The following is a 118669-nucleotide window of genomic DNA, read 5'->3' as shown; positions in this document are numbered from 1 at the left end:
TAGGATTGCAGAGTGTCTGATTTGGGCACTGCTAATATTGATCTCCCCTTAAAGAAAGGGTTTTGGAAACCTATAGGGCCACTATAAGCCTATAGGGGGAAATCTGCAATACCCCAGATCTGCAGCGCTAGAGGGGAAGATACATGAACAACATGAAAAAACAAGGGAAGAAAATGATCCAAACAAATCTAGATTCTATAGTAATAGAATCCAATGACAGTATGTTAGAAGAAATGTCAGAAAAGGACTTCAGATTATACATGATTAAGATGATTCATGAAGCAAAGGATGAGATAAGAGAGCAAACGCAGGCAATGAATGATAATACCAATAAGCTGAAAGAGCACCTGCAGGAAGCAAAAGATCATTTCAACAAAGAGATAGAGATTCTCAAAAAAAACCAAACGGAAATCCTTGAAATGAAGGAGACAATAAACCAAATAAAAAACTCAATGGAAAGCATCACCAACAGACTAGACCCCTTGGAAGACAGAACCTCAGACAATGAAGACAAAATATTTAATCTTGAAAATAAAGTCTCACAAACAGAGAAGATGGTAAGAAATCATGAACAGAATCTCCAAGAACTATGGAACATCATGAAAAGACCAAATTTAAGAATTATCAAGATTGAGGAAGGCACAGAGATACAAACCAAAGGAATGAACGACCTATTCAAGGAAATAATATCAGAAAATTTCCCAAACCTGAAGAATGAAATGGAAAATCAAATACAAGAGGCTTACAGAACACCGAATGCACAGAATCACAACAGATCCACACCAAGGCACATTATAATGAAAATGCCTAACATTCAAAATAAAGATAGGATTTTGAAGGCCGCGAGAGAAAAGCATCAGATTACATATAGGGGGAGACCAATACGGATAGCAGCCAACTTCTCAACCCAGACTCTAAAAGCTAGAAGGGCCTGGACCAACATATTTCAAGCTCTGAAAGAACATGGTTGCCAACCAAGAATCCTATACCCAGCAAAACTAACCTTCAGATTTGAAGATGAAATAAAATCCTTCCATGATAAACAAAAGTTAAAAGAATTTACAAATAGAAAGCCTGCACTACAGAATGTTCTCAACAAAATATTCCATGAGGAGGAAATGAAAAACAACAATGGAGGTCAGCAAAGGGAGGAACTACCTTAGAGAAAAACCACTCAAAGGAGAAACCAAGCCAACTTAAAAACCAAAAATAAGCCAACTGACTGGGAATACAAATCATTTCTCAATAATAACCCTGAACGTTAATGGCCTAAACTCATCAATCAAAAGACATAGATTGGCAGAATGGATTAAAAAGAAAGACCCAACAATATGCTGCCTGCAAGAGACTTATCTCATAGAAAAAGACATCCACAGACTAAAGGTGAAAGGATGGGAAAAAACCTACCACACACATGGACCCAGTAAAAAAGCAAGGGTTTCCATCCTTATATCAGATAAAGTGGACTTCAAGCCAAAGTTAGTCAGAAGGGATAAAGAAGGACATTTCATACTGCTTAAGGGAACCATAAATCAGGACATAACGATAGTAAATATTTATGCCCCAAACAATGGTGCATCCCTGTACATCAAACAAATCCTTCTCAATTTCAAGAATCACATAGACCACAACACAATAATTCTGGGCGATTAACGCACTGCTGTCACCACTAGATAGATCTTCCAAACAAAATCCAACCAAAGAAACCATAGAACTCAATAACACAATCAATAACCTAGACTTAATAGACATATATAGAATATTCCATCCATCAACAAGCGGATACACTTTCTTCTCAGCTGCTCATGGAACCTTCTCGAAAATAGACCATATGTTATGCCTCAAAGCAGCCCTTAGGAAATGCAAAAAAATAGAGATACTGCCTTGTATTCTATCAGATCATAATGGACTGAGAGTAGAAATCAATGACAAAGTAAAAAAAGGAAATTACTCCAACACTTGGAAACTAAATAATATGCTATTGAATGAAACATGGATAACAAAAAACATCAGGGAGGAGATTAAAAAATTCTTAGAGGTCAATGAGAATGATGATACAACATATCAAAATCTCTGGGACGCTATGAAAGTGGTACTAAGAGGAAAATTCATTTTCTGGAGCACATTCCAGAAAAGAATGAAAAGTCAACAATTAAATGACCTAACATTACAGCTCAAAGCCCTAGAAAAAGAAGAACAGAATAACAGCAAAAGTAGTAGAAGACAGGAAATCATTAAAATCAGAGCTGAAATCAATGGAATTGAAACAAAGGAAACTATTCAAAAAATTGACATAACAAAAAGTTGGTTCTTTGAGAAAGTAAACAAAATAGATAAACCCTTAGCCACACTAACAAAGAGAAGGAGAGAGAAGACTCAAATTACTAAAATACATGATGCAAAAGGAAATATCACAACAGACACCACTGAGATACAGAACATAATGAGAAGCTACTTTGAAAATCTGTATTCCAACAAAATAGAAAGTACCGAAGACATTGACAAATTTCTAGAGACATATGCTCCTCCCAAACTGAACCAGGAGGACATACACAATTTAAAAAGATCAATATCAAGCAATGAAATAGAAGAAACCATTAAAAATCTACCATCCAAGAAAAGCCCAGGACCAGATGGATTCTCAGCCGAGTTCTACAAGACCTTCAAAGAAGAACTCATTCCAATACTTCTCAAAGTATTCCAGGAAATAGAAAAGGAGGGTACCCTATCAAACTCATTCTATGAAGCTAATATCACACTCATACCCAAAACAGGAAAAGACACATCAAGGAAAGAAAAATTTAGACCAATATCCTTGATGAATATAGATGCTAAGATCCTTAACAAAATATTGGCAAACCGTATCCAAAAAACATATTAAGAAAATTGTGCACCACGATCAAGTGGGGTTCATTCCTGGAATGCAAGGATGGTTTAACATCTGTAAATCAATAAACGTAATCCATCATGTCAATAGACTTAAGGATAAGAATCATATGGTTATTTCAATTGATGCAGAAAAAGTGTTCGACAAAGTACAACACCCCTTCATGCTCAAAACACTAGAAAAAATAGGGATAGTAGAAACATACCTGAACATTGTAAAGGCATGCTAAGCCCATGGCCAACATCATTCTTAATGGAGAAAAACTGAAACCATTCCCTTTAAAAACGGGAACAAGGCAGGGATGTCCTCTTTCACCACTTCTATTCAACATTGTCCTCCAAACTCTAGCTAGAGCAACTAGGCAGACTAAAGAAATTAAAGGGATATGAATAGGAAAAGAGGAACTTAAGCTGTCACTATTTGCAGATGACATGATTCTATATTTAGAGGATCCAAAAACTTCCTCCAGAAAACTTCTAGACCTCATCAATGAATTCAGCAAAATAGCAGGCTATAAAATCAACACACATAAATCTACAGCATTTTTATACGCAAGCGATGAAACAGCTGAAAGGGAAATGAGGAAAACAACTCCATTTGCAATAGCCTCAAAAAAATAAAATACTTGGGTATCAATCTGACCAAAGAGGTAAAAGATCTGTACAATGAAAACTACAAAACACTGAAGAAAGAAATTAAGGAAGACCTTAGAAGATGGAAAGATCTCCCATGTTCTTGGATAGGCAGAATTAATATTGTCAAAATGGCCATACTACCAAAAGTGCTATACAAATTCAATACAATTCCAATTAAAATCCCAATGATGTACCTCACAGAAATAGAGCAAGCAATCATGAAATTCATCTGAAAGAATAAGAAACCCAGAATAGCTAAAGCAATCCTTAGCAGGAAGAATGAAACAGGGAGTATCGCAATACCAGAACTTCAACTATACTACAAAGCAATAATAACAAAAACAGCATGGTATTGGCACCAAAATAGACAGATAGATCAATGGTACAGAATAGAGGACACGGTCACAAACCCAAATAAATACAATTTTCTAATACTAGACAAAGGGGCCAAAAATATGCAATGGAGAAAAGATAGCCTCTTCAACAAATGGTGCTGGGAAAACTGGAAATCCATATGCAACAGAATGAAACTAAACCACTATCTCTCACCCTGCACAAAACTCACCTCACAATGGATCAAGGACCTTGAAATCAGACCAGAGACCCTGCATCTTATAGAAGAAAAAGTAGGTCCAAATCTTCACCTTGTTGAATTAGGATCAGACTTCCTTAACAGGACTCCCATAGCACAAGAAATAAAAGCAAGAATCAATAACTGGGATAGATTCAAACTAAATAGCTTTCTCTCAGCAAAGGAAACTATCAGCAATGCGAAGAGAGAGCCTACAGAGTGGGAGAATATCTTTGCCTCTCATACTTCAGATAGAGCACTAATTTCCAGAATATATAAAGAACTCAAAAAACTCTACACCAAGAATACAAATAACCCAATCAACAAATGGGCTAAGGAAATGAACAGACACTTCACAGAAGAAGATGTACAAGCAATCAACAGATATATGAAAAAATGTTCACCATCTCTAGTAATAAGAGAAATGCAAATCAAAACTACACTAAGATTCCATCTCACCCCAATTAGAATGGCGATTATCAAGAACACAAGCAACAATAGGTGTTGGAGAGGATGTGGGGAAAAAGGTACACTCATACATTGCTGGTGGGACTGCAAATTAGTGCAGCCACTCTGGAAAGCAGTGTGGAGATTCCTTAGAAAACTTGGAATGGACCTACCATTTGACCCAGCTATCCCACTCCTCGGCCTATACCCAAAGGACTTAAAATCAGCACACTACAGAGATACAGCCACATCAATGTTCATAGCGGCTCAATTCACAAAAGCCAGACTATGGAACCAACCTAGATGCCCTTCAATTGATGAATGGATAAAGAAACTGTGGTATATATATATACAATGGAATATTACTCAGCTGTAAAGAATAATAAAATTATGGCATTTGCAGGCAAATGGATGAAATTGGAGAATATCATGTTAAGTGAGATAAGCCAATCTCAAAAATCCAGAAGAGGAATGATCTCACTGATAAGCGGATGATGACACTTAATGGGGGGTGGGAGTGGGACAAGAATGGAGGAAGGAGGGACTGTATAGAGGGAAAAGAGAGGTGGGAGGGGTGGGGGGAAGGAAAAAATAATGGAATGAATCACATATCATTATGTAAATTTATGAATATGCAAATGGTATGCTGTTACTCCATGTACAAACAGAAACAACATGTATCCCATTTGTTTACAATAAAAATAAATTTTAAAAAACCCTAATCCTCAAAAAACAGTAAGAAAAAATAACTACCTTCAAGAAATGCTAAAAATGAGAAAGCAGAAACAAATATGTAGAAATGTCCATGTATCAACCAGTACACATTCAAAAAATAAAAAAAACAAAACAGAATAGTCAATGAGGAAAAAAAAAAAAAATTTAGCAAGTGGACCAGGTCACAGAGCTTCAGCCGGCACAAACCAGGTTTTCCACAGTCCACAAAGCAACAGAAGAGGGAGCAGCAACTGCCCTGATCTCAGCTCCTCCCAAAGGTGCAAGAAAACTAGTTTCACACAGAAATAAATAACAGAAAAGCATGCAGGCCAAAGTCCAGCTAAAGTTGCTATTTTTAAAAAAAGAAAAGCAAGAAGGAAGAAAATAACATCCCTACAAACAAAAGAGGGATCAAAACTGTAACCCTCTAATCCAACATGAGATAAACGGCTTTTGTTTGTTTCTGTTTTGTTTTTTTTTTTTTTTAATTGTTTTATTTTGTTTTTGAGATGTGCCTTCTTATGTTGCTCAGGCTGGTCCCGAACTCCTGGACTTCAGTGATCCTCCCGCCTCAGCCTCCCAAGTGCTGGGACCACAGCAAATGGTATTTTTAAATGATACAAGACATGAAATAAAAACATAAGAACTGGAAAACTCAAAATGAGGTGCCAGGCAGCTTCTCCCTCGAAACCCGGAGACAGGTGTTTGGAAAATTGCTGGGCTGAATCTGCTGCAAAGGCGTGTGGTCCAGAGGCTGCTGGGAGTTGGTCCTTGTTCCCCTTCTCCTCAGTCCCAGAAGAAGGAAGGAAGGAAGGAAGGAAGGGAGGGAAGAAGGGAGGAAGGGAGGGAGGGAAAAGAGAGAGAAAGAGAAGGAGGGAGGGAACGAGGGAGGAAGGAAAGGTTGAAAGAAAAGGAAGGAAGGAAAGAAAGAGGGAAGGGAAGGTGAGGGGAGGGGGAGGGGTGAGGGAGGGAAAGGAGGAGAAGGGGAAGGGGAAGGGGAAGGGGAAAGGAAGGGGAGGAAAGGAGCCCAACATAGTGGCCCATGGCGCGCCTGTAATCCCAGCGGCTCAGGAGACTGAAGCAGGGGGATCACAAGTTCAAAGCCAGTCTCAGCAAAAATGAGACACTAGACAACTCAGTGAGACCCTGTCTCTAAATAAAATACAAAATAGGTCTGGGGATGTGGCTCAGTGGTTGAGTGCCCCTGGGTTCAATTCCCGGGGCCAAAAAAAAAAGAACTCCACGAGGCCCACTTCTAGGGAAAACACATACAGTTTGTGATTTTTTTTTTTTACCCTCCAGAGATTTACAAAATGTTCAAAGTGAAGATCAAAGAAAATCGCTTTCAGCTTTCAGTAGCGGGAGGATAACAAGTCATGGCAAAGGGAGGCGGGGAGCAAAAGGTGTGATTTTGAAACACATGGGAACATTCTGTTCTTAAGCAGGCCTGCCCTCAAGTGAAACCATTTTACCACAGCGTAACTGACGGTTTTATCAGAGCACAACAGCCGTGGGGAAGGTCGATACCTCACTCCAGTCCTCCCTAGCCATCTCTTCCCACCTATGGGGGTTGGGACTGAGAAACACTCAGTGAAGTTAGAAGTACAGAGGGACAGGATCCCTGAAAGTCCGGGACCTATCATAGGACAGTGCACCACTTCCTGTCCCCCTATGCCTGGCCACCAAATCTGTAAAGGCCTAGTTACCACAGTTCCTTTTGCCCAGTATGATGTCTGCCTTTCAACAAAATAAAATTACAAGGCATACTACAAGACAAAAAAAAAAAAAAAAACAGCTTGAAGAAACAGAGTAAGGATCAGAGCCAGACAGCTATGTCAAGGGTTTTGGAAGTATCAGACCACCAATTTAAATTTAAAATAACTATGCCTGCATATGCTAAAGGAACTAATGGAAGAAGTGCACAACATACACATAACTTCTATTACAACATATTAGTATAATTGTTATATTTCACTGTTAGTTGTTGTTGATCTTTTACTGTGCCTAACTGATAAGTCTTCAGCATAGGTATGTATAGAAGAAACATAATATGTATGTGGAGTTCAGTACTATCTGTGTGTCCAGGTGCCCACTGAGGATCTTGGACCATACCCTCCATGGACTACTGCATGTGAATACTCACTTTAACATCAGTGGTCTAGATAACCAACTAAAGACAGAAGTCATCAGCATGGATCAAAAAATAAGACTCAACTATATGTCATTTATAAAAACCCACTTGAATACAAAAGCACCTAAATTAAAAGTAAAGGAGTGCACAAATTTGCCAATGGTTTTCTGGATATGACATCAAAATCACATGCAACAAAGGTTAAAAAAAATAGATAAATGGTACTACATCATGCTTAAAATTTTCTGTGCATTAAAGGAAAAGAATGGAAGCAAATATTTGCAAATCATTCATAGGATAAGAGGTTAATCACCACAACATATAAAGAACTTCTACAACTCAACAACAACAAAAAATTTTGAAATGGCCAAATGAAAGGCACTTTTTTCAAAGATGTTATACAATAAGAAAGTATATGAAAAGATGTTTACCATCAACTAATCATTAGAGAAACACAAATCAAAATCAAAATGAGATACCACCTTGTACGCATTAGGTATCAAAAACAAGACAAAAAATAACAGAAACAGATGAGAAACTGGAGTATTTATACATTCTTGCCACTCTGGAAAATAGTATAGTGAGTTCTCAAAATATTAAAAATATAATTATCAAAAAATTGAGAGAGAGATCCAAGATGGAGACTAGAGGGAGGCTGTGTTCCTTGTCACTCGGTAACTTAGGTTTCAAGCAGAGGATATCTGTTTCTTGGTGAGGCAGTTTTTGCTGCTTATCAATCCCCTGCTGTTTACCTCATTTGTCTACTGTGATCACCTGCAGTCTGCCAGCATACCGATGCCTTTTTGAATGCAGATTGCTCACTGTCAGGCGCCTACCATCTGCCATTTGCCTGCCCTTGCCTGTCCATCACCTGCCCTTCACCTATCCATCACCCACTGTCAGAGGTTCACCTCCCAATCATCCGACAGCAGTCAGTAAACTGACGACAGACTGCCAGTGGAGTGCCAGCTGCCTGCTGTTGCCTGGAAGTTCACTGTCACAGTACCTGCAGGTTTGGTTACACGTGGCTGCTGCCATTTTGAGACAACAGCCAGGCCCTGTAGCACCCCTGGCTGGACTGACTAAGCCCCATCGCCAGGATCCCTCAGCCCGACCAATCATTCCCTGTCTCCCAGGCCCTCACATCGACTGACTGCTCCCCACCACCAGGACCCTCAGACAGGCTGGCCCCACCTCCAGGATCACACAACCAGACTGACCACACCCCACCTCCAGGACCCCTGCCCAACCAACCACACCCCACCTCCAGGACCTCCAGCCAACCATGCCCACACCCCAAGCTGAAACTCCCCATTTGCCAACACATTTGGAAGCCAGAGTGGCCATCTTGGATAATCCTGGTAGCTGTAACTCCCATCTTTAGGTGGGGCAAATATCATCCTGAGACACTTGCTGGAGACTGGAAGCTCATTGTCAGGTACCTCTCATGAATCAGTCTACTGAACTCTGGGAGGTCTGAATACTATGTGACTGTTATAGTATAGATTTTCTTTTTTCTCCTTATTGAAAAATTTTGTTTTTATTTCTTTACTCTTCTCGCTCTCTTTTCCTTTTGTTTACCTGTTCCCTCAGAGTCTCTTTCTCCCTTTTCCCATGCTAACAACCAACTTCTTTTGATGATACTATCACTCTTTCTATTATCTAGAACTCCTATATATTCTTTTCTTATGCCATTAACAGCTACATCCTACACCCCTCCACATCCTCTTTGTCCTCCATTAGAAACTGCAGACCTTATTGCAAATCTGTTTGTTATACTGAAGATAATAATTGAACTTATTCTGTTTATTATGACAATATCATTAAAGTCCTCATAGGGGCTATTTGGTCTAGGGTTGCATACTGTCTGAACTGGGCACCGTTAATATTGATCTCCCCCTTAAAGAAAAGGTTTTGGAAACCTATAGGGTCACTATAAGCCTATGGGGGGAAACTGCAATACCCCAGATCTGCACTGCTAGAGGGGAAGATACATGAACAACATGAAAAAACAAGGGAAGAAGTTCATCCAAACAAATTTAGATTCTATATTAATAGAATCCAGTGACAGTATGGTAGAAGAAATGTCAGAAAAGGCCTTCAGATTATAAATGATTAAGATGATTCATGAAGCAAAGGATAAGATAAGAGAGCAAATGCAGGCAATGAATGATCATACCAATAAGCAGTTGAAAGAGCAACTGCAGGAAGCAAAAGATCATTTTAACAAAGAGATAGAGATTCTAAAAGAACAACAAAAAAAAAAAAAAAAACAGAAATCCTTAAAATGAAGGAAACAATAAACCAAATTTAAAAACTCAATGGAAAGCATCACCAACAGATTAGACCACTTGGAAGACAGAAACTCAGACAATGAAGACAAAATAATTAATTTTGAAAATAAAGTTGCCCAAACAGAGAAGATGGTAAGAAATCATGAACAGAATCTCCAAAAACTATGGGACATCATGAAAAGACCAAATTTAAGAATTATCAAGATTGAGGAAGGCACAGAGATACAAACCAAAGGAATGAACAACCTATTCAATGAAATAATACCAGAAAATTTCCCAAGCCTGAAGAATGAAATGGAAAATCAAATACAAGAGGCTTACAGAACACCAAATGCACAAAATCACAACAGATCCACACCAAGGCACATTATAATGAAAATGCCTGACATACAAAATAAAATAGGATGTTGAAGACTGCAAGAGAAAAGCATCAGATTACATATAGGGGGAATCCAATACAGATAGCAGCCGACTTCTCAACCCAGACTCTAAAAGCTAGAAGGGCCTGGACCAACATATTTCAAGCTCTGAAAGAGCATGGTTGCCAACCAAGAATCCTATACCCAGCAAAACTAACCTTCAGATTTGAAGATGAAATAAAATCCTTCCATGATAAACAAAAGTTAAAAGAATTTACAAATAGAAAGCCTGCACTACAGAATATTCTCAACAAAATATTCCATGAGCAGGAAATGAAAAATAATGTAGGTCAGCAAAGGGAGAAACTACCTTAAAGGAAAATCCATTCAAAGGAGAAAACAAGCCAAGTTAAAAGCCAAAAATAAGCCCAAATGACTGGGAATAGAAATCATATCTCAATAATAACCCTGAATGCTAATGGCCTAAACTCATCAATCAAAAGACATAGACTGGCAGAATGGATTAAAAAGAAAGACCCAACAATATGCTGCCTTCAAGAGACTCATCTCACAGAAAAAGACATCCACAGACTAAAGGTGAAAGGATGGGAAAAAATCTACCATGCACACAGACTCAGTAAAAAAGTGGGGATTTCCACCCTCATTTATCTAATTCCATCCACTTTATCTAATTGGACTTCAAGCCAAAGTTAGTTAGAAGGGATAAAGAAGGACATTTCATACTGCTTAAGGCAAACATAAATGAGAAAGACATAATGATCGTAAATATTTATGCCCCAAACAATGGTGCATCCATGTACATCAAACAAATCCTTCTCAATTCCAGGAATCAAATTGACCACAACACAATAATACTAGGTGATTTTAACAAACCACTCTCACCACTGGATAGATCTTCCAAACAAAAACTAAAAAAGAAACCCATAGAACTCAATAGCACAATCAATAACCTAGACTTAACAGACATATATAGAATATTCCATCCATCAAAGAGTGAATTCACTTTCGTCTTAGCAGCACATGGAACCTTCTTGAAAATAGACCATATGTATGCCACAAAGCAGCTCTTAATAAATGCAAAAAACTAGAGATACTACCTTGTGTTCTATCAGATCATAATGGACTGAGAGTAGAAATCAATGACAAAATAAAAAACATAAATTACTCCAACACCTGGAGACTAAATAATATGCTATTGAATGAAACATGGATAACAGAAAACATCAGGGAGGAGATAAAAAAATTCTTAGAGGTAAATAAGAATGATGATACAACATATCAAAATCTCTGGGACACTATGAAAGCAGTACTAAGAGGAAAATTCATTGCATGGAGCACATTCAAGTAAAGAATAAAAAGTCAATGACTAAATGACCTAACATTAAAGCTCAAAGCCCTAGGAAAAGAAGAACAGAATAACAGCAAAAGTAGTAGAAGACAGGATATAATTAAAATCAGAGCTGAAATCAATGAAATTGAAACAAAAGAAACTATTCAAAAAATTGACAAAACAAAAAGTTGGTTCTTTGAAAAAGTAAACAAAATAGATAAACTCTTAGCCACACTAACAAAGAGAAGGAAAGAGAAAACTCAAATTACTAAAATTCATGATGAAAAAGGAAATATGACAGACACCACTGAAATACATAACATGAGAAACTACTTTGAAAATCTATATTCCAACAAAATAGAAAATACCAAAAACATCAACAAATTTCTAGAGACATATGCTCCTCCCAAACTGAATCAGGAGGACATACACGATTTAAACAGATCAATATCAAGCAATGAAATAGAAGAAGCCATTAAAAATCTACCATCCAAGAAAAGCCCAGGACCAGATGGATTCTCAGCCGAGTTCTACAAGACCTTCAAAGAAGAACTCATTCCAATACTTCTCAAAGTATTCCAGGAAATAGAAAAGGAGGATATCCTACCAAACTCATTCTATGAAGCTAATATCACACTCATACCCAAAACAGGAAAAGACACATCAAGGAAAGAAAATTTTAGACCAATATCCTTGATGAATATAGATGCAAAGATCCTTAACAAAATGCTGGCAAACCGTATCCAAAAACATATTAAGAAAATTGTGCACCACAATCAAGTGGGGTTCATCCCTGGAATGCAAGGATGGTTTAACATCCATAAATCAATAAATGTAATCCATCATGTCAATAGACTTAAGGATAAGAATCATATGGTTATTTCAACTGACGCAGAAGAAGTGTTCGATGGAATACAACACCCCTTCATGCTCAAAACACTAGAAAAAATAGGGACAGTAGGAACATACCTGAACATTGTAAAGGCTATTTATGCTAAGCCCATGGCCAACATCATTCTTAAAGGAGAAAAACTGAAACCATTCCCTTTAAAAACAGGAACAAGACAGGGATGCCCTCTTTTGCCACTTCTATTCAACATCGTCCTGGAAATACTAGCCAGAGCAATTAGACAGACTAAAGAAATTAAAGGGATATGAATAGGAAAAGAGGAACTTAAGCTGTCACTATTTGCTGATGACATGATTCTCTAAATTTAGAGGATCCAAAAAACTCCTCCAGAAAACTCATAAATGAATTCAGCAAAATAGCAGTTTATAAAATCAACACACATTAATCTAAAGCATTTTTATTCACAAGCAATGAAACATCTGAAAGGGAAATGAGGAAAACAACTCCATTTGCAATAGCCTCAAAAAAAAATAAAATATTTGGGAATCTATCTAACCAAAGAGGTGAAAGATCTCTACAATGAAAACTACAAAACATTGAAGAAAGAAATTGAAGAAGACCTTAGAAGATGGAAAGATCTCCCATATTCTTGGCTATGCAGAATTAATATTATCAAAATGGCCATACTTCCAAAGGCACTATACAGATTTAACCAATTCCAGTTAAAATCCCTATGACATTTTTCATAGAAACAGAAAAAGCAATCACGAAATTCATCTGGAAGAACAAAAGACCCAGAATAGCCAAAGCAATCCTGGGCAGGAAGAGTAGATGCAGGAGGTATCACTATACCAGACATTAAACTCTACTATACAGCAATAGTAACAAAAACAGCATGGTATTGGCACCAAAATAGACAGGTAGACCAATGGTACAGGATAGAAGACATGGAGACAAACCCACATAAGTACAGTAACCTCATACTAGACAAAGGTGCCAAAAATTTACAATGGAGAAAATATAGCCTCTTCAATAAATGGTGCTGGGAAAACTGGAAATCCATAAGCAGTAAAATGAAACTAAACCCCTATCTCTCACCCTATACAAAACTCAACTCGAAATGGATCAAGGATCTAGGAATTAGGCCCGAGACCCTTCATCAAATAGAAGAAAAAGTAGGCCCAAATCTCCATCATGTTGGCTTAGGACCAGACTTCCTTCACAAGACCCCCATAGCACAAGAAATAAAAGCAAGAATCAATAAATGGGATAGATTCAAACTAAAAAATTTTTTCTCAGCACAGGAAACAATCAATAATGTGAAAAGAGAGCCTACAGAGTGGGAGAAAATCTTTTCCACACACACTTCAGACAGAGCACTCATCTCCAAAGTTTATAAAGAACTTAAAAAATTTTACACCCAAAATACAAAGAACCCAATCAATAAATGGGCTAAGGAAATGGGCAGGCACTTCACAGAAGAAGATACACAGGTGATCAACAAATATATGAAAAAGTACTCATCATCCCTAGTAATTAGAGTAATGCAAATTAAAACCACCCTAAGATTTCATCTAACTCCAATTAGAATGGCTATTATCAAGAACACAAGCAATAATAAGTGTGTGGATGTGGGGAAAAAGGCACACTGATACATTGCTGGTGGAGTTGCAAATTGGTACAGCCACTCTGGAAAGCAGTATGGAGATTCCTCAGAAAGCCTGGAATGGACCCACCATTCAACCCAGCTATCCCACTCCTCAGCTTATACCGAAAGGACTTAAAATCAACATACTATAGTGATGCAGCCACATCAATGTTCATAGCAGTTCAATTCATAATAGTTAGATTGTGGAACCAACCTAGATGATGTTCAATTGATGAATGGATAAAGAAACTGTGGTATATATACACAATGGAATATTACTCAGCCATAAAGAAGAATAAAATTACGGCATTTGCATGTTAGTGGATGAAGTTGGAAAATATCATGCTAAATGAAATAGGCTGAACTCAAAAAACCAAAGGCTGAATGTTTTCTCTGATTAGTGCATAACAAAATATAATGATTGAGGTTGGTGTTGAGGAAGAGAGGAATGAAGGAACTTTGGATAGTGTAGAGGAAAAAGGGGTGGGAGGGGGTGGGAATGGAAAAACAGTAGAATGAAACAGCCAGTATTACCCTATATATATGTACGATCACATGAATGGTGTGAATATACATTGTATACAACCATAGAAATGAAAAGTTGTACCCCATTTGTGTATAATGAATCAGCATGCGCCTGTAAAAATAAAAAATATTTTAATTAAAAAATAATCAAATTTTCAAAAATGTTTCAGAAAACCCATTTCTGGACACATATCCAAAATAATGAAAGCAAGATTTTTAAGACATAGTTACAGAACCATGTTCATAGCAACATTATTCATAATAGCAAATATAGGTAGAGACAAAATATCTATTAATGAATGAATGGATAAACAAAATAACTGTATACTTACCAATGGTTATGATGATAAATCTTATGTTGTATATTTTTTACCAAAATTTGAGATTTTTTAAAATAAAAAGATTGAGAAAGATATACTATACTGAAACTATGAAAATAAAACTGGAGAAGATATATGTTCACATAGAACAGACAATGGAGGAAGAAAAATTATCAGGGATAAAGAGAAGCATTATGTAATAATTAAAAGCCAAAGCTCCAAAATGATATACAATTTTCAATGTGTAAGCACCTAACAATAGACCATCCAAATATATAAGGCAAAAAGTGACAGAAGTTCAAGAAAAAATCTACTATTATAATTGAAGATTCACCATCCCTTCCTCAGAAATAGATCAAGCAAACAGAAATTCAGTAAGGACAGAGTTGAACTTAATAGCACCATCAAAAAAATCTGGAAGTAATTGACCTCTACAGATTTTTTCATCCACCTGAAATATACCTTATTCTCAAGGTCACTGGAACATTCGCTTTGATCACATCCTGGACCATAAAACATGAGCTGAGAAATTTAAGAGTATAGAAATCATTCAGTATAGAAATCATTCTTGGACAGCATAGAACTGAACTAGAAATCAACAATAGATATGTTAAGATCAAAACAAACTTTTAAATAATACACGAACCAAAGAAGAAATCTCAAGAGAAATTTAGAAATATTTTGTATTTTATGAAAACCCAACTTATCAAAATCCGTGAAATGCAACGGGAGCAGGGCTTAGACGGCGATTCATGCCATTTAATGCATGTGTCAGAAAAGAAGAAACACCTACTACACTAAGCTTCTGTCTTAGGGAACTAGAAATACAAGAGCAAATTAAATCCATTATAAGCAGAAGAGAACGAATCATCAAAATCAGAACAGAAATCGGAATTGCAAACAGAAAATCAATAGAGAAAATCCACAAGGGACTGGGGTTGTGGCTCAGTGGTAGAGCACTCACCCAGCGTGTGTGAGGCCCGAGGTTTGATCCTCAGCACCACATAAAAATAAAGGTATTGTGTCCACCTACAACTAAAAAATATATATGTAATATATATTTATGTTTATATATAAATATATTTATATATTTTTATATATAAACTTTTTTTAAAAAAATCAATGGAATCATAAACTGGTTTTCTGAAAAGACCAATAAAATTGATAAGCCTCTAAGAAAAAAGAGAGAAAAGACAAATTACTTCCTTACCAGAAAAGATGAAAAGGACATCACCTAAGATCCCATAGACATTATGAGAATAATGAAGGAATTCTGTGAACAAATCTATGCTCACAAATTTGATAACTTATATGAAATGTACCAATTCTCTGAAAGACACAATCCTCCAAAATTCATGCAAGAAGAACTAGACAGCCAGGCATAGTGGTGAATGCCTGTAATCCCAGTGGCTCAGGAAACTGAGACAGGAGGATCACAAGATCAAAACCAGCCTCAGCAACTTAGCAAGGTCCTGCAACTTCGTGAGACCTGTCTCAAAATTTTAAAAAAGGGGGGGGGGGAGGGGCTGGGGATGTGGCTAAGCACCCCTTGGTTCAATCCTTGGAAGGAGGAGGAGGAAGAGAAGAGAAAGAAGAAGCAGGAGGAGGAGAAGGAGGAAGAAACAACTTTAATGGGCCTATATTTGTTAAATAAATTGAGTCATTAATAATCTTCCAAAAAAGTAATCACCAGGAAACAATGTGTTCACTAGCAAATTCTACCAAATATTTAAGGAAGAAATTATATCAACTCTACAATTTCTTCCAGAAAACAGAAGTTGTGAGGATGTTTCTTAACTCATATTGCCAGAATTATTTGAATCCCCAAGCCAAACAACACACACACACACACACACACACACACACACACAATATCTCATGAACAGAAATGCAAAAATCCTCCAAAAAATTAGCAAATTGAATTCAACAACATATGAAAAAAATCGCACAATATAATCAAGCAAGATTTATTCCAGGTGTGCATTGTTGAGTCATGTTCAAAAATAATGAATCCTAATCCATAATATAAACTGACTAAAGAAAAATATCACACAACTATATCAATAATTACATAAGAGGTATTTGACATAGTCCAACATCCACTTCTGATTTTAAAAAAGAAGAAAAAACTCTCAGCAAACTAGGACTAGAACAAAACTTTACACATCATAAAAATTTTTTTGCTTATGTCATAATTAATGGTGAGGAACTAGAAGCTTTCCTGATAAGATCAGGAACAAGACAAGGATGTCTCTCTCACCTCTCCATTGTGTTGAAAGTCCTAATTAATGCAATAAGACAAGAAAAAGGAAATAAAAGGTATAAATATTAGAAAGAAAGAAAGAAACCCAACTTTGCTCTCAAATGTCATGACTGTCTATATACAGAATCCTAAAGAACTGACCACAGAGATGGCTAATTAGAGGAAGTCTGAGTTTTCAGTTGCTCTGTGCCTCAGGATTCAAACAGCAGGAGTACTGCTTCTCAGCAAGTTGAGGGAAAGAGGGACTTCACTGAAATTCAATACCAGAGGTAGTCTTGTAGAGGCTCAGAAATTCAGGTGCATTGAACAAAGGGCAAGAAAAAGAACATTGGAACCAAGCTGGGTGTAGCGGCAGCAGCAGCACCAGTCCCACACAGAGGGGACAGATTACACAGAGAGAGAAACACAGTAGACAACTTTTTATGGAAAATCTGTAGAACGGAAGAGCAACCTGAATTTAGCAGATGCAGAGGCTTCACAGCGAACTGGAATTTGAAGAGTGCTCTGTGTCTCTGAAGTGGCAGGAGGAGAGCTAAGACTGGGAGCCATCCTGAGGAGGCCATGCTGAGTTTGCTGCTGCAGGAACCCAGCAGATCATAACAAATACTGCCATACTTCCCAGCAAGCCATATAGTAACCCACCAGAAGGTTATTGAAATAGGTACTGAGATTGTACCAAGGGAATTCAAGTCAGAGATGTGGAGGGGAGTACAGCTCACTTTCCCTTTGATTCTGGTGGCTCATATGATGAGCTCACATGACTAGCTGAAGAGGGTCAGTAAACTGAACAGGTGAACATGACTACACTGGGGACTGAGCCTGAGAAGGCCATAATCATGAGCAGGAGAGTATGTGAGACCTGGGGACGACTGGTTCCCCTGCCATTAAAGTAGAATGCTTTGGACACTCCTGAGAACCAGACTCCCAGCAAAGACCAGCATCTGCCTGGCCCTAGGGATGTGTTGATCTAATCTCCCCAGAGCAGGTGCCACCCAACAGAGTTCCAAAGTCCTATTTAGAACTAAGCCCCATCCACCAGAACTCCCTCGTTAAAACTCTGCAACATGCCCACCATGGGAGGCATTGATCTTTCTATTGAGACAAAATCCCAGCCAAGAGTGCTTCCCGTTACATCCTATATTACACTGGTGAGAGGGGAAGCTGACAAGCATTTTAACCAGCTTCAGTTTTAGTCAACTTCAGCTCACAGCTTGGTGAGCAACACACACCAACAACCCCAGCTTTTGCTCTCCCTAAGGGGTACACAGCCCAAGAGGAAACAAGGACTGGGCACAGGTATTGTTCATCCATTTTGACCACCTCATTGGAGATCTTTTTTTTCATTAAGATTTTTTTCCCTTTTATTTTTTTATTTCTTGGTATTCTTGCTCTGCTGATTGATTCCTGGAGAGAGAGAGAGAGAGAGAGAGAGAGAGAGAGAGAGAGAATTTGTCAGTCGAGATTGCTATATCCAGCAAAGTTATCCTTCAGAATCAAAGAAGAAATTAAAACTTTCTAAGATATGCAGAAACTAAAAGAATTCATAATGACTAACCAAGTACTATGGAAAATACTGAAAGAAATATTACTCACAGAAGAAATGAAAAATAAACCCCAGATCACACAAATGGACAAATCTCATTTGAAGAGTAGCGAAGCAAATGAGAAACAGGAGCAAATTAAACATTAGAAATAAATCAAAATGATAGGAATTAATAAACATCTCTCTATAATAACATTGTAAATGGTCTCAAATCTTTAATTAAAGGATATAGACTAGCATAATGGATGAAAAAACAAGATCCAACTACATATTGTTTGTAAGAGATTCACTTCACAGGAAAAGAGAGTCACAGAGTGAAAGTAAAAAAATGGAAATTTATGTACCATGCAAATGGAACCCAAAAACAAGGAGTAGATACTCTCATATCTGACAAAGCTGACTTCAAGTCAAAATTAAACAGAAGAGACAAAGAAAGTCACTTCAAACTAGTAAATGGAATAATTCAATAAGAAGATATAACAACAATAAATATTTATGCCCCCAACATTGATGCACCTAAATACCTTTAAAAAAGACACTACTTGACTTAAAGACTTAGGTAGACTTCAGTACAATAATATTGGGTTATTTCAACACACCTCTATCACCAATAGATAGGTCATCCAGACATAAATTAAGTAGAGTAAAAAAAGTAAAACGTATTACCTAACTTACCTAAAACAAATTATAAATCAAATGGACTTAAGAGACATCCACAGAATATTTCATCCAACAATAGATAAAGTCTCAGCTACTGATGGAACCTTCCCCCAAACAGACCATATTTTAGGCCACAAAGCAAATAAAAAATTGATATATTTTCTTGCATCTTATCAGATCATAATGGAATGAAACAAAAAAAAACCTACAGAAACTACATAAACATATGAAGACTGAACAATACAATTTTGAATGATGAATGGGTGATAGAAGAAATCATGGGAGAAATTAAATTCTTAGAATGGTAACACACTGGAACTTCTTGGATACTATGAAGGCAGTTATAAGAAGAAAGTTTAGCTATGAGCGCCTACATAAGAAAATCAGAAAGATCACATATAACCTAATGATGCAGCCAAAGGCCCTTGAAAAGCAAGAACAAACCAATCCCAAAACCAGTAGAAGGAATAAAATGATTATTATCAGAGTTGAAATCAATGACATACAGAATCAGGAAGAAAACAATACCAAGGATCAATAAAATGAAGAGTTGGTTCTTTGAAAAAATAAACAATATTGGTAAACTCCTAACCAAACTAACCACAAGAAAAATAAATAAGACCCAAATTTTTAAAATTAGAGAGGAAAAATGAGAAATCACTGCAGACATCACAGAAATCCAGAGAATCATTAGGGGTTATTTTGAAAACTTATATTTCAATGAATTATAAAACCTATAGAAATGGATACATTTCTAGACACATATGACCTACCAAAGGTAAATGAAGAGGATGCAAAACCTAAACAGAATAACTAGCAGTGAGATAGAAGCAGTGATAAAAAGCCTTCCAGCAAAGAAAAGATCAGAACCCAATGGATTCTCAGCTGGATTCTACCGGATCTTTAAAGAAGAACTAATGCAAATGCTTTTCAAACTATTCCATGAAATAGGGATAGAACTCTACCGAATTCATTCTGTGAAGTCAGTATTACCCTCATACCAAAACCAGAAAAGAACATATCAAGGTAGAAAAACTACAGACAAATATACCTGATGAATTTAGATGTAAAAATTCTTAAATAAAATAGCATCAAATCATATTCAACATCACATCGAGAGGTTTGTACATAATGATAAGCTGATTTTATTCCAGTGTTACAAGTATCGTTTAACATATGCAAATCAAATAATGTAATTTGCCACATAAATAAAATGGACAGATATCACCTGATTATTTCAATAGATGCAGAGAGAGCCTTTGACAAAATTCAGCACCCATTCATGGTAAAAAAAACACTAAAGACTCTAGGGGTAAAAGAAACTTCCCTCAATATCATAAAAGCTATATATGACAAACCCAAATCCAACATTATAGTAAATGAGGAAAAACTGAAAGTATTTTCTTTAAAATTCAGAACAAGACAAAGATGTCCATTCTCACCACTCTTATTAAATTTAGTACTAGAAATTATAACCAGAACAGTGGACAAGAGAAGGAAATAAAAGGGATAAAAATAGAAAATGGAGAAATTAAATTATCATTGTTTTCAAATGGCTTGCAGATGATATGATCCTATATTTGAAAATCCCAAAATCTCCACCAGAAGAATGCTAGAGCAAATAAACAAATTCAGCAAAGTGACAGGTTACAAAATCAACATACAAAAATCAATAGTTTCCTATACACAAATAATGAATCTGTTGAAAAAGAAATCAGGAAAACAATCCAACTCACAAGAACCCTAAAAAAAAAAATCTAGGAATAAATAAATCAAGGAGGTGACAAAAGTAAAAACCATAAGACACTGAAGAAAGAAATTGAAGAAGACACAAAAAGATGGAAAGAACTCCCATGTTCATGGATAGGCAGAATCAATATTGTTTAAATGACCATATTACCAGAAGTAACACACAAATTCAATGTAATCCCCATCAAAATGACAATGACTGGGTCTGGGGATATAGCTCAGTCGGTAGAGTGCTTGCCTCACATTCACAAGGCCCTAGGTTCAATTCCCAATGCTACAAAAAAAAAAAAAAAAAATGACAATGATATTCCTCAGAGAACTAGGAAAAAAAAAATACTAAAAAAAAAAAAAATTAAAAAAAAATTTAAAAAAATTTAAAAAAATTTTTAAAAAGGTACTAAAATGTATTGGAAGAATAAAAAACCCAAGATAGCCAAAGCAATTCTGCCAGAAAAGCAAGTAGGAAGCATCACCACACCTGACTTCAAATTACATTACAGAGCTACTGTAACAAAAACTGTATGGTACTGGCACAAAAACAGACCCAGAGCCATTGGAACAGAATAGAAGACACAGAGACAACCCACACAGATACAGTCATCTGATCCTTGACGAAGGTGCCAAAAACATGTTGGAGAAAAGACAGTCTTTTTTTAACAAATGGTACTGGGAAAACTGGTTATCCAGAAGAAAGAAGCTAGATCCTTCTCTCATCCAGCGCAAAAGTCAATTCAAAGTGGATCAAAGCTCTAGGAATTAGACCAGAAACCATGTGACTCTTAAAAGAAAATGTAGGGACAAAACTCCAAAATGTAAGTGTAGGCAACAACTTTCTCAAAAGAAGACCTGTAAAGCTTAGAAAATAATGACAAGAGTTAAGAAATGGAATGGCAGCAAATTAAAAAGCTTCTGCCCAGCAAAGGAAAATCAGGAATGCAAAGAGAGAAGCTACAGAAGGGGAGAAAATCTTTGCTAGCTACTCTGCTGACAGAGGATTAATCTCCAGAATATATAAAGACCCTGAAAAACTTTACACCAAAAAAAGTATACCAACTAATAAGTGGGCAAATGAAATAAACAGAGACTTCTCAAAAGAAACAAAAGGGCCAACAAATATATAGGAAGATGATCAACATCTTTAGCAATTAGGGAAAAACAAATCAAGAAATTTCCTCTCACTCCAGGCAGAATGGCAGTCATCAGATATATATTTGGTGACATGAATGGTGTGAATCTACACTGTGTTCAACCATAGAGATGAAAAGTTGTACCCCATTTGTGTACAAGCAACCAAAATGTCATCTGCAAAAATAAAAAAAATTAATAAAAAATATTTTTAAAAAAGAATACAAATGATAAGAAATGCTGGAGTAGATGTGGGAAAAAAGGAACATCTTTACTCTCTGGATGGGACTGTAAATTAGTACAATCACTGTGAAAATCAGTACGGAGGTTACACAAAAGACTGGGAATGGAACCACTATACGACCCAGCCATGCCACTCCTCGGTATTCATCCTAGTTAGTCAAATAATGGAACAAGCCTAGGTGTCTGTCAGTGAATGGATGATTTTTTTTAAGTGGTATAGACACCATGGAGTTTTATTCGACCATAATTATGTCACTTGCAGGAAAATGAATGGAACTAGAGACTATTATGTTATGTGAAAAAAGTCGAACTCTGAAGGCCAAGCATTGTATTTTTCTCTCACATGCAGAAGCTAGAGAGGAAAAAGAAAAAGTGGGAGGGATCTCATGAAAATCAAAGGGAGATCGGTAGAGGAAAGGGACCAGGAGGGAGAAGGGAAGGACTGAGGGGTGATATTGACCACAGTATATTGTTACATTGTGTGCACGTACGAATATGTAACAACCCACCCCATCATTATGTACAGCTATAATGCACCAATCCAAACCATGAAAAATAAAAGAACTGACCAGAAAAAAACCCTGGAACTAATAATTGGTAACAGCAAGGTTGCAGGATACAAGGTTAATATTAAAAGGTTGATTGCTTTCATAAATAAAAGCAGTAAGCAAGCAGGAACTCTCTGTACTCAAATTTTTTATTTGTTCTACCTACTTATACATGACCAAATGCATTTTCACACATCATACATAAATGGAGTATAACTTCTCATTTTTCCAGTTGTACATGACATAGAGTTATACTGGTCATGTAAACATATATGCACATAGGCTAATAATATCCAATTCATTCTACTATTCCTCCTACCCCAAAATTCCCTCTCCTCCTCTCCCCTCTTTCTAAACCTCTGTTCATCTCTAGTGAACACCCTTATTGTGAATTAGCATCCCCATATCAGAGAAAACATTCAGTCTTTGGTTCTTTGGGATTGGCTTATTTCCCTTAGCGTGATATTCTCCAGCTCCATCCATTTACCAACAAATGCCATAATTTCATTCTTCTTTAAGGCTGAGTAAAATTTCATTGTGAATATGTACCACAGCTTCTTAATCCATTCATCTGTTGAAGGGCACTTAGGTTGGTTCCATCATTTAGCTATTGTGAATTGAGCTGCTATGAACATTGATATGGCTGTGTCACTGTAGTATGCTGATTTTAAGTCCTTTGTGTATAAATGGAGGAGTGGGATAGCTGGGTCAAATGGTGGGTCCATTCCAAGTTTTCTGAGGAATCTCCATACTGCTTTCCAGAGTGGCTGCACCAATTTGCAGTTCTACCAGCAATGTATGTGTGCTCAATTGTTTTGTAAACCATAAAACTGCTTTAAAACATAAAGACTTTTAAAGGAGAAATTTAAAAAGTGATGAAAATGATTAGAGAAGAACTAACGAATATTGAAGATAGGAGCCAGGCACGGTGGCACACGCCTGTAATCCCAGCAGCTCGGGAGGCTGAGGCAGGAGGATCACAAGTTCAAAGCCAGCCTCAGCAAAAGTGAGGTGCTGAGTGACTCAGTGAGACCCTGTCTCTAAATAAAATACAAAATAAGGCTGGGGATGTGGCTCAGTGGCCGAGTGGCCGAGTGCCCGAGTTCAATCCTGGTACTCCCCCAGCAAAAAAAAATTTTGAAGATAGGCAAAGAAGAGTCAAACTATGACAAATAGTGATCCCCAAAGAAAATGAAAGACAACATAACAAGTACCAAAAACTGCAATTTAAGAAAACTTTGTCACTGTATGGAAAAAAAATGTTCTGAAACTATATATTTTTTTAAACAACACACCTACCAGTGCAATGATGTATGCCTGTGTCCCAGCAACTCCAGAAGCTAAAGCAGGATGGCTTGAGTCTAGGAGTTCAGGACTACCCTGGGCAATATAGTAAGATCCTGTATAAACAAATAACAAGTGACTTGGGAGCTGAGGTAGGAGGATCACAAGTTCAAGGCAAGCTTCAGTGACTTAGCAAGACACAAGCAACTTAGCAAGACCCTGTCTCAAAATTAAAAAAATAAAGAGGGCTGGGGATGTAGCTCAGTGATAAAGTGCCCCTGGGTTCAGTCCCCAGAATAATAATAATAATAATAATAATAATAATAATAATAAAAATAATGCAATAAAAGAACATGCTATGGGCCTAAGAATGTTGACCAAGAATGACCCATATCATAAAGATTCTAATGAAACTACTAAACTACTATAGTTTAAAGAAAAAGAGAAATCCTTGAGCACTTAGGCAAAAAATAGTAAATGAGTTATAACAGCAGGAAAATTAGATTATCATGACATGTTTCCATACCAAAAGTTCTCCAGAAGAAAACAGAAACATATTTGAGATACCTAGAAATAGAAAACATGAGCCAAGAATTTCATAGCTGTCATTCAAGGATGAAGGATATAAAATGTAGAGACTATTGGTCTCGTGAGCCCTCTTTAAGAAACATACTTAAAAGTGAGCTTCAGAGGCTGGGGTTGTGGCTCAGTGGTAGAGTGCATGCCTAGCATGTGTGAGGCACTGGGTTCAATTCTCAGCACCACATATAATTAAATGAAAAAAAAAAAAAAAGTCTATCAACATCTAAAAAAAATATTTTTTTTTAAAAAGTGAGCTTCAACATAATGGGGGGTGGGAGTGAGGCAAGAATGGAGGAAGAAGGGACTTTATAGAGAAAAAAGAGGGGTGGGAGGGGTGGGAGGAAGGAAAAATAACAGAAGGAATCAAACACCATTACCCTATGTGAATGTATGATTACACACATGGTATGCCTCTACTTCATGTACAAACAGAGAAACAAGTTGTACCCCATTTGTTTACAATAAAAAAATAAAAATAAGTAAATAAATAAAAAGTGAGCATCAGTCAGGCAAAATGACTAAGGAAACATTTAATATAAGGACTGGTGATAAGCATGTAGTTATTTATAGAACTAATACTAGGTGAGGGATAAAAGGAAAAGCTGATAATGGGACAATATGAATCGCTTTTTTTTGCAACATCAGGAATCAAACCCAAGGTTATGTAAGTGCTCTCCCACAGACCTACATCCCCAGCCTTGCAAAATACATAATTTAACTGCCCTCAGTGATAACTATTATTAATTATTCTGGAGGTGTTTTGTGTCGATGTGGGCTGAAACAAATGAGTAATTATGGCATATTCTAAATTTTTCATGTTTGGGGGTTAAAAGTAAGTATTTTGTATAAACTCATGAAATATATGATCTAAAAAGACAAAAAGGGCCCACGAACCCTCGAGATCTTAGCTCTGTTCACTAAAGGAGACCAAACGCAATAGGAACCTGAGAGCTTTGATCATCTAGCACACAGATTGCCAAAAATAACCATTTTCCACAAAGCAAAAAGAGGGCTTCCTGGGAAATTTTCTCATTTCTGTTTGGGGGCAGCAAAAGTAAATATGGGCCTAGAATATCTTGTCATACTACATAAGGGGAAGTTATCAAAGTACTATGGTGTAAAAAGAACCCAGCGTAAATTTGAAGAAGTTCCCACTAGCCAGAAACGGGACAATTCAAACTTCCAAAAGGATAATAGCAATTGAGTAAAACCCATCAATTAATGAGTTCATAATTATATTTAAGATTGTTTAAAAAAAACTAATGGGCAACCTTGAGAGAATGATATGAAACCAACTCATTATCTTAAATGAAACATTTAGTCTGCCTTCCCACATAAACTGTACTATGGGTAATAAAATAGTAATGAGGATACATGCCTCTTTATAAAGATACTCTAATAAATGAAAAAGAAGTTGAAAAATTATAATATCATCATTCTTCAATCCCCAATGAATTAATAAATGTAGGCATTTAGCATTAATGGCTGCTAACATCACAAGAAGAGAGAGGACCAGATATTGTGTGCCTACTGGTGAAAGGACAGAGCGCTGCAGTCTTGCCAAAGGTATTGGACCCAAGCCTAATCCAGTCTCTGAATCTAGCTGCCTATTTTCTGGAAATAAAAAGACTAGAACAGGACTAGGGAGGTAGCTCAGTGGAAGAGTGGTTGCCTAGCATGTGAGGCCCGAGTTCAATCCCCAACACCTCCTAAAAAAAGAAAAAGAAAGAAAAGGAGAAAGGACCGGAACAAAGCACTGAAACTGAACCTCACATGTGCATCCGCAAAGTCCAGTCTATGGGGAACTGCCTCTCAAACAGCCCAGTTCTTCAGTAGATAAAATCAGAGGGAAAGGAAGGGACGGAGAAGATCTGTATCTTAAAAGACACCTAGAAGATATGTGATCATTTTCAAGACTAAGCTGTGTTGTCTAGACATGGACACTGGATAAAACTGGAAAATACATGTACACATGATAAATTATAAAATAACATAAGGAAATGATCACTATAAGTTCAGGATCAGGTTTTTGAGTTCTGATTAAAATGGAGCAATAGGGACCAGATTTGCCCTCCTGTAAAAAATAACTTGAAATACTAAGTCAAACATATGAAGGCAGAAAAACACTGTTTTCAGACACTGGATAGAATTCTTCAAAGAATATTAGCAAAGGAAGTGAGCTCAAAATTGCCCCAGCTTACTGATGAAGAGAATATACAGGTGGAACCCAAAGAGGGGGACCAACAGGCTCCCTGAGTTAAGGAGGCAAAACTGGGAGTTTAAGGAGGTCAATGTAGCTCCAGCGTACAGAGCAGGTACTGCAGAGGAGACGGGTGCACAGAGAGAGCTCCAGAGAGGGGAAAAGGGCACCCCTTGAATACTCAGCAGCAGTGACCGCATGAGACTTGAGAAAGAACCACTGGGAAAAAGCAAGGTGAATATTTTGGGGGAATTTACATAGAACCAGGGCAAGCCCATGGTCTTGCCCACCACCATAGAAAGGCTTGTCATTCACAAGGCATTGAACAGTGAGACAAATCAGCCCTAGAACAAAGCCTCTCCGATCCCACTTAACAAAGCTTAAAAGCAAGCCTCAGAATGATCAAACTGTTTCCAAGTAACTTAACTACATCTGAAATAAACTCAAGAATGTTTGCAAGAATGCAAAATATTCAGTACATTGCATTATAAAATTCACAATGTCTGGATCCAATAAAAAATTATCAGATATGGAAAGGAAGAATACAACTGATAATGAATAGATTAAAAATACAACTGATAATGAATAGATAAAAAATAAAACAAATGATGGAATTAGTAGGTGAGATGTAAAAGTTATTAAAATTATAGTCTATATATTCAATAAAGTAGAGGGGGAAGTTGAGCATGTTAAAGACTTGAAAATACATTGTTAAAAGACCCAAATAAATCTCTAGAGTTGAAAACTACAACAATGAAGATTTTGTAAACACACTGGGAAGGAAGAATACCATGTTAGCAAACATATTGCAAAAGAAAAAGTTAACAAACTTGAAATCAAAACAGGGTAACACAGAGGGGAAATAAGGACATGGGGAAAAAACAGCATAAGAGAGCATTAGGATAACTTCCAGCAGCCTAAAAATGTATAATTCAAGTCCCCAAAGGGCAAGAAAGGGGAAAACAGGACAAAATAAATTTTTTGAAGAAATAATAGCTGACATTTTTCCAAATCAGATCAAAATTATTGAAAACTAGATTTAAGAAGCACAATGAACCCAAAGTACAAGAAATAAGAAATAAATTCTACCAAGGCATATCAAAATAAAATAGCTTAAAACCAGTGCTAAAACCAAATCTTATAAACAGACAGAACAAAGATAAAAATACAACTGTCTCTGCGATGGGAACAATGTAAGCCAGAAAACCATAGAGCAACATTTTCCAAATTCTGAATGATGCCAACAACAAAAACTATCATTACATAATTTTATACCCAGCAAAAATATCTTACCAAAAAAAAAGTGAATTAAAGACTTTTTCCAGGCATAGAAAAACTGAAAGAACCTCACTTTAGGAAATGTTAAAGGAAACTCTTCAGGAAGACAGAAAATCTGGGTGGAATTTTGGATCTATACAAAAGAATAAAGAGCACCAGAAATGGTAAACATATGGGTTAATAGAAAAGGGGGGGGGGTATTTTTTCTTTTAAAAATAATCTCTTTAAGAGATCATTGACAGTTTAAAGCAAAAATAGTAATGATGTATTATGGGGTTTTAACATATATGGATGTTATAAATGACAAAATGTTAGATATATTGAAAGTAAGAATGGGAAGCCAGTGGGTTGAGGTGGTGTGGGGGCCTATGGAGGAACTTCTTTCCATTTGGGCATTTGTTTGATAATTCATGTTAATACATACATTTGTGTTGTTCTCATGATTTTTTATCTTATAATGTGAAAGTTTTAAAAGCAATTAAAAGTGAATCACTCCATCTTTATGAATTGTATAGATGTGTAGGGAAAAAAAGATCAAAAAGATATCAAGTGAGAAGTTAACACCCACTCATGGGTGTTGGGATAAAGAATGATGGTTGATTTTCTAGCTTTTCCAAAATGCCTCCAATGACTATCTTCACTTTTGTCATTAAGAAAAAATAAATAAAAATAAATATTTTAAGTGGAAACATTTTATCCACAAATTGTACCTATGTTCCTCGGGAGCAAATTCATACCTCTGGACTACTTTCACTATCTCTGCTACTTTCCTTTCATTGCATGGATGCAAATTCAAGGACAGTCTTGGTAACTTAGCAAGACCCTGCCTCAATTTTTGTTTTGTTTTGTTGTGGTGCTGGGGTTTGAACCCAGGGCCTTGTGCATGCAAGGCAAGCACTCTACCAACTGAGCCATATCCCCAGCCCCTGACTCAAAGTTTTAAAATTAAATAAAAAGAACTCGGGATATAGCTCAATGGTAGAAGATACCCTGGGTTCCCAGGACTACAAAATAATAAATGAATAAATAAATAAACAAATAGACCTTCTTGTTCTAAATATTTGACTGAGAGGAGATGCAAGGTGAAGGGTACTAATTCCAAAGCCAGCACTGGCAATCTGCTACCCTTGGGATTTTGCTCAGAGGCTCTAACACGGTTCAGAGGATTTTTTGGCTGCTTGTATGAGCAAGAAGACCGAGGTATTGCATTTACAAATTCTATCGAAAGATCCCTGTACTTTTAACTCCCCATACAAAAGGAAAAGAGTGCCTCTAAATTTCATCTGACAGAAACCTTTTATCTGTACCCAAAACAAGAACAATCCTAAATGAAGACTGCCACAAACCTTTAGCATCACCAAAGACTGTCCCAAGGGAGAGGAAATCAACAGAAGGAAAATACCAGGCTTGACTAGAAATCTGAGGACCTGATAAAGACACAGCCTACCCCAAATTAACTGCTCCCAGAGCAAGCAGGAGAGCGGAGAAAACACCATGACATCTGCTGTTTGTGAATGACTAGGGTTGACTCAAGCACGATTAGCCACGGAGAATATCAACCCTCTTATATTTCTCAAGAACACATCTCACACATTCTAAAGGATGACAGTGTACTTAAAATGAAAGGAATGCTCAGGTTGATTACTGATTTACAAAAAAAAAAAAATTTACAAATATGCAAAGGAGTGTCATAAGGTACACGGGATGTCATGTGACCTCACTGAGCATAGTAAAGGTTTCTTTGTGATAACAGAATTTTTAAATTGGGATTTTTATCTCATCTTTGAGAAATATAAGAAAAAAATTTAATACTTCCAAAAGAGGTGTTGGGAGCTGTTAATTCAATTGAATTATGAATACACACAATGGTTTTCAGGATATGTGTGAGCTAAAGGTTATCGGGACACTCGCTCTGCTTGGAAAATGAAAACAGGTGCGTGTGGAGGTTACTCTCCAGAATTCATTCTAAAACAGAAATTGTTTTTTTAAAAAATGATGGGTGAGCATCTGTTTCTTTGGGTTCTGTGCTATCGTAGCCCTGTGGCCACATGGTTTGATGGAGCAAGCTCACACATGACTGCAGCACTTGGGAGCTTCATGCACAGTCCTTTAAGTCAACCCTCAGATGTATGATGCAGATCGGAAAACGTTTCCCAGACAGAGGACCACGAGCAACAACCCTTAACAGCCAGGTTCCCAGGAGCATATGGAAAGCAGGATTCCCAGAGGCTGCGCTCGGCAGTCACCATGAATGCAATAACACTTTGGACTTAAGCCTGCAGCCCTGCTCCTCGGCACTGGCGGGTTGGAAGTCAATGACTCCTGAGCACGTGTGGCAGCTGACACGGCAGTTCTGCAGGGATGTCTTTCTGGAAGTTCTTGAAGATACTCATTGTGACCATCCACTCTGATTCTCAGTAAGGTCGTTCTTGCTCACTTACCATATAATTTGGGAGTAATTTTATCACAACACAGAACAAAGCACAGAATACCCTTATCTAATGAGCTGAGGCGAAAGGAAAAACCTCAGGGAGAGGCCACATGGTGTTTAGAAAGAAAACTGGGTCTCCTGACAAAGCCGAGTCTAAGGACAGGCTGCTGTGACCTGGTACTGCTAAGGTAACTCATGAGTAAAATAGTCGAGCAGATTTACGAATACACCAGGGGATTCCAGGTAGACCTGGTCAACGTGCCCCTTCCAAGAAGACTGTCTTAAGAACACACACATCCACCATAGCAAGTACCTTTTTATGAAAATAAGCATGTGCAATAAAGAGATTGGCACTAGGCATGTAGTTTGATGTCAGAGTCCTTGCCTAGTATATGCAAGGACCTGGAATTGATCCCCAGCAGCACAAAACAAAAACAAAACAATTGGGCCATATTAACTTCCCCACTTAAACACAACTGCAACCATTTTGGGGGCGGCAGGGCAATGGGTACCAAGGATTAAACTTGGGGCACCTGACCACTGAGCCACAACCCCAGCCCTATTTTGTATTTTATTTAGAGACAGGGTCTCACTGAGTTGCTTAGTGCCTCACGCTTTTGCTGAGGTTGGCTTTGAACTTGCAATCCTCCTGCCTCAGCCTCCCCAGCCACTGGGATTACAGGCATGAGCCACTGCGCTGGGCAAAACTGCAACAATTTTTTTTTTTTTTTTTTGTGGTGCTGAGGATCGAACCCAGGACTTTGTGCTTGCAAGACAAGCACTCTACCAACTGAGCTATGTCCCCAGCCCAACAATTTTTATGTTACTCATTTTGGATTATATTTTAGCCTTTGACATCATATGAAATATCATATATATATATAGGTGTGTGTATATATATATGTACATATATATGTACATCTGTGAAGGATTGGTTCTGGGACCTCAACATATACCAAAATCCAAGGATGCTCAAATCCCTTATAAAAAATGACAAAGAGTGACTCAGGAGGCTGAGGTTGGAGGATCGTGAGTTCAAAGCCAGCTTCAGCAAAAACAAGGTGCTAAGCAACTCAGTGGGTCCCTGTCTCTAAGTAAAATACAAAATAGGGCTGGGGATACAGCTCAGTGGTCGAGTGCCCCTGAGTTCAATCCCCGGTACCACCCCCTCCAAAAAAATGATATAGTATTTGTGCTATAACCCATGTACATCCTCCTATATTTTTTAAATCATCTCTAAATTACTTATAATACCTAATACAATGTAAATGCTACTCAAAATAGTTGTTATACTGTATTGTTTAGGGAATAAGCACAAGGAAAAAAGTCTGTACATGTACATTTCAAAAATTTTTCCAAATATTTTCTACTCATAGTTGGTTGAATCCACAGATGCAGAGCCAATTTTACACATATGTATTAGATATGCCATATATATAACATATACAACATATATATATATACATACATACACACATATATATGATACACACACACACACACACCACAGACAAAACGATGGTAGGCGAGCTCACCTGGGCGGTGAGGTGGATGGAGAGAACCTAGAATCTAGAACTTCTCTCAGAAGGTGCAAGCTCTGGTCCCCACCACCCCGGGCTGCTACCTGGCTGTGTGATCTAGGGCACACAGGACAAGGGTAGATGGCAGGATCTCTCTGAGACTGCAAAGTGAGCGTGCCTCTTGGCAGAGAAACTCTCAGAGAAAGTGGGAGGAGAAAGGAAGACAGCGCCCCGCCCCGTACATTCTCACCATTGAAATGTAAATGTAAAAAGCCACCATTTCATCTCTCTTTCAAAACCATAGTTTCAACATACATCCTTAGTTTTGAAAATGTAGTAAGCTGTTCTGCTTATGCAGTAGAGAAATTTACAGTGCTGCTGCGTAAAAAGAAACATGATCCTGTTGCTGGGAGCCAGCAGGTCCCTGCTCCCCAGGTTGGAAGGGCCTTCCCCAGTCCCGAGTCTCACGTTAGGCCCTCCTGCTTTAGGGCCTCAGTCCACCATACCAAAGACACCTTCCTGTGCAGCTGCTCTCTTGGCCCCAGGGACCCAAAAGACTGGGACACTGGTCATGTCCCAGCGACCAGCTTCCAGCCTCTACCTCTAATCCAGCCTTCTCTCCTCTCTACTTACTGAAGTCCCAGGTGGCCTTCCACATTCAGCTCAGACACCAACTTCTTCATGAAATCATCATGGGGTGGGGGAAGGGATAGGGACACAATCCTGAGAGATGTGCAGCCACTTGGTGGTTTTAACTTTGCAAGGCAGCAAGTGACATTGGGGCTTCCTGAGGTCATCTAATAGTGGCACTAACACCAATAAAACAGTGAAGCTCAGTCAGGGAGTGTTGAGAGAAATCCTAGTTCTTGGCTGGTAGCAGTGCACGTCTCAAGATTTACCTGCCTTTATCAAGGACTGCAGGCAAAGAGCTGCTAATGAATGCCCCCTGGGCCCTTACCTGACTGAATCACTTTGGTCCTCCCCTGCCCAGGTGTTCTCACTTTATGCATCTCACCTGCAAAACCAGGCCTAGTCACAGCAGGAAGGAGAGACGAAGGGGAGAGAACTGGAAAACAAGAGACTTTAACCTATAAAGGATGTAGGGTGCGCTGCTCACTTCTTGGGACTTTAGAACATCAGCCATGGCCCCCTTCTCCCTCCCAGAGAGGTCTGTGTTATCACCTGTAAATAGAATCTGCTTGATATGCTAAGTCCTACTATAATGTTAGGATTAGCCTGCATACTCTTCCTTATAATACTTGCAGTTCTTAAATGTTTGTGGTCCATTTTCAACAAAAGAATCACAAGGGTTCAAGTCAATCGAGTTCTCCTGAAGGAATCCCTTGTCCAAATTAATAAAAATGGGGGAAATGTTGGGAGAAATCCTAGTTCTTGGCTGGCAGCAGTGAATGTCTCAAGTGTGTAAACCTGTGGGGAGGAGCGTTCCGCTTCAGCTACCTAGGAAAGTAAACAACTGCCCCAAATTGACTCAATGTCACCAAGGGATCCCTTATAGGAGCCTGGTGTTCTGATCCCCCGTGGCACATTGTGATCGGGCAAGAAACCTATAAAATATATAGCTGGTCCCACAGTAAACGAGTTTGCAGGCTGCTCACCACAAGCCTGCTTCCACCCAACTCCCAGAGTCTGGGTCTTGACTCTGCGCCCTCACCCCACATATGAGCTAGCCTGGCACAAGAGAAACTACAAGGGAGGTGTTGAAACAGAGGCTGGGACCCTCTGTCCAGGCTGTCACAGAAGGAAGTCCACTCTAAGGGAGGTTGAACGGGACATCCTGCATCTCCTTCCAGGATCTGAGTCACACCCTGGCCACAGGTTCCCCATAATGCATTTCAAGGTAGGGGCAAATTTTCTCTAATCTTACCTGCTTGTTATAATCATTAGTGTTCCTTTTAAAAAAATAAGAGAGGGGCTGGGGATATAGCGCAGTGGTAGATTGCCTGCCTTGCCTGTGTGAGGCCCTGGGTTCCATCCCCAGCACTGCAGGAAAGAAATTTAGAAATAAGATAAAACACTGGGTCACAGTGGAATAAAGGCTGTGGGGCTGGCTTGCACAGGGATGTGAGCCTGGCCTTGGGCAAGTTCATGACCTCTGCAGGCCTTTCCTCGTGGACAAAACAGACTGAATAACAGAGCTAACTCAAGAGGCTGCTGCAGGGAGCACAGAGGCAAACACACCCAGCAGGAAGCGCAGCACGTGGCACGTGATGGTCAGGCCGTGGGGGTTTATTGTTGCTAACATCAGTACTATTATTAAAGTCTTCACAGTCCCCGAAACACAGAAAATGCTTAATAAATAGCAGCTATTAATATTATGATAATACGTGTGAGTCTGCATATTAAATAGCATTCATTTTAAAGACTCTCACTTTAGATTTGTTTTAAAGCAAATATTTAAAGACATAATGACAAGGGGCTGGGGTTGTGGCTCAGTGCTGGAGCACTTGCCTGGTGTGTGTGAAGCACTGGGTTCGATTCTCAGCACCATGTATAAATAAATGAATAAAATAAAGGGCTGTCAACATCTAAAAAAATATTTTTTAAAAAAAGACATAATGACAAAAGCAGAATGTGGTGCTTGCTGCCTTCTTCTTCTCCTTCCTCTTCTTCCTCTTCCACTTTCCCCTTCTCCTCCTTTTTTAGTACTAAATATCAACCCCAGGGCCTTGGGCCTGCTAGGTAAGCCCCCTACCACTGAGCTACCTGTCCAGCCCTTGCCCACTCCTCCTTAACCACTGTTATCACTTCATAGATGAAGACACTAAGCCCCGAAGAAATTCCACCACTCGCCAAGGTCACACAATGAAGGAGCTGGGATTAAAAATGGAGTCTTTAAACTCATTCTTCCTCCCTCAAATAAAGCAGGCAAAAATGAAATGAATTGGAAGAGTGCCAACAGTTCATCTGTTCACCCACCCGAGAGATGTGTCTCTTCCTCCATTATTTATCATCTTTGAGCCCTTTCTTCCCCTTATGTGGCAAAGACAAGGGACTTTTATTCAACAGGTAGTGAGTCCTTCTCCATTGAAGCATGGCAACTGACACATGCAGCGGGCCATGCAGAACGTAGCTTCCGCAAACAGGGACTCAGATAAGGTGGGGGTGGAGTTCCCTCCCTCATGACATGGAGGATGAGCCAGCCCGGGCACAGGTATTCTACGGTGTTGGGGACCCACACTCCTTCTCCCTTGCTGCTCAGCCTTCCTGGGGTATGCCCTCTTCTGCCTGGTGGGGATGGCTGTCCATCAGGGCATGTCCCCCACAACAGGATGGAAAAGAAGACAGGCATCTCAGCTCTAAGAGCATGACTGGGCAGTTCACACACAGTGAGCTGAACTGTCCCAAACTGAGTGGTGCCGTCATATCTAGCTGCAAGGGAGCCCAGGAAATGCAGTCTTTATTCTAGCAGTCTATTCAAATTTGTAGAATTCTGTGAATAAAGGAAAAAGACATTGAAAAGTAGGTGACAAGTAACCAATTCTGTTGCCATGCTTACTTCCATTCCTCCGAGCTCAACTGAAGCAACCAAGGACCTCGGACATAAACCCTCAAGGAAGTGATCACAGATTTAAAAAAAAAAGGTGAGAGTAAGCTAATGATATTTTTGAATATAAAATATTTTACCTCCCATGTACCTTTTTTCAAAGTTCCGGGAAAACATAGACCACCATGTTAGTTGGTTTTCCAGTACTATAATAAAATACATGAGATAATCCAATGTATAAAGGGGAAAAGGTTACCTTGGCTCACAGTTTTAGTTTTTCAGTCCATGACTTGTTGCCCCTATTACTTTTATATCTGAGGCAAGGCACGTAGTGATGAGGAGTGCCAGGCTGAGCAAAGCCGCTCACTTCATGGCCCAGAAATGAAATAGGGAGAGAGGAAGAGACCAAGGTCCCATAATCCCTTTGGAGGGCATACCCCAATGACCTAAAGGCCTCCCATTAGATCCTGTCTCTTAAAGTCTCCACCACCTCTCAATAGTGTCAGGCTGAGAGCTAAGCCTTTCACACATGGGCCTTTGGGGAACATTCCATGTCCAAGTCACAGCACCCAAAAACAAGGAAAGTCACCCAGAAAATAAAGGATCCAATACAAGAATGGAGGAAAGGAAATTGCCAAGGGGATGTCGAAGATAAGTTCAAAGAATACGTACCTACCAGGTGCAGTGGTACAAACCTGTAATGCCAGTGATGCAGGAGGCTGAGGCAAGTGGATCACAAGTTCAAGGATAGTCTTAGCAACTTAGTGAGGCCCTAAGCAACTCAGCAAGCCCCTGTCTCAAAATAAAATACAAAAAAGGGCTGGGGATGTGGCTCAGTGGTTAAGTGCTCCTAGATTCAATCCCTGGTACCAAAAAAAAAGACTCTCCCAGAATCACCTGGAGAATAAAACTATGACCTCTGTACTCAAAGAGAAACATGGACAAAAACCGCATGCTCAGAAAGACCCAGAAGAAACCAGGATTCCATTACCTTGAAAAGGACACCTGCTACCTGGAATTGCAGTCCCAGGGAAAGGACCCTTGGATGGTCTCCCCTTGTACCTTTTGATTTCTGTGCTCTTTTCAAGTTTCGTTTATGTTTTAAAATGTTTGGAAAGCAAAGAATAAATAAAACACTTGCCAGGAGAGATGGTTTCGCTCATTTTAAGAATATTTCAGAGGGAGACATAGCTGGTAGCAGAGCCCTTGCCTAGCATGTGTGAAGTCTGTGTTCACTCTAGTGCTGCCCAAAAGGAGGGGGAGGGGAAAAAGGGGGAGGGGGAGGAGAGAAAGGGGAAGGGGAGGGGGAAAAGGGATGGGGAGGAGGGAGGAGTAAGAAAAGAGGCCGATGCCTTTTTGTACCTCTCTTATGACTGCGCCTAGTTCTGTGAAGAGAACATGTACTGAAGAAGTACCATATGCAGCTGCTAATTCACAATGGTGAGGGTTGGGGAAGAACAGAGGTACTTTAGGTTAGGTAGAGGGGAGTGAAGGGAGGGGAGAGGGTATGGAGTAGGAAGGACAGTAGGATGAGTCGGACATTATTACCCTGTGTACATATATAACGATGTGATCGGTGGGATTCTACATCATGTGCAACCAGAAGAATGAGAAACCACACTCCATTATATATGATGTATCAAAGTGCATTCTACTGTCATGTGGAACTATTTAAAGCATATAAAAAAATTTTAAATAAAATTTTAAAAAGCAAGATACATAAAAAGAAAAAGAAGGACTATATTTCATTCAAAACCAAATATCCAATGCAATCAACCAATCTTTGATAAGGGCACCAAAAATAGATAATGGGGAAAGGATGGTGTCTTCCAAAAACGATGCTGGAAAAACTGAAAATCCACACACAAAAGAATGACATGGGACTCCCATCTTAAAACGGTCATACAAATTAACGGGGAATGGATCAAAGATTTTAAACATAAGATCTCAAACTGTAAAGCTTCAGGAAGAAAACAAGGGGAACGTTTTTTGACATTAGTCTTGGCAATGATATTTTGGTTATGACATCAAAATCACAGGACACAAAAACAAAATAAATCCAAGGGATTACATCAAACTCAAAAGTTTCTCTACAGCAAACATTCTACAAAGTGAAAAGACAACCTACGGAACAGGAGGAAACATTTGCAAACCATATGTCTAATAAGGGGTAAAGTCCTAATACATCAGACGCTCACACAACTCACAACAAGAAAAAAAAGAGAGAGAGAGAGAGAGAGAAAAGAAAAACCAAACAATCAAGAACATGAAGAGAGAGCCCACAGAATGGGAGAAAAATCACGCTGCACCTCAGATAGAGCCTTAATCTCCAGCGTAAACAAAGAATTTAAAAAAGTAACACCAAAACCAATAACCCAATCAATAAATGGGCAAAGGAACTGAACAGACACTTCACAGAAGAAATACAATCAGTCAACAAATATATGCAAAAATGTTCAACATCACTAGCCATTAGAGAAATGCAAATTAAAACTGCTCTGGGTTTCCTCTCATCCAGTCAGAATGGCAATTATCAAGAATACAAGTAACAATAAATGTTGGCGAGAATGTGGGGGAAAAAGCACACTCATCCATTGCTGTTGGGACTGCAAATTGATACAACCACTCTGAAAAGCAGTATGAAGATTCCTCAGAAAACGTGGAATAAAACTGCCATTTGACTCAGCCCACTCCTTGGCATACACCCAAAGACTTACATCAGCATACTATAGTGACACAGCCCATCAATGTTCATAGCAGCTCAATTACAATAGCTAAGCTATGGAACCAACCGAGGTACCCTTCAACAGATGAATGGATAAAGAAAATGTGGCACATATACACAATGGAATATTAGTCGTAAAGAAGAATGAAATTATAGTATTTGCTGGTAAATGGATGGAGCTGGAGGCTATCGTGCTAAGTGAAATAAGCCAATCCCAAAAAACCAAAGGCTAAATATTCTCTTTGATATGCAGATGCTAACATACAATAAGTGGGGATAGAAGTTCACTGGATTAGACAAAAGGGAATGCAAGGAAGGGAGGAGAATGGGAATAGGAAAGACAGTAGAATGAATCAGACACAACTTTCCTATGTTCACATATGAATGCACAACCTGTGCAACTCCACATCAGGTACAACCCCAAGTACGGAACGTTATACTCCATGTAAGTAAGATATGTCAAAACACACTCTACTGTCATGTATATAGAAAAAGAACAAATTTTAAAAAAAGAAAAAGAAAAACCCACACAAATGATTCAATTAAAAGATAGGCAAACAGATATTTTTCCAAAGAAGACATACAAATGGTCAAGAGGTATTTTATGCTCAACAGCACTAATCATCAAAAAAACCTCAAAACCACAATGAGACATCACTTCATACCTGTTAGGAAGGCTGTTATCAACAAGACAAGAGAAGAATATTTGTGAGGGTGAGGATGTCAGAGAAAGGAAACCCTTGTGCGCTGTGTCTAGGATGTAAACTAGTCCAGCCTTTTAAAATACTGTATGGAAGTTTCTCAAAAAAATTAAAATTAGGACTTGCCTATGATCCAGCAGTCCCATGCCTTGGAATGGAACCACCATTTGACTCCATTAGCCCACTGATTGGTTATGTACCAATAACCCAATCGATAAATGGGTACATGTCTAAAGTGAAAGAAAAGCAGCTCAAGGATGCACGGGCGCTCCCCTGTTCACTGCAGGGTCATGCACCACAGCGAGGACAAGGAAACCACCCAACTGTCTGCAGATGCATGAATGCAGAAAGAAAAAGTGTGTACAGACAGTGAATTATCACTCAGCCATATAAAAAGGACAACAAGAATGAGCTAAGTGAAAAAAGTCAGAGAAAGACAAACACTGTATGGTCTCCTGTACGTGTGAAATTTTAAAAAGGGAAACTCACAGATAGTAGCATGTTAGTTGCCAGAGGTCAGGGGTTGGGAAACATGGAGAGAGGTTGGTCAAAGAATACAAATTTTCCATCACAAAATGAACACGTTCCGAAAATCTCATGTGCAGCCCAATGACTATAGTGAAGACCATATCGTCGGCTGGGCCTGGTGGCACAAATTTGTAATGCCAATAGCTCGGGAGGCTGAGGCAGGAAGATCACCAGTTCAAAGCCAGCCTCAGCAACTTCACGAGGCCCCCAAGCAACTCAACGAGAACCTGTCTCTAAATAAAATATAAAAAAAGGGCTGAGGATGTGACTCAGTGGTTGGGCGCCCCTGAGTTCAATCCCCAGGACAAACAAACAAAAAAAAAACATAATGCCATATCTTGTATTCAAAATTTGCTAAGAGAATAGCTCTGAAATGCCCCTCACCCCCCCCACACACACACACGACTATTAGTTACATTTTATATTTTTATTCCACTTTATACATATATCATGTTGTACACCTTAAAACATATACAATTTTATTTGCCAGTTATTCTTCAATAAAGCTAGAGAGGGAAGGGAATAAATCCAGGAATAAATAAATCAGTCTTCTCTCCAGCTTCTCCTGCACGTGCGGGTGGCAGGGGAGCTGAGACAGGGCACAGAGCCCTCCCCGCTTCCACTTCTATCTCCCCGGCCCCACGTCCTTTTTACTTCGAGTATTAATAGTAAGATCTACTTTGCAACGAGGGCCAGCAATGACATCCACGGATCAAGTAGACAAGGTCATCGAGCAGTTTTTTGTTCTCTTGTCCTCCAGAAAATAATCCAGGCTTGGGATCAAGCTGGTGGTTCTGTCCCCACTCAATCGGGCAGTGAGCTTCAACGTGTAGCCATAGCTCATTAAATGCTTTTCTTTGGATTTTTTTTTTTTTCCAGAAGGGAACATGTTTCTCAAGCAGCAATCTTAATAGATGCAACTGGGCACCATTTCTTGGCTTCGAGGTAATGAAAAATTAATTACCATACTTTACAAGTAATAGTTTCCACTCATTGCACTCCCTTAGAAGTAAATATATCATAAATAGTTACTGTTATACCAGTGGTTGGTGAATTGGGCAGCCTGTCCTCCATAAATCCTTTCTCAACAGACATGTTATTTCTTCTGGGGAACAAACAGATTTGTTTTAGATCAGAGAGTCAACTGACAGATGGCCTTTGTAAAAACACACCATTTGTATAAATAAATTATAGTTTTACTATGGTATTCTGCATTTGTGGATTTGGGAAATCAATGCCCCCTTTCTTTGGAATGGGCCTGAACTGTAAAGAGCAGTTTTGTTTAGGTGTAAGGTCACATTGCACAGATCTGCCAACACAGTCACCGAGGTCCAAATTCTCTACGTGCTTGCCGCCACTCCCGTCACAACTGTCGTAAAGAGCTCTGCCTGGGGGTGACAGGACGATCTCTGCCTGGAGGTAACACAAAGTGTCACCAAGCAGAGCAGAGATACCAGCTGGCACACTGCCCTCAGCCCTGGGTTCTGTTGCCTTTCGACTTAATGACACCACATGCTTTATTTTCCTAACCAAAACTTTGCATAATTGGGGATGGCAGCAAATTTGTCTTAAAGACCCAAAACGTTTAATTTTTTTCCTTTATAATATAATGTATTAGTTAGCCAGGTGTCACGGTGTACACCTATAATCCCAGAGGCTTGGGAGGCTGAGGCAGGAGGATTGTGAGTTCAAAGCTAGCCTCAGCCACTCAGCAAGACCCTAAACAACTTAGCAAAACCCTGTCTCTAAATAAAATACAAAGAAGGGCTGGGGATGTAGCTCAGTGGTAGGTTGAGCGCCCCTAAGTTCAATCCCCAGTACCAAATAAATACATAACAATATAGTTTATCAGTCACATGCTAAATATTTGGTGGATTCCTTTAAAATCCAGACCAACCTACTACAATTTCAGTCACTATCCATCTTACAACTATACACACGTAACATACATATGAAATACTTAGGTATTTGTTTGTAGGTGCATACACATAGGCATGTATCTATATATACATAACCACCTGTACAAATTCCCTTCTCAGAACCAAAGGTCAGAACTTAGTATAGGAAAGGACAGATTTTGTTATGTTTTTCAGAGCCAGGACTAGTAAACTGTTTCGTCTGTTAAGAGGCCAAAATATTCATTTCAGCCAGAAATGCTAAGAATGGGCTTTGCGGGCCTACTGATTGACTGTATGTCCTTTCTTTAAGGAAATTATCCCCTTCCATAAATGATTAAGATCCTAACGCCAACTAGCACACGCCTATAATCCCAGCAGCTCAGGAAACTGAGGCAGAAGGATCACGAGTTCAAAGCCAGCCGTAGCATCTTACCAAGGCCCTAAGCAACTTAGCAAGACCCTGCCTCTAAATAAAATATAAAAAAGGGCTAGGGATGTGGCTCAGTGGTTGAGCACCCCTGGGTTCAATTCCCGTAACAAAAACAAAACAAAAAAACACCAGATCCTAAAGCCATCAGTTCTGATCAAGAAAATAAAAATTTAATATCGATCATATTCAGCATTAAAAATATAACAATATGAAATACTTTACATGTTTCCAGCTTTAAAAAATATTAATGGAATGATTGCCTAGTATATTCCCAGCAATAAAGCATTTCTGAAAGCTTTAAAATATTGAGATACTATTAGCTGGTGTTTGTCTGCATTCACAGCCTCAGAGCCCTAAGTTGCTATTTAGAGTTATGCCAGTTGGTCCTTTGATGGAATTAATGGAGGCAGCATCCAGAGTTGCCCAACTTAGGTCCAAAGAATAGTTTAAACCAATGCCTTCCATCTGTTTTCATGGTACTCCCAGGAAATCTCAGGTTACTTTAAAAGAGATCAGAAACTCTATAAGAAAATTAATCTGAATACAGAAATCTGTCACATATATACTCACATATGCCAAATATAAATATATACCTACATGCACATATTCATTCTGGAAGAGACAAAGTCAGGAAATTCATAGGTTCCCAAGATCCTAGAAGGGCAAAATAGTCACAAATTACATCATACACTGGATTAGAACCAATTGTGGAAAATAAAAAGTCCACTTACTTCGCACATCATACGTTGGATCACATGAAAGAAAAAAACGGCTTTTGTGGGCAAAATGAAAATCAATGATGCTGTTTTTTTAGATGGATGCTTTTGTGGATGACTTACCAATAGGTCCAACAGGATATGAACCTGATTGCATGGCTGACTTTTTGATCTGACTTTTGATCTTTTTTTTTTTTTTATCTCTAAGTCATGCTACATGCTTGTCTCCCGAATAGAGAAGCAATCCATCCTGCATCTTAATAAAATTTTACTAGACATTCCTGTTGTTAATGGAGTCAAAGCAGAATCAATACATGTATTCATCATGTTATACACACATACAGGTCAAGGGTTAAGAAGACGTTTCAGTGAAAATGTAATCAGCCAAACCTTCTATCGTTAGACTGTTGGCTGACTCCTTGAGGATATGTACTGGGAGGGATCCTAGGGGCTTTCAATCATGTTACTGAGGGCAAAATTCCTTTGCTTAAATCAAATGCACTTTCCGCCTGTCAGATGAAAGAGGTAATCAAGAGCATGAACCTGTCGTTTTCTTATTCTCTGTGACCAAGTTTCCCTTTCCCTCTCTGCCTCAATTTTTCCTTCTGTAAAAAGGAAGAATAGTGTCTACCCATAGAACTGCTGTGAGAAGTAAATGAGTTATAAGATGATTGCTTAGCACGGTGCCCACAGAAAGTCTTCAATAAGGTGTGCTATTATCATCATCACTCATTACCAGGCTGTCAAAGGTCACAGAAAGACTCAAGATTTCTGATGAACTTACAATCATGTTGGCTACATTAAATGTATTTTAATTAAACAATAACCTCTTAGTGTTAGATTTTTTTGTTATATTTTCAGTATTAAACATATGTAATTCAACTTGATCTGCACATGAATTTGCATATTTGTCCCACATCCATTCTGAACAGCTTGGAGTTGGTGGAAGGCTGTATTGAAGCTGAGTGAAGTGGCACATGCCTGTCATCCCAGCAGCTCAGGAGGCTGAGGCAAGAGGTTCATGAGTTCAAAGCCAGCCTCAGCAACTTAGCAAGGCCCTAAGCAACTCAGCAAGAACCTGTCTCTAAATAAAATACAAAAAAGAGTTGGGAATGTGGCTCAGTGGTTAAGTGCCCCTGGGTTCAATCCCTGGCACCAAAAATAAATAAATAGAGTGCATCGGCCGGGTATATGGAAAAATATTGGAAGTTCTACCATGATGGCCACAAGTACCAGATTTCTCTCCTATAGCAAAGGGTTTGGGTCAAATGACCTCTCCGACACCTTCTATTCTTGAAACAAGAGTATTATGGAGCTGGCATCTGCCCTGAATTCTCTGAGCTGTGACTGCAGAGCTTCCCTTACAGTGATCGCACTTACAGTTTTGCAGCTTTGCGATGGTGTGAAAGCAATAAGCACTCGGTAGAAACCCTTCTTGGAATTTTGTGTTGTGACCTGTTCCCAGGCTGGAGATGTTGCAGTATGATCCTCTTCCTACGCTGGGCAGCTGTCAGTTTGTGTCAGCCAGGAGGTCATGCCAGGAAAGAACCTACACACAACTTGAACTATGCTGCCCAGCTAGGATGTTCAGTAGGCTGTGGGTACTTGACTTTTCGTCTTAAGGATATTTTCAATTTACGATGGGTTTATGGGGAAATAATACCAGTATAAGTGGGAGGAGCATCTATATTTACAGAAACTAATATAAATTAAGAAAATCCGAACTAAAAAATTCCCTAGCCCAGCACTTCCCAGGATAGCATATAACCAAATGCTAGGGTGAAAGAAGTTATGTAGAATTCACATAAAAACAACCGCGTCATTTCTTTATTGAGAAATTACAGGGAAAATACAAACTTAATATATACTGACAAATTATTCAACTATATTTCAGTCAGTGTGACTGATTGGGGGACAAAGTATGAGTATTTTTCAGGCACTTCTAGAACTCTCTTGAATGTTGGCCTGAAGCTTATTTCTGAAGAAAGAAATAAGAAAGAAAAAAGAAAGAAGAGAGGCACTTCCTCCAGCAATGGGGAAAGACACTATTAGGAGATGCCACAGAGAGTCATTTGAACTCCTTTAAATACACTTCTCAGGAAAATGGACTTTATCCTACCTGGATTTCTAACCGACAGACAAGTCATACACAGACAGCATGAATGGAAGAAGAGGGAAGGAAAACTGGATCAGCTGAGACCATAGCGTCCAGGAGAGTGTGGGAAGCCACTGGAGATTTGAATGGTTTACTTGTATCTTTATGATACACGCACAATTCCGGGAGGGAGTCAGAGAGGAAGAGAGCTGACTTCTCGGCAAAAGCATATTTAAAATGCACATGTTCTATCAGGGAAGGTGACACACATCCACCATCTTGGAGACTTAAGAGGCCAAGGTAGGAGGATCACAAGATCTAAACCAGTCTCTTCAACTTAGTGAGAACCTGTCTTGAAATAAAAAATAAAAAGGGCTAGGGTATAGCACCCCTGGATTCAAACCCCAATACCACAAAAAAGAAACAAACAAACTAACATGTTCTACGTACATCTAAAGTGCTATCTATAAATGTTAGTAACAGCCCTGATTAACTTTAGTACAGGTACAGGGGAGTGGACATTTGGCTTCTTCCCATTCAGGCAAGCAGCGACTTTCAATCATCCCAAATTCCCCCACTAACTAAATACAAGTTTATAGCAGCAAATATACACAATAGTACCAAATGGTAATACCAAATGGAAAAACATCCATTTGCCCAATGCTGGACAATCCTGTTTTCATCTAGGTTTCTCTTCTTGGAAGAAATGTAAATGTTGCTTTTTGGAATTCTTTGATTCTTCAAGGAGAATTCAGAGGAAATATGGATGATCCATAGCAAGTTAGCATTTCCTGCCGAACAAATTTCTTCAAGTGGCCCTCTAGTCATGAGCCAACATTTCACAATACAAAAGAGAATCCCGGCTTCCAGTAGGAATGGAGCAACTAATCCTCATTGTCACACCCGATATTGTCCACCATACCTCCATAAGGATGTGTTTTGTACACACTAATAAAAATTGGCCCTTAAGACAATAGACGCGTGCTAACCTGACACCCGCTGAATATTGCAGATTAATACAGTGAAAGCAATCCCAACCAAAAATCATGCCCAGACACAGTCTCACCCACCAAAACACAATCAACTACTCCAAATACTACATAACAACCTATTCTAAACAGGTCTTCATAAAAGGCATACAAACACAGATACATAAATTCTCAGGTTCTGTGGCTGTGGCCACACTATGCTACCTCCCCAGTGGTGGACGCAAACGTTAATGTGGTTAGTATTTCAGGATACTGAGAGCAACCAAAGTAGCATTTTTTGCATTCACCTTCTAAGGCTCTCCCCAGAACTGCCAGAACCCGCGCCTCCGTCTCCCACCAAAGGTGAATCTAGCTAACAGGAGACTCTGGATGGTGACCATGGTGCCTCTGTCCCCACCTTTAGCCTCATCTTAGCTAGTGGCCCTCTGCAGAGCCAACAGATCCGCCGGCTACGCGGAGGCCGCGCGGTTTCATCATTAAAGCTCCTGAAGGACAATAGCTCATCAAGCCCCACCGAAAGCCCCGGACCCATCGCGGAGCCTGGGCTGGCGGGGGATGAGGCTGAGCGACTCCTCCTAGAGGTGGTTATGTGGAGAAGGAGCAATCCCTTCTCCCTCCTCCTCCTCCCCCCGCTACTATCCGCGGCCCAGAGAACTGCCGCTTGCCGCCATTGACACGCACAGATAAAACCCAAAGAAAGGCAAAGAGTCCTGCCCGGCACCGGCGCCGCGCGGGCCGAACCTGCGCCCGGGGAGGGGCGCGCAGAGGGCACCGGGCGCCCGGAGCCGGCGGCGCAGCACCAGGTGAGCCCGCCATGGCGATGGCATTATTGTTTAGGGGCTCCGGGGTCTGGAAACAAAACGCGCTGCCAGGGCAGCGCAGGGGCCGGAGAGAGCCGCCCCTTCCTCTCCCCCAGCCCCTGCGGGCGCATCCCCAATAGCCGACCCACCCTCTGCAAAATAGAAAAATTAATAAAGCAAACTGCCCAACTTGCTTCCTCGGGAAATAAAGGGGGGGGGGGGGGGGCTAAAGAAGCGGCAAAATTCCTGCGGCCGGCGAGGGGCCGGGGCAGCTCGGGCAAGGAGGCAGGGAGGAAGGAGGGATGCGCGGTCCAGCTGCGGGCCCCGGGCAGGCTGGCCCTGGAGGGAGCCGAGGGCTCCCAGGGATGCGGAGTTTGGGGCGCAGAAGAGGGAGGCACCCAGACGCGGAGGGGGGCTGCGCCGGGTGCTGGGGGCTGCGTCAGGCCCGAGGGCGCCGGAGTAGGGCCGCTCGGGGCCTCCAAAGGTGCCCGGGGTGGGCTTCGGCTGCTCTGGGCTGACAATGGAGGGGGCGCGGAGGCGCCGGGTGGAGGGAAGGGACCGCGGTCCGGGGGCGGGCCGCGCTGGGGAAGGTCAGGCCGGGGACGCCGGGCGGCGCGGGCGAGGGCCGGGGGCTGCTGCGCGGGCGGGCGCACGCCCCGGGGACGACGCGGAGGAGGGCGCGGGGCCGGGCACTCCCCTCCGGTTCCCTTTCCGGGGCGCCCGGTGCCGACGCGCGCTGCGCTTTCACCGGGAAATGGCGGCAGATCCGCGGCTCGTCTGGGCAGTCCCGGCTTCCCGCTTTGCGCGGGAAAATAATAATAATAATAACAACAATAACAGTAGTAATATAAAGAAAAAGGAAATAAAAGTCAAGTGGCCGCGGCGCAGGAAAGGACTGAGGGGTAGAAAAGGGTTGCGCCGGACACGGAGCGAATCGCACGCGGGGCGCGGCGCGCGGGGACCAGCCCTGTCTCTGCAGGCTCCCAGCGGGCAGCCCAGGTGCACCCTCGGTCCAGCCTGGCCAGTCTCCCACTTCGCGCCTGTGGGTGTCTTCTCCCGCCTTGCCTCGTGGGGGCGCCCTCCGCTCCTGCCCTCTTTGTTCCCCACAACAATGGTCAAAGGTTCATTGGTCCTCCAAGGGCCAAAGAGCCTTCTCCAGGAGTTTCGAATCGCGAATAGTTCCAGGGTGATGAGGGCCAGCATGGGCCTGTTTTAGGCCTGCTCATTGCTGAGGCGTTTATGGCAATGGCCCCTTGATGGGTGAAGGGATGAAAGAGGCAAGAAAAAATGGGCTGAGAAGCCAAAGTGTGAGTCCCTGTGTGTTTGACAGAGTGCAATGGAAACCAGGCTCCACCGTCTGCTTTTCGGGTAGTTCTGGTGATATAACAGCGCTGGGGAGCTGTTGGGGCAGCCTTGTCCAGCTCAGCGGAATTCAGAACAAGGGCCCCTGAAGACCCAGGAACCCCTAGGGCCAATCAATCCGCCATGGCAAATAGTGTGGCCTCACTTTTCTCATTTGTGTTTGAGTTGAAATACAATCGTACTCTCACTGAGCTGCACAGTTGCTACTGAGACGGGTCAATAGGTGAGAGAAAAAGAAAACATTATTAAGAACGAGAATGTCTTCATTTATGTTGTTTCAAAACACAAACTAAGCTGTATACAATTCTCAATCCATTCATATTTAACTGAAAGTCATCTCTTACCCCACAAGCAAACTCTTCTTATATTCAAATTAAATATTCAGAGCTACAAGATTTGTACTGCGCTTGTGAATTTCAGAATTGCTTTAGCCCAAGATTATCATATAAATAAATACAGGCATTGCCGGGTGGAAAAATGTGTCTTGAATTGCACAATTCACATCTTCAAAACTCCTCTTTCCTACATCCATATTTCCTCCTAAAATAAGCCCACTTTTCCTCTTCCTCTGGTTTTCCCTACCCTAACAGTTCTGCCTTACCTGGATCCATTCCTGGTCAGACTGTGGACATTATTAATGGGATCCGCTATTTCAAACTCTATAAAAGAATTTACCTCGTTGTATCCAGAATGACCAAAAGATTCTGGCCCGGCTGCTTCACTATTCTACCCTCTGTTGAGTTCCTGGGTTTGTGAAGAGCTTTTGGTCTGCTGTTTCCCAATGGGTGGGACACCCCGCTAGCTATTGTCTGAGACAACCATGTCTGTTTTCTCTGCCTCCTGCCAGCAAAGCAGGAGGTGAATTCTGTCGTAGACAACTTTAAAGGAAAGAGATCTGTAACTTGTTCTTGGGGAGGGATGGATGTGCAGAAATTCGTCGGGTAAGAATGTTTTTCATTCTTCAGAAATAACCTCAGCCAGGCTGGCTGTAATCTGAGAGACTAGGCAGGCTGAGGTGGGCGGATCACAAGTTCGAGGCCAGCTTGAACAATTTAGCAAGCTCCTCAGCAACTTAGCCAGAGCCATCGTCTCAAAAAATAAAAAGGACTAGGGTTGTTGCTCAGTGGTAAAATGCCTCTGGGGTCAACCCCCATTACAAAGACACAAAGAAAGAAAGAACCTCAAACTGAGACACAGGCTTGGGAAATGCTTTTGAAAACTATGTATTGCCTAAACATGAGCAAAACACTTGGAGATCACCCAGCAGACATTTATACCAAGTACCCATTCATAAACAGCTCCGAATGGGGGAAGCAAGCGTAAAGTCACCACCCAGTGCTCACTGAGCTCGCGCCCCAGGCCTCGGAGATCAAATAGAAGGGCAGCCAAACCAGGAGAAATGTGGTGCTGGTGAACTACGGGGAACTCGGAACTTGGACACACTGCCGGCAGATGTGCACATTGATCTAACCAACTTGGAGAGCCGTTTGGGCACTACTAAGTGAATAATGTGCACATTGTGTGACCAGCATTTCATTCCTTGTTATATATCCTGAAAAAGTCAGACATGGTGGCCCATACCTGAGGCAGGAGGTTCATCCACAACATTAGCAAGACCCCACCTCTCAAAACAAATTCATATATAAGGGCTGTGGATGTAGCTCAGTGGTAGAATGCCCCTGGGTCCAATCCTGGAAAAAAAAAAAAAAGTAGGCACACACATGCTCAGCATGTGTAAGGATGTTCATTGCAGAGTTCTGGTTCATTGCTGAAATTGAAAACAACCTAATGGCCATAAATAGGGAATGGCTAAATAAAGTCTGGTACATCTATATTCTGGAATATTAGACAGCTATTTAAAAGAATAAAACAAATGTGTCTATACTGAGACAAAGTTTCCCAAAATGCAATCAATGAAAACAGGCACATTGCCAAATAGTACCTATCATGTGGTACTGTTGCTATAAAAACAATGAAATTTTAATTTATAGAAATTAATTTATAAATTAATAAATCATAATTTTAATTTATAAATTTAATTTATAAATTAATTTTAATTTATAGAAATATAAGTATATTTCTATAAATTAAATATATAAAATCATAAATTATATATATAAAATATATAAATTAAATATATAAAATTAATATAAGTATATTTCTATAAATTAAATTGCTAACAGGACAGACAAGCTGCACTTGTCAGGAAGGGCTTTAGTCAACATTATTCATACCCATTTGTTACCATCAGTATAATATCTGAAATTTTACACTTTGATTTAATTTATATAATGCTTGTATATTTGAATACAACTAATTTGAAAATGATTGGTAGATAATGTGCATTGAAAATCAAAAATACTACAGTACTTTTTAACGAGACAAGAGAAAGACAAAGGTGGCATTTTAAAAAATACAAGGAGAGCATGAGGGTGGAGAATTTTTTTCCCTTGGGGACACATTGGGGTGGCTCTTGGGAATTAGGTTAGAAAAGAAAGGTATTTGAGAGCATAATTCATTTCCAAACAATAAATCACAGAAACTAAAGATGCTTTTGAAACAAAATTTAATTTGGTTTCCTTTACTGGGTCACTCATTTAAGGACTGATTGACTATCCACTGTTAGTACTAACACTCTGCTAAGCTGGAAAGGGACCAAATGGACAGAGCGTAGGAAAAGCAGCCTCAGACCAGCGGTGCAGAAACTCGGGGGCTCTAGGCGTGCTGGCACAGACTGTGGCATGGACAGGCCTTTCAGAACCCCTGCGCCTTCCAGATCACTTTTCACTGTAGGTAAAATAAGGCGGGGGCGGGGGTAACTCAGTCATCAACCACGCAAGTCCCTTTCAGTCCTGGATTATGATTTTGTGAGATCCTATGCTTCCAACCTCGAGATGATCGTGAATCCCAGGCAGGTGGAATTTGGAAAATATGGGATTAGATGAGGAGGGGACCAAACGGGCCCAACCTTGGGACAAACAAAGTATTCGTACATTACGTGGCTCGGGCACACCGTCTCAGGCCCTGTAGTATTGCAGCAACCGACTTTGAAATGGAGAAACCAATAGAAATGTGCTGGAGAAGATGCTAGAAGACTACAGGCCACAAAAATAGCTCTCTGTGATGGCTTCTTTTGAGGACGTAAACCTAATGGTTAATATTTATTAAATGCCAGGTCCAGTTCTAAACACTTTTAATTCATTTAATTCTGACAACACCCCTACAGGTAGGTACTTTTTTATACCCATCTTACAGAAAAGAAAAGAGGTGCCCAGAGCCAGGCACAGTGGCACATGCCTGTAATCCCAGCAGCTGGGGAGGCTGAGGCAGGAGGATCTCAAGTTTAAAGCCAGCCTCAGCAACTTAGCGAAGGCCTGAGCAACTCAGTGAGACCCTGTCTCTAAATAAAATATATAAAAGGGCTGGGATGCGGCTCAGTGGTAGAGTGCTTGCCTAGCTGTGTGAGACACTAGGTTCGATCCTTAACACCACATGTAAAAGTAAATGACATAAAGGTCCTTCAACAACTAAAAAACATTAAAAAAAAAAAAAAAAAAAAAAAGGACTAGTGCCCTTGGGTTCAATCCACAGTCCAAAAAAAAACAGTGCTCAGAGTCCCTACTCAGGGAACTGAGGCCCATGCAGCCTGGCTCCGTGGCCCTCCATCTCCATGTCCCCACAGGAAACTGGAGGCGCCACTAGCACCCAGGGATCCTCCGGCTGTGTCGTTTGAAGACTAGGGTATACAAATTTTTATTTAAGAAACTCTTTATTTGCATCACTGTTTTCCCTGACTATGACAAATGAAAGATAAAGAGTTTCAGATTGAGCCACATGACACTGTACTTTAAACTGTCTTGTCACAAAGTATTAAATAAGATAAATCTGGTGGTTTCTCTGAAGCCCTTACTGTTCATTTATCCGTCTCACCATCCATCATACTTTGCCCGATTTATTTGACTGGCATTGCCAATTTGGACCTGGAATGGAGTAAGTAATTCAAGTCAAAATTCTCGTGCTTTGACAGAAATGTGTGTGAAAATATGCATCGACACCGGTCTAGGGACATCTCTCCAGCCACTCCTGTGACGGCAGGAGAGTTAGCTATGGGACTGTATTTTTCAACCCAAGATGACAATGGCTTCTCTAGCCAGAGATCTGGGGGGTTGTTTCTGGATAAGAGAAGCATCCTAATGATTTTTTGGATTCCTAAATTGCAGGGGTAGTGGGGAGGAGTTTCCGTGACACAGGACAAAAATGTGATAAGATCAAATCAGCCTGATCCCGGCCCTGAGGCCCTGTGTTTGGTGGGCTGCACCACTAATGGTATATATACAGAATTATGTATTATTTTGAGCTGCCTTTGCTGCTCAATAAAGCATTAAAATTAAATAGTTATGGTGGAATACAAAAGGGTAAATTGCAATAGTTTATGCGACATACAACATAAACTTTTAGGTCAGATGATAATTCACTGCATTCCCCATCAGAGTGGTAAACTTCCACATTGATCACTTGATCAACTTTGCAGAATTTCAATGAAGTGATAATCCACTCAGGGCCCCTGCCCCCTGCTGCCACCACTAAAATGAATTTTTCCTCAGCGGCTCTGTAGTTGATCATTGTCTGAAGGGGAAGAACAGACCATCCTGGGAGCGAAGTGAAAACAAATCTTTCAGGTTCGGCTTTTCTTTTCCATGAGGATCATGGACAATGAAACAGTAACCGCAAAGGACAGATCCCCTGGATCTGTCTTCCCGCTGGTGGCACCTCTGTGAACCTAGGTAGCAGGTGAGGGTCAGGAGCATCTTCGAGGAACAGCAGCATCTTTTCAGCTGGAGACCTTGGAGACAGGCAGGTGCTGGGTTCGCAGGTGGGGCTCCTTAGAGCCCAGGGTGGGAAAGGGGGAAAGAGCCATCCGGGTTCCCACCACTGCCCCCTCTGTGTCATACATAAGAGCTCCTATAACTGTTCCTTCAAGTCCAAGAGGATTTTAAAAATCTGATTTGCCTGAGGACAATGGCTGGTCCATGCAGAAGTGGAAACTCCGCCCTGGGCCACCACCCCTGCCCCTTCTAACACTACTGTGTCTCCTTGAGGTTTACCGGGTCTCCCACAAAGGGAATGGCACCATGTGACCAGGGATAGCCTGTCAACAGCACAAACACCACCCACGGAGCCGAAGCCACTGCCTGAGCTTGTCTGCAAGGAAGCAGGGTAGTGGGGCGCAGGCAGGGAAAGGACGGAGGAAGCGTTGCAGAGCGGCTGCCTCAGCTAAGGGCAGTCTGTTGTTCAAGGTTGGAGAGCAGACACCTGGCCCACCAGAGCGCTCAGCTGCCCAGCCACACTGATGTCTCTGGAAGTCGCTGCTGGATCAGTAGCACCTGCTGTCTGGTACTGGTACCCTCAGCTCCCTACCCCCACCCCCGGGTCGTCCATCCTCCATCCTCCATCCCCCCTGAGAAGCTCATCACAGCTCAGAGAAGCCAAGAGGCGGCTGCTCACACTAATTGTAAACTGTCCAATTTTGAGGTGGTGACACAGTTTGCCTGCCACTCCTATTGGTCAGTTCTCCAAGAGCCAAAAACACCAGTGACCAGGCAGTGAAGGTTTAGGTTTGTTGTTGTTGTTTGGTTTTTGTTGGTTTGTTTTTGTTTTCCATGAATGAATAGATTGGAGAAGGCAAAAGCCAGTGCGTGTTCTGGGTGACACTCTCCTGGAACACATTCCTAACTCAAATTCAAACAAAACTAAAATTGTCGCCCCTTTCTTATTCGACTAGTCCCATGTCCGTGGCCACACGTTTATATTAGAAAGTGGATGCAGAAACCAACTATAGAGCAACAACTTCTGTTTTCTACTGTAAAAAAAATCGTAGCTCAAGTTCAACCAAGACAAAAAAAAAAAAGTAAGAGTCTTAGTGCACAAAAGTACAGGTCTCCTAAATCCCCCAGCCCCGCCCCGCCCCCTCCCCTGGCGCCTCTAGAATGACCGAAATGGCCACGCAGTTCTGTGTCTCTGAATGACCAAGAACGTGCAGGCAGTTGAGCTTTGCACTCCGAGACATGAATGGAAATTCTTTTAAAAAGGGAATGATTTGTTATCCAATAGTATAATTTAAATAAATTGGATTAATGCTTGGTTCTCACGTTCATGGTTGGTTAATTTGGTTAATTTGATCTGTGTCATTTTGATGGAACTGCATTTGATATAGCTCTTTACATTATAAATTGTTAATGTGCTTTAACATATATGACGATAAAATTATTGACTATTCTCATTCACTTAAAGGTGGCCCTGGAAGAAAATGGTCTGGAAAGTATCACTTGTGCAATAATGATTCGCCCTTGGAGTTCATAAATGGAGGTGTAATAGAGCAAGTGATTTAGCTGGTATTGCTGAAAATGGTTTTTATAGCTACAAAATAATGCTAACAAACTATTATTATTTTAATACAGTACTTAGGATAACATGCCAAAATATAATAGAATGCTATTAGGTGTGAAACTAAGAGATTTTTTTCATGCCCTTTAAAATATATTTCTACAATAGTGAATATATTTATTTTGAATCCCCCTATGTCCTACTTAGTTTTATTTCATCTCATTTTATTCTCCCAAAGGATAGTTTTGAACTGACAGAGTAAAGACGGTTCATTGCAGTGTTGGCTTCATTTTTCATAAATATTTACAGTATCGGATATTCCAAAGCACAGTATTGCAGATGAGGGAACTATCCTAGGTAATAACAATAAATAAATTGGAAAAATTTTCTGCAATTTTGAAACAGTACAGAGATCCATTAGAAGATGACACTATAAATTTCATGTTCATGAACATTTCAGAAAACAGTATTCAAAGTTTTTTTTAAATCATTTTCATCATTAAAAGGCTGTAAGACCTCATATTTCTAGAGTTAAAATAACATATGTGAAAGCATTTTGATTTGTATGTTTCCGAAGAGCTTGATCTTAAAAGAGTACTTTAAAATAAGCTGTCTTGTAATCCTAGATCCTCTAGCAAATGGTTCATCAACCTGACCTTACCTATCTATGACCTATGATTACTGCTTCACCCTCAGGTTACTGATTTCTCTCTCTCTCTCTCTCTCTCCTTCTTTCTCTTTTTCTCCCCCAACCCATGTTCTGTCTTTTGAAAAACCTCTGTGTAGAAGTTTGACTATTAAAAAAAAAAAAAGGGTCATTTAAATTAGGATACTGACTTGGCACAGTGGCAAATGCCCTCAATCCTAGCAACTCTAGAGGCTAAGGCCGAAGGAACGGAAGTTCAAAGTCAGCCTCAGCAACTTAGCGAGACCCTGTCTCTAAATAAAGTGTACAAAGGACTGAGGATGTGGCTCAGTGGTTGAGTGCCCCTGGGTTCAATCCCCAGTACCCACCTCCCCCCAAAAAATCAGGGCACTGGAGGGTTCTAATGAACCATCTTGCTGTTTGGCTGAGTTTGTCATGGTCTTTATCAGTTTACCAAAAAAAAAAAAAAAAAAAAAAAAAAACCCTAAAATGTCAAGGAGTTGTTTGAGACATAAAAAATGCTTCACTCTTTACCAGCTCTTAACACTTGAAAAAGAACTTATTTGAATTAGAGGGGAAATGTTGGTCCAGAGAATCAGACTCTTTATGAAGGCATCGAGAGTATTAAATGAAGTTACCATTTCCCACCGAAAGCAATTGATTCATTTGCCTCATAAGGGCAGATACTGAGAGTTTTTCCTTTCTTTCCCCTCCTCCTTTCTGGGATTACAATATAATACTAAATATTGTTTATGGGGACTCCATATGCTACAATCATACAGACAGAGACACACTGAATTGGACTCTGTTAATGAGTCTCATACAATTTCTTTTGATACTAAATTTTATATTTTTCAATTATCTCCAGACCAGTTAGTTTCCAATGACTCACCTGATGGTAGAAGCGATCTTAATTTTTTAACATGACATTATTATTCAATTATAAGACAGTCGAACTATTCTTCTTACCAACACATTCATCTCCAAGCTAATTTGCAAATGAGGTATGTTTAAGATGTTAAGTGAAAATGACTCTTTAGGTTTCCAGTTCAAAGGGACAGACCGAGCACATGAGCTTTGCTTCAGCCCCCTCCTTCTCTGGAGCCCAGAGAAATGATGGTAAATAAACACTCAAGAACAGAGGAAGGGGTCTGGTGTAGGTCATTAGCAAACTGGCAATTTCGAGAAATTTCTGGAAGACTGAAAGGGCATAGGAACACATGTGTGCGCTGTCAGGGGAAGCCACAGCTAAGAATGAACACAGAAGCCACAGTGGATGAAGGGGCCCTGGGGACAGCTGAGTGACTTGACCTCTCTCCCTGTCCTGGGAGAATCTCTGGAAATGTGTTCATTCACCAAGCTAACAACTTGAGGGTTCTGCTAACGAAATCTAACTACAGGACACATCTAGGATTTCGGGGAGGGATATGGCTCTGTGAAGTAAGGCTCCCTCAGTCTGACGTGTGGGGGCTCTTATCCCCTAATGGGATAATCTAAGTTAGTCCTGCTAGTTGGCATGCCCTGTACACACACCCAGAAGCTCCAAGCAGGTGCATTCCTACCAAACAATAGCTCTTCTATCTACCTGTGCTTTATTCTGAAATACAAGTGTATAACCAAAGATTTCCAGGCATTTAAAGAAAGCCAACATGAAAGGGAAAAATGAACATAAGTAACTAGGACAACTGCTTGGATAAAACAGAAGGTTACTTTAACACGTTCTAATTAGTTGCAAAGAATTTGAAGACATGATACATTCATAAAAGAACAGGATGTTGTGAAAAAGGAACAGAGAAAACAAGAAATAGCTCTTGGAGATTAAAAGTATGATTCCCAGAATTAGATATTGAAAGGACTAAAATTAAAGGAAAAAGAAAAAATGCAAGAGACTTGAGAGTAAACTAGGAGGTTCAACATCTAGTTTATAGGTGTTTCAGGAAAAGACAAGTAAAGGGAGACATGGGGGAAATAAAGGGATGCTGGGGTGGGGAATAGTCACACATAACGGGAAAGTCCCCAAGGGAAGAAAACCCTCAAGTATTCAGATTGAACTGGCTTATTGCCTAGTACCCAGCAGGATGAGTGGGATGGGGTGGGGTGATCAATGACTTTGATTGATGATTTTGTTAAAGCAAAATTATTTTGATGCCATCAGTTATATATCCCACTGAATGATAATCCAAGATCACTCAATTAAGACAGTTTCATTTGTGTAAGAAAACAGTCTACTCTTCTATAAACTTCCTGAAGAGTTACAAACCAAGAAAGAGGAATGCCTGGGATCAAGGATAAGCAGGAAGACAGCCCAGGATGACCACTAGGTAAAATAACTAGAGGCCCTCTGGAATGAGGTTTCTGGAAAGAATATGGTTCCTGAAAAAAAAAAAAAAAAAAAAAACATGTAATTGAGAAACTGGGTGATTTGAGGGATAGGATAGTGGTATGTTTTTCTTTAATCAACAAGAACAAAGAAAAATACAAGCCGACTATGGCGGCACACACCTGTAATCCCAGCAACTTTGGAGGCTGAGGCTGGAGGATCAAAAGTTATAAGGCCAGCCTCAGCAATTTAATGAGACCCTGTTTCAAACTTTTTTTAAAAAGTGAAAAGGATTGAGGATGTAGCTCAGAGGTAGAGCGCCCCTGGGCTCAATGGTTCAATCCCAGGTACCACAAAAGAAAAAAGAAAAATAGTGTCCATTCTCATTATTCACTGATAACATATGCAAATTTTCTTAGGCCAAAATTTATTTGTAACCCCAAATCAGTGCTTGTGGCACTATTGCCGTCACTCAAGGATTGTGCTTGTGCAAAGCTGCACAAAGTCTGCATCTCCCCAAGTGCATATTCCCAGCCGAGGGTGAGCAGGGCAAGGCCCGCCCTTCTTGCGTCAACACACACTGTAAATAAGCAGCCTTCTTGCTGTCTCTTTGGCACCCTGCTTATTCACATCTTAGTGGGGTTTGTTGGTGTTCACTGTTCAGTGCGTAGTGCTGAAGAGCTGTCTAGCGTTCCTCGGTGCAAGAAGACTCGAGATGCCATATGGAAAAAATATGGGTGTTAGATAAGCCACATTCAGGCGTGAGCTGTGGTGTTGACTGAGAGCTCAGTGTCAAGGGTCCAGCGGCTTGTAGTGAACAGATGTCTTTGAACAGAGACCCTACCACAGGAGAGCTTGCCTGGGTTCAATCCCCAGCTCCCAAAAAAACAGCGGCCACGAGGTCAGCTGGCCTGGTGGTTGTGACCATAGGTGGCAGGAATCTCGCCCTGTATTCCCCCCAGCACGCGTGTTAATGGGGTTCTGGCTTCTCTGCAGAACGTAACTACCACATTTAACAAGCCTCAACTGCGGATAGTGACCTCAGGGGTTAGGGAAGAAAGGTAAGGTCCAAGTGTGGAGCCAGTAAAGCAGGGAATGATGTTGAAAGAGAATCCGCTCTTGATGCTGGACCACAGAGACATGGAGGCCCTCAGCCCCTTGAATCAGAGGGAACAGCTCTGGCAAAGTCTTAATCACACTCATGCTGCCTGCGGGCGTGTCATTTTCAAAATAAATCCAGAGGAAAAGATGTGGACGATTTTGTTGTGATTGGGGAACAAAATATAAAATGCAATGAGCCAGGATGATGGAAAGTACAGGAGACAGAGGTGGACGGGAGGGAGGGCGGGAGACAGCGGCTCAGTCGGCACCTTCACCGTGATGGCATGAAAGATGCCTAAAATCTGCGGAGTCGGGACAGAGATGGAGACCAGCAGTCAGTGGAGGAATAAAACTGAAAATACAACCGCCAACGATTAGAAAAAGGAGGGGCCTGGTGGTGCACACCTGTAATCCCAGCAGCTCGGGAGGCCGACGCAGGAGGATCATGAGTTCAAAGCCAGCCTCAGCAACTTAGTGAGGCCCTAAGCAACTCAGCGAGACCCTACTCTAAATAAAATATTTAAAAAGTGCTGGGGATGTGGCTCTATGGCTAAGTGCCCCTGGGTTCAATCCCTGGTACCAAAAAGAAAAAAAAAAAATAGAAAAAGGAGAAGAAAGATGAGTTAAGTTCTCAATTTTCTTAGGCACAGATGGAGACTGTAGGAAAATGAAAATGGATTGAGACATAGAGGTTTAAACTGGAGTTTGAAGGTAGCCACCAGAACTAAAATTTTTAAATTGCTACATGTAGTTGCATCTGGAAGTGAGATTGAGGATAGAAAGAGTAGAATGGGAGACAGTTGCATTTCAGTACCTTATTGCTTTTTGACTATATGCAAGTATTACTTAGATTAAAATAAACTCCAAGCCGGGTACAGTGGTACACCCCACAATTCTAGCAGCTGAGGAGGCTGAAGTAGGAGGATTGCAAATTCAAGGCCAGCCTCAGCAACACAGCAAGACTCTGTCTCAAAATAAAAAGTAAAAAGGGCGTTGGATATAGCTTAGTGGTAGAGTGCTTTCTTAACATGTACAAGGCCCCAGGTTCAATCCTCAGCACTAAAAAGAAAAGAAAGAGACTAAAACTAAAAACATTAACTCCTTTCATGTTATTTTCCTTTCTTCAGGATGAACAATATAACTGCAGATGTTCCTCGACTTAATACTGGAGTTATGATCCAATAAACCCATCATAAGTTGAAAATATCTCCAAATTGCATTCAGTACACCTGATCCACCCAATAGCCTACTTAGCGACATAGCACACTTGAGTCTTGGTGATTCCCCTGGTGATCATGTGGCCGACTGTGAGCTTCAGCCCACCACCAAGCAATTTAAGAGACAATTGTTCTGCATATCGCTAGTTCAAGAAAAGATCCAAATTCAAAACTGGGGCAGGGAGTGCTGGGCATCAAACCCAGGGCATCACACATGTTAAGCAGGTACTCTACCACAGAGCTACACCCACACCCCCAAATTATAAATTGAAGTATTCTTTCTAGTGAATTCTTATACCTTTCACACCACTGTAAAGTAAAAAAAAAAAAAAAAATCCTAAGTTAAATCACTGAAAGTCAAGGGCCATCTAAATATGTTTAAGCTTGTGGGTGGTCAGCTGTAACACAGAAAATGCCCAAACTTTCTAGAGCTCACAGAGTTCTTAGTGTCTGGCATGAGTGCTTAATGCCACTGGATCAAAAGAAATGTCTGTCAGTGCTATTTATGAAGAATTTATGCCCTGCCAATGTTCTAGTTATTTGAAAATTAACAATAATGAATTCAGAGCAGGGCACAGTAGCACACACCTGTAATCCCAGTGGCCCAGGAGGCTGAGGCAGGAGGAATGCAAGTTCAAGGCCAGCCTCAGCAACTTGGCAAGGCCCTAAGCAACTCGGCTAGACCCTGTCTCTAAATAAAATACAGAAAGGGCCGGGGATGTGGCTCAAGGGTTAAACACCTCTGAGTTCAATCATCAATACCCCCTCCTAAAAACAGAATATTTTTATTCCATTCTCAAATAACCACAACGGATGGCAAATCGGCTGTGTGCACCTACTGGGCATTCCACGGGTGCTCAGACCTTGGAATCAGATTTTCCATTCCATGTCAATTTTCACTCGGCAAGTTTAATCCCAGCAATGGTCAAAAACAGATCTGGCTTTATCAAAAGAAGCCTGATGCAATCTGAAACCGTGGGCTATCATAAACTGGTAGTGGGGACAGGGTCCAACCCGGATCAGGAATCCAAGCTCTGGCCTTCCTCCAGTGCTCCGGGCTCACCCACGGGCCCTGTGAGTTTGGGACCGATGGCTCTAACATCTATCTGAAGCTTTACTATGGTTCATTATGACCTTTATTATGGTATTACGGTTTACTTATTTTCCAATGCAACTTCATTGGAAAATATTTAAAGACAAGGATCGTGTAAATTCCACAACATCTAATGTGGTTTCTTGTTCAATAACAAATGCTCTATGGATGCCATCTTTCATTGACACTCTGGGTCATTGATTGTACGATGCATACCAATTTCTCGAGATAGTAAAATGTTAAAAAAAAAAAAGTGGCTCATAAAATCAGTGAAATACAGTAGTTATTGGAATAGGCTGGTGTGAGTTTATTGCCCGTGTCTGAGTCAGTGCTGCAATTTAATATTTACCCTGTGTTATCTATAAAATCTAACTCATCGGTGGCCTTACAGGCTTAAAACCCAATCAGGGAAATAAATTCTAAAACAACAGAGCCTGAATAGCCCTCTGCCCCCAGCTCGCACACCAGTGAGGGTCTCTGCTGTGCCCTGGGGTGGCACGGAGGGGTAGGCAGGCTGTGTTCTCCCTCCTCTGAGTTTGGAGTTTTATTTTCCTGCTTCCCACCACCAACAGCTTAAAACTTTCAGATTCACTTTGGAAGAAATTACGAGAGTCTATGCCTGGATCTTTCAACGGTATGGACCAGATACATCACAGACCTAGGCTTTTTTTTTTTTATTTTTTTGGTACTGGGATTGAACCCAGAGGGGCTTAACCACTAAGCCACATCCCCAGCCCTTTTTATATTTTATTTAGGGTCTCACTGAGTTGCTTAGGGCCTCGCTCAGTGGCTGAGGCTGGCTTTGAACTAGCAATCCTCCTGCCTCAGCCTCCTGAGCTGCTGGGATTACAGGCATGTGCCATTGCACAGCTAGGCTTTATCTGGTCCCTAAGTGCCCCCCTGCAGCCCAGAGTATGAGGCCACCCAACAGGCCAGTGGCCACCGGGCCCTTACAGTGCAGGATGCCCCACAGAGCCCCATCCATCCTGTTCAAGCCTGGAAACAAACATAATGTATTACAGTCCTTAAGTTTTGCCTAATCAGAGCAAAATTGTTTTAGAGCAGAAGGTAAATAAAAGTAAACATTTAAGTATTAATCTGATGGAAACAAATTTCCCTGTTCCAATGATTCTTTTCTCTTTAGACAGTAGACCTATATCAGACTCAACCTGCAGAATGTGGAAAAAATCCATTCAAGTCTTTAACTCCTGACTTCTCAAGACCGAATCCAAAAATATAAAACAGACTGAATAGAGTGAGAGGAAAGGGTGTCCTGGAAAAGAAGGAAGTTAGGGGCTGTCATTGCTCCTAACCCCAGGCACAGCTTTGGGGAGGTGTGGTCTTGGGATGCAGGTCCTCTCTCCAGGGCGACATCTCAGCTCCCACCAGCCCCTCCCTGCTTCTCCTGGGGATTCCTGGAGTTGGTCTGATTTGCACTGACTGGCAGGGGCCTTGTGTCTCTGACACCCAGGCAGGGCCTGCAGGTGGGTGCTTGGCTGCTTAAAAACAACTCCACGTCTGTAAAGGGGATCACAATACAAAGAACTCTCGGGTCCTGCTCAAAGGACATCAGTCCCTCATCTCACACTTAGACCTCACCTGGAGCTGCTTCCCCAGCTCCGCCAAGCCTCTGACCTAGAGGAAAGTCAAGTCGCAGAAGTGACTCTGGTATAAACTTCTGCGCTTGGGATGACCCCTACGGTTAAGGGCCGTTTTGCAGTTTGCGACTGGTGTGTTTCTCTGCTTGCTCCCGCCTCGATTTTCCTTCCTTGGCTGTTTTGTCTTCTTGACTGTTTAGGCATGAGCTCCCTGAAGTCACCTGCTCTTCTTCCTTCCTGGTCCTAATTTCTAATTTTTAGGGCCTTGTGTGACTGCTCTTGACTACTAACATTGGGGAAGTTCCCAAGAAGCTTTATTGTTGAGCCGTTTTATTTGAGGAAAGTGTGTATGTCTATCCGTGTGTGTGTGTGTGTGTGTATGTGTGTGTGTGTGTGTGTGTGTGTGTGGAGGGGGCTCTGCCCTTGTGTCATTTGCATCATCATGGTGGGAGAACGAAGCTGGGAGAGGTTGTGACCATCCTGCACACTCCGGATCCACAGGGCATGTCCACCCTGTGATGGGCTTTTCAGGTGGTTTCCTTGGCAACCAGACTCACTAATCCTCCCTCCACACAGACCCACACTTACCAGTAACTGGGGGGAGGGGGGAAGCACATAATTGGCTTAGTGGATTCACTAGTGCATCTTTGTAAACCTACAGTCTCTTAACTCTTGAGAACTAACTTCTTAAGGAGGCTAAGCTGCTTTTCTAAAACCATTTGAAAGTGCATTTCAGAAAAATGAGAAAGTTTAAGACCAGAAGGGCCCTAAGGATCAATTAGCCTCCTCCCTTGTTGTGTAGATGAGGCTCTGGGGGCCCAAGAAAGTGACTTCGTGAGCTCGCGGGCAACCAGTTATGTAGAGATGGGACCACTCCTGGGCCTCCTGCCCCGTCCTGGGCTCTTTCCACTCTATCAAGAACCACCTGCATTTGGCGCCCCCTCCTGGCTAACACACATGTGGTGTGAGGACAGGGGCTCCTTAACACTGCTGCACACGTCCCCTACCCCTGGGAAGGTACTGGCCACCAGCAGGTGCTCCACACAGTTACATGCCTGGCCTCAGTTTCCTCAAGACGCATTGACACCTGCGCCGTTCACTCGTAGGGGCTTCCTTCCCCAAGCAGAGCACTTGGGCAGGGGATTAACTGGAGTGAGCAGCCTCGGACAACAACGCCGGAGACTCGGAAATCCTAAACCCAAGATCATGCTTTACAACCGTGTCTTGCTGTCAGAGGGGACATTCTAAGGCTACTTTTGCATGTACTTAAGCGATGAACACCCACATCTTTTGGTGGCGAAAGACATATAAAATAGGAAAGTAGTAAGTACACGAGAGCATCCTAAAATAATGTAGGTCAAGTGTCTAACAAAGTGCCCCAAACTCACCTCATCTACCTGGAGGACAGGTGGGTTTTGAGAAAAGGGTTTGTGCCTCATTCCAGAGTTTTTATATAAAACCTTTCAGTCATAGTAGACATCAAACCCTACAGAAAGCCGTTCACGCATTCGTCCAGATTAAGCAAATCCCAGTTGCTCCTCCGTTTCAGATGAGCCATGCATTCGTTTACCCCTTTCTTCCGTCAGTTTTAGCCCCATTCTTCTTGCCATCCTGGCTGTGGGTAAGATGACCCAGTCAAAACTTAGATGGCTTCCTTAATGGGTGGGGACAATTTCCATCTCCAGAGGGATGCTGTTGCCCTGGCGCAGAGAGAGAGCTTTGACTCAGCAACACCTTTCATAGAAAATCTCCATCTCCTTGTCCTGGGTCGTGTGTGTGTGTGTGTGTGTGTGTGTGTGTGTGTGTGCACGTGCATGTGTGTGTCTCCTTTGTAATTTCCTTATTCTGAATCATATCACATTTTTGGTCACAATATTCCCTCAACCAATCGTTCAAACACACCCAAGATCTGTTACAAATTATTTTTGGCCTTACAAAGACCTCGTCCAAGAGGATGTAGCTATTTGATTGTCCCCCAACGATGCCTTCCTTAAGTAACAGTGAGTCATACACCTGCAGCCTGGGGCACTCTACAGAAGCCTCCTCTTCATGGTTTCTTTAAATCCGTCCCCAAAACCAATCTGGATTCCCCATTCCAAGGGGCAGAAGCTTGGGTTGTATTATGTCTTTTCATTTACATGTTTGGTTACTCCACAGGAGCATATTCAATAAAACTGCCTCTTCGGGGCCGGGGCTGTAGCTCAGTGGCAGAGCACTTGCCTAGCATGTGTGAGGCACTGGGCTCCATCCTCAGCACCACATAAAAATAAACAAATAAAAAAAAGGCACGCTGTCCATACACAACTACAAAAAAATTTTTTTTTTTTAAATTGCCTCTTCTGGCCTGTTTGTTTTTGGGAAGGCTACATTATTGTTGAACTTAGAAGGGTGTTTCCATCTGAGAACTGCCAATCAGCTTCAAGTCATGCATCAAAACTAACAATGATAATGGGCGAGGTCACGTGGGCCAAGAGGACCGTGCTCGTTCTGTTGATGCTGTGTGTAAATCACCTCTAACTTAGTGGTTCCAAACAGCTCAGACAGGTGTGGCGGCGCATGCCCGTGATCCCGGCTCCGCGGAAGGCTGGGGCGGGAGGCTTGCCTGAGCCCAGGAGTTCAAGGCCAGTCTGGGCAGCGTAGCAAGTCCTGGTCTCAAAACATAAACAGTAAAACAACACAAATTTGTTACCTTTGGCCCCAAGTTCAAAATGAACTTGAGCTCGGTGAGCTGCAGGGAAGGTATTGGCAGGGCCGGCTCCTTCTGGAGGCTCAGAGAGAACCTGCTCCCTCCTCTTCATACGTCTCCTTCACTCCCTCTCATTCCCTGACTCTGGGAAGGATCCTGGCGATTAGAGCAGGCCGGCCGGGTGACCCAGGTGGTCTCCTACCTCAAGGTCCTCAGTTTCATCTCAAGGCCCTCTGCCCTGCACAGTAACAGCCACAGGTCAGGGGATGAGGAAATGGACACCTTCGGGGATCTCTGTTCAGCTGACCGCAGGCCCATAAACCCACCTCTCAGTGACAGTTGGCCTGTCCTCTTGAGGTGTTTGTGGGTGGTGGCCTGACAATGCCCGGCTCCCACCAGCAGGCAGTCCCCGCGGAGCCCCAGGGCCACTCCACAGTGCCCACTGTGTTTCCACGTCTCCTCACCCCTGCCTTCTTTCCTTCCCAGCATTGCGAGTGCCAGGAAGCCAGCGTGTCAGCAAGCTGAGAGGGAAACTGAGGCAAGATGTCGGGTCGGAGCGGGAAGAAGAAAATGTCCAAGCTGTCCCGGTCAGCCAGGGCCGGTGTCATCTTCCCCGTGGGGAGGTTGATGCGTTACCTGAAGAAAGGGACCTTCAAGTACCGGATCAGCGTGGGCGCCCCTGTCTACATGGCAGCAGTCATCGAGTACCTGGCAGGTAGGGTGACGAGCAGCCGCTGCCAGGTCTCCACCTCCCGGGGCCCCTTTCACACCGGCTGGGGAGGCCTGCTCTGAACCACCCCGTGCCTGGCTCAAGGCGACTGAGGGTAGTGACAGGGTTTCACTTGGCCTGCTTGGCCCCGGGACTCAGAAGGACAGGTGGTCGACATGGAAGACCCACAGTTAAATGGCTCTTCCAGGTCTGCACCCTGCAGGTGTGTCTAGATTGAAGCAAATGCTAACCATATTCCACCACATAACCGTCACCATCTCATTACCATATATCCACAAGTGTTCTGTGCATCCTGATTTTGCATCAAAGACAGTTTAGTAATAAATGATTTTTACTTATCATTGAATTAAGTATTATTTAATGCTGGCACTTTAAAGAAAAAAGCTTCGCATAAAGAGTGCATCCCATATTTTTGCAAAACAAAATATTTTTTGACATACAATCTGCAAGGATTTTGTGGTGAACTACCATATGTAAATATCTAGGCTCCTGAAGAAGAGAAACTTCAGGGAGAATTTTGTAAACAAGAATTTTTCCTTTATATCAAATTGCTCATTAAACATCAGTTTTTCCTGGTATATTTAAATTAGGACTCAATGTCCATCAATAACACTTATCTGAACATCAAAAGCATCTTCACTTGGTTCCATAAAGCCAATGCAATGTTCAAATTTTGCCCTCTTTTGAGGCAGTTCTCTGTTTTATATGGTTACACAGGAAATAGTTTCCATATCTGTTGTTAAATTAGTTGTTTTTACTAAAAGGTGAGATTTTTACTGTGTGTGGTCTTCCTATTTAACTTTGTGTTGCTTTTCTCTTATGTAATAGGTAAATTGAAACCAAGCTTCACAATATCAGGAATGTTTTCTAAGAAATATATAACATAAAAATAGATAAATAAGTGTAATTGCTTCCTCATAGAGTCATTTTATCCATGAGCAACAGGGTCTCTAACTTTGCCCAAGATTAACAAAAATACCTGGACACCAAAGATAAGTGCCTTGGAAATTCTGTCAGGTTAAAAATTCAGACTCTGCAAACTGTCCCTGGCAAGCGCAGCCCCTGCACTGTAACATGCAAACCCTGGGCAGGTCTCTGCCTCCTGCTTCCTGTTTCTTTCTTTCTTAGTTTCTTTCTTTTGGTGGTCCTAGGGAATCAAACTCAGAGTCTTGCTCATGGTAGACAAGGGGGCTCTGCCTGAGCTGCATCCCCAGCCCCCGTTTCCTCTTCCCTCCAGTTCTTCCCTCAGGAGCCATGGCTTCGCCTCCTGGCCACTCCCCAGTCAGCATTTCCTGAAAAGTCTGCCTTGGTCTATGCATGCACATAGTCTCCCTGGGCGTTTCCAACAGGCAGGCCTCAGCACCTACTTGTTACCAAACGAAGGCCTGATCCTGGACTGAACACCTTTCTGGGTCCTTCGGGAGGTTGGAGAGATGACTGGGGGTCTCCAGGACTCAGTCCATTCAAGTCCTGCAGAGCAGTGCTTCTCAAAGTGGGGACCCCACAGGAACCGCATTGACAAGGTTGAAGACTCCAGTGGTGCTGCTGCTGCTGGTCCAGAGACCACACTTTGAGTAGCAAGATTGCAGTTGGCCTTCTGGCCACAAGCCCACACGTGAGGGATACTTGTTTCAAATGCAGATTCCTGTCTGTACCCCAAGGTGGTCTGATTCACTGAGTCTCAGATGGGACTCAGAAACCAATGGGAGCCAGGTATGGTGGCACATGCCTATAATCCTAGTGACTTTGGAGGCCAAGGCGGAGAATAGAAAGTTTGAGGCCAGTCTCAGCAACTTAGCAAGGACCTAAGCAACTTAGCAACCTGTTTCAAAATTAAAAAATAAAAAGGACTGGGTTTGTAGCCCAGTGGTAGTGTGCCCCTGGATTCGATCCCCAGTACCAAAAATAAAAATTAAAAGAAAGAAAAGAAACTGGTGGGAAAGTTTCCTAGCTCAGGGAGGGCGTGGAGGGACTTTGAGAGAGGTCAATGAAGCTTCAAAACACCCCACTGAGTCTAGAAGACACTGAGCAACGCGAAGATCCCTCAGCTTCCAAGTGGGGAGCTGGAATTCAGGGACTTCGACCCCAAACTGTGCACTTTTTTGCTACATATACATGTAATAAAAATAATAATTATTGCTTTTCCTATGTCTCCATTTGGTGCACATAAAAAAAATTTGGTCTTTTGACTCATTGGCCTCTCTGTTCTCTGGCTCAGACATGTCCGATGGGGAATGTTGAGTTTTCCTATCCATTCATTCATTCCGCAGTATTTGCCAAATCCGCTTTTGTTATTATCTGCACATCAGTGCCCGCAGTAAGGCCATGGCTGGTGAGTCCTGGTGGGCGAACTGGCCATGGATGTGGGGCAGGTAGGAAAGGGGAGAGAAGAGAGGCTGAGCAGAGCAGGAGGCCATATGCATGACATCCCTCCCTTCCCCCAGCCGGTGCCAGCATCCAGCTCTGTCCTCAGTCCTGGAGGAGAAGGCCTGTCCTCTCTCTGTCTCTCTGTGCTTTGTGCCTTTCTGCCCCCACAGTGTTAGGGATTGGATCCAGACAAGGGCTTGCTAGGCCAGCTCTCCATCACGAGCTACACCCCCAGCCCTTTTTATTTTATTATTATTATTTTTTAATTTAGAGACATGGACTTGCTAAGTTGCTAAGGCTGGCCTAGAACCTGTGAACCTCCTGCCTCAGCCTCCTTGTTGGGATGACAGGCGTGCGCCACTCCATCTGGCTGTTAGTGTTTTTTCTCCCCTCCAAGCTTAGGTTGGAACTGGAGAGCACAGGCTGAGATGTCACTTCAAATCCACATTTATCCATTCATCAACTGTTACCTTAACCTCTCTGAGCTTTGGAGTTTTCCAGAGCTAGCTCGTTTAATTTAATTAAATGAGTTCATGCATGTACAACGCCTGGTACAGAGAATGTACTTGCTAAACAGTATTTCTTTTCCTCTTCCCTCTATGAAGTGTTGATAAAATCATTTGGGGCACAGTATAAATCACTAATTCTGTTAAGGTGGTGTATGCTCAGGTGGAATTTGCATTTTCACGAGACAAGGAACTTTAATTCAACTTCCACTAATTTTAATTATATGAGTGCAATTGCAGGCCACCATTGACTAAGTGAAATGGAGGATTTGTGTTTGTTGATTGGTGTTATGGTTTGAATCTGGAATGTCCCCACTAAGCCTCATGTGTTGAAGGCTCAGTCCTCCAATACAGCAGCGTTCTGAGGTAGGGCTTTAACCTCTACAGTGAATTGATCTATTTGATGGATTAATAATTTGAAAAATATTGGGAGGTAGTGGAAATTAGGCAGGTAGGCATGGTTAGAGGCATATGTCACTGGGGGGCATGCTCTTGGGAACCCTTCCCTCCTCTACCTGTTTCTCGCTGCTATGAGCTGATTCCTTTCCTCCACTACATCCTTCCGCCATGATGTTCTGCCTCCCCCAGACCCAAAACAACAGAACCAATCAACCATGGACTGAAACTACAAAGGAAAAATCTTTCCTCCTCTAAGTTGTTCTTGTTGGGTATTTTGGTTTAGCGATGAAAAGCTAGCCCAGCTGGTCAGTCAGTTTTATGAAGGAGCTTCCACTGACGGTGGAAGAGAGGGTGTACAAACCTCTCACCCTTGAAGTCACCTTCACAGTCATGGAACAAATCCTGATTGATGCAGCCTTTGGATCAGACCTCCACGATGTCGAGAAAACAGGCAGGCGTGGTCCCACTTTTGCTGGGGACATAGTCTGGCAGGAAGGACAAGCAGGAAGCATGTCACAGGAGAGGAGGTGCATGCTGGGCGGGGTGGGAGGCACCACCTGATAGGAAGCAGGGCCCTTTAGACCTCAGCCAGGACCCTGGCTTTGTCAAGTCAATCAGTGTTACATCGTGATACCGAGAACCCCCCAGAGATCCTGAGGTATGTTCCAGGCACTGGGATTTTTAGAACGTGCTCAGGTGATTGTGGTGGAGGCCAGGGTGGGGCATGCGTAGGAGCTGGTAGACCCCATGGGTTGGATGGAATAGGAGGAAACAGGAGAGGGGAGGGGGTGAGAGCCCAGGGTTCAGAGGAAGTGTCGGGGGTCTCTGCAGGATCTCAGGAGGTTGGGTGTGTCCCAAACAGGGCTGGGAAATGGCTGTGGGTGTGGGTAAGAAAGGAGACGGAGGCCGCGCAGCGCAGGCTGCATTCTGACAGTCCTTGAGCCCTAGAGGATGCACACGTTTTATACTCACAGGGCGCCTGGGGACGCTGAAGGCCAGGGCTGGCACTGGGGGGACTCTAGGTGAAGAACTGTTGTCAAGAAGTAAGTCAGAGTCCAGGAGACTAGTGGGAGCTGTTTTAGTGTCCCCCCTGAAACGGGCAGTGGCCAGGACTGGGGCTGCACCGAGGGCGGATAGAAGTGTGACCTGGAGGTGAGGCGGGTAGGGTCCACTCCAGGCAGTCCTGGACAGGCCAGTGGGAGGGCGTCAGTGACGACGGGCACGGACTGGCTGCTCTCTGCGGGCCAAGCTGCACAGTGTTAGTCTCTTGTTATGGCTGTACCCAAAACGCCTGACAGCCTAGAGGAGGAGAAGTCAATTCTCCTGGACTCACTGCTTCAGACGTTCCATTGCTTTGGGCCCAAGGAGAGTCAGAACATCATGGTGGACGGCCAGGACAGGGAGCCTGGATCTGCTCACGGCCACCAGGAAGCAGAGAGAGAGGGGAAGGGGCCACAGGGAAGATGGGCCCTTCCAGGGGACACTCTTGGGGACCCACCTCCTCCAGCCAGGCCCCACCTGCCTACAGCTACCACCTGGTTGGTCCCTTCAAACTAGGATGGAGCGATGGGCCACAACTCATTTCACCTGGGAACGTTCCTGCTTAGCACAGGAGCTTCGGCTGAAGATACCTTGTATCCAAACCATAACACCCTGGAGGGGAGCGGCCGTGTGGGCGGGGAGACTGGAGGATGGGGAGTGAGGTCCCACAGCTCAACGAGGGAGGCAAGAGGGAGAAGCACGGGCAGCTTCGGGGCTGCGTGTGGGATCTGTGGAGTTTGGGTGTCTGTAAGATGCCCAGGAGGGCAGCGTGCACAGGAAGCCAGATCCTACCGGCCTGACCTGGAATCTGACTCTGCCATTTATCAGTTACGAATCCCTCCCTGGCCCTCATGTTACTGTGAGTGCCGCTCAGCACGTTGGCAGCTCTGCAGGGAAGACCTCCCAGGTGTGTCTTTGGCCCAAAGTGACCTCAGGTTGGGGACACAGAGGAAGACTTGAGGTCCTGGGAGTGAGTGGGGTCACGCAGAGAGAAAGTGCAGCCACAAGACAGAGTCCAGCACCCAGCTCAGGGGACGCCATGGTGCCTCGGTAGAGGGAGAAAGCTGGCAGAGGAGGCGGGAGTGGGCAATGCCAGAAAAGCCAGCGGGGGGGGGGGGGGGGGGGGCTGACTCTAAAGAACCTGCTGATAAGAACCAGGCAAGGGCAGAGGATCCACCTGCTCAACGTCATGGAACCTTCCTCGGCCGGGATGAGGCGGGTGGTCAAAGCCTAACTGCAGTAGGTGGGAAAGTGGAAGCTGGAAATGAGGGACAGTGAAAGGGGCAGAGGGCGGGGCGGAGATGCGGGAGTTGAGTGGGTGACGGTTCCCACGGGGGATGCTCAAAAAATTCTGGCAATGACAGTGATGGTTACTCGCGCAACATTATGGATGCACTCGATGCCACTGGGTTGTATACTTAGAATAATTAAAGTAGGAAATTGTAGGTAAAGACCAAGCACCTTATGAGAAACAAGGCAGCTTGGGCCTTCGCGGACTACCAGAACGTTAGTCCCAGCACCAATGAGTCCTGGTCCCTGCAGGAAGGAGAGCGAGCAGCTGGGGCCTCAGGGACAGGGAACCCGTGGGGAAGCCAGACCAAGGACTCAGAGCTGGCTGGAGCCCCGACCCCACGTGAGAGGCAGCTCCTCCAGCTCCCAGAAGCAGCTGGAAGCAGGTGCTCAGATCACAGTGTCCTCCTGTCGGGACACGGGTGTCACCTACACACCCTCCAGGATCACGCAGGTACAGCCTCTCCCAAGCGACCCTTGTAACTGAACTTTAAAGTCACAGTGCTCAGTTCCAATCTGCCTCCCAGATCTCTGAGGCAGACCATGAACTGGATCCCTCTGCTGACATCCTGAGGGTCATGCAGGCCACAGGCCAGGGCTTCCTGAGGCCAGGTTACCTTGCCTCCGGTTTACACGTTTGTGGTTTCTGAAGGTCGCTGCCTCTGGAAGGCGCTTAGGGCCCCAGGAAGGGCCAATCAAAAAAGACTAGGCTGCCACAGTCAAAAGTTGCACAGATCTCAGCAAAACTGAGTAAGGGAGTGCCAGGCAAGGCAGGAGGGGCTGCCTGACCAGCCCCAGTGTCACACACACAGGTTCTGGTCCCAGTTGGTTGGGGAGATTGCATGAGCTGGCAAAGAATGTCACCCACCTGCTCAACTAAAGATCCCATTGACCCGAACATGCTCAGAACAGTCTGCAAATTCCTATCTCAGTTCCTTGGCACAGAGAATCTGGCAATATTGTCCCAGTTCACATCTCCAGTGTAAGTGGGGAAATGCATTGAAAACACAAGCCCCAAAGTTCTGGAAAAAGTATTTTTCACTTCCACACACACACACGTGCACGCATTTATATATAACATATTGATCAACCATACATAATAAATATATTTACCAACCATAAACATATTCTAAATGTAAGATATGGAGAATGAATTATTTATAACTATTTTTGGTGATCATGTGTTCAGTAATATATTTTTACAGGGCAAATAAGTCTTAAAACAGGGATGAATTTCAGGGCACTCTTGTTAACTCAGTGTGTAGCACAGAAACCTGTCATTTACACACCATTTCTAGAAAATTGGGTCTCTCCACTTAATACCAAGCATTTTCTTATCTAAATATTTTTGTTTATTATACTGTGTTTTGAAAAGAGTGCTTTGTGAGCCAGGGTCATGTTTGGGTTGTGCTGGTCACACACTGCACAAGGACACGACTTGAAGAAGTATACTTGCCATCAGAGTGCAAAAAAATTGTTTATTTATTATAGAGACTGCCAGCAGATGGCAGTCAAGTGTCTTGGGGAAGGGGCGTCTTTTTCTTTTTTGCACAAATGTACCTATGGGCCATCGGGGCCTCCTTAGCATGAATCTGTAGGACAGAACGAGGGCTGGGGAAGTCACTTAGATGCCATTGCAGTTACCTGCACTAGAAGAGAAGAGCAGCTTCACTCAGGTAATGGAACAGGAGGAGGAAAGGTGTGTAGGACTGATGAAGCCCATGTGGTTCCTGGGAGAAGGGGACAGAAGGAAGAGGAAAGGCAGGAATGACTGGCAGCTCTCCTAGGAGTCATTTGTGGACAGAGCTGCAGTCCCAAGAGAGACGGGAGAGGGGTCGGGGGATATGATTTTGATTTGGAGATGTGGTGAGCTTGGCTGGCCTGTGGACCCCTTGGAGCAGGTAGCATGGGCCGGGCTGGAGGTAGGTGGGCAGGGCTGGAGGGATGGGCTCTCCCAGAAGACTGCAGAGCCCAAGCAGAACAGTGGGCATGGACAGAGCCCGGGGGCACTCCTACTTTTGGGGGCAAGAGAACAAGGAAAAAGAGACCAGGAAAGGAAACAGTCTTGAAGGGATGGCCACTCCGTGTCCCCTGTCCCAACCCTACATTTAACGTGGAAGTTCCCATCTTCTGTGAGCTGGAGAAATCCAGTGTTTTTGTGTGCAGAGTGAAAGAACACCCACTCTCCCAAAATAATGAGCGTGAACTTGGCCACACCCTTTGGCTAAAGAAACCATTCCTTAACTACCGCTCAGCCATCTTCCACGTGGACATTACGGCTGGACCCCAAGCGCAGGGTCTGCTCCAGAGCTCTGTGGGCTCCCATGGGCGCTTCAACCACTTAGCAGAATAACAGTCTTCCTGCAAATTCTGCAGTAAAACAAATATGTATAAATCCAGTTCCCTGATTGCCAACGTAAAGATTCTTTTGCCCCCGGGATCAATAAAATAACTGAAGAATGTAGCAAGCTTTTATCACCCATGTGATAATAACAATGTCATAATAATATTCAGAATTTGAAGGATGATTGATGCCATGTAAATGGTGACATCCCTGTCCCAAAGATGCCCAGACCAAACATCCAAAAAGATAAGCGCCAGTTGATCTAGATTTTCTACTCTCTATTATGTAGAAGATTTTAAAGAAAAAAGTCCCACCTCTGTTTTTTGCACAGAGCACATGATCAGGATTTTCCTCCTTACAAATTCTTTCAGAAGGTCTGGTTCAAGAGGGATTGCGCGTTCGCCGAGTTCCGCCAGCCGAGCTCCGCCAGCGTGCCCCTCACCCCATGTTGCTGTGTGCTAAATCTCTGCCTTTCTCTTCCTGTGCTTCTTTGATTCCAGCAGATTCTCTGCCTGTAGATCTACTGTCCATGCATTTGTCTGACAAGCTGAAAGCAACCTGATCTTCCTCAGGGGCTTCCTGAAGCCTCCAAGCATACGGAGCTCCCCGTTAGCCCTCCTCTCACACAGATGGTGGGTTTTTGAATTTGGGGAGGATGCTTTTCCTCTCCCTCTAAATGCAGGTAACAGGAGGCGATGGTCCGTGATGCTAAATCCAGTTCCATTGCTCAGAAACTTAAAGTTGAGAGGCTCCCAGATCCCCCTCTTTCCATCTAGAAAAGGGAGTGAGCTGAGAGTTCCTTCCTCCAGAATGTGCACTGGGAAGTGATAGTCCCAGAGCGAGCAGGTGCTGCAAACCCCACTTCCTGGTGCACAGGAAATTGGAACCTACTCCTGCGGGCTCTGTAACCCCATTTCTAGTTGATGTGCATCATTTTTAAGAGAAAGAAAAGGAGAGAGCAACCAATGTAGCAAATTAGACTAATACCAGCATTAATTTCAAATTATCCTTTCCATTGTCCCAACGAGGATGCTTATACTTTTTTGGTTGGGAAAGCATGGATTGTCAGCAAACACAATATACATTGCTTAAATCTGGGAAAGACGGGAGAATGAATTTGCAGCGATTTAGCACTTTGCATTATGGAAATGCCACATAAATATTTAACTCTAATGTTTATTTTATTCTAATTTTTGTTAATCACATTTGCTTAGTTAATATGGCATACTTATGCCAAGTTTCTTGCCACAGATTTTATGAATGATGGCAATTTCATGTGCTGTTTTATTTGAAATTAGGTTGATTGTAAAGACTCACACAGAATTGCCTGTTAATTTCAGGACTGAGTATTGATGCCACTGTACCAGCAGATTCCCCCAGCACACACTCGTGTGACACACTACATATTCACACAAGGGCACAGACGCACACTCTCCAACCCCCATTATCGGTGAGACAGTACGTTGGCACATCGCTTCTTCTCTAAGGAGAGGAATCTTTCTTTAAAGCTTCCTTCCTATTTCTAGTGGCAGACAAATGTGATTTGCACAAAATCCTCCTAAAATTAAGGAAGAAAGAGAAATAACAAAACAAGACAGAGGAGGAAGGTGGGAAGCATGCAGATGGTAGAAACGCTATTCATTCTCACATGTTGGACCACAAAACTGTGATAGTGTGTAAAACAGTTGGACAATTCCTTTTTATCAGCATTTGTTTAAGCATTTCTTTTAGTTGTCAATGGACCTTTATTATGTTTATTTATTTTTATGTGGTGCTGAGGATCAAACTCAGTGCCTCACACACGCTAGGCAAGCGCTCTAACACTGAGCCACAACCCCAACCCTTATCAACATTTTAAAATTTTTTTTATTTGTTCTAATTAGTTGTACATAACTGTAGAATCATTTATACATTTTGATAGATCATATATAAATGGAGTATAATTTCTCATTTTTCTGATTGTACATATTGCAGGATCACATCGGTCATGCAGTCATACATGTACATGAGGCAATAATGTCTGTTTCACTCTACTGTCCTTCCTACCCCCAGATATCTTCCCCTTCCTTCATTCCCCTCTACCTAATAAAAAGTAACTATTCTTTCATGGCACCCCACCCCCTGTGCTTTATTGTGAATTAGCATCTACATATCAGAGAAAACATTCAGCCTTTGGTTTTTGGGGATTGGTTTATTTCACTTAGCATGATATTCTCCAATTCCATCCATTTACCAACAAATGTCATAATTTCATTCTTCTTCAAAGGTGAGTAATATTCCATCATATATATATATATATATGACATTTTCTTTATCCATTCATCTGTTTGGGGCATCTATGTTGGTTACATAGTTTAGTTATTGTGAGTTGAGCTGCTGTAAACATTGATGTGGCTGCGTCACTGTAGTATGCTAACTTTAAGTTCTTTGGGTATAAACCGAGGAGCTGGGTGAAATGTTGTTTCCTTTCCAAGTTTTCTGAGGAATCTCCATACTGCTTTCCATAATGGTTGCACTATTTTGCATTTCCACCAGCAATATATGAGTGTACCCTTTTCCCCACATCCTTGTCAACTTTTATCGTTGCTTATATTCTTGATCATTGCCATTCTGATTGGAGTGAGATGAAATCTTAGAGTAGTTTTGATTTGCATTTCTTAATTGCTAGAGATGTTGAACACTTTTTCAGATATCTTCTTCTGTGAAGTGTTTGTTCAGTTCCTTAGCCCATTGATTGATTGGGTTATTTGGGTGTTTTTGGTGTTAAGTTTTTTGAGTTATTTATTTATCCTAGAGATTAATGCTTTATCTGAGGTGCATGTGGTAAAGATTTTCTCCCAACCTGTAGGCTCTCTCTTCACATTATTGATTGTCTCTTTTGCTGAGAAGAGGCTTTTTAGTTTGAATCCATCCCAATTATTGATTCTTGATTTAACTTCTTGCACTTTAGGGGTTTGTTAAGGAAGTCAGATCCTAGGCCAACATGGTGAAGATTTGGGCCTACTTTTTCTTCAGTAGTCACAGGGTCTCTGTTCTAGTGCCTAAGTCTTTGATCCACTGAGTTGAGTTTCATGCAGGGTGAGAGATAAAGGCTTAATTTCATTTCCAGTCTTCCCAGCACCATTGTTGAATAGGCTATCTCTCCTCCAATGTATATTTTTGGCTCCTTTGTCTAATATGAGATACCTGTATTTATGTGGGTTTGTCTCTGTGTCTTCTATTCTGTACCATTGGTCTACGAGTCTGTTTTGGTGCCAATACCATGCTGGTTTTGTCACTATTGCTCTGTAGTATGGTTTGAGTAGTTTAGTATGAGGTACACAGTTTGAGGCCTGGTATGGTGATGACTCCTGCTTCACTCTTCTTGCTAAGAATTGCTTTGGCTATTCTGGGTCTCTTATTTTTCCAGGTGAATTTCATGATTGCTTCTCACACTTTCACATTCACTGAACACCATGCTGAAACCTGAGAGCTGCCCTCTTGCCCAGGACTTGTGGCTCTCATGGTTGGGAATTCACTTTTTACGCTAAGCATTTCCTCATCCCACAGTGAAAGTCTGTTCTTCCCATCCGCTTGCTCAAAAAAAGAAGGGAGGAAGGAGAATCTAAAGGGATACCGATGGGTCCCCCAGGCAGCCTTTATACTGTGTCACCATTCTCCAGAGTCAGCCCTGCTCGCTATAGACTGAAATCCAGATCCTACGTTAAGATTCTGTTTTGGTCAAGATTCACTTCTGCCGACAGTATCTTAAAGAAGAGAGTTATTTCACTCTTATATAAACGAAATTTAGAAAGATGGTCCCAACAATAAGAAGACTCAGTTTCCTTCTGTCTTGTTGCTCTACCATCCACGACTTCTTGGCCATAGATGGCTGCCCAAATTCCAGCCATTGCATCCTCAGTCCATCAGTAGAAAGGAAAGAAGGGCACAGCTCCTTTATTAATAGATTCTTCACAGAAGCCCCATATATCACAACAGCTTGCCTTCCATTGGCCAGAACTCAGTTACATGATCACATTTATCAACAGGGAGGATGGAAAATGTAGTCTTTGTTCCTGAGGTTAAGGGGTCAGGAAAAAAAAATCAGAAACTGGTATACTAAGGAAGAAGAGGGAGGAATTAATTTTGAGGAGCAACTAGATGACTTTGCTACAGGATCATATAGGAGGTCTTGCTAAAGTATCTTACTTATCTATAACCTGAGTTCATTTCAGCTTTCTGGATTTCTCAAGCCCAGGCATAAAAATCACAAATTGATGAATGCCGCCAATCTTGAAAGCCATTCCTCAAGAAAAGGATCTTGGACCCCATTCTGTGATTGTCTGTTAATGCCCCCTTGTAATTTCAGCGGAAATCTTAGAACTGGCGGGGAATGCCGCAAGGGACAACAAGAAGGCCCGGATAGCCCCCAGACACATCCTGCTGGCTGTGGCCAATGACGAGGAGCTCAACCAGGTATGACCGAGGCTCAGACAGCCGTGGGACGGGTTTGCCAAGCACGCTTCTGCGGGTGGACCCAACCGGCCACGGTCTTCCCTGTGACAGTTCCAAATCCCATCTATGCCAAAAAAAAAAAAATCAGACTGGGTAAGAGAAGGAGAAATTCTGCTATCTCTGTCTTTCAGAGTCAGAATTAAGTTGCCCCGGAATAGATCCCATTATGCGTTCTGGATCTTGCCAGACTCCTCAGTAAAGATAAGCCCCCCCGTTGCTGAGAAGGGGCAGCACAGAGTTCCGCCCTCCGGAGTCTCTTCACCCAGATCACACTGGTGATTTATTCTCACGAGAACAGAAACTCCTTATTTACTTATTGGAACTGATCCTTTGTATTTTGAAACTAAGTCCAAAGTCCAGTGAACACCCCACTCCCACCCCAGGATACATAAGGCGGTGGGTAAATAGTAGAATTTTTATTTATATTTGTTTTCTAATCTCATTCTTCTCAAGCTGTAGTGGAGAATCATTTCCTATTGCCCAGTGTCCTAGACTGAAACTAGGTAATAAAAATGGATTACTAGGAAAGTTTCAAAAAGACATATGAACTACAAGCCACAACTGTTCATTATCAGATTTAACAGGTCTGCAATGACTGTCAGTTTGCTCTAAACATGTCTAGACTCTTACTTCCAAATTCTATGCTTCTCTTGTCCCAGTTGGGGAACTAACAGATTAGAGGTGAGCCCTGGTCTCAGATCACCCTTGGGGCCATGCTGGCTTAGAATATGCAGAATATATTAGTGTAGCGGGAAACATCAATTATTTGCAAATAAGTAAGCCTCTCCACAGGAGGTACCTGGCCAGTAAAACCTGGAGGTTTTACTGATGATCGTGTGTTGGAGAGTATGCAGACCGCGGGTGTGTTGTGAACCGGGCTGGTCTTTGCGTTGACCTTTGAACCCAGTCTTGTTCAGCTGTGCTCCTCCGATGTGAAGCCCTTCATCCTCTGTCGCCTTCTGGAAGCCCTGAGCCCTGGGTGGCATCCCTGGTTTCGACTTGCATGACCCTTTTGTTTTGCTGCCTTGCAACCTACAGAGACATGCTCTCCAAGTCCAAGAGGGACTTAAATGTGTACCGTGTCATGTCTTCAGGAAAGCACAGAACTGTTTTAAATCCAGAACCAACGAGCTCTTGGCCATATGAGTGCATGCATTTCTCTCTTCAGCTGCTCAAAGGAGTGACCATCGCCAGCGGAGGTGTCCTGCCCAGAATTCACCCCGAACTGCTGGCCAAAAAGCGAGGGACCAAAGGCAAGTCGGAAACTATCCTCTCTCCACCCCCAGAGAAAAGAGGAAGGAAGGCCACGTCAGGCAAGAAGGGAGGCAAGAAGTCCAAGGCTGCCAAGCCACGGACGTCCAAAAAGGTGAGCCCAGGCACTCCCCCTAGTGGTCCAGATGTTCATGTCCTCCCACAATTCCTTGGCAGAAACCTGACCCCCAAGGGATGGGACTCGAGAGGCCTCTGGCAGGCGATGAGGTCTGGGTGGCTCAAATGGCTCAACCCTCATACACGAGATCAGAGGAGCCTGAGGGAGCCAGCGTGCTGCTGCACGCCTGCGATCCCAGGGGCTTGGGAGGCTGAGGCGGGAGGATTGTGAGTTCAAAGTTATCCTCAGCAATTTAGCAAGGCCCTAAATAACTCAGTGAGACCTTGTCTCTAAATAAAACGTTTATAAAAAAGGGCTGGGGATGTGGCTCAGTGTAAGTGCCCCTGAGTTCAATCCCTGATACCAAAAAGGAGCAGCCTGAGGGAGCCTGTCCTGCCCCCCAGCATGTGAGGACCCAGCAAGAAGGCCTCCTCTGTGAGGAAGGGGCCCTCACCAGGCACAAACTGCCAGAGGCTAGATCTTGAAACTTCCAGCCTCCAGAGCAATAAGAGTACATTTTGTTGTTGATAAGCCACCCAGGCAAGGGTGTTTTGCTATAGCAGCCTGAATAGACTAAGACACCCCAGAATGAGAAAAAAGTTTAAGGACAAAATGACGAGGGCACAGTCGGCATCTCCAGAGGACTGAGGGCTCTGCAGCTTGGTGCTTGAAGAACGTGTAGGGGAAAGAAAGGACCCTCGAGATCAGAGCTCTTGTCATCACACAGGGTGTGCCCGAGATTCCCAGCCCCGAGGTGGGAGAGGCGGAGACAGTAGCCTGGAGTCCTGCTCTCGTTCCCCAGGGGCATGTTAGACAATCCTCATTCTCCATGGACGGTTCCCTTGGTGGGCAGGTCAGATGCCAGAGGTCGTGGGTGGCTTGCTAAGCTAAGTGCCTTTAGTTCAATGGCACCACTTGTGGAATGATATTTTCTTTTTTCCTGTTTTTTTTTTTTTTTTTTTTTTCTTTTTCTTTTTGCGATACCGGGGATCGAACCCACGACCTTGCCCACGTTAGGCAAGCACTCTACCACTAAGCTAAACCCCCAGCCCTGGAGTAATTAATACTTTCAGATGCTGCCCCGTGCGGTAACCACCAGTCACGTGTGGCTATTGGAACTTGAATTAAAATTAAGCCACATGAAAAATTCAGTATCTGGAAGGCTCTGGCCACCTTTCAAGCCCTCAGTAGCACTCGGCTGTTGACACAGAGGGGCTGCGTCTCGGGAAGTTTTGCTGGACAGCAGTGCTGCTGTCGAGGTGGCAAAATTCACTCTGCAGACGTCCCTACATAAAAGATCATTCAGGAGCGGGCGCCCTTACCACGGACCCCAGCGAGACCCTGGGGAGAGGGGAGGTTGAGCAATGTGCTGGGACCACCCCGCTTGGCCCTGATGTCTGTCATCACAAACTGCAGGCATGGAGCCTGCAGAGAGGTTGACGCATCCCGGCAAATGAGGACTTCAGGGAGCTGTGAACTCCTTTCATACACTCCACTTTTTTGCAGGACCCTTTTCTTTTCCTCGCCTCGCTGTCCCTTCATAGAATGGCAGAGGGCGGGACCGGAGCTCGCTGGTAGGGCATGAGCTTAGCATGCACAGGGCCCTAGAGATGGATCCTCGCATCAAAAGAAAAGCTTCCAGGCGTGGTGGTGCATGCCTGTCATCCCAACCATGTGTGAGGCTGAAAGAGGAGGATCATGAATTGGAGGCCAGCTCCAGCAAACGTTACCTAGACCTAGGCTCAAAATTTCAAAAAAAAATTTTTTTTTTAAGACTGGGGGTGTAGCTCTGTGGCACAGTGCCCATGGGTTCTGTCTTTAGATCAAAAGAAAAGAACAGAAAGAAAGAAAAGGAATGGCAGAGCATAACTTCTAAAGACTCCTTTCATATCCAAGCTGGCATCGTCGTGGCAAGAGCTTAATGCAGCCACACTAGGCTTTCTCTGAATTGTTCTCATCTGTCCTGATTTTTTACCAACAGTCCAAACCAAAGGACAGCGATAAAGAAGGAACTTCAAATTCCACCTCCGAAGATGGGCCAGGGGATGGATTCACCATCCTGTCTTCTAAGAGCCTTGTTCTAGGGCAGAAGGTAATAAAGAGAATCGTAATGTGCTGCCATAAAACACTATTGCATTTTTATAACCTACTCTTTCCAAGCAGTGACGCCACCTTCATCCCTTGCTTCCTTAATATGACTTCCACCCTAGTTTTGAACTATTCATTTCTAAACTAACAAGCTATGGTGATTTCTGCACCGTGAGAATGAGCCAACAGTTTAGTGCTGAGGTTGGCCATGCCGACCTTGGTCAGCCAAAGGTAACATAGAGCTTTCTGGTCAGTAGATAGGATGACATTACGTTCCCCAGATCCCAGTTATTTCTGCACCCACTAAAAAAACAATCCATAGCTAACTGCCTCCAACAGCTTCAGAGAGACCTGTCTTCAGGGTCTGATGTTATTTATCAGAGGAAGAAAATAGAAATACATGTTTCCTGAATACCCCTGGTGTTGGAAATGAATTATTTGCCAATAAGTCAGTCTGCTTGCCTTCCCTGGCTGCAGAAGGAAAATAAACAGGGTTATACATTTGAACAGTCTCTAGCAACACAACAGTCACCCAGTCAGACATGCAAATAATTCATTCCCACAAGTGTGAAGTTTACTGAGCAGACAATTTATCTACCCAGTCAACTGGGGCTGAAATAAGACACACAGGGAAATAGCCGGTTAATCATCTCTGGTCCCTGAGCGTTCACCGCCTGACAATAGAGTGAACCGCCACTCCAACCTCTAGAAAAGTATGCAGTAAGAAGAGCATAAATGTGACCAGTTCCTAATTCATCTCTGCCCAAGCAGAGCAGGAAGCAAAGAGGAGGAATTTATGACCCCTCCAGGGGTTCTCCATGGTGACATGATGATTAGCTTTCCCTCTCTTATCTACGGGATTGCCAAGTTCTTGCTCACCTGGGGGAAACTCCCCACCCATGTGGTCCCCCAAAGGCAAGGTGGCCAGACAGAGGCAGGTCGCAAACCCAGAGCCCATTCCTCCCCTCCTGCAAGAGCACTGGCCTCAATGCTGTACCCCAAAACTCTGGGGCTGCTCAGGGGGAAATGCAGAACCCTGAGAAGAAAATGCCAGCCCTGAGCCTCTCTCCCTCACAGAAGCTGCTCAGAGGATGTTGCACAAAAAAAAAAAAAAAAATCAAGGCCACTGGGGTGGGAACCAAAGGCGTAAACCATAAGGGAAAGAAATGAGAAGTTCCATTCTTGTTCAGGCAGATTTGTTGCATTCTCTAGCCTCAAAGCGAAAATCAAATCCACTGAGCTCGCACGAGCCTCTTCAAACCCAAACACCAGCTGGGCGCGGTGGCGCCCTGTCTCAAAATAAAATAAAGTCAAATAAACAGAGCTGGACATGGAGTGTTAGAGTGCCTCTGGGTTCATTCCCTCAAAATAAAAATAAGTATAAAGGGCATGGGGGCACAAGTTTGGAATCCCAGGAACTCGGGGGGGACTGAAGAGGATTGCAAGTTCAAGGCTGGGTTGGGCAACCGGACAAGGCCCGGCCTCAAAATAAAATGAAAAGGGCTGGGGATACGGCTCAGGGGGAAAGCGCTTGCCTAACACGCACAAGGCCCTGGGTTCCATCCCCAGCACCATAAGGAAAAAAATAAAGCCCCAAACCTGGGAAACATTTGCTCCACATGCAGCCCCTGTGTTGACGTTCAGTATGAATTATTGAAAGTACATGGAAGATTCTTCCATGGAATTTGACCTTTCCCATATTTTTCCTCTTTTCTTCTTAACTCAGCTGTCCCTGACCCAGAGTGACATCAGCCATATTGGCTCCATGAGAGTGGAGGGCATTGTCCACCCAACCACAGCCGAAATTGACCTCAAGGAAGATATAGGTAAGGTCCTGAGACTTCAGCAGAGGTGGCACCCGGCCAGGCACGTCGTCATAAAGTCAGCCATTGTCCACAGGGTCCCCTGTCTCTGTATGTCATTGAACAGCATCCCTGCAGAGTAACTCAGACACATATTTCGTGAGATTCATATTGAAGTATCGTATAGAGACACATCGTCAGCATATGACTTGATGAATTTTTCTCAAAGCAAATACCACCAAGCCACCAGCACCTAGGTCAGGAAGCAGTCCCTTAGGGCACCCCAGTAGCCTCCGCAGCCGCCCCCCACCCCCACTGCCGTCTTCTCCAGGGGCCACCTCTGCCCTGTCTTCTCACACCTGGAGGGGCTTCGTCTCTTGAACTTTATTTAAGTGACATCAGGTACTCTCCCGTGTCTGGCTCCTTGTCCTCAGCACTGTGTCTGTGAGATCCAGCCATGCTGGGTGGCCCCTCATATTCTGGGCCGCACAGCATTACTCTGGATAGATAGACCCCAGTTTATCCACCCTTTCTGCCATTGATGGCATCTGAGTAGTTTCCAGATTATTCTACATGTTTTGGATGAAACCTCAGGCCCTTTGTAAGCCATACTGAGGATGCTATTGGTAAAAGGGGACATGCAGTGGTCTGTAAGGCCCTGAGCACTGGGCTATCTTACCAGTGGTTTCCACCTGTCGCGGGAGTGGGGGAGGGCCCTGGAAACACCAGCACAGCAGGTGGCCACCACCCCACCCACTTGTCACCATCTTGTCCATTTTTACAAGACAGAACTACCTTTGCTCCCCATTGAAAGGGTATAGTGAACAAAGGAAAGGCCCTGTTGTCCCCAGGGTGGGGGCTTGCCTCTTGTGGGGGCCCTGAGAGGAGAGATGGTGGAAAGGTGGCCAGATGGTTAAGAGAGCAGGTTTTGAGCCCACCTGATCTGTGTCCTGGCTTTTACAAATCAGCTCCCAGGGCTGGTTTTAGAGCTCAGTTGGTAAAGTGCTTGCCCAGCAAGTACAGACCCTGGGTTCAACCCTAGCACCAAAAAATAAATCAATAAATAATCACCTCCTGCTCTGTGACCTTGGGAAGTTTTCTTTTTTTTTTTTTTTTTAATATCTTTATTTTATTAATTTATTTTTATGGGGTGCTGAGGATCGAACCCAGTGCCTCACACATACCAGGCAAGTGCTCCACCACTGAGCCACAACCCCAGCCCTGGGCAGTTTTCTTAACTTGGCTAAACCTCCGTTTCCTCATCTGAAACTGAGAATAGAATTTGTCTCACGTCGTGCTGCGAAGATTAAGTAGATAACACACACACAGGGCTCGGTGAAGAGCTGGGCTCACAACATTTAATAATTGAGAGTCTATTATCGTTGCTGTGTTGTCAGCAGGCCCAGCTGTCATGAATCAGTTCTCCACCACGAACCCCAAAGCAAGCATCCCATGCAGCTAAGACCATGATTTATCCTTTTTTTTTAGGAATTGAACCCAGGGGTGCTCTGAACCACAACCCACACCCTGTTTTAGGTCTATATTAAGACAGGGTCTCTCTAAATTGCTGAGGCTCACCTCAAACTTGCGATCTTCCTGCCTCGGCCTCCTGAGTGCTGGGATCACAGGCGTGCACCACCGTGCCCAGCAACATGCTTTATTCTTTTAAAATATTATGTTAGGGGCAGTAGGTGTAATTCAGTGGGGAAGTCCAGGGTTTGATCCCCAATTCCCTCTGCATGCAAAAAAACTAAAATGAGTTATTACAAAAAAATTTTAGCATACACACAAATAGGAAAATGTAATGAACCCTTCATCAGATGCAAGAGTCAGCTGCAAGCGTGATCGAGCATGTTTCAGCTTTTAACCCCTCCACGTGCTTCCAGACAAGATATTCTTTTATCTCTGAGTGGTTTAGAACACTCTCCAAAAGATAAGGCTAATTTTTAACAACATGAGCATAATACCATTATTATGCCTTAAAAATATAACTTCATATCAACATATAATGATATTCAGATTCCAATTATATCATGAATGTCAATTTTTTCAATTGATTCAGAATCCAAATGAATCCACACACTGCAGCTGGCTGATAAGTCTCTGCGCTCCTCGGTTCCCCTTTCATCTCTCTTTTTCATTTCTTTGCAAATTTATTTGTTGAGGAAACCAGGCCACTTGTCCTGGAGGGATTTTGTTTGTTTGCATCCACATTAAACATCTTTTCTTCTCTGTATATTTTTGTTGTTTTATTTTGTTTTGTTTTTATAAATCGGTAGTTAGATCTAGAGACTGAACGAGATTCAAGTTCAGGAAATCTGGGGCTGGGGATGAAGCTCGATGGCAGAGTACAGGAGGCCTTGAGTTCAGTTCCCAACACCATAAATAATAATTTGAACCAGACTCCTGGGTCAGGGATGCCTTTTTGCAACAGGATGCGGTTGCCTCTCTGCATGACACTAGCAGCCATCGACGCCCTTCCCTAGCTTGCCCGTTTGCCCAGGGTTGCTAAGGATGGATACTGTGATTCTAGCGTTTCTTCATTCCTCATGGGACTGCTTCCACAGAGAGAAACTGCCTCCCCAGCCCTCCAGGCTGCTTTGTTCTTAGTGAACACGGTGGCCTCACCTTGCCTCTGCATATCTCCATTTGGTCCCTGACCTGAAGGCAGGGTGCAGCAGCTTTGGTTTCTCGGCTTCTCTGTATGAACTGCCTCCCAGCTTCAGTTACCAGCCTTCCTCAGGCTTCTGGACCCAGCAGATCCATACTGACCGGGAGTCTGGGAGCCAGAGAAGAGATTCAGAGGGGGTCGACATAGCCTGCAACCACCATTTCCTGGTCATATCATTGAAACCCAAGTACCAACTGGACTAGGTGGTGCATGCCTATAACCCCAGTGACTCAGGAGGCTGAGAAGGGAGGATTGCAAGCTCCAGGCTGGCCTCAGAAATTTAGTGAGCCCTCCACAACTTAGCAAGACCCTGTCTCAAAATAAAAAATAAAAAGGACTAAGGATGTAGCCTAGTGGTAAAGGTCCCCTGGGTTTCATCCCCAGTACCAAAAAAAAAAAAAAGGAAAGAAACCCAAGTACCTGGCCGAGGAGCAAAGCAGAGGAGGGAGGCAGAGGAGGGAGGCAGCGGGCGAGACTTTAGAGTTCAGCAGCAGCAGTCTGAGCCCGTGGTTCCCAATGCCCTGTGGTTTCAGTAAGTGCCCCACTGGCTGGAGGAAGATGCCACAAGAGTGACTTTGGATTCACCCACAGCAGGCAGGGGCTGTGACCAAGTAGAGCCAACAGCCAGCTTCAAGTGTGGCCTGTTCTCATTCAGCTACAGTTGCTAGCTACACTGCCCAACAGGCTCCAGCGGCACTCGCTCTCACAGTTACTGCTGCCTAGGCATGCGCAGCCGGCACAGCTGCAGTTACCATGCCCAGTCCTACAACAGCTGTTGCTCTGGAGGCTACCCCTGACACACAGCAACAAGAAGCCCCCCCCCCCCCCAGCAACTACACAAAACCAGCTCCTGGCTGGGCGCAGTGACACACACCTGTAATCCCAGCAGCTCGGGAGGCTGAGGCAGGAGGATCACACGTTCAAAACCAGCCTCAGCAGCTTAGCAAGGCCATAAGCAACTTAGTGAGACCCTATCTCTAAATAAAAAATAAAAAGGGATGGGGATGTGGCTCAGTGGTTGAGTGTCCCTGAGTCCGACAATTCCTGGTACAAAAAAAAAAAAGTCCACAGCTGCTGTTTTAACTTACAATCATAGGAGTTCAACCAACAGCCAGCGGCAATGGCTGTCGCTCTGGTGCCACGGTCAGGCCTCAACTGTCTATTGCTGAAACCTGCCACCACACGGCCCCCAAAGCAGGTGGTGGCCAAGGCGCAAGTCAGTATACTCAAGCCCAGGAAAAAGAGAAAAGAAAAGGAGAAACACAGCCCCTTAATGAAGAAGCCCCCTCCCCAGAGAGTGACTGCTAGAGTAGGCATTTGTCCTGACTGATCTGCACAAACTGTGGCTCTCCAAAAACACTTGAGTGTCTCGAGTGTAGGAAATCTAACACTGAGGCCCTAGGGAGGCCTCTGAACCGGATGACGATGACAATGGTGATAGGGATGATGATGAGGATCCCTTATCCAAAATGTTGGGGATCCCTTATCAAAAAGTGTTTCAGAGTTTGGATTTTTTCAGATTTGGGACTATTTGCACATACATGAGAAATCTTGGAGAGGGGACCCAAGTCTAAATACAAAACTCATTTAGGTTTCATTTACACCTCATACCCATAACCTGAAGGTAATTTTATATGATATTTTCGGTGCACTTGAGTTTTGACGGTGACGCACTCATCACATGAGGTCAGGTGTGGAATTTTCCATATGGTTCCATATTGATACTCAAAATCTTTTGGATTTGGACCAATTTGGATTTGGGGATTTCAGATTAGGATGCTCAATCCATAAAGATAACTAATAAAGAGAGAAGTGAGACTTGCCCCAGATATCAGATCACCAAATTCACTAGAAGATGAGAACATCTGAGGAGAAACAGCTCATCGCCCGTGGAGAATAGCTGCCATCCTAGTCTGACCAATACCCATGGCCTCTCAGAGACATGGGAACAGGGGAAGAGGTGCTGGGTCCTCTGGTGCACCCAGGTGGGGTTCCTGCTTGACCAGGACCGCACATTCCCGCTGTCTCTTGGGGGCCCCACTTGACCTCTGTAGAGGCCAAACCCCACGATATTGAAGAACTTTCCCGAATGTCAAAGCTGGGGCAGCTCTCCCCACAGAAGTCCTTGGAGATCAGCCTCCCAAATTTCTGCATGTTTCCACTGCAAAGTGAGGCCTCCGCTGGAGGAGCGGCATACTGTGCTGCCCTGGGCCTGTGTCCATCCTCTGACCCAAGGACTTAGAACTTGCGGCTAATGACAGCAGGTCTACAGAACTCTGTGACTGCTGAACCCGTAGAGCAGAACTAGCATCTCAGCCAAAAGAAAGAAGGAAATAAGTCATCTCCAGGGCTGGAAATCACCTGTTAAAAGGTCCTTTAAAGCAGCTTGCCAATCAGCCGGGCACAGGAGCACATGCCCATAATCACAGCAACTCAGGAGGCTGAGGTGGAAGGATTACAAGTTCAAGGCCAGCCTCAGCAACTTAGCAAGACCTTGTATCAAAATAAAAAATAAAAAGGTCTGGAGATGCCGCTCAGTGGTCGTGCATCCCTGGGTTCAATCCCCAACCCCTAGTAGTGGGAAAAAGAGAGAGACTTGCTAACCTAAGTCAGTTACACCAGAGGCTCAAAGACCCCCAGACCAGTGATCCCTGGCAAACCAGGATGACAGCCAGGAAGTAAAATTTCTAGTGTCTAAGGATGCCCTCCCCTGGCCTACGAAGAATATGGCCAACATGTGATCATATTGAAAACACACCATGCGGCTTCCCTTGTTCTCCTCTGCAGGGAAAGCCCTGGAAAAGGCTGGGGGCAAAGAGTTCTTGGAAACAGTAAAGGAGCTTCGCAAATCCCAAGGCCCTTTGGAAGTGGCTGAAGGTAAGCATAGATCGGGCTCCTCTTCCGCAGGGCCCCGCCCCATCCTCACCAGACTCTGGCCTCGGGCTCACGCGTATCCAACGTCTGCAACGGAACATGCCGTAACTAATCTCCAAGCCATTTCAGCGTCTCTGATGACTTGAGCAGGCCCGTGGAGATCATTTCATATGTTCTGGGGACTGTAAGTGTCTGGATAGTTCATGTCCATGTACATCAGATCCCCGCAGAATGGCGGACTTTGTGTCTGCGGTGAGATACGTAGGACTTAAATCTTGCCATTATAACCATCTAAAGTGCGTGAATCCGGTGGCACTAGGTACTTAACGAAGTCATACAGCCATGGCCACTGCCTACCTCCAGAGCTTTTTTATCACCTTGAACAGAAGCCCCACCCCACTGAGCAGTCACCACACGCACTTCCCCAGGCCCTGGCGACCACTGATCTACTTTCTGTCTCTGCAAATTTCCTACTCTGGACAGTTTGCATCAATGGAATCATACAGTGAGTGGCCCTTTGGGTCTGGCTTCTTTCACGTAACATGATATTTTTGAATTTCATCCGTGTGGTAGCATGTATCAGTACTTCTCTCCCTTTTATGGCTGAATAGTATTCTACCTTGTTTATCCATCCACCTTTGGCTACTGTACACCTGTGCAGGTTTTGGTGTGGACACCGGGTGTCATGGCTACTGGTAAGGGGATCCAACTTCAGAGCCACGTTCCCACCACACCATCCCCAGACCAGTCCCTCACGGTGCTGCACTAATGCAGTGACCGCAGAGGCCAGGGGAACCTGCTGCTGTCCTTGGACATAATAAATCGGCAGTGAGGGGAAGGTGTTTGGGCCTCTGACTCCTTGGGGAGGTGAGTCCCACTTGGGGGTGGGACACTGTGACCATGGTCACGAGCAAGCAGGGAGGAGAGAGCAGTAGCCAAGGTGAGCTGAGCCCACGGGCTGCGTGACGAGGTCTGGATCTGACTCTGTGTGGACCAGAAAGGCCACCTGGAAGTTCAGGCAGGGGACTGTCATGATCAGACTAGACTGTTCGAGAAATAATGGGAGTTCCCAGTCTAGAAAGAACAGGAGTCCATACTTTAAAGTCCACATGTAATGTGGGCAAAATGTCCTTTTTTAAACTGTTAAGACAGCACCTTTGAACATAGGATCAGCATGTGTGCAGATGGAAATAGAAGACTTGTGTGCAGCCGCCACAGTGTCATTGCAGCCGCAGGGCCACCAGGATCCAGGGAAGGGACTCTGCAGAGCCACAAGGTCAGCTCTTGCCTGGTGATGGACAGCAGTCACTGGTAGAAGGAGCAGAGCTAGGCTCACTGCTCAAAGCAAGGGGCTGGAGAAAATTCCCCTAGTCTTTCCGAAGGCAAAGCTCTGACCACCTCCCAGGGCTTTGGCTTGGGTGAAATCTAGCTTTCTGGGGTAGAGAAAGGGGTCCAGATCTCCTCACCCAGACCCAAGGTCACATTGTCCACTGACCTCAGCGTCTAGATGAACCACATCCCATCACCTTGAGACAAAACCCAAAACCATTTAAGGCTGCACCTGGTCTGGGGGCTTGGGGTCTGGGGGAGGCTCCCAGCCCCCTGCCCGACAGGGTGGGAGGGAGAGAAAAGTAGCTGCTCTCCCCAGAACGAAAGACTCTGGCACGCTTCTAAACAGTTCCAGAGGCAGAAAAAACAAGGTGTAGAAGCAGTATTTAAAAAGATCATAGATGAGAATTTTCTGGAATTAAACATGAGCCCTCCAATTGAAAATATCAGGCATTATAAATGAAAATAGATCCAAAACCTGACCCATCCTAATGAAGGGTCAGAAGTTCAGAAATCAAGAGAAACCTCCAAAGCGACCCAAGAGAACAGGTAGGTCATTTGTAAAGAAATGACAGTTCCAATGACCGCAGACTCCGCCGCCGCCCCCCCCCCCCCCCCCCCGGCAGCAACTCCATCCTGGAAACAGGAAAGAAATGTCTTCAAAGCACTGAAGGGAAAAAGAAAAACACGCCAACCAAGAATTCCGCGTGTTGCTATGTTTTCATTCAAGAGTGAGGGTTAGCAGGGCAGGATGGCACATGCCAGTAATCCCAGCAACTTCAAGGCTGAGGCAGGAGGATCCCAAGTTCAAGGCCAGCCTCAGCAACTTAGCAAGACCCTCTCTCAAAATAAAAAGTAAAAAGGGCTGGAGATGTAGCTCAGTGGTAAAGCACCTCTGGGTTCAATCCCCAATACAAAAAGAGAGAGAGAGAGAGAGAGAAAGAGTGAGAGTAAATAATGCACAATTTCAGACATGCAAAAATTGAGAGGCAGCCATTCAGAACCTTCTGGAAGGAACCAGAAGTCAATCAGAAGGAAGTGGAGGGCTGCAGGAAGCAGTCGTAAATTGATGCAAATATGTTGTGTCTAGGTATGTGCAGTCTGGGGCCAGTTAGGGCTCGCAGCCTGGGAAGAAGGGAAAAGGGGAGAGAGTTCATTAGGATCTGACTTCATGTTTCATTTAATTAAAAGACACCCTTGGTTTTAAGATATGCCTTTACTGTATGGACCACTAAGATTAGATTTCAACAGTGGGCTAATAGGAGACCTCGCATGAGGCTGGGACATTCAGATTAAGAGCATGGTGATCTACCTGCAGAAAGGACAGTCAGTACCCGTCTTGACTTTGCATTGGGTGGAAAGAGGTGGGGAGGAAAGGCCGCTTGCTGGTCGACCTGAACTGTAAACCAGTACTTCTGCAGGTTTGCAGCCAGGTTCGGTGCTGCCCAAAACCTCAGGGAGAGAGGTCGGTGGGGTGTGACCTCTGTTTGGTAGTGTCCCCAGGTGACATAGAAGGAAATGCAACTTTTTTTTCTGAAAGAACTCAGCTTCAATCTTGGCTGACAGCAATTGTAAGATGCACCCTGATTTCAAAAATATTAAAATAAGTAAAAAAATATTAAATGGCCTGGGGATGTGACTCGGTGGCCGAGCACTTCCCTAGCACGCACTGGGCCCTAGGTTCAATCCCAGCATCACCACGACAAAAAAGACAATTTAATAATTTTTTAAAGTGCACTTGGGATAGGTAAAGAAAGCAGATCAACAACAGTGCAGTCCCACCCTGATGTACAGGGTGTGACGAGGGCACATTAGGAAATATTTTAGGAGCAGCACCAGTGAGGGGCAGCACCAGATAGCAGCTTAGTCGGGAGGGGATGCCAAGGACGGATGCAGATGAGTAAGTGGATGGAGAGTCAGACTTCCCACTCATTCTGTGGTTATTCAAGCACCTGCCCTACCACATGCTGCCCTGGGAAGTGACAGAGACTATGGCAGACACATCCCTGAATTTGTTGTAGGACTCAGAGCCAGTTTGAGTTAAGCATCTGCAGTGCACACTGCAGGGTGGGAGCGGGGTGGTTGTGAAGGTGGTCCCTGCACACTCCTTTGGAATTTGACAAGTGAATGACGATTTTGCTGGGCACATGTTGGGCCTGGGGCACCAGAAAGGTCACAGGGTGCAGGGTGCTGTTGAAAGCCGACAGGGAGATGGCTTGCAGATGGATCCTGCAGCAGGCAAGAGCCCTGGACCCCACAGGCAGGAAGACCGAGGCAGCTGTGGGAAGCTGAAGCCCCATTAGAAGGAAGACCATGGGGTCATGGAGACCAGGGATCCGAAGTGCCCCCTGGCAGGACAACAGGGTGCCCTGCAGTTCCTTTTTGCTATGGTGATGCCTGAGAACATGTCAGGTATTCCACACTGTGACGGTCCTCTGAGGGAAGGTTCTGGAAGCTTGTAGCAGCAGCATGCCATCCTCAGAAAGCACCTCAGCAGGTGAAAGTGTTCCACCAGGGACATCACATCAATCAGAGATGGCTGCGGGCCAGTCCGTCAGTGGGGTTAGTGGGTGCTTATACCAAGTGCTTATACCAACAGCATGACCCATCCCAGGCACCTCTGGGGAGCATCGTAAGCCACGGCAGCTGATGCCGTTTCCCATTTCCAGTTGTCATGGAGATGCGGTGCTCTGGATTGAAGTGCTATCATGGGCTACCTTCAAAATTATTTTTCTCCCCTTGATGGAATGTTTCATGCTGCCAATAGGCATATTCCTCTCGTTTAAAAATGACTTTAGATTCAGAAGAATATCATTCAGCTGGTAACATGACTATAGTTAAAAAATATACAAAATAAATTAGGCATGGGTGTGAAGAACCAACCCCTCCAGCCCATGAGAGCAGCAAGAGCCTCAGAAAAATTGCCCCAATCAGGGCCAAATCAGGGTCCTAGGTTCTCTGCAGAACAGCCCCAGGTTCCAGGTTCCAGGGCACCATGTCCAGATCAATCGGCCACATTCTGCCTCTGCATACAAACACACAAGGTCATAAAGTCAGTCCACGTGCTACGAAGCCCACTGTCCCTCCCTCCACGTGGACTGGCTCATTCCCGTTTGATTCTGTTAGACCCACTCCGCACTGGGAAGGCGAGGCGCTTACAGCCTACTGACTGACTGGGGGTCCCCTGGACTTAGTCTCCAGCCATCCAAGCAAGTAGTTACAGCATCTCTGACACTGTGGGATCACTAGGACGCACTTCTCATAAACTAGGGGGGCATCACGTATTTCGGATAAATCTCCCAAGCCAACCCCACACCTGGCTCCAGAGCTGGCAGACACGTGTATGTCACAAGCACTGCCCTGGTGGCCATGACTGCCCCAGAGTGCCAAGGCACCCAGAGCCTGGCCACTTTAGGAGGACTAGGGACCCTTGAGGCACAGAGCCCAGCTCCACCAGGCAGGTGGCTTAGGGACAAGCAGCACGGGACTGAAGCTACAGCTGCCCCAGGGTTCTAAGTAGGGCCAGTGGGTCAGAGGACTGCTGCCCTGGGGATGGGCAGCCACGGGGACGTCCCTCAAACTCAGCAGCCACAGTGCTTATCGGCTCCGTTGCCAACGGGAACGATGTTCAGGGGAGTAAAAAGTAAGACAAAGAAGAATGGGCCAGGCTGGCGTGATTGACATTTGAAATTGTGGGTCCAGGTTGGCTGGGTCTCACTTTGAACCCCTGCTGTCTGCAGGATACACAGAGGCCACCCAGTACCGCGACAGGCCGAGGAAATGTACGACCAAGTTAGACGGCTCAGGAGGGCCCCCAAATCCCAAGAGCACAGCACAGGCCTACACCAGACCCAGGCGGGATGTCTGTGGGGCCGGGGTCGGACAGACACAGCTGTTTTTAAAACTGTGGCATCTCTTTCCCGTGCTGCCCTGACACGTGACCACAAACTTGGTGGCTTCAAACACAGATACGTTCTTCGAGCGATGAGGTCAGCAGTCCACAGCGAGCTCTCAGGACCGAGACCAGGGTGTCACAGGGCCGGTGCCTTCTGGAGGCGCAGGGAGAGGCCTGCCCTGCCCTTCCCGGCTCCAGGCCCTAGCATCCTTGGCCCCTGGACAGGGCGCCCCATCTCTGCGTCTGCCACCACCTTGCTGTCTCCCACTTTGGGCCTTCCTGCCTGCCGCCCTCTCAGAGGACCCACCTGATCACATTCTAGGGCCCAGCAGATCATCCAGGACAATCTCCTGTTTAGTCACATCGGGAAATTCCCTCTGGCCACGGGGGTCAGGGCGCATCCACAGGTCCCAGGGGTTAGGACCTGGGTGTTGTGGCGAGGCCATTACCCAATCTACCGTGGCACCAGAGAACATGCAGATGTGTTCCTGCGACCAAAACCCCTGTGAGCAGGCTCCTAATCCGGGCCTCGCTGGCAGACCATGTCAGGTTGACCAGCTGTCACGTCAGCGTTGGAGGCTTTGCCCTGAAGCTCGTGCTGACCGTCCAGGGCCATCCCAACAGCGCCCGATGGGAAGCAGGGAGTGTCAGCTCTTCCGCTTCCTTATCCCCGACCCCTCCCCACCTACCCCCTGGATCAGACTCCGAGGTGTGCTGATTGGCCTAACTCCCGCCATAAAGCGAAATTAGGAAATAACCTGCAGCGTTTCTCTCTCCCTTGTCCCAGCTGCCGTCAGCCAATCCAGTGGACTGGCAGCCAAATTCGTCATCCATTGTCACATCCCCCAGTGGGGCTCCGACAAATGTGAAGAACAACTTGAAGAGACCATCAAAAACTGCCTGTCAGCAGCCGAGGACAAGAAGCTAAAGTCGGTCGCCTTCCCGCCCTTTCCCAGTGGCAGGTAGGGGGCCATCTCTGGAGTGGATCTTTCCAGTCTTCTCACGGGAACCAGGTGCCGCTCACCTTCCATCTCATCTTCCATTCCAGAAGATTCAGCCACGGCATGTTAGCCAGGCAGTAGAGAAAGGAACCCGGTTTCCCACCTTCCAAACAGGGAGAGATGGGCCCCTGGCCGACCAGGAGGCAGCTCTCCATGGCTGGGGCCAGCCCTGCCTCCTTGACGTCAAAGCCCAGACAAAAAGGGGCCCTCAGGGAGCTTCCTGTGGCAGAGGCAAGGTGGCGTGTTGATGTCTGACCAAGTTGCCCACCCTGCGCATAGCCTGCGGTGTGCAAAGCCCACATCCCCACCAGCTGCCCACCGTGTAAAATGCATGATCAGAAAACACCAGCTTGAGCCGCGCACGGTGGCACGCGCCTGTAATGCAGCTGGGGCAGGAGAATCCCAGGGTGGGCAGCTGAGTGAGACCCTGGGTTTTAGTCAGGCTTTTTGCTGCCGCGACCTTTGGGTCCGAAAAGTTTAATTTGGTTCTCACGGTTTCCGAGGTCTCAGTCCATAAACAGACAAGTCCATTGCTCTGGGTCCAAGGTGAGGCCAAACAGCATGGTGGGTAGGTGTGGCACAGAGAAATGGCCCAGGACATGGAACCAGGAAGGGGAGAGAGAGAGAGAGAGAGAGAGAGAGAGAGAGAGAGAGAGAGAGAGCGCGAGCAAGAGCGCGCTCCCCTCACCATGGACAAAATACAAACCCAAGGCACATCCCCAATGACCCACCTCCTCCAGCCACACCCTACCTGCCTACAGTTACCACCCAGTTAATTCATTCCTATCAGGGGATTAATTCACTGATTGGATTAAGGCTCTCATAAGCCAGTCATTTCACCTCTAAACTTTCTTGCATTGTCTCTCACACATGAGCTTTTGGGGAGCACCTCATACCTAAACCATAGCACTCTTTTTTGTTTTGTTGTTTTTTTAATTTAATTTTTTTTTATTTTTACAGACTGCATTTTGATTCATTGTACACAAATGGGCTACAGCTTTTCATTTCTATGGTTGTACACGATGTAGATTACACCATTCATGTATATAGGGTAATACTGTCTGTCTCATTCTACTATCTTTCTGTCCCCCACACCCTCCTGCCCCATTTTCCTCTACACCATCCAAAGTTCCTTCATTCCTCTCTTCCCCCCCTCACCCCCCAACCCCGTTATATATTGTCCATCCACTTATCAGAGAAAACATTCGGCCTTTGGGTTTTTTGGGCTTGGCCTATATCACTTGGCATGATATTTTCCAAATTCATCTATTAACCAGCAAATGCCATAATTTTATTCTTCTTTATGGCTGAGTAATATTCCATTGTGTATATATATATATATATATATATATATATATATATACCAGTTTCTTTATCCATTTGTCAATTGAATGTTGGTTCCACAATCTAGCTATTGTGAATTGAGCTGCTATGAACATTGATGTGGCTGCATCACTGTAGTATGCTGATTTTAAGTCCTTTGGGTATAAAACCGAGGAGTGGGATAGCTGGGTCAAATGGTGGGTCCATTCCAAGTTTTCTGAGAAGTTTCCATACTGCTTTCCAGAGTGGCTGCACCAATTTACAACTCAATCAGCAATGTATGTGTGCCTTTTCCCCCACATCCTCGCCAACATTTATTATTGTGTTCTTGATAATAGCCATTCTACTTGCAGTTAGATGAAATCTTAGGCTGCTTTTAATTTGCATTTCTCTAATTACTAGGGATGATGAGCACTTTTTCATATATTTGTTGATCACCTGAATATCTTCTTCTGTGAAGGGTCTGCCCATTTCCTTAGCCCATTTATTGACTGGGTTCTATGTATTTTTGTAAACCATAGCACTCTTCTCAAAACAAAAGGGCCGGGGATGTAGCTCAGTGGTAGAACACGCATGGGTTCAATCCCTGCTACTCAGTGTGGTCCATGGAACAGGGCAGGGCCATCACCTGGTTAGGATGTGGACCCTCTCCCCCACCCCTCATCTGCCTTGGAATCGCCAGGGGATTGATTCCTCTGCTGGGGAACAGCAGAGCCAGAAGGCTGAGGTCTGCAGAGGCACCCAAGCTGTGAAAGGCCATGCCTGAGGGTGTGCTTACCTGAGGCCAGGCTCTGTAACACAGGCAGGCGCGTCCCAGGAGGAAGAAGAGACAGCAACTGGGTTCCTGCTGTGACCCTGTCTCCACCACAGCAGTGCTGGCCCTCCCCAGTCCAGGCCCGAGGCCCTGGGCTGCATTCTCTCTAAGTGGGCCCACGGGCAGTGCTGGTCCACACTGGACCACACACACACACACACACACACACACACACACACACGTGAGAAATCACACAGGGCAGGCCCATCCTGGACCTGTGCCGGGGGTCTTTGGTGGCCGACCCCAAGTAACCATTATGGTAGGGTCCCCAGAGGCTGGTGGACAGCACTCTTGGTGCTTGGGACTCTCAGCAAACATATAGCAGCCCAGCCCTGCCTGGAAGCACAGACAAAATCACGCTGGCACATCCAAGAGCCCATAAAATAGTGAGTACATGGAAAAGGAATTTTGAAAACAAGCTGTTGAGCTGAATTGCTGGATTTTTTTTTTTTTTTTTTTTTTTTTTTTTTTTTGGTAGTAGGGATTGAACCCAGGGTTGCTGAAACCACTGAGTCACATCCCCAGCCCTTTTTAATTTTTTTTTTTTTTTTGCGTACTGGGGATCGAACTCAGGGCCTTGTGCTTGTGAGGCAAGCACTCTACCAGCTGAGCTATCTCCCCAGTCCCCTTTTTAATTTTTTATTGAGACAGGGTCTCACTAAGTTACTGAGGCTGGCTTTGAACTCACAATCTTCCTGCCTCGGCCTCCCAAGCCACCACACCCAGCCAAATTGCTAGCATCCTTACAGCCAAGTTCTACTTGATCCAGGTAATATAGTTTCAAACCAGAGCACCTTCACCTGGCAGCCCTATGATGTTGGCCAAAACCATACCTGTTGGTGTGGTAACTATAAAGTGGGGACAACTCCAAGATGGCCCTTTGGCTAGGCCAGAGGTGACATGTGGCCCAACCCTGTGCCCATGATGCCCCACTCGGTACAAATGAGAGCCCAAGGCCAGAATAAGAAGGAACCCAGGGCATTGCCCTCACAGGCTGAGGGAGAGTTAGGACCCAGGGTCTTGGGACCAAAATGACACGTTCTCTCCTTTTGCCTCGGCACAGAAACTGCTTTCCCAAACAGACGGCCGCCCAGGTGACCCTCAAGGCCATCTCGGCCCACTTCGACGACTCCAGCGCGTCCTCCCTGAAGAACGTGTACTTCCTGCTCTTCGACAGCGAGAGCATCGGCATCTACGTGCAGGAGATGGCCAAGCTGGACGCCAAGTAGCGGCTCCGGCAGGGTCGCGGGAGAGCCACGAGTCCGAGAGTGGGGAAGGGAGCCGCAGGAGCAGAGGCGGCGGAGAGGGGCAGGGCCGGCGGGCCAGGCCCGAGGGTGCCCTCGGCCTCACTCTCCTTGCCAAGGGCCTCGTCCGCATTTACCCAGGTTCCCACCAGGGGTTCCTTTCCATGTGTTTTTCTCCCTGTTGTTTTAGGACTTTTTAAAAAACAAAAACAAAAAAAACAGACCTCGTTTTAGATTTCTAGCATCGACTTTTACACGCGCTCACACACACAAAAAAAATCCTTTTATGATTCTTAAATCTCTCGTTCCTCCTGTAGCCAAGGGAAGGAGTGAGAGCGAGTCGGGCTCGGTGGTTCTGCGGCGGAGGCGGACAGACGTCCCGCTGGTGCTTTTCTGTTTCCGGGCCCCTCCCGGCCCCTTCCCCTATGGTATCTGTAACGACTCCTCAAGTTTTGGTTTTTTTTTTGTTTTGTTTTGTTTTTTTTTTTGTTTTTTTGCTTTGGGCTTTTTATTTGTTTGTTTTATTCTGTTTTTTAAAGAAAATGAAAGGAAAAAAAAATAAAAGATCCAGTGTCTTTCTTATAACATATTCTTTATTGCAACATTTTTCCTCCATATGGAAAACTGCATCCCCCTGGATGGATACTTCTAGAATGTTCTAGTAAATAGAACAAGGCTTTTCACTCACGGGCTGAGAGTCCCACCATGCTAGGCCAGGTCCCAGGTCAGACTGGACCACTGCCTGTGTTGCCAGGCGGCGGTCCAGCCTCTGGGAAGGGTGAGCCCACTGGCTGTGATGAAGCCACCAGGGGGGTCACCATCCTCCAGGAGACAGGATGTCTCACTTAGGCCTTGGCAACAAAGTGGAACCGACCATGGAGCATAGCCAAACGTGGAATGGGCTGAGAACCTAAGTGAGTCTGGTGTCCCCAGGACTCTGTCCCAGTCCCCAGAGGCCACCATCAAAGGTGAGCAGGGACAGGACAGGAACTGTCAGCCTGAATTTATTCATATGGACTCATCAAGTTCTGCCATGGAGATTTGACTAGGTGATCCAAAACGGACTCTTCCACATTGGAAGATCTCTCTCAAATGCAGAGTCATTTACACACCTTGACAGGTGAGTGACAGACATTACTGCCACAGAGCTGGGCCTGCAGACAGGTGCCTTGAGCTGTCCAGGAAACCAGACGCACAAAACCACAAAGTCCCTCAAGGATCCCTCCCCACTCCCGGCAGGCGGAGTTTTATTTATAAATTTCCCAGGGACAGTAGCCTGGAAATATACTGGGGGGCACCTGCAGAACCCCCTTCTGCTCCCTGAAGGGTAACAGGACGGCACCCTACCTGCTGCCTTTCCTTAAATACCTCCAGAAGCTGGCAAGCCTGGCTCCAGCCTTAACCTGTCAGCTTCGCAAAAACTCTGTCAGGAGGGATTCACCAGAGGGGAAATTTGTCTCTTTCTTCTTAAGTGCACCTATGGCCTACAGTCATGATCTTAAGATGGAAATACAGAAAGGATCATGAGAATTAATGCATGCAGGGACTAGCCAAGTGCACTGACAGGCCCTGTGGTCCCAGCTACTCGGGAGGCAGAGGCAAGAGGATCACCTGAGCCCAGGAGATTGAGACCAACCTGGGCCACACAGTGAGACCCCATCTAAAAAGATACCCCAAACAAATCAAAGGAGTATAGGCACTAACCGTGAAAGGGAGTTTTAAACGTGACTCCCGGCAGTTGTGGGATGTATAGACTTCACCACCCCATGTGACGGGAAAGGTCCAGGGTGCAGGCCACCTCCCCCGCCCAGGTCCTCTTCCGTGGCTGGTCTCAATCTGCAGGCTCCCCTTCCTGTTCTCACAGATGGGCTTCCAGTCCCCAGGACTCAGCTCTCTGCACTACCCTGAGCTCTGAAACCTCCCCAAGCCCTCGGCACATGCACACGTGCACACATACGCACACACACACACACAACTGTCCCAGAGGAGCCTTTCCCCAAGGCCTTCCAGCCAGCGCTGCTGCAAGCAGACCTGCCAAACCCAGAAGGAATCCTCTAGGACATGTTTTTTTAATGCCTCCCTCCCGCCCTCCCTCCCTCCCTCCCACGTTTGGCCTCACAGGTGCTGTCCTTCCAGATTGCACACCATTAGCATCTTATTCCTGGGCGCTTTGGCACTTGTCAGGCGGGTGCCTCTGTCCTGAGGTCTGTCACCATCTGCGGCAGTGACATGTCTCCCACTTGGCCTCCCCATCAAGGAGAGGACTGCCTCATGGTTTTCCAGCTTGAGGAGACAAACAGGTCCCTGCTCTTGGCCAGCCGCACCATGAGCCGACCCACGTAGAAGCCACTGATCTGGCCCACGCCGTCGTTTCTGCCCATGGACAGGAGGAAGGTCAGCGCACCTGTGGAGCAGACACACGCAGAGCAGAGCCCCCTGAAGGTCACCGGCCTGTGACTCCCAGAGCGCACTCCTCCTGGGCCTGCAGACTCAGGGCGGGGAAGTGTGTACGACTTCTGGCAAGGCTGGTGAGTCCCCCGTTTATTTTCAAAAGCTTTGAGAGTGTGGTCTAGTTGTCAGTCATCTTATAGCACAAAGTCTTCCCCATATCTAACCCCAAACTCTCTAAAACTGAGGAGCACCGAGCTTCCCTTACCTGGCTTGTAGGCCTTGAGGGGCCTCTGTTTCATGGAGTTGATGAGGTTGGTCACAGCGACCTTGGCATGGAGGCCGGCGTGATAGGCCATCTTGGGCTCCTTCACATCAGCGCAGTCACCAATAGCATAGATGTTGCTATAGCCCTCCACCTGGAGGAACTCGTTCACCCGCAGAGCACCGTTGCTGGCCAGCCGGCCCTCTGCCAGGCAAGGAAACACCCAGACCAAGTCCCTGAGTCGCTGTGCTACGCAGCCACCAGACACGGGGGATGAGGATGGGGTGCCAGTCCAGTGGTCCTCAGAGGTGCATGCTTAGGAAGCCATCCTCCACCTTCGGGGTTCCTGCTGGGGTCCCCCCCTCTGACCCCTCCTGCAAAGGCCAGTTTATAAGCTCCAGGGCAGAGACAGTCAAAATAGCAGCAAGCTGCCTCTCTAACATGCACAGAGCTCCTTCACTGCTTACACGTTATCATGCCTAGCCAAGTTTTAAAATTCCTTTTGAACATAGACCCGGAATTTGAAAATAAATGCAAGGCTTTAACAAATGATAAACTAAGCCAGGTGTGGTGGCACATGTCAGTAATCCCAGTGCCTCAGGAAGCTGAGGCAGGGGGAATTGTGTGTTCCAAGCCAGTCTAGGTAACTTGGCAGGACCCTGTCTTAAAATAGAAAGGGCTAGAGATGTAGCTCAGTGGTAGACTGCCTGGGGTTCAATCCCCAGAACCATAAAAAAAGTAAAATGAAATAAAATAAATGATAAACTGCTTTAAGCAGTTTTTCTTTTTAATGGATTAAAAGAAATTCTCTTGGAAAGCACATTAGGACCAACCCCACCTGTGCACACCCTCAACTGGCTTCTTTCTGGAGGTGAATAATCACTGCCTGCAGGACACACGGCAGAAGCTCCTTGACAGGGAAGGATGCTCAGAAGTAAATGACAGGACTGGGGCTACTGGAGGCTTAAACACATCCGTTGGTTACCCCCAACCTCTAGGAAACTAAACAGCTTGGATTCCTTCACATCGGCCCCTGAGTTGTAAGAAACGAGGGCATGCCAGGCCAGGTGGCGCATGCCTGCAATCCCAGCCGCTCAGGTGGCTGAGGCAGGAGGATCACAGGTTCAAAGCCAGCCTCAGCAACTTAGTGAGACCCTAGGTAACTCAGCAAGACCCTGTCTCTAAATAAAAAATAAAAAGGGCTGGGGATGTGGCCCTGTGGTTAAGCCATTCTGGGTTCAATCCCCAGTACCAAAAAAAAAAAAAAAAAAGAGGCCCCCATCCCCCAAAGTCATTAGGAGCTGAGGAAGTCCTATGTTTAGGTTCATATTTGGAAAGAACAGGGACTTGTGAACAGAGAAGGGTCTCACCCAGAACTTCCCTCACATCCCCATAAACATAGCAGGAATAGGACTTTCTCATCTCTTAGAAGCTTGTTCCTACCTCTTACCACTAGGGGGCAGTCCCAATGCTAGAAGATTCTGGTCTCCCAGCAGGGATCCATAGTTTGAGGTCACCATTGCAGAAGAAAGCAAGTGAGCAGCCAGGGCGGGGACGTGGACTGATTCAGGGTCAAGGACTACAGCGCATCTCAAAGAGTGCTGGAGAATGAGGCAGTGGCCTGGGTCTCCTGCTTACCAAACGCACTGGAGTAGGCAGAACTGTTGATCTTGATGCCGTTGCAGAGAATCACCAGGTTGGTGGCCACCTCTGTGCCCTTGTCTGTCTGCACTTTGATGTACTCCCGATACTCATTGAAAGGCAGTTCCTCCAGGTTGCTCACCCGCTCACCTGTGTGGGAGGGGTAGGGTGGGCCCTTGACCAGGAGGCTCGGCTGTGCCAAGGCTGACTGCAGGAGGCCCAGCTAGGCAGTCTCTCCGGCTCCCCTCTCCCACCACACCCTTCCCCTGCCCCCCTAACTTCCCCAGAAACACAACTTGGACATTTGGCCCCAGGGCATCCAACTGGAGGAAGATTCCAAGAAGCTGCCAGAGGGGAGTGAAGCTGAGCTTCCCAAGAAGTTCTGGGAAGAGCTATTCAACAGAAAGCCTCAAGCGTGCCTTGCTGAACGTCAGCCTCCTGTCCATCAACACACCACGGGCAAAGCAAGAACAGGGAAGAGCAGAGAAGCCAGCTTCCTGGACCCTCAGCCTGAAATCAGGGCACTACCCGTCCTCCACAACCAGTGAGGGACTTTCATAGCAGATGCCTCGCCACCTTCCCCACAAAGCACAGGAGGCCAAGGTCCAGTGCAGTAAAGTATGGGCGTCACACCACTGCGACCAGAGCCCCCTCTAAAATGCTGGGTGGGCCAGGCACAGAGGCACAAGCCTGTAATCCCAGAAACTCAGGAGGCCGAGGCAGGAGGATCACAAGCCCAAGGCCAGCCTCGGCAACTCGGTGAATCCCGTCTCAAAATAAAAAAGAAAGGGCTGGGGATGGGGGTGGCTCAGTGGTTAAGTGGCCCCAGGTTCAATCCCCAGTATTACAAAAACAAAGAAAAGAAAAGAAATCAAATGCTGGGTAGGTCTCTCCCCTCCCAATCTGTATAAAAGCCACGCTCATCACTCACAAAGGAAACCAACACACCTATTCCCTCTAGCAGAGACATCAAGTTTCAGGACAAATCCTTCAAATCCACTTTTTTTTAAAAGATTCAGTGTCGGGAATGGTGACACATATCTATAATCAGCAACTCGGGAGGCTGAGGCAGGAGGATTAATAGTTCCAGGCCAGCCTCAGAAACTAAGTGAGACACTGCCTCAAAATAAAAAATAAAAAGGGCTGAGGGTGAGGCTGGGTGATAAAGAGCCCAATTCCCAGTTCCAAAAAAAAAATTAATATACATCGTTCATTATACACGTGGTTCATGAAGTAGGTACCCCACACCACCGTTTAGCAAATAGATGGCCCGTGTCTGCCCCGTGCCCAGAGCAACAGCAAGGCATTGCTGCCTGCGTGACGTGGGCCTCCAGCTGGACGAGGCTCCAGTGGACTGTGATGCTCGAGACTGTTTCTGGTGCCTCCTGCGGAACCCCCAGGACACAGAGGAAGGGAGACTGGGTGGCCGCGGCCAGCTCTGAGCCCCATCTCGGCAGGTCAGGGAGGGGCGGGAGGGCTGACGCCGTTCGTACTCAGCAGCAGCTGCACGCCCTTCCTCAGAAGGATCTCCTTCACCTCCTGCCGCACGCAGGGCAGGAGCTCCTTGTCAGCCAGGGGTACTTGAGAGTGGATGAGAGTGACCTGGGAACAAAGCAAGCACAGGGCTCAGAGGAACCCCTGAGTCCCCGGCTCTCCTCCCCACCTTCAGGACGCCCTCCTCCTTCCCTATTTCAAGTTTCCTGCTGAGAAAACCGAGGCCTCAGGGACGTCACGTGCACAGCGCTGGCACCCATCAGTGGTGAGCAGGGCCCCAGCCCACATCCAGTCTAGGACCCTTTCAGTACCGCCCGCACCCTGGGTGGAAGACCACTCCCGTGCCGCTATCCACACCTTACCTCGGGGCTACTGGAAAATTATATTCAAGCATACTACTACTGGCGTTCCAACTTTAAACCAGGCTGGTGCCAACATGATAGCTGGTTCTAAAATAAGCGCTTCCAGGTGTGTGCCTGTGGGCCGCATGAGCACTAGGAGCTCAGGGGCCCAGCATGTTCAAAGGCTGGCTTGAAGTCAGACCACCTGGTTGAAACCCCAACTTCAATGCTCAGACACCTCCCAGAGACCTATCAAAACGGCTCGGTTGTCCCCCTTAGGAATGAAGGAATCATAAACAAGAAACTATGTTAAAAGGAGATAAGGCCGGGCATGCGAGCACACGCCTGTAATCCCAGCGGCTCGGGAGGCTGAGGCAGGAGGAGTCCAAGTTCAAAGCTAGCATCCTAAGCAACTTAATGAGATCCTGTCTCCAAATAAAATACAAAAAGGGCTAAAGGATGTGACTCGGTGGTTAAGTGCCTCTGGGTTCACTCCCCGGTACCAAAAGAGAGAGAGAGAGAGAGAGAGAGAGAACCTAGCACACATTAATTCCTCACTAGAGAGTGGCCACTGTGTTACTCTTATTTGCCTACAAGGTATAGACAAGAGGATATTATACTGAGTTATCTGACCTTATTTATTACTTTAGACTGGTCCTTACGCCTGTGATATAACAAATACACATACTGGTCTCCACCCCTGCTTCCTGACAGAGCTCTTAACACCCCTGAACACCCAGGGGTGCAGGGAGAATTCGTCTGTTCTAACATCTGGTACTCGACCCTAGTTTCTGACCTAAAGCTTCTAAGACCTTTGTAACATCCCAAGTGAAAGCAGCATCTGACTTGAGGGACGAATCACCTGGAATTTCCTGGGTGATGGGAGCATCTTTCCCTAGTGGGGTGAGTCCTGATGGGCTCCTGGATGGGGACCAGCCACCAGAAAGAGCAAACCAGGTTCCAGCCCCACTTTGCACCCTCCAGGGAGGGGGAAGAAGCCGAGAGTAAGTTAATATTTGGTCATGCCTAGGTGATGACGCTCCAAATACTCCAAGCAGGGCTTGGAGAGCCCCATGCTGGTGATCACATACACATTCCAGGAGAGTGTACACCCCAGTTCCAGGGGACAGAAGCTCCTCCACTCAGGACCCTTCCAGACCTCATCCTATGAACGTCTTCACCTGGCTGTTCATTTGTACATAACCCTCATAAATCAAAATGAATAACCTTTAATCAGATCAACCACTCATCACAATTGCCAACAACTTGTCAGACGACAGTCATACATCAATTAGCTCACATTGATTTCTTTTTAAAACCAACTGCTTTTCCTCAGGGAAAAGAACCAGCTCGCTGGCTCCCTGCCTCTGGGAAGCTGCCTGCATCGGCTCTAGACAGGCACCCGCCCAAAGGACCAGGGTTACCAACGTCACTCATTACTCGCCAAGCCAGGGCAGGCCAGGACCTTTTCTTTCTCTCCAGGTGCCGGGCAGGTTCTCTATCCCTGTCCCCTGCACCCCTGAGCATTAGAAAGGTCAGAGCAGGCCAACGCCACCCTCCCGTGGACAGAAGGCATGCTAGCCAGTGGTCCCCCAGCCCAGGCAGGCACGGGGCTACACGGCAGGCTCCCACCGTGTGGCCCACCATGGAGCCTTCTCAGGCAAGGGCTACACCATCGGGCACAGTCCAAAAGCCACCTGAGTATGTCCTTGTTCAAGGTGGCTGTCAGCAAGAAGAGGTAATCAAAGTCTAGGTTTGGGCCAGAGATAGAGCTCAGTTGGTAGAGTGTTTGCCTCACAAGCACAAGGCCCTGGGGTCAATTCCCAGCAGCACCACAAAAAATAAGTAAATAAATAAATAAAAATTTAAAAGTCTAGGTTTTATTACCAGAGCTTAAATTCTGAAGGTGACACAGTTCACTTTTTGCTTGTTGTTTGTTTGTTCCAAGAATTGAAGGCACGGATGCAACCACTGAGCCACATGCCAGTCCTTTTTATATTTTATTTAGAGACGGGGTCTCGCTGAGTTGCTTAGGGCCTCACTAATTTGCTGAGGCTGGCTTCGAACTCATGACTCCTGCCTCAGCTTCCTCAGCCGCTGGGATGACAGGCGTGCGCCACTGCGCCCCGCTGACACAGTTCACCTTTACAGGATACCTTCCCTGGATCGGATGCTGGGAGTCTGCCAAGGGAGCCGCACCTCTCCCTGAATGGGGCACACCCAGAGCACTTCCCCAGGTCCTGGTTCCCTGGGGAAATGCCCTGCAGAATCTCCCTTTTTTGCACAAGACGGGGAAACACACGTATGTGCCTGGCTTATATGAACAGGACTCTAACCTCCAGAGCCCTGAGCAAATTCCTGACGTTCATCAGGTAAAGTGGACAGAAGCTCAAAGCCAAAGTGATCACCTGGAGCTCAAAGCCAGGGGCCTGCCTCACCTCTTTGTCGGGGTAGTCTGTCTTAATCTCTGCTGCCATCTCCACTCCAGCGGAGCCTCCGCCCACCACCACGATGAACTGTGAGCGCTGGATCTGGAGAGAACGGGGACATAAAAACACACACATCCGCCCTCTGCCTGGTGGTTCCGCCTATGGTGTGGGCTCCCTGGCCAAAGAAAGAGGCCTGGGGATGTAGCTCAGTTGGTAGAGTGCTTGCCTCACAAGCACAAGGCCCTGGGTTCAATCCCCAGCACCGCAAAAAAAGAAAAAGGAAAGGTAGAGAATTCTTTCCATATCTGGGATCCAAATAGGCCTCCTCCTACCCTCCGTGTAGGATTACCGTGCCAACTGACGGAGATCACGGGGACTAAACTGGCTCTACAAAACCCAAAGCCCTGGGCAATCAGGAGGGCAGGTGAGTGTAAAGGGATGAGCCTGGGACGCACCAAGCACAGCAGCGCGTGCGGAGCGCGTGTCCAGGCCTCTGTGACAGGTCCAAGGTCTCTCCCGGGAAATGTCTTCCTAGCAACTCTCCAACTCTCCAGCTGCTTCAGCAGCTCTGCAGCTCCCACAGTGTCCCTGCTGCAGCCCAGCTGTGGCCCCAGCTGTCCCCTCATCTGCTTTCACTGCTCATGCCTGTCTGCAGCAGCTCACCTGCTTCACCATGTCCTCATAGGCCTGGATGGCGGCCTGCTGACTGGAAACCTTGGTGAACTTGCCAGGGAAGGGCCCACTGCTGCCCGTGGCCAGGATAAGATGTGAGAAGGGCAGGGCCTGTGAGGCACAAGACAGAGAAAGATGAGCTGGGTGCAGGCCTATCATCCCAGTGACTCGGAGGCTGAGGCAGGAGGCTCACAAGGTCGAGGCCAGTGTCAGCAACTGAGTGAGATCCTGTCTTAAAATTAAAAAATAAAAAGGGCCGGGGATGTGACTCAGTGGTAAAGTGCTCCTGATTCAATCCCTCGCACACCCCTCAAAAAAAATAAATAAATAAAAAAGAAAGAAGAAAGGAAGGAAGAAAGATGAGGGTAGGACAGAGTGGGGGAGGCCTGGGCTTCTGTATCTAACACCAGATCCCCAGTGGTCAAGGAGTACCGGCTAGAAGAAGCCCGTGGGCACACCAAGGGGGCAGCCCTCTTGAAAGGGAGTGAAATTACCACTGGAGTGCCTTACCCAGGAAGGGCACCAGAACCCAAGACTGAAGCAAGCGGACTCTACCTCCTGCCTGCAGCATACATGACCCACGGAGTCAGACCCTATGGGAGGGGAGAGCCTCCACCCCAGGAGGCAGGTCGGCAAGGAACAGGAAACCAGGCACGGGAACGCACGCACTTCCAGTGTAGAGTCTGGAGTCTCCTGGACACTCTAGAAGGCTCCTCCCACCCGCACCAAAAGAACAGAGTGGAGGAGGGGGAGAAGGGAAGGAAGGGAGGGAGGAGGGGAATACTCTGGAGCCCAGGTACAGAGCTGCTCCAGTGGGAGGGGACCGGGGAGTCTGACCCACTCAGCCCACGCCCTCGTGGACCCTTCAGGACTCAGAGGAGCACAGATCAAACCTGAAGGACTAGGAGACACTCAGCCACCTTTCCAACTAGTGAGTCCCTGGTCCCTTAAATTAATTCAAGAACCACTGATTCACACTAAGTCACATACTCATTGAGGACAGGAGCTTGTCTCCTGTTTCCAGTCCCCCCCTTAGCTGTACACACGGCACTGGGGGCTGAGCTAGAGCTGTCCCTCAATCCACTGTGTGGGCTGGTGGCCACTCACAGATAGAGCTCAGCCCCCTGCAAGCATATACCAGGCACCGGGCTTGGACATTGGCGTGAGGAGCGTGAAGATGAGTGAAGGAACCCCGGCCCCCTGTGGCCTCCCAACTCGGGGAATATAACCTCATGCTTGTGTCTAATTAGCTTCTGGACAATGAGGAGAACCTCAATGGCTGGCCAGGCCTGGTCCTCGTCCAGGACACTGGCTTCCAGAGCATGGACCCAGGGCTGAAACTGCCTGGATTCAAACCTTGGCTCAGTCTTTTACCAGCTGGATGACCTTAGGCAAGCTATTTAACCTATGTAAAATGAGGGTACCACCTACCTTATACTGTCATGGCAAACGTTAAATGAGATTTACATAAAGGGTTACAACACTGCCTGACATACAGGAAAAACTCAAGAAATAGCTGCCACCATACCCTGTGGCTGCTGTGGTCCCGCCTCCCTTTATGAAGAACCTGCTATCTGTCCAGCAACAGGCAGGGCTTGGAGGCCTCAGGTGACTCTCTCTCAGCCCTAGAGACTCTGGTCCTCCAGAGGGCCTCCTGAGGCTAGGGGACAGCCCGCCACACTCACCTCGCCACCCTGCAGCAGCACCGTCTGATTCTTCAGGTCTATCCCCACCACCAGACCCTGCCGGAAGTTGTCCTTGAAAGTCACCGAATAGGAAATGAACGTCTTTTTGGCGAATCCTAGGGAATGGACACGAAGTTCACAGTGCAGAAGCAGGCTGAGCTTCTCCTGAGCCACGCACCAACAGAGCTCCCCTGGCCAGAGCTGGGCCAGCAGGTGCACCCAGGTCCCCCTGACTGCTAGTGTCCATCTGGGCCCTGGGTCCTTGGAAAAGCCCAAGCTCTTACTGTGAGGCCTTAGTATGGCAGCTGCTTAAGCCACTGACTGGAAAGTATCTATTGGTGTAATTGAGGAAACCTGCCCTATGTGAGAGAATCAGTCCCTGAAATTATGTTCCACAGCAGTGACAAGACCATGCTCACAAAGGCAGCCCCGGAAAGGAACACCTTACCGCTCTCCACGGAGGCCCGAAGGGCAGCCACATTGTGGTGAAAGGAGTCCTTCATGTCCACCAGCAGGAAGGGGATGTTCAGCGCCTGCAGCTGGCTGGCAGCCTCGATCCCACCAAAGCCCCCGCCCACGATCACCACGTGCAGGGCTCCTGTGTCCACCGAGACCTGGGACCCCATCTTGAACCAGGCACTACTGGACTGCGGGAAGAAACCAAATCAGAGTCAAGGGGGCAGGAAGGACAGGGGTGCCCATGGCAAAACAGGCCTGAACTCCAATGCCAGGAACTGACCTTTGCCGATGAGGTCAATCCCTCATTAACAAAACTTCAGTTTTGTAAAATGTGAATTAAATTCAGAAGTGCTACCCCACTTCCACCCCAGCCCCCACCCAGCCTGCTCTCTTCTCCAGAGACACCTATTTTTACCAAGTTTGTCTGCGCAGCCCCAGAGATATTCTTCGCACCTATAGTTCTATTTTTTTGCACACGTTAAACAAACTGTTTTGCCCATTTTTTACCCAGTATACGTCATCAGACTTTGGAAGTAATAGTCACTCAGCGACACTCACATGGAGCACCTACTCTCTGACATGCTCTTGCTGTGGACCCCACCCATGGTCAGACAAACGCGACCCTTGCCCTTAAAATGGTAGCGCTTCCCAAGTTATTTACATTATCAGGTGCACAAGGTAAATGATGCGGGAAGCTGGGCAGGTGAACGGCTAGAGACAGGGGTGTGCCCGTGCAGAACTGGCCAGCTCAGACTCAGCCCAAGGAAAGGAAGGCCCTTCAAGACCTACATGAAGCAAACACAGCAACCAGATCCTGCCAGGCTCGCAAGTCACCAGGTTGTGGCCCACATCTAAGAAGGTCGGTTAGCAGGGTCTGATGGGATGGCCTCAGCTTCCAGCCCTGGACCAGAAGGGGTTCCAAAATTTAGCTCCTCTGAGACTCCTCCAAAACAGAATGTTGCTCTGGTTGGAATGTATCCCCCAAAGCACGTGTTGCCACTGAACACAGCGGTCCAGCCACTCCGGAGGATCATAAACCTAAGGCCAGACTCAGCAACTCAGCAAGACCCTGTCTCAAAATAAAATTTTTCAAAAGGACCAGAGATGTAGTTCAGTGGTAGAGCATCCCTGGGTTCGATCCCATGGTACCGTTCAAAAAAAAAAAAAAAATCAAACATGTTGGAAACGAAGTCCCCCAATGTGACCATGTTGGGACCTAATGGAAAGTGCTGTGTCATTTAGGTTCTACCCCAGGAAAGGAGCAGCAGTCATTATAAAAGACCTTGAGCCGATGTGGAGGTGCACACCTGTAATCCCAGCAGCTCTGGGCGCTGAGGGAGGAGGACTGCCAAGTTCAAGGCCAGACTCAGCAATTCAGCAAAGCCATAAGCAACTGTCTCAAAATAAAAAAAATTAAAAGGACTGAGGGAGCTGGGTGTGATGGCACACGCCTGTAATCCCAGTGGCTCGGGAGGCTGTGGCAGGAAGATCGAGAGTTCAAAGCCAGTCTCAGCAAAACCAAGGCGCTAAGCAACTCAGTGAGCCCCTGTCTCTAAATAAAATACAAACCAGGGCTGGGGGTGTGGCTCAGTGGTTGAGCACCCCTGAGTTCAATATCTGGTACCCACCCCACCAAAAAAAAGGGCTGAGGGATGCAGCTCAGTGGTAAAGGGTTCCTGGGTTAAATCCCCTGCACCCAATAAACAAATAAAAGGCCTTGAGGTTTAGTGTAATCTCCTGCTCTCCCACCCTCTTCTGCCCTCGTCACAGGAGAACACAGCAAAAAGGCCCTCCAGATGTAACCCTGCCCTCCTGGACTCCCAGCCTCCAGATGTGAGTCAGGACATTCCTGTTGGTAATAAATCCCCTGCTCTGTGGCGTTCTGTCACAACACCACAAATGAACTTAAACAAATGTGGTGTGAAATGAGGCTGTGATCATGGGGTGGGGCGGAGCCGGCAGGGGGCCAGGTCCCACGCCTGCAGCTTTCCAGGGACAGTTGGGAGACATGCCTCCAGAAATGGGACAGCCAAATCCTTCTGGGAGAACTCTCCAAGGAATGTCTGCTGGTCAGAGAGGGTCAGGGAGGAGGGCACTGTCAGCAGACTCCATATGAGGTGAGAGGTGGCAGCAGGGACCCCGGGACAAATGCGGTCATGGGAGAAGCAAGTAGGGAGCATGCAGGGCCAGGTCTGCAGGCTGGACCCAGCCCAGGCTCCCACTCACCCGCGACCAGTTCCCAGCAAACTGAGAGTAAACCTTGGAGAAGCCAGAGGAACTGAAATTGGGGAACCCTGGGCCCAGGTCAGAGCTGAGGAAAGCAGTGGCCAGGTCACTAGATGCTCAAACACAGAGCTGACAGCGGGGAAAGGAGCCTCGTGGCTGGGTGTTAGGGTTTAGACATGAGGCGTCCCCCAAAAGCTCCAGTGTTGGATGATGCAAGAATTTTCAGAGGTGAAACAACTGGGTTATGGGTCTTAACCTAATCCATGACCTAATCCACCGTGGCAAGTAGAGGCAGGAAGGGTGTGGCTGGAGGACGTGGGTCACTGCTTTGGGACTTTATATTTTGACCCTGCTTTCTGCAGATCATATTCTGAGCTGCTTTCCTCCTTCACGCCCTTTCACCAGGATATTCTGCCTCGCCTAGGGGTCAGAACAAGGGAGTGAGCCACCTACAAACTGAGACCTCTGAAACCATGAGCCCCAAATAAACTTTTCCTCAGCCGGGTGCAAAGGTGCACGTCTGTAATCCCAGCAGCTCAGGAGGCTGAGGCAGGAGGATCATGAGTTCAAAGCCAGCCTCAGCAACTTAGCAAGGCCCTAAAGAACTCAGGGAGACCCTGTCTCTAAATAAAATATAAAAAAGGGCTAGCAGTGGGGCTCAGTGCCCCTGGGTTCAATCTCTGGTACTAAGAAAAAAAAAAAAAAAAAAACTTTTCCTCTATGTTATTTTTACTAGTCTTTTGATCACAGTAATGATAAGGCTAACTAAAATATCAGGGCTCCCTCAGCCCACCTGACTGTGGACAGGGTCACCTGTAGTATCCCAGTCTGCTCTTATGGGCTGAGAGGCTGACCTGGGGTTTTAACTAGGGGGCTTGCTCCAGCCCAGCGGTACCCCAGAGACGGACACGTATGGTGTGCGGCCTTCAGACAGTGGAAGCTGAAATCTAAGAGCAGCCGGGGTTGCTGTGGACACTGGCTCAGCAACAGGCAACCACACCTGCCCCAGACTACACCAAACACAGGCGAGGGCCACTGGGAGGCGCCAGGGGAAGAGGCAACGCTCGCTGCACAGAGCATCAAGGGAGGCCCAACAGCTCCGCGAGCTTCAGGGAGGGGGAGGCGGACAGTGGGGGACAGGCAGGGCTGTCCAGGGAGGAGGACACGGACTCTAAGGTCAGCCTTGAAGTTGCTAAACAGCTTCCTAGGGGTGCGGGTTCCAGTCCATCTGGGACCTTCTGGGGCCACACCACAGCACTGGAAGGTCTGATCATCAGTGTAGCCTGGGGCACAGACCCTTCCCTCCTTAAGCCTCAATTTCCCCCTGGAGGAGGGTCGGGTGGCACACACCTGTGATCCCAGCAGCTCAGGAGGCTGGGGCAGGAAGATCGCAGGTTTGAAGCCAGCCTCAGCAACTTGGCAAGGCTATAAGCAAGCTGGTGAGACCTTGTCTCTAAATAAAACATACAAAGGGCTGGGGGTGTGGCTCAGTGGGTAAGTGACCTTGAGTTCAATCCCTGGCACAAAAAAATAATAAAATTTACTCCCTGTGAGTGGGGCTCTAAGACCCCACCAGTTCTAACACCCTGAACTGTCCTTGAACACACAGGGCTCCAAGCCATGGTGACCCAACACGGTCCCCCAACCTTCCCACAGTCGGGGGTGGCTTACAGTTAGAACTCCAGGCACGGCTTTCACTGGTGGTCAGCTGCCCACCGCTCACGTTTTCTCTGAGGGACACAGGGGATGGAAGCTCTGGCACAGGGTTTGGAGGGGATTTAAGTTGTTTCCCATTGGCCAAACGACCCCAATGCACTGAGGTTGGAGCATCCCTCCCATTTTACAGATGAAGAAACTGAACCCTAGGCAGTGCTGGGACCAGGACAGGACAAGTACCCATGGGGACAGGACTATCTTCACAGACCCAAGTCCTCAGAAAGGTTGTCCAGAATTGATCCCAAGTATTCCTCAGACTAACTCTGCCAACTAGGCCAAAAGAAGAACATTCCTGGGTCGCCAGGAGCCAGGGAGGTTCAAGATCCCAGGCACAGGTAAGAGAGGGCACCAGGAGCTAAGCAGCGCCTGGGAACATGGAGGCCATGAGGCAGGCCAAAGGTGGGGTGGGTTTCCCCTGCCCCCTTCGGCATGGGTCCCTCTGGGATGGGCCCTGCCCCAAGGACTGGCAATCCATGATAAGGTAGGAAGATATCCTGAAAGTCCCACTTCCAAGCGGGTGGGCAGGGGCTCTGGAGCTATGCTGGGGACAGAGGACCACTGGACCACCCAGGGACTCAGGGCAACATCCTAGATCTCTGAAAAGAAGCTGGGTCAGGGGCCTTTCTGGAGGAGGGAACAGCATAGCCAGAGCCCTGGGGGGTGGGGGCAACAGTAGGAGTTATTCAGCATACATGTGGCAGAAGGTAGGGTGGCCAGGAGAGAAGGGGACAGGTGTAGCACAGATATCACCAAGTGCCTGTCATGTCAGCGTAGCTTTAATTTCCAGGTAGGCAAACAAACCTGTTACCAGGCCCTCCAGGGGACAAAGTCCCTGTGGAAAGAGAAAGCCAGCAGCCCCAGGGCAGGCCTCACAGGCAGTATGCTGGCCAAAGGAGTTCAGCCCAAGTGCCCTCTGTCCCCAGGGATCATTAGCCTTTGACTCGCCCAAGTAGGTAGACCCACCCATGAAGGCAAGCTGCTTCTCTAAAGATGGCGAGGTGCCAAAGGAACACCCAGGCCTTCAAGGACACCCAGGCAGGGTAATGGGAGGGGAGGCCTCTTCTGGAATCTGTCTTTTTCTCTGCTCTTATGACCTCTGATGGCCTCACTTGGGGAAGGGAGGCCAAGGGCTCTCCAGCACATTCCACCCTTCCTCTGCAGCGGCCCCTTGCCCAACACTTCTGGACACCCCCGCTCTCCGTGGCTCTTGCAGTGTCCATTCTTACCCGGCCCCTAAGGACAGCTGGACTCCTTTCTGCTGGGCTGTGACCTAGTTAGCCAGACACCTCAACCAAGGGCTTAAGCCATGGACCTGCACTTCCAGCCACTTACCGGGTAGGTGCTCAAAATACAAGCATGGAATGAATGAATGTTCAAAGACCTGTTCTCGTGGCAACAGTGCAGGCGAACCTCAGTCAATGGGAGACTCCATCAATCCGTGAAAAACGCCATCAATGGGAGAACACAGGGCCAACGATTATACACCCACCAAAGCTTTTTTTTTTTTTTTTCCAGTACTGGGGACTGAACCCAGGGGTACTTTATCACTTTTTTTTTTTAATTATTTCAAGACAGAGTCTCACTAAGTTGTAAAGAGTAGCCTCAAACTCGTTATCCTCCTGCAAAGCCTCCTGAGTCGCTGAGATTACAGGTACTCAGCCTTATCCCCGAACTTTTTCATGGATAAACTTTTCACGTGGTTTGCACTGGGATTTGCTCAATCAGACATGAACCTGATCCCAAGGGGTTCTTCTTTAATAATAAGAGGCCTTTAGGAATCCACTGGAAAGCAAAGAAGTCACATTTCTGCCAAAGCTGACGAGAGGTCAAGACTCAGAAGACAGCAGGAGACATGCCAGCCCAATCAAGGCAAGAGCAGGGCCCGCGTTGCTTCACAAAGATCACAAAGACAACCCCAACTTTTTATATCATCGTGGCTTATGCAGAGGATAGATTTCAACACTGGCCTTTGGACAGTCATATTTCTCAAGTGGCCACCCACGATGATCAGGCCACTAACGTGTGACTGGATGGGCTATGAGCATCTCCTCTTCTACCTCAAGGACAGGGAAGATCAGGAGACCTCCCTCGCTGGACACTAATGGCCAGGCTGAGAGTGGGTACTCCAAGGCCAGCCCCCGGGGGGGAACACACCCCAAATGTATTTTTAAAAAAAGACCAATTTCCAAAGGGACTTAAAGTTTGAAAAAGAGCTGGCTGCCAAGGCCCCTACCTGTAATCCCAGAGACTCCAGAGGCTGAGGAAGGAGGATCACGAGTTCACGAGTTCAAGGTCAGCCTCAGTAACTTAGCGAGGTGGCCAAGCTACCTGTCCATCCTCCTCAGAGTCAGTCATTTTGTGATTCCCTTAACACTCCCATGGTCTGCCAGCATGTGCTCTGGGACCCTGCTTCACTTCATCAAAAAAGCCTGGCTGGCCCTGGAGTACCCCCACCTGACCAACTCCACATTTATTGGCTTGGTGGTTCTGGGGGAGGCCCTGCCCCTGTTGGGGTTTCCCGGCCTCGTCCTCGGTGAGATGGAGGTGGTCTGGACGTGTGGTTACATGCAGCACCTCCTGGAGAGCTCTCGCTAGGAACTGGGCCAGGGCAGATGTCCTCTGAGGGCTTGGGAGGTTCAGTAGCAGGTATCTGTGCAGAAGCTAGAACCTGATACTAGCTTTGAAGTACAGGTGCGAAGTCCTTCCAAAACTGACCCTCCCAAAGCCACTTTACCCTCTCCACACTCTCCCTAAATCCCAGGGTCCAAAAGACCCCCTCCCCTCTTTGGCACTGAGGACTGAGAGCGCTTTACCAGCGAGTCCCATTCTCACTTTTTTATTCTTTAGTTTGATACGGGGTCTTGTTAAATTGCTGAGGCTGTCTTCCAATTTGCGATCCTCCTGTCTGCCTCCGGAGAAGCTGGAGTCGCTGGGATCAAAGGCGTGCGCCTACCAGCCCAGCTCAGAGATTCTTACTGGGGAAGGTAGGAGGGGGGTGTTCTGTGTGGGTGACATTGGAAGGAACGCGTCCAACACTGCCCACTAGGGCAGTTCCAAGTTGACTTGGGCGAGCATGGAGTTAGTTTAGCCTCTACTGGTCTTTATCCCGCAGAACTTCGGCCTCCGGAGGCAGCCCATCTAGGGGCACTCGGCGACCCCCGTCACTTTCCTTATAAAGATCAAGGTTTCCCCTGCCCTCAGGTACCAGCCTCATTCTGTCCAAGACCTCCCACACCTGCTCTTCCCGGCTCTTTCCGCCTGGCGCCCACCTTTCTCGGAAAGACTTGGCCGGGGTCAGGGAGAGGACGGGGCGGCGAGCCCCCTCTGCGCGTCGCGGGCGAGCCTCCCAGCCGCGTTTTGCGGGTGGGGCGCGGCAGACCCGAGCCGCGGGTCCTCGGCCACCGCCCACTGCACCCCGCGACCTCCTGACCTCGTCCGCGCTCTGCCAGGCCCCCGCTCCGCGCGCCCTTTGGGGTCCCTGATTCGCCCGGGCCGCGGCAGACCGTCCCGAGCACGGGCTGCGCGATCCTGGGCGCAGTTCCAGCCCCTTCTCTTCAAGAACGTGCCTGACGACGCCGGCGCGCACTCACCCGCCGCCGCCCGCTCCGCTCCGCTCAGACCGGGTCCCATCCGCAGGCGGCTTCCGGCGCCGCCCCGCCCCGCGACCGTGCGACGGGGCGGGACCCAGTGCGGCCCCCAGGTCCCGGCCACGCCTCGGGGGCCGGGAACAGCCTTCTCCACTCCCGCTCAGTGACCTTCCGCCCCGGGCTCGTTCCCTGCCTGCACCGGAGTGACCTTGACCGCCTGTGAACTCTCCAACTCTGAAACCTGGTCCCTGAGGCTGCCTGCCCGAGCCACTCCGACGCCGCTGTTTCTGGGTGACAGCCCTAAAGCCGCTCGGCTCGCGGGCTTTACAGCTGGGCGCAGCGCCCCCTCCGTTCCTCCGCGCAAGTGCACGGTGATTTCATCTGAGCGCCTACTGTGCTCAGAGGGGCACTGAGCTGGGGGCTGGGGATGAAAGGAGCGAAAACCACACAAGGTTCCCACTTCGTGGAAGTGACAACCTGGGGAAAGGCAGGTGCTGAACACCACCAAAAAAATAAAATAAATAAAAACAAAATAAGAAAATAAGGCAACAATTTCTTGTACCACCAATTGCAGACAAGACTGGAGGCAAAGCAGGTTTCCATCAACAGATGAATCGTTTAAGAAAATGTGGTATATGTATACACAATGAGTTTTATTTGGCCATAAAGAAAAATGAAAGTACGTCATTTGCCAGGCGCGGTGGCCACACGCCTGTAATCCCAGAGGCTTGGGAAGCTGAGGCAGGAGGATCGGGCGTTCAAAGCCAGCCTCAGCAGAAACGAGGCGCTCAGCAACTCAGTGAGACCCTGTCCCTAAATAAAATACAAAATAGGACTGGGGGTGTGGCTCAGTGGTCGAGTGCCCCTGAGTTGGATGGGGTGGGGGGAGTCCGTCATTTACAGGAAAATGGGTGGAACTAGAGACCATTATGTTAAGCAAAATAAATCAAACTCAGAAGGTAAAGAGTCCTACGTTTTCTGTCCTATGCAGAAAGAAGCTACAGAGGGAAAAAAGGAAAAGAAAGGTGGGGGCAGATCTCATGAAAATCAAAGGGAGACAAGCAGAAGAAAGGGACTAAGAGGCGGGCAGCAGGGATGGATAGGAAATGCGGGAAAGAGGTATTGGCCAAATTATATTGTTATATGGGGCGCAGGTGCAAACATGTAGCAACCAATCCCAACATGATGTGCAACTATAATGCTCCAAGAAAAATAGGGGGAACAAAGACTGGA

General features: G+C 45.2%; 2 protein-coding genes across 4 annotated transcripts; one reads left to right on the top strand and one right to left on the bottom strand.

The window, feature by feature from the left end:
• The first annotated feature begins 46390 nt into the window (after positions 1-46390).
• MACROH2A2 (macroH2A.2 histone) lies at positions 46391-98600 on the top strand. Its single transcript, XM_079135806.1, has 9 exons — positions 46391-46548; positions 65439-65667; positions 77978-78084; positions 79292-79489; positions 81474-81584; positions 83307-83406; positions 88841-88930; positions 94939-95113; positions 98353-98600. Exons 2-9 carry the CDS (start codon positions 65496-65498, stop codon positions 98516-98518), a joined length of 1119 nt encoding a protein of 372 aa, XP_078991932.1. The 5' UTR covers positions 46391-46548; positions 65439-65495; the 3' UTR covers positions 98519-98600.
• A 138-nt stretch (positions 98601-98738) lies between these two features.
• Positions 98739-117720, bottom strand: AIFM2 (AIF family member 2). 3 transcript variants are annotated; one of them, XM_079135803.1, is made up of 9 exons: positions 117645-117720; positions 109897-110095; positions 109449-109564; positions 107755-107874; positions 107101-107193; positions 104321-104429; positions 102825-102977; positions 101190-101390; positions 98739-100937 (listed from the first exon to the last, which is right to left on the bottom strand). In XM_079135803.1, exons 2-9 carry the CDS (start codon positions 110072-110074, stop codon positions 100786-100788), a joined length of 1122 nt encoding a protein of 373 aa, XP_078991929.1. In that variant the 5' UTR covers positions 110075-110095; positions 117645-117720; the 3' UTR covers positions 98739-100785. The 3 variants fall into 3 exon arrangements, with proteins under 3 accessions (XP_078991929.1, XP_078991931.1, XP_078991930.1); XM_079135805.1 differs by lacking the exon at positions 117645-117720 and adding an exon at positions 117119-117388; XM_079135804.1 differs by lacking the exons at positions 107101-107193; positions 117645-117720.
• Between the last annotated feature and the right edge of the window lie 949 nt (positions 117721-118669).

Source organism: Sciurus vulgaris (assembly GCF_902686455.1).
Source record: "Sciurus vulgaris genome assembly, chromosome: 4".
NCBI classification, from domain to species: Eukaryota; Metazoa; Chordata; class Mammalia; order Rodentia; family Sciuridae; genus Sciurus; species Sciurus vulgaris.
The sequence above is the reverse complement of the archived record's forward strand: the minus strand, read 5'-3'. Positions and strand labels throughout refer to the sequence as shown.

Bases quoted from the DNA above. Each gene is read 5' to 3' on its own strand.
- AIFM2 (XM_079135803.1), bottom strand. From the start codon at position 110,074: ATGGGGTCCCAGGTCTCGGTGGACACAGGAGCCCTGCACGTGGTGATC. The intron at 107,875-109,448 runs GTGAGTGTGGCG...TGTGCCTCACAG, and splicing joins TGCTGCTGCAGGGTGGCGAG to GCCCTGCCCTTCTCACATCT. The intron at 101,391-102,824 runs GTAAGCAGGAGA...CTTGCCTGGCAG, and splicing joins TGCCTACTCCAGTGCGTTTG to AGGGCCGGCTGGCCAGCAAC.
- MACROH2A2 (XM_079135806.1), top strand. From the start codon at position 65,496: ATGTCGGGTCGGAGCGGGAAGAAGAAAATGTCCAAGCTGTCCCGGTCA. The intron at 79,490-81,473 runs GTGAGCCCAGGC...TTTTACCAACAG, and splicing joins AGCCACGGACGTCCAAAAAG to TCCAAACCAAAGGACAGCGA. The intron at 95,114-98,352 runs GTAGGGGGCCAT...GCCTCGGCACAG, and splicing joins CCGCCCTTTCCCAGTGGCAG to AAACTGCTTTCCCAAACAGA.